The 144,179-nt window shown below is 39.5% G+C and overlaps 1 protein-coding gene across 3 annotated transcripts; it reads right to left on the bottom strand.

The window, feature by feature from the left end:
- Nucleotides 1–48,704: 48,704 nt before the first annotated feature.
- kcnc2 (potassium voltage-gated channel, Shaw-related subfamily, member 2) lies at nt 48,705–134,054 on the bottom strand. Of its 3 annotated transcripts, none has more exons than XM_058624997.1 (4): nt 133,141–134,054; nt 65,248–66,181; nt 62,506–62,676; nt 48,705–53,024 (listed from the first exon to the last, which is right to left on the bottom strand). In XM_058624997.1, exons 1-4 carry the CDS (start codon nt 133,693–133,695, stop codon nt 52,879–52,881), a joined length of 1,806 nt encoding a protein of 601 aa, XP_058480980.1. In that variant the 5' UTR covers nt 133,696–134,054; the 3' UTR covers nt 48,705–52,878. The 3 variants fall into 3 exon arrangements, with proteins under 3 accessions (XP_058480980.1, XP_058480982.1, XP_058480981.1); XM_058624999.1 differs by having other exon boundaries at nt 48,705–48,881; XM_058624998.1 differs by having other exon boundaries at nt 48,705–48,858.
- Nucleotides 134,055–144,179: the final 10,125 nt, after the last annotated feature.

Genomic DNA, 144,179 nt, shown 5'->3' with positions numbered 1-144,179 from the left:
CAAACTCCACACAGTTTGCAGTCTGACCGGGATTCAAACCAGTGACTTTCTCGCTGTGAAGTAACAACGCTAACCACTGCTCAAACACTGTCAAATACAAATAAAATGGCTCCCTTGAAAGTCTACAGTGAACATTTTACCCTCGTATTTAGGCGCATTAACTCGCCTCTGTGTTGTCACTGAATCTAGTTCATCTAACATCAGGTCAGGTATGACAGTTTTTGGCAGGATACAACCGCGAAGACAGATGGCTGAAATAAAGCAGCAGAAAAGGTCAGTGAGCACTTGGAGGCACGGACACACAGATGATTATTTTGGTGCAGAGGGGAGAAAATCACACAGACAACCCTGATGACAGCACCGCTGCTACAAAGGCAGCCATTATCTCCATTAAAATCCTCCCTGTGACCAACTGTGTGTGTGAGCAGGTTACAGCAGAGACACACACACACGGAGCAGAGAAGATAGCGGTGACATCATCAGATCTGCTGACAAATTTACCTTCTGGGAAGCCCATGCTGCTCACCAGATCAATCTGATTGGCCCCTGAAGACACGGCTCATTGGGTGCACGAAGCACCCCACTCACACATTTCTGCCCACACCTGTCATCATTTACATTTTGATGGGTCTCTTTCGGCGATGAATACTGATTCCCATCAAGGTCAAAGCCGCAACACCTGATGGCAGAGGGGAGGAATAGAAAGAATCAGTGCTGATTGTGATGGAGGAGGGTTAGTGGAACGAGGGGGCAGATAGAGACGCAGGCTGAATGACTGAAAAGAGCACAATAAGTCTGACTGGACAAACAGAAATCAAGAATGAGCATGGGGGGTGGTGAAACAAAGGTTCACTGAACAATGGCTCCACGCTGGGTGCAGTTTGACGAGCACTGCACCACATAATGCTGTTTGATTGTGGACGAAATGTGAACTAATTGCTGCGCTTGATGATTCAGGTGATGGAGACATCTGAGGTGTGTGGGTTGTGATCAGGGGATGATGCTTTCCACTCTGATCCAATGAGTCTGAAAAGTTATCCATAACAGAACTGGATAACCCAGAAGCACACAGATTATCCACTTTTATCTACAGTCATTAGATCACATGTTACCTTGAGAGTTTTCAATATATTGAAGGCTGGTGTCAAAAAGTCATTAAAGAAGCTTCTCTGTCATCATCGTATAAAGCCTGCCTCTAGCGCGCCAGGGGTTTGTGATTGTTTCCCTTTTGCAGCAGATTCTGTCGTTGGCCAAAACGGTGTCCTTGCGAGATGTGTCTTGCCGAGGCTAGATCTATCGAATATGATCTGCCACAGGATCATTTTTGTGGAACTCACATCTATCATGTCAGTCATGCATATATGCAGTCATACCTATACATATTTATACTGTAAATATCAAGTCTATACTGTGTATATTCTGCTGTCTATAATGTACATTCTACATTCTATTTTTAACTCATTTTTTATAGTCTAAGTGTTAATATCTTCGTATATTGTAATTTTCTTTTTCGGTAATGCATGTTTATTATTTATTATCTTTATCTTTACTGTCTTGCTGCTGTAACAATGCAAATTTCCCCACTGCCGGACAAATAAAGGACTATCTTATCTTATCTTGTCTTATCTTATCTTATCTTATCTTATCTTATGCAAGTGACGTGATGCTAGGACAAAATTAGGACCCAAATGCAAGATAGCAAAGTAACAAAAAAGAGCCTTTAATAAAACAGAAACACATTTGACATTTTTGCCATATTTGTCCAATCACCATCGAGCTGACCGCAGTGAAAAAAACGCTTAGTATTGGAATGTAAATACAACACAGTACAGTACATATTTGACGACATTTTAAAGGAAGCTGAGCTTCCCTTGTGGTCTTAGAGCAATCACCACTGCTTGAAACACAGGGAACAGGGACCACAAGAAAACTTCATGAACTAAATAGTGACCTTTTGGAAACACAGAGACTAAATACACTAGGGAGGCAAAGATAATCAGACACAGGTGAAACTAATAAGACGCCGGTCAAACACATTAGGCCAGACAATCAAGAGGGACGACTGGACAGGAAGTAAAAGTTAATACATAGAAAGTAAAAGTACATTATTGTCCGTACATCTATTTACCTCTGAGTGTGTGAGTAGAGTAACAGTATATGTAGAACTTAATTAACTATGAAGTTCCATAATACAGGGAAAAGCGAGAGAGAGAGACTTCCATCTGTGTCATTGTCTGACCTTGTTCCTCAGTGAGAGTCCAGGAGGAATTAAGTGTCAGCAGGCGCTGGGCGTTGATAGATGGTTCCATTCCCATTCAGCACATGCAGAGATATAGGCACATACACACACCAGTATAGATCACATATATCTGACATGTGTGCGTTATACTGTGGTGCAGTGTTGCACTTCATCTCCAAGAAACACGCGTGCACACACATACACACACACACTGCTGCTGCGGAGATATCAAGGCGACAATCACAGCCCGTACAATTATTATATATGTTAAATATCCATCAATAACCTTGGCTGCATGTTGCAACTATGGGTTGGACGTTACTAAAAAAACTGTGGCTGAACGTGGAGAGGAAGTGAGCTCATTTTCTCCCAAAATGTTGAGCAAAACAGGGAAATTAAGTCAATATCAACCAACAATGGTAATGGATATTTAACACAATTAATCATTTTAAAGCCCTTTATTGGCTCTTTGTCGTCGGCTTTCATCATGTGATTATTCCCCGCTGCTGTTGTACTTCCACTTTCAATCTCTGGCAGTTGCTGACATGTGATACACCAAGGGGATGAATAAAGTTTATCTAATGTAATTAATTTCAGTCAGCATGTCCATGTGGTCCCCATAAGGTTTATATTTGGGCTGACAATATGGGCTTTCCATGTAGGGGCCATGTTACTGAAATCATATGGGACCTGCATAATTTGCCTACTTTGACCCATATTGTCACCGTGAATATAAACCTTTTAGGGCCCACATGTTTAGATGCCTTGCTCAAGAGGATGGTTTAATTTGACTGTAGCCTCCATTTTAACAGCAATGCTAATGTGGAAAAGTTGCTTGGTGAGATCTGAAATAAAGACTAGAGAGGCACAAAAAGGTGCAACTCCCTGTGTGTGCGTGGGTTTTCTCCGGGTTCTCAAGTTTCTTCCCACAGTCCAAAAACATGCAATATGGGGATTAGGCAAATTGGACACTCGGTGTGAGTGTGAGAGTGGATGGTTGTTTGTCTCTATGTGGCCAAGTGATGGACTGGCGATCTGTCCAGGGTGTACCCGCCCTAAGTCAGCTGAGATTGACAGTGCCCCCCGGCAACCTTAAGTGGAGGATAAAGTGGTAGAAAATGCAACGGTGTCTTTGCATTCTTTGCATCCGTGCCCCACCAGAGGGCGCTGCTGTGCGGGGGAGCGCTATAAGCTTTTATGTTTTCCTGTCTCAAAAATGTCATTGAGCACAAGTTAATAATACATTCAACTTTGTCAACCAATGAAATGTCCACAGTTTTCATTTGATGAACTCAATTTCCTCTGTAGACACATCGTGTAGTTGTATGTGAATAGTTGGTTGTGCCGGATGCTGCGTGTCCTCTGTTTCCGGTGGGTGGGGCCCGGCCGAGATATCCTCCTCATTGGCTGAGTGGAAGCAAGGGCGGCACTGATTTGCAAACATGAAGGACCGCAGAGCGTCATTCCTCTTCAAGAGTGAGCGGTCAGTTTAATTTATTTTTATTCAACTTGGAATTGATAATATAGTTTACATATTGTTTGAATTATAGTGGAATTTCTGTAATACGTAACTGGAGATACGTGTGTGTGGTGGCTTTGCATATGGGGTGTGCGCCGTTCATGCCATGAGTCGTGCACTATTGTTGTCACGTTGTTGTTTCGATCTGGAGTGTTTGATATTGTGAGATTTTGAACCCTGCCATTTGGTGGTGCCATTGTTTGTTGTTCAGCTGCAATTGTGTATCAAAGTTGCTGTGGTCCCCTCTCTCACTTGCTACTGTGTTTTTGTTGTGAGGGTATGAGAGTAATATGTGCTATTTCTGGATTGCATTATAAGATTTTCCTGCATGGCCCCACCAGAATTTCAAGACCAAAATCGACACTGAGAAGACGGATGGATGGACTTTATACCTATTTCGTGGGAACAAATTAGTATTTTGTGCGCACGTTACAACTTTTTTTTCTCCCATGTCATGTCTCGCTTCGTAGAAAAGATATATGATTCACAATAGAAAATAATACATATTTATATATTTATGATGGTATTAGATGGTATGATGGGCTTCTATATTTTGAACTCAAATGGATACAACACGTCTTCACTTTAAAAGGTAATAATTTACATAATGGAAGGAAGACACGGCAGTTCTCTCTTTGTTATTAAAATTCATTGAATTATTTTCCACATTTCTACAATGACAGCCTCATTGCAGCCTCTCGTGAAATAAATAGTGCTGTCAAATGATTCAAATATTTAATCGCGATTAATCGCATAAATGTCATAGTTAACTCGCAATTAATCGCACATTTTTTATCAAGTCTAAATGTCCCTTGATTTCTTTTTGTCCCATTATTTTTTTCATGTTATCAACATAGAAAAGTGGATCTGCTTGCTTTGTGCAAATGTTTTCTTTTATTGAGACAATATCTCTGTCACCCTGCATATTTTGAGTTATTCCTCTTATTGTGAGAGCCGCACAATAATAAGAGAGGCTGTGTATCACCCTGCAGGGCTGTGAATAAAGTCCCGTGGTTTAATGTGTTGTTGCCGTAATGAGCTAATCCGAGCTAGCGGTCATCGGAGGTCTCCGTACTATGGTTCGGGGGTCTGACAGGTTGGTTGGTAACACTGCATACATCAATACTTGGATGTGGGGAGTGTGTCGAAAAATGATCCAGGCTGCGTTGGATACAGAGAGCCTGCTTGGGAGAAGCGCACAGCACTCACCATCCACTCACGTAAGGTTAGCCTACTAGTCTACTAAGAAAACTACTAAGTTTGCTAGGCCAAAACTAACAGCATTAGAAATAAATGAAGATATCTCAAACGCTCAGTGGACCCTGACCATACATACAACCCTGAGAAAAACTGAGAGTTGATTTTGTGATGCAGTCAGAACAATGAGTTCATTAATCACAGTCCAACTGCACATGTGGCCTGAGAAACACAGCAAACGTGCCGAAACGCATTTTACTTTTAGATTAGGGGCGAGCAGAGGTCACACTGCCCTTCCTCCTGCTTCATCTTGCTATTCAACTGGACTCACCTCTTCACTGTCCTCCTATTACATGCATGGTCAACCATGCCTGACTGAGAATACAGACCCTTCACAAATAAACCATTTAGTAAACACTGGAAGATGGAGTTTATACTTGTGACATTGCTCACATGGGACAGTGTATATTCTATACATATTAAACATATATTATCCTCTCTTGGGGTTGCCACAGATCACCACATACTTGAATTTGAATTTAAGTTTGGTCTTTATTATTCCTCATATGAATTTCTCTCTGCATTTTCCCCCTTTATTAGGAACCTTCCTAGAATTAGAAGCAGTGGGCAGCCCGGGGAGCAATGGGTGTTGGTTACCTTGCCCAGGGGTATCCAAGCTAGAATATGTGTTGAAGCTTGTGTGGCAGAACTGTTAGGATTATCATAAATATACATAAATACATACATATATATCTTTATATATACATATATATTATATAGACATGTGTGTATATAAATAATAAATATTAAAATAGTTGTTTTTTGCTTTATGTTAACTTTTCATTCTGTCTCTGTCTCTGTGATAGCTTTGAAATAAAAATTGAGAAATCTTAGAGTAATAAGTAATACTATTGACAAGGATCTGGCACTAGGGATGCTGCCATTTTGAGCCACCACATTTCTACAGCAGCCATGACAGGTGTTTATTTCACACTTTCAAGCAAAGTTGACTATGTAAACAAAGCTGCACCACCCACATAAACTGATGCATCAATCAATGAAAAAGGAAGTGGTAGAGAGAGTGAGAGAGAGAGAGAGAGAGAGAGAGAGAGAGAGAGAGAGAGTTGGGAAAGGGAGGGGTGATTAAAGGAGTCCTCTGTCTGTTGCAGTCTGGAGTCTTACCATTAGATGTCACTATTTCTTAAACGCTGGACTTTTACACTTTGTGCAGTATAATACTTGACACTGTACTGACATCTATCGTTTGTGTTGTCGTGATACAGTCTCCTGAATTTAGCATGCTAACAAGTGAGCCTGTCCTGTAAAACCTCCCTTTTTCTCCTCATAGAGAGGTGATTTGTCACTGGTGAAAATCTGCCCTCAGATGCCTCGTAAGTTTTATCTCTTATTCAAGTAGGTGTCTCTATTTTAGGACTATGAAGGTGTTGTTTTCAGTGCCTGTGTGTGTGTGTGTGTGAGAGAGAGAGAGAGAGAAGAAGAAGAAGAAGAAGACAGTAGAAGAAGTGCAGAGTCTGTTCATAATTGAATGAATGTGTTCTGATATGAAAAATGCATGCTCCAACAATAATATGCAAAGCAAAAAAAAAACACAACTCCCTTCTGGGACCAATAACATTTTCTGAATCTGAAATCAAAACATTTCTAAACAACTACCTGCTGCTGTTCCTGCACCATGCAGCTCCAAGTTTCCTGGATGAAGTCTAGATGAGTAACATTATGTTAAAAGAGCAGAGAGCTGAAGATCTCTCTTCAGCTTCTGAGTGACGGTGGTTAGTGTGTTTTTCAAAACTTTTCTAGGTTTCTTTTTTTGGTTGTTTTGTATGTTTTAGTGTAGTTTGCGAAGTTTGTGTTGGGCGGAATGTGTGTGTGTGGCAGCGGGCATCATGACCGGTGTCAGAGTGGATGAGGAGGAGCTGCAGAAACTGACAAGGCGACATGCGGTCAAACTTTTGCCGTTCAGTTGGGGATGCGGCGTATGCCATCGGAGAGGCTCCTGCAAAGTGTCAGAGTGTCAAAAAGCTGCCTCATGGATGGACAGTGCCATTGTCATCTTCCTGGATGATGTGGCAAAAGCGGAGAAAGTGGTGGAAAGTGATGATACATTCACCCTGGTGTTTCCTCTGGCTAACCCACCGAGGAGGATCATGATTTCAAACACGCCACCTTTCATTAAAAATGAGGATTTGGCCAAAGAACTGTCCCACTACAGACGAGTCATCTCCCCACTACCGGTGGCAGACCTTGATGGTGCTCAAAGACGGAGCTGAAGACCTAAACCTGTCTTTGATTTTGACCTGTTTTATTTGTGGGGCTGAGGGGCACTTGGCTCGAGCATGGGGGGCTACTGGGGGCACTGTGGGTGAAGATTGTTATATGACTCCCTCTCAGGAGGCTCAGACCACCACTTATTCACTAAGAGACACTAAAGGGAAACCAGGAGTGCTGGTGGATAATTTCTTCTCCGACCTGAAGGGCTTCATTGTGTCTGTGAACAACCTTAAAAAGACTCCTTTGAAACAAAGGAAGTCTTCAGACTAAATAAGTTTGTCACAAAAGCCAGGCTGAAGCTCGCTGACCTCAATAATTCTTTTTAAAATGCCTTCTCACATTATTGTGGACATGCTTTTGCTGCTTTTTTTTATATCACTATGACTAACGTAAATATTGGTTCTTTGAATATTAACGGTGCCAGAAGTGATGTGAAGAGAGCCTCATTATAAACTTATTGATTTTCAGAAACTGTATTTGGTGTATTTTTTTCTACTTTTTATCCATGTGGGATTTTAATTTGAGCACTTTAAATCTGAATGGAGCCAGAGCTGATTTTAAAAGAGCTGCTCTTTTTAAACTCATGGAGATCAAGAGAGTTGACATCATGTTTGTACAGGAGACCCACAGCACTGCAGATAATGAATGTGAATGGAGGTTAATGGGGAAGTGATTTCAAGCGATCAGTCCAGCCGTAGTTTTTTTTTTTTTTTTTTTACCCATTTCAAGTTTTTTACCCATTTATTTTGTTTCTGAGGAAATGATTCCAGGTGTGTTAGTAAAAGTTAAAGCAACTTTTGAAAGTAGTCAACTTGTGTTTTTAAATGTAATACCCTAACCAATGCGTTAAAACATTTTAAACGACACTGTTAAAGACGGATTTTACACATCATTTAAATATTTTTAAAAAGGTGTCACATTCAGCCTGTGTGTTTTAGCGACCACTCTTTAGTCTCCTGCTCTGTTTTTATTAAAAACATTAATTTTAAGATTTTAACACCACTCTTTTAATCAACCAGGCATTTAGAACTGCTTTTAAGTATTTCTGGGAGAGCCATAGAGAGAGCAGGCCTGCCTTTCCCAGCACTCAGCAGTGGTGGGATTTTGGTAAAGCTCAGATCCAGCAACTCTGCTAACAGTTCACTCGCAATGTCACGAGAGACTTAACCCAATCTTTATAAACCTGTTGTTTGAGGTGGAAGAACTACAGTCCTTAGCGGAGTGCAGTTCTTCATTTCATTAAGGTCATTTAGACTCACTCAAACACAAAAAGGCAGCCATAGTCAACCTGCTAGGTGTGTCAGCACAAGGGGCTCTGGTCAGGTCCAGGTTTTTGAATGTGGCTCAGATGGATTCCCCATCTCAATTCTTCTTTGGGCTGTAGCAGAAAAATGGACAATAGAAGATCATTTACTGTTTATGTATGGATAGTGGCTCTGTGTTCTGAGAACGCAGCTTCCTTGCAGGTCTCCCTCAGGTAAACTCTAAGGCAAACTCGGAGCTGGGGGCAGAGTTAACGCTGCAGGAGCTGTACAAGGCAATGATGTCCTTGCAGAGTGGCAAAGCACCAGGTAGCATCACCGCCATCATCCTGATAATGCTGTGCACAGATTATAAAATACTTTCCAAAGCTCTGGCCCTCAGATTGAGAGAGGTGATGGTATCCATCATCCACCGTGGCCAGACCTATTGTGTTCCCAGCAGACTCATAAGTAACAATGTCACTTTAATTTGCAATGTTTTGGAAGTTTCCAGTGAATTGGGTTGTGATACTGGTCTGAATTCAATAGACCAGGAAAAAACTCAAAGAGACATGGAGACTTACAGTGGAGGATCCTACACAGGACAGATGTCCATTTTGCACAGAGAGGGAGACGGTGTTTCACCATTTCTCTGCACTGTTTCTGTTCCTGCAGAGTGTTTTTACAGCTTTTACTGAGGTTTTTATATGTGGTTTTAAATACAGACTATAAATACACTAATAGAAAGAGAAGTGCCAGCTCCTGAACTTTGTGTTGGGTCAGGCCAAGATGGCAGTGTATGTGAGCAGAAAGAGGAGGGTGGAAGGGGGGAGACCGTCTCTCCTATTCTAGTATGTGTAGAGCTGATCAGGGCCAAGATCAGGCTGGATTTTTAAATTGTCAGTACCAAAACAGTTGTGATGATTGTTTTGGTAATAATGTTTAGATAAATGCATTACTGTTAATGAAAATGCTTAAGTGGTGCAGTTACTTTATCAAACCCTCCCCCCGTGTTTTAGATAAATGGTTGCGATTGTCTCCACCTGCCTGAAGACAGATGGAGATCTGCCTGAACAGCAGGAGAACCAGAGTCATCTGTGAGAGTGAAAAAAAAAACAAGCTTGTGATTGGTCAGGTTTCCAGGCAATTTAAAACTATTTCCCAGGATATAAAATACAAATTATGTGCAGTGAGTGTGACATGTTTCCTGAGGGCTTCCTTCTGATGCACAACTTACCCATATGTTTGTCTAGGATAATGATTCCCTCCAGGTTAGCAGAGGAGAGAGATATATTGTCGTCATTGATTCGCATCAACCATGACAGATCTGAGAGGCACTGTGAATATGTGGTTTTTGTAATGAAACCGTAGGCAAATTGAACACTCTAAATTGACCGTAGATGTGAGTGTGAGAGTGGAGGATAAAACGGTAGAAGATGGATAGATGGATGTAATGAAACTCACAAATACGCACATGAAAGACATTCCACCTGCTGGTTGAATTGAATTGTAATCAATTAAACTGTCTATTATCTGTGTGATCAGCTCAGGTCAAATGTTTTGACCAGCTAAAAAAAGCTTAAAGATAGGAAGGTGAGTAGCCTGGGTTGAAGAGTAGGTGGCTGGTACCGGTTGGGAGAAAACACTGAAGAATAAACCATGAAACACAGGAGACAATGCCATGGAAATGCAGAGCAAATAGGAACCCAATGGAAAAAAAAAACAAGAGTCTTGGCCATCACAGGTTCACCACTGAGGTGAACTGACAAACTGGTACATTGTGGGTGACAGTGCTGGGTCTTAAACAGTGAGTAACTTGCTTCAGGTGTGGAGCCAGGCAGGAGTTAGAGACCACGCCCAGTCACACATACATACAAGCTGTGTCTCAATCCAGGGTCTGGATCCTCCCAAATGTCAAGGGGGTGGAAGTCATGCACTGTGTGAAATGAGATGATCTATTCTACACAACTCACGGGTTCCCTTTCTTATTCTCCTAATCGAATCAGGCAGGCTGAATCACAATTCTTCTGACTGCTGGTTTTACCTTTAATCAGCTCAAAAATCTGATATATATGTAAACATATCTGATATAAAATAAATATATTACATTTTTCAACATAGTTGTAGAACTATCAGTAGTAATCAGTGATTTTTTAGTTTTGATGGACCCTCCAGTTATTATTATTATTTAAATAATTCATGTAATACTGGAGTAAATAGAGATGCATCAACATAGACGCTGGCATGTGATGCAGACTGAGACAAAGATGGACAGGTACAATCCTTTTCTTTAAATGTTACTAACATGGAATATGATTTACAAATATAACTTATCTCCTCAAAGATTTATGATTTGAACAACAGATTTGTACAAAAATAAAACATACTTTTACAGCAACAGTTTAGCAACAACATCATATTTTATAAGTCAACTATCCAACCAAGGCAGTCAACTCTAAACTTATTATTAATTATTTACTGCAGATCATTTTGGACATGAAGCAGCAGAGCAAACACAGGTTTGACCAGGTCAACTCTTCTCTTTAATCCACAAATGTAAAATCTTAAACTAAACCCTTAAATAACATCAGTAATGAGCTGTAATTACTTAGTAATATGTCTGGACTTGTATCACTTCAATATGTGGTCCATGCATGTAGACACAGTTTATTTACATACAAAGATAGATCATTTATTATCAATACTAATTTTATGTTTGAACCATTCTGATTCTTCTGATATAGTCATGCAACGTGAGTGAAAACAGTTATATCACAACCTGCATCAATGCTTGTTGCCAATACTCGTGCACTGACCATGTCATCACTGACCTGTGCCTGCAATGACGCAGAGTAGTGATAGCATTCAGTGGACGGATATGAAAAGCAGCGATATAATACACATTTCAGGCAATTGAGTTATTCAGTCTCAACCGGAGGGAACCTACTGAACCTCACTCACGTGTGAGTGCACATGCGTGAGGTTTCTGTGAAGAGTTGTGTTCACATTAACATTAGATGCAAAACTCCTATAGTTATGAATGTGAATCTTCAAATCTAATCTGTAATGAATCTCAATTGAACTATGTGGTTTATATGTGGTTTTAAGCCAAATGAGTGAAGTCCATTTGGCTTAAAAATATCCGTATATTTGAGAGTATGTTGTTTGAATGGAAGGAGGACTGGAAACCTCACAATAGATGAGATGAAAGAAAGCATTTTCTATGGATGACGTTCTTCTGAAGGCTCCAAGGACAAACCTTTGTATTTACAGAAAAAACCTTCCAGTAAAGGTTAACAACTCAAATGCAATATGTCACGGTCTCCATGGATGCAAGATAAAGACTAAATAGAGTCATATCTTTTCACTTTGGCAGCTTGTCAGTTCTATCATAAAAGGAATTCAGAACCTTTCGCTTGATGTTTCGTGATGAAACCATTCTGAAACGATTAGTCAACGATTTTGATTGATAATTGATAAGCTAAAACTCCAGAAAAAACATTCTGACAATAATCATTAGTTGCTGTTCAGTTTATAGAGGGAAGGATACAAATGGAGGTGCTATAAATGGCTACAAGGTGGTTCCATTTGGCCCCTGGGCTGTAGATCAGGAGCTCCTCAGACCCCACAAGCTAACAACGCTGATTTTCTCTGGTTAGTGGTAACAATATTTTTAAGATATTGCAAGTGTAGTTTTTTTTTATTGTTTTTTTCTTTCTGGTGAGGTTTTAGTCTAAAGCTTTCTCCACACTAGAGGATAATTGGCCAAATTTCGGTCTCGATCTGTCCCTTCCGATAATCGTGGGTGCCTTTCGATTTTAGTCTGATTTTAACAGATTATCTGGCCAAATGATCATGTAGTGTGAGGGGTTAACAGACATGATTGTAACGCCATTGGATGTGAAATCATGGTATTAAACATGTTTGATATTTACGACTGAACAGCCATTTGGGCGTGAGCAGAACCCAGCAATAACCAATCAGATTCCATCTTCTCAGCCATATCTTCATCCAGCACAAAAACATTGCATACATAACAGCTATTAACAACGCTGACAGTCTGCCGCTATGTCTGTTTATATTCTGAAGTCACATTAAATCATGTAAGAAAAATGTAACCCTAACCCAAACCCAGTTCGATAGTGTACTTACTTTTTAATCCACAAAACCTTTCGACAACTTTCAGACTTTGATGTGTCTAGCTCATTTACACATAGGGTGCAAATCGCCAAAATGGACAGACAAAAAGGCCTACTTCCTGTTGAGTTGAGGCCATGGTTACTGTTAACATTTTTATCTTGTCTTGGTCTACAACATCTTCCCACCAAGTTTTGGGAAATTCGGTGGAACTCAATGCATGCCGAAGTTATAGGCGCTTCCTGTTTTGTGGCGAATGGTTGAAATTCGCCAAAACGCCGTGGCCACACCATTTTGAATCTGCAAAACCTTTCAACAACCATTCACCTTTGATGTGTCTATTAGTAAAAACATTTTTTATGTAACAAACGCGCTCCTTTACGTGACCTGAAAGCCACGGATATAATTATAATCTGAAGGATGACAATAAGTTCCACACACAAATTCTTGCAAGGAGCCATCCTAACAAGCTTATTTCTATATGCAATAGCATGTTGTATGTAATACATTTAATAATGTGATCATTATGACCAAATGTCTTATTATTACTGTTATAAAAACATTACTAGCAAACATATATTATATTATATTATATTATATTATATTATATTATATTATATTATATTATATTATATTATATTATATTATATCACCTCACTGGCAGCTGTGCCTCAGCTACACCCTGTGTTTAAAAGAAGGTGAGGTTGTGGGCAATGTTTTTATTATAACATGATAAATAAGTGGGGGGCCGCATATGGCCCCGCGGGCTACCAGTTTGATACCTGTGGTCTAGGAGTTACAATAATGAGAAGTACATATGCCAAATCCTGTCAGTGATGACAGGTAACAAAAGGATTAAACACAATTTCACAAGCTCTGTTTGTAGTTTAAAAATGTGAGTAAACCGTAAAAAGGTGAGTAATTGTGTCATCAAAAACTTTGGCCTGTTTTTATATTCAGAGGTATCAGTTAGTGTCATAAGAACATGCAGTTCACATCTGAAGTACTCCAGCCAGAATGCTGTTTTCAATGTCAGATTAAAAAAAAGAAAGAAAAAAGAATCGTTAATTCATTTTTCATGTTCTCCCAAAAGCCGGAGTGATCAGTGCAGAGTGTGCGACTTCCTCCGCAGTCAACTGCTCTTGTGTGTGACTGTTTTCTTTTCATTGTCAGAGCTAAAATGCTTCAAAGCAGAGTCATCACTGTGAGCACAAAGGTTGTCTTTTTTTTTCTGATTTTTGAGATGCCACCATTTTAGCACTGAGATTCACCTCTGTGCCTGTTGCCAAGCAACTCCTGACACTTTGGGCATGTGGAGTGAATGTAGGAGCTGCTGTGTGGTTTCCATGTTGTTTTGCACCTGTTCACATGCGTTACCCACACATCTGTGAGTCTTAAAACACAGAGCAGATAAAGGGAGTTAAGCTGGAGCTGCTTCAAAAGAGGAAGTGGAAATGATGCAAAATTAATTTTTATCATTATATGTTCATGTGCCACTCTACTTGGTGTGCAGAATTTTTCTGATTGTGTATTCAGAGTCTTCCATTTAAACCTTATTTTGCACAATCAGATTCATTTAGTTAATTTAAGTTATCATCTTGGTAGTCCTTAGTGTTGTGTAACATGGCAGCCACCTTTTATTTTATTACATGACAAGAAAAAAAAAACCTATATATATCTTGTGTTGTTTTCTTATATGGTGCACATATCCATCCCATCCATCCATTTCCTCCCACTCAGCTGACAAAGGGCGATAGGCGGGGTATACCCTGGACAGATCACCAGTCCATAACATCCACACATAGAGACAACAACCATTCATTCTCACATTCACACCTATGGACAGTGTCCAATTTACTTAATCCCCATATTGCATGTTTTTGGACTGTGGGAAGAAGCCGGAGAACCCGCAGAAAACCCCCCCACAAACGGGGAGAACATGCAAACTCCATGCAGAACCGCCCTTGTTCCAACCTGGGTCTTCTTGCTGCAAAGGCAAGAGTGCTAACCACTACACCAACCGTGTGGCCCTGTGCACATATCACTTAGGACAGTAGATTTCTTGAGGACATATTGAGCATATTTATCAGTGTTTCTTATGTCTGAATGTGATGGGAGAAATGACCTACATTGTAAGAATCATCCAAACAGAAGTTGAACATTTTTTATTTTTTATTTAATTTTTTGTTAGATAACTTAGCAACAAGGCCATGAGTTGCTGCTGCAATCTTTTCACTGGATTCAAAGATTCCATCATACAGAGAAGTGAGACATTTAAGCAGCGTTTTCAGAAAGAGACAAGTAAATGTCAAGGTGACTTCAATGATGGCAGGGGCTTCACTCTCCTCTGTAAGATAATGACAGAAAAACACATTTCTATTTCTACATTTTTTGGCATTCCAAACAAAACTCTTCCTCTACTACTACTGTACATTAAAATTTGGCAACCTTTCATAACTCTTAACAACTTCTAATATTCTGCTCTGATTGCCCTGTGACTAATTCCATTGTGTACCTATTTTTTTTCTTTCCCCTTTCCCTCTGTATTAGTGTTTTTTTTAGAGCCGCTTTGTTGTGCTACCTCTTGCCCAGGTCGTCATTGTAAATGAGAATTGGTTCTCATTGGCCTTACCTAGTTAAATAAAGGTAAAATAAATAAATAAATACAGTGCCTTTTCAGGGTCAAGACTTGGTTTTAGGATTTGGGCTAAAATTAGGTTTAAGTCAAGAGTTAGACACTTGATGTTAAGGTTAGGCTAAGGGCCTATAGGGGATGTCTATGACAAGTTTATGTGTGTGTGTCTGTGTGTTGGGGAAGGATGGTTGTGTATCTTTACACTGTGCAGGGTTTAGTATTATACATGTGTTAGATGTGTTCTACCTCTATGCAGCCATTTCCTGTTACTTTATTGCTCATTTTACTTGCAGTAGTTATTCTTTTAATCTTTAATTGAACTTTTGTTGCAAGCCACAAAACACTAAGCATGTCTTTGCCGTGATAAATTACATGTGTACCCCTATTTGCAATAAATACTTTTTACTACTACTTCTATACTTTATATACTTTCTACTTCTTGTGCGCTATGGGTGGAAATCATTAGGTGGCTTTATTTATTTTTTCCAGTGACAGAGTGACATTTCTCCACCCCGGAGTCACTTGTTGGCCCAGTACAGCTTCACTATGTAAAACAGTGGCTGCCTCTGGATGCACAGCTGCTACTTTCCCTGGCAGCTTGATGGATGCCGTTTTAATTGTTTGGCAAAGTCTGTTTGAGAATTCACCTGGAAAGGATAGTGCCTGAGGGGGAGGGTACAGCAGTGTGTCTGCTGACGCATATTGGCACAGACACACCTTGTCTGTCATTTATCTGTTGGCTTTGTTTAGAAATCACAAAACAGCCCCATGTATGTTTAAGACACATTTCATCAACTTGTTTGGTATAAATCCATATTTATTTCTCTCCCTCTACTCTTATCTCATCCAGAGGGAAAAATGTTAAATGCATTTAAGAGGCTTTGCTGCCATCACTAATCTCCTAGCAACCACATCTGGTGTTAGGGATGTTGAGGAGACAGAAAGAGATATTTTGTGCTACGTTTTGCTTCTCACTTCTGTCTTGTGTATGATTTTGGTTAATTTATTAAATCTTTAAACAATCATCCATCCTTACTATTTTGACACCTAAGACTGCGGAAAACTTCGGACCTCACTTACTCATTGTTGATCACTAAATGATGGCATGATGGTCACACCTATGGTCAATTTAGAGTGTCTAATTAACCACCAACGGCATGCTTTTGGACAATGGGAGGAACCCAAAGAACCTAGTGAGAACCCACACACCCACTGGGAGAACATGCAAACACAGTTTGAGAACCATGGGTGTAGACAGACAGAACAAGGGTTTTGGAGGTGAATGCACAGACAACTATGTCCTCTTGCTGTTTAGGTCAAATGCATACACAATAAAACTGAGACAAATTTTGCATACAAAGACATTACATACAACCGTAAGGAGCAAAATGGGGTTAAGTGTCTTGCCCAAGGACACATCGGTATGTAGTCTAGCAGACCAGGGAATCAAACCCATAACCTTTGAGTTAACGACTTGCTCTACCACTGAGCTACCGTCGCCCAATCACCATTGAGATTCTGAATGTGTGCCCAATGAGTGAGCTGTAGCCGTCAACACCTCACTTCTAGTGAAAGGTGCAGATAGAGTTCACATGATTGATGAAACACTCCAGAGTTCACTTGCAATATAATCTGAGACCACTTCTTTGAAGTGGACCAAAGTTTGGTCCTTATCAAACGTCTCAGATTACGCTCACACCGACTCAAACAAACTGAGAGGGTAAATGCACCAGGGTTTGATTTAAATACACCAAAGGAGGTTGGTGTAAACACACCCTTACACTTTCATTTCTTTCACTTTCTAAATCTTCTTAAATTAACAAGGTACATATTTCACAGTGAGTAAAATGTATAATTTGCAGTAAAAATGTTGATTTAAAATGTTCTACATTGTCAAAAGTTACTGAGAGGTGACGTGCTTCCTGTCCAGAGAGTAGAACTCTTTGGTCATGGACCAAAACTCCCCTCAAGAGATAGGACCTCGCAAACAATGTCAGACGAGAGACTAACAAAAAAGGGAGAGTTAGAACAACCTTGTACAGAGAAAGAAGCTGTGAAGAAGAGAACAAAGTTGTAAAAAGAAAAATCTAGTCTTTAAAAACAACACAGTTTGAAAGGAGAATACTGCAGAAAAAAGCGTTGACCTCACCTGCTGGACATCAAACATCTGCTGATTCTTAAATATGTTTTTTGCTGTTTTCATTGTCAAATCAGTCATTCCAGTGACTGGAATCTATAGATGAGTCACAGGAGATATTTTTGGGTCACCAAGTAGGTTTGCTGATTTTTATTTCAGTTTCCATTTCCATTTATTAAATAAAACATGCTTTAGTCAACATGACTTTGACTTCTTTGTTTCATTCAAAGACCTCTTATGACTTTCAAGCTGTCGGGGGCACTGTTGGTAGTTGGCTGTTGGTTAGCCTCTGCTTAGCTCTAGGGGAGTAGTTGTGGATTATACTTATTTGCAGTACTTCAACATTTAATTACACAGTAGAGTGAAAATAATGTCTGATAGTCGCTGTTTTAGTGGTGTTTAGTTTGAGAGGAAATACATGTAAGAAGTATTGCTCCCACCTGACGTGTGCAGTTGTGTCGAGAAAAAAACATGGACAGGTGATGTATCTGTTGAGTCACATCTGTTCGGCTCCAGTTTGGGCGATTAAAATGGTTTCATTTTAACCCCTTGCTAAGAGGATGACCTCTGCACTCTGGTGACTCTATTTATTTTTTTTTAGATAATTTATTAATCCCCTTAGGGAAATTATTCTCTGCATTTTGACCTATCCTAGAATTAGGAGCAGTGGGCTGCCACACTGAGTAGTGCCCAGGGAGCAATGGGGGTTGGGTACCTTGCTCAGGGGTACCCCAGCCCTTTTGACCCGGTGGGGACTCAAACCGGCAACCTTCCGGTTACAAGCCAAGTTCCCTTTCCACTTGGCCACAGGATACCCTCAACTTCTCTGGATATAATGATAAACACTTACACAGTGGCTGTTTCCCTTTACGCCTTTAAAGCTGCCATGACATTTTGCAGATAAGAGTTTTCCCTCCAACATCAGCAGGATGTGATGTGTGCCCAAGATATTTCTGAGTCATATTCCTACACTATCATCCCACTCACACGCAGACGGATGCTTTCAGTTTATGAGCGTGATGCCAAAGATACTCAACCCTCAGATGCTGGTAATCAAATTATGCTAATGAATCAAAGAGCCCTGCAGTGCCTCTGACCAAGCTAGGTTTAGCAGATAACAACAATATCCATGACATATTGTCTTAAACCAATACACTACTGTGGGAAGCCAATGATGCCATAATCCCACACACCTTTGTGTGGATGGAGACATGTGTCTAAGGTCCTCTGTGTGGAAAACCTTTTAAAAACAAACAAAGGTCTTAGATTACATAGAGGTTTTGCAATGTGGGAAAGGGAATCAGCTCATTCAAGATGGAGCCAACATGCATCTTGGATGGAGACCACATGGCCCTTTGTTCTAAGACCAAGAGGGCCATAAAACACAGTCTCTCAAGAGCTCGTATCTTTCAGACATCAGTGTAAAACCCACATCCCTGGTCAGGTTGCATCATGTGACCCCACATGTCACAATGTGACAATATAAAAGCCAGATTCCCTTCCACCTATCTCTCTTCTCTTTGCTTGTCTTCCCCTCCAATGAGGGGGGAACACTGACTCTCTTCTCTGCCCAGGCGCTCTGGGTGGAGGAAGGACACCAAGGGCCAGACATCAGCTCTCCAATTGAAGGCCCTTCAGTACAGAGCTAAACACGCTCCCAGCAACAAGATAACCCTCTCTTCTGATCTCCAAGCAGGCCTGCTCGAAGCAGCCTGTTATCCAGTGACACCAGAGCCTGCCTAAGGATTAACCAAGGATCCAGAGCCAAGTTAGCTCCAACTAGCTAATTTTGTAAGGAGGAACCTGAGCAACAGACACCAGAAACATGGTTAATTAATTAATTAATTAATTAACTAATTATAGAAGAATGAATTACTTATTAAGAAATTAATTTCTCAAGAAATTGAGTCAAACTCGAATTGGAGCACCACTCCTCTCAATTAGAGAAGAACAATTGGTTCTGAATGAACCATTAATTCATAAATTCCTCCAGAGGGAGTCTCAAACCAATTTGGATTAATTAACTTAATAATTGATAAATCACAATGCCACATCAAATGATTAGAGTTCTACAGGAAAGAGGTTCACGATATTCAAGCAATATTAATCAGACCAGACGTTATATTTTAGAACATTTATTAAAAATACATCCCACTGATGCCTAGTGCTTGCTCCACTGATGCCTAGTGCTTGCTCATTGTGTGAACTGTTGGGGTTCTCTGCTCTCTTTGATGTTGTCTATGTACAGTGCCCTGAGATAATGTATATTATGATTTGGCGCTATACAAATAAAATTGAATTGAATTGAATTGAATCCAAAGTTAAATTAACAATATCTACTGCAGTTATACAGTATAATCAGTAATAATCTCTACAGTTTTCTCACGGTTCGGTATGCATCATGGTTTCTAGGCCACAGTAGCGGTATGGTTTCGATATCTTAATATAAAACTACTCAAGACTTGCAAAGGCAATATTGCACTGTATAAATAATTAAAAGCACACAGCTTGATATAATCAAACCACAAACGTTATTTAAACAACAGTGCACTATCCGATCAATTTAAACGGTAAAACCACACAAATTAAATATAAATATAAAGTTTAGTACTATCCAATAAAAATAAACAAAATTTTAACCCACTCACAGAAACACTACAACTACAAATACAATCAAATGTGAACATGACAAGGTTGTCAGCGTGTGTGTGTGTGTGTTGGAGCATCTGTGTGTAACAGTCAGCACGGAGGCCACACCTCTGGTTTACAAGCAGGTAATCCGTGCGTTTGAGTCCCGCATACAGTCCATCCATTTCTCATTGTAGTCTACACTGAATCCAAAATGATCCCACACAGTGGACTTAAATTAAGGACGGTGCCTCTTCAAACTTTCTTTTTTCGGAGTCTCGTTCACTCGTCATTTCTGCACTGTTCCAGCATTTGCATGCGGAGCACTGATTGGCTCCTGGGAAATTCAGGGACTTTCTGATTGGCTCTGAAGGCGGCATGAGCAGAGCATGACACTGAGCCTGAACAGTGCAGTACTTCTCTCATGTCTTTGTTCCTGAGTGGATCTAATCGCACAGAATACACGGCTGTACAAAGTTTTGGTAAAGTTTTGTGACGGGCCGAAACGTAACGAAATACCACTGTTTGCCGTTGTGTATTGAACCGAACAGGGTGTATTGAACGGTTTGGTAAAAAACCGAATATTGTTGCATCCCGAGCGTATACAGACCAAATGGCCAAGTCAGATAGAGGTAGACTGCAAATCAAGATGGCGGTTGACAACGAAACTAATTTGCCTTTGAGCAAAGGGCCATGTGGTCTCCATCTTGAATAAGCTGATCCCCAACAAAAGGTTTGATGCGCATACACTAATGGCGCATTTCCAACGGCTCTACTCGCCTCGCCTCACCTCGGCACCACACGGCACGATTAGGTTGCATCTCCACTACAAAAGAGTACCTACTTAACGTGGGCGGAGTCATCACTGCACGGCTGAGTGAAACTTCGGTGACTTGTTTTAGGCAGTGACTTTGTTTTATACGCGACACACAACCACCCACCCACCCACACACACGAGTGACTAGTGACTTTACACCACACTTCTGTAGTTGTTGGAGATTAACCCACGTATTTAGGATTGTTAAGTAGTTAATTTATTTACATTGGGCGCTGTTCGGCTTGATGTCTGTCCACACATGGAGTACAGCCTCCTACTCCACAGACTGTGGCTCGCGATCAGCGGCGCTGTCCCTAAATACACCACTCCACCTTAAAAGACTCCTGTTAAATATAGAGGTTTCCCTGGTAGTTGTGAGAGATTAACCCACGTTGTTAGGATTGTTAAGTAGTTTTAAGTGATCTATAGTTTGGCGCTGTTCGGCTTAATTTGTGTGTGGGAGGTCCCTTCCTGTGACGGGAGTCAGCGGCCGGCAGTCTGACCAATCATCGCATAGTACCTGCTTTTAAACACGCTTGGAACCTTGCCTGAGCAGGTACTAAAAATAATACCTGGTACCAGGTACTAAAAATAGTACCTGGTACCAGGTACTAGGCTAGTGGAAACGCTATTTACACCGTGTCGTGGCTAGGCGAGTAGAGCCGGTGGAAATGCGCCATAACACTAGTTTACCAGCTAATTTGTTGTGCTGAAATTCAAACTAAAACAAACCAGCAATGCTGCTTTATTTGGATTTTAAATATCAATACCAGTTGACATGGTTAAGGTAGTGAGTAGTGATGGCTATGCGACACTTACGCTTCGATACATGCTTCAAACCATGAACTAAAATGCCCTAGAACCACTGCTTCAAATCTTACTTTGGTGCGAAAAAAAATCATGTGACATATGACGTCCGCAGCAGCAATTGCCCCCTTGCCTGAATTAATCACCTGACTTGTTTGTGGCCCAATAAGGTGATTTACTGGCACTGCAAACCATTTTCAAAGCAAAGATAATTAAAATAAAAAAAAAAAAAGTGATCAAAGCAAAGAAAACTCAAAGGGTCTTTTCTAGGTAAAGTAGTTTCTACAACACTGCTCATTGAGGTGTGTGTATGTAATTAAAAGCCTCATGTTCAACAACTAGCCTGCCTAATTTGACTGCAGCCTTGCACTTCGCCAGGAGAGGCCACTCTATCTGAAGCTTCGAGTAATTAACCTATTTTTCGAAACAATTGGCCCAGGTGCTACACAAATCACTAGTAATAAGTCCACGTGTAATGTTCCACTGTTTTCAAATTGAAAAAAACAAAACGTGTAACAACAAGAAATAAGAGCTATAGTATCCTTAATGTAAGAAGTAATGGAATATAGATATGGCTATATATGGGAGAAAGGGGCAGAGAAGTAGTAAAGACAACTTAGAGTCTGTGTGCGCACACATGTAGAAATATTATTATTATTGTTAGACATTAATAGACCTTTCTAATATGTTTGGATGATAGAAAAATGTAAATAATACAAACCCATAAAATTGTTATCACTGAAAACTGATCTCAGATGACTAAAATATGACCAAAACTGTATCGCCTTTTAGTCAAAAGACTAAAACTACGTCAAAATTTGCTGTCAAAATGAACACTAGAGTGCATCAATTGAAATCAATCAAAACAACCCAAATCAAATAAAATTTTATTTGAAATTGCATTTATACACTTATGCTAATAGGTAGTTAAGTCAATTTCTACCAATAAATCCTCCTAAATGTTACACACTGCACCTTCAAGACACTCCATTCCCTGCTTTCGCTGGTTCTTTTACTTTATCATAATACTTAACAGGTAAATTATCTAAATCATAAATTCAAGTTAAACTAGATGGAGCGATGAAAAGTTAGAGCACAATCTCATTACACACGCTGCCACTTTGTTGAAAGTGATTAGCAATCAGAAAGGACACATGCTCTGACAGTTGTACTAAGAAGGAGCACAACTGGCAGGAAACACTGCAATTTAGAGTACTGTGTAAAAAACACTGTGTCTATAATGGTCACATTTCTATCAAAATCAAAGATAAATAGTTTAAAAGCAGTCTGACACTGATAATTCTCCACAGGAACCCCTGTGACAAGGAAGAGCTTTGAAGAAGCACCAACAGCAAAAGCGTTTGCCAGATTATCACGGCGGGTGGTAGACCTATCATCGGCTTCAGTCATACGCATGATATCATTCCATGTGTGGCAGCATACAAAGACTGAGGGACTGATGTTGAGTCAGCGGTCCAGTTTCCATTAGAAGCAACACAGTTGTAGACTTTGCTGTAGTTGCGAAGTCTACAGAACCCACAGCATCAGGATTGCGATGCAATACGATAGGTAAGTCACAACGAGGACAACTAGGGGTTGCTGCAGTGGTGGAGTCTTTGGGACCATCAGCATTAGAATTACAAATGAAAAAACTATAAAGAAAAACCCCACTGCACTCTGATATGACTTTACTTAGATTTAGTCACGAGTGAACGGGTGAATGTAGAGCCACAGTCAAAATGGGTTGTTCATTTGTTTTGCACTTTTGTGCCTGCTACCATCTAGCACATTTTGACTGTGCAGGGGTCTTCTTTGTTGGGAAAATGATGCAAAGTGCTTTTAATAAAAAATACATTTATGCTGTGAACAGTATACATCCTAAATAAAAGGTATATTTCAAAAACGCGTACCAAATCCCTATCCCTTCTCAGTGGGATGGGTATTTGTCATGCTTTTTTGAGAACAGGTACTTAAAATTATTATACAGAGGCCAATGTATTATACAAATCGTGATACAGTTATTTTGAATAATGACCATTTACTTACTACAACAGCTGCTTCATTTACTTTTGTCAATTGACCTCTGCTGCCACCCATTGGCTTTATTCCACACTGCACCTTAGATGATGTCCATATCCCAAGAAAATCCTCAAAGCATGTGCCTTTAGCACAGCTATACCAACATGTTTTAGCAGCAATGCCGTTGTACCGGTCATGAGGGTGTAGTGCCGACATTGTCCATGTTAGCCGAAGCCTTTCATCTCTTTGTGGGTTGCCATGGCAGCCATGTAAGGGAATTGCACACGGAGTTGTCTGTTCAATAGTCTGTGTTTTTGGTTAGTAACTTCTCTTGGAAGCCCATTTGATATTGATGAACGAAAATATTAGATTTATCAAAATCAGGATTAACACAGCCACCGCCCAGGGGTCTCCTCAAGTAGCAGGGAAGAGGTAGTGGTCCAGAGGGGACGACCATCAACAGCAGTGTTGGAAGGGGCTGCAGTGGTGGAGTCTATGGGATCCATAGTATCAGCATTATCATCACTAGGAACACTAAGGGTAGCTGCAGTGGCAGAGCATTTGAAACCAGCAGCATCAGGATTACCACCATTAGGAGTGCTAGGGAAAGCTGCAGTGGCATGGAGTCTATGAGATGAGCGTCATGATGATTACCTCCACTAAGAGTGCTAGGGGGAGCTCCAGTTGCAGGATTTATGCGACCAGCAGCATCTGGATTACCACCAGTAGGAGGGCCAGTTTTTTTAAGTTCCTCAAAATTTTCAAAATATTTGACTTTGTCTGCAACACAGCGAGTAGGAGACTTGTTCTTTAAGGTTGATGCAGCTGGATTATGGAAGGGTTTGGAATCTGTGGGATCAGCAACATCAGGATTCCCACCAGCAGGAGCAACACCTTTTTTAAGGTCTTCACAGTTTTCGAAATATTTGACAATTTCTGGAACACATTGAGTTGGGAACGAGTCCTGGATGGTTGACACATAAGTTGTGGGTAAGATATGCACAGGCATATGATATACTGTGTGGGTGGGATCACTGTGGGTCCTTTGGTCATTTGTCTCATTCTTTACACCCTTGGAAATGGTGGCATGCTTGTTGATGGATGTAAATAAAGTATTACATTTATTAGCTTCAGGATTACCAAAGTCACTGACAGAAGCTTTGGTTAAATACTTGGGAGGAGGTAATGGTCCAGAGGGATGTGTGGGGCGTAGGAGAAGTGCGAGGTGGCTTTCACCAGCAGGAGTATGAAGACGAGCTTTAGTGGCCAAGTCTACGAGATCCACAGCATCAGGATTATCACCACTTGGAGTGCAAGAGGATTTTGCCGTGTCTATAGAGTCTTTGGGGCCATCAGCATTAGAATTACCATCACTATGAGCACAAAGGGGAGCTGCAGAAGTGGAGTCTACATTACCAGCAGTGTCAAGATTTCTACAACCACTGCAGAACGGTCCTCTCAAGTACTTGGGAACAGATAGTGGTCCAGTGGGATGTGTGGGAAGTGGGGGACAACTTCCACTGGCAGGAGCACAGAAGGGAGCTGCAGGGGTGGAGTCTGTGGGACCTACAGCATCAAGACTGAAATCAGTGGTGGAGTCAACGGGATCATCAGCATCAGGATTACCATCACCATGAGTACAAAGGGGAGCTGCAGTAGTGGAGTGTACAGGACCAGCAGAATCAGGACTACTATAGCCACTACTGGAGAGTCCCCTTAAATACTTGGGAGGAGGTAGTGGTCCAATGGGACTTGGTGGAAGGGGTGGATGGCTTGCACCAGCAGGAGGACAGGAAGGAGTTGAAGTGGTGGAGTCTATGGGAACTGCCACATCAGGAGTGCTCAGAGGAGCTGCAGTGGTGGAGTCAACGAGACCATCAGCTTCAACATTACCATCACTGAAAGCTCTAGGAGGAGCTTCAGTTGTGTAGTCAACGAGACCATCAGTATCAGAATTACCATCAATGAGTGTGCTAGAGGCAGCTGCAGTGGAGTTAACAGGGCCATCGGCATCAGGATTATAACAGCTATTGCTGGAGGGTCCCCTCAAGTGCTTTGGAGAAGCAATTGGTTCAGTGGTATGTGGGGGAAGTGGTGGATAACTTCCAATAGCAGTGGCGGTAGGAGGTGGTGCGTATCGCTGATCAACAGGTCCAGTGCTCCCTCTTGGTTCTTGACTTTCCACTTCTTCCCTTCTAGCTAAGACAGAGCTAACACAGAGAGTAGGATGTGCTTTCAGGATGGTAGGTGTGGCAGGTTTACAGTAAGGTTTGGGTAATATATGCATAGGCATAGTATGATCAACCCTCTGGGAGACTGTATTTGTCACGTTGCTCATGTTTGTCCTTGAGTTTATCCAGCTATCAGGTCGGTGGCTATTTTTCGTCTTTTACAGCAGTTGGTATCCGTAATGTTACTTACTTTAAAGTGTTTTTGTTGTCTTTGCTTCTCCTTCATTCACTTTTACTGATGGATGGTTCTTCCTCTTCTAACAATTTCTGACAGGTTGTACTGTTGGCAGATGATATCTATAATGTTGCATTACTACTCAAAATAAAAGACATGAAAGTCGCGGCAGAGGAAAGGCATGAAAGTCCCTTTCATGTTGCACGCAAATCTTCTGATGTCATAAATACTTTATAACCTCGGCCACGAATAGGCACACGCACACCACTCCTGTTTCACAGGAATATAAACAGACACATGTATCACTCACCATGATTCAACATTGCATGTGCCATGAAACAATACTTCCTTTTTTCCATTTCAAAGTAAAACCACTGTACTGTTTCAGTTCTCTTAATCCATTTATCTATCAACGTCTGTCTGTTATTCTTATTTGTCTAATAATTTCCGACAGGCTGTACACTGAATGTAATGCTGCCCTCCACAGTTCAAATTTCTTAATTTCCACCACTGTTCTTCTTACATTCTTCAGCACAGAAGTTCAAAGCCTCCCAGTGCAGATCGAAGTCCCAACAGAAATTATTATAAGTAGCTATAGACCAGTTACATGAATAAATGCTTATTTTCAATACTGAAAACGGATCATGAAAGCCCCAGGTCAATCAGTCCAACAAATGACTGTCCTATGAATTTACCACATAAAAATAAAGCATATCACGTCAGCGACAAAGGGGCTTAGAGGGCTATAATGTTTAAAAAATGTTCATCCTATGATGAATTACCCTCTTTGTGAAAATGTGTGTTCCTTGAATCTTACATCTTATCTTGAGAGCAGCATTGTCCAAAGAGGGAAACAAATATTACGCCAGCAACACTTTCTCAGTTTAGTTTTAGTGCAGGACACAAAAAGTGTGTGAAAATGCAGTGAACCTCTGCATTTTCCTTTGTTTAAAACTGCTTTTAAATCATCATACATGAATGTTTGTTCATAAATCATGTAAACAACTTCAAAGTTGCTCAAAACTATTAAACATTCAATCATTTTCAGGTTTTTAACCATATACTAAATAGTAGCAGGAAGGAAGGGGCATTGGTTGATGAGTCTTGGATATGTCACAGATTATTTATTTATAGATACTCAGATACTCCCTCTGGGCACCTTAGTGGCAAAAATGTACACGCTCAAAATCTGCTTTTTTCTTTTCTGGGATCCCTTAATTAACTTCATCCCCGATTAAAATTAATCAAATATTCAATACATTTCAGAATTTTAACCCTTTAAATGCCAGTTTAATTATTGAATTATTATGCAAAAAAATAATTATATATATAGTAATTTTCCATATAATAAATAGTAGGGTGATTGGGCATTGGTTGTGATTTATTTAAACATATATGGGTAAAAGACATTGGAATTCAAAAATGTTACTAAAAAGAAAAGTTCTTGCAAAAATGCATGCCAAAATGATCAACAAATCAAAAAAAAAAGAAAAGTGAAAAATTTACAAAAATGCCAGAGGAGGGCATAAGGGTTAATTAAACCTAAACGTAGGAGACGGTTTGATTAAGTTTGGTTACACAAGAGAGACTTTTCTCTAATTTGAGTGTAATTGAGGGGTGTGAGTGGAGCGACCCTGTCTGACTGTTCTATGACGTAGTAGAATCACGTCCAGTGAATGTCACCAGCTGATAACAGGACACGTGATACTGTATTTGTTAAGCAGCACCCTGGAGGTCCCTGTGCTTAATTACATGTGAACTCATAATCTGATAAACTTAATTAATCTTGACGATCAGAGCAGGAGAAATGGGGCTAATGGAATATAATTACCTTGTCTGAATTGTCCGTTGGAGGACAAACCTCTCCAAATTCAGACAACAAAACAAGGGCTTAAACCCACTATGCGGATTGAACATTTAATGTGTCATTCATAAAACATTATCCTTGTTAAGGATATTAAGTTGCATAGTGTAAAATGCAGTGAATGGACATAAAAGGCATCGACTTTCAGTATAATAAAGGTCATGCTTTTTGCATAGCTGTGCTTCAATGGTGACCTTAGATGTTCCGGTGACTCTAAGCGAAAGGTATAGGTAACTACACTGGTTTGCCAATATGTATTTGACCTGTTTCATTGGTCATTCTAGATCAATATCAAGCCTATATGCTCTGTTTAACTGGCTAGTGTGGTTTATTATACTGTCACTCCATGAATGTGTGCATGTGCAGTCTCCATATCTGAATACATTTACTTTCACAAATCATGTCCTTTGTTGTCCTTCAGTCTAACTTTAATTGAGACACGTGTGTAGCCCAGCTGAGCGCTAACATGAGGACTAAGGGGATTATTATGCTTTTCCCTTTGCTGGTCCACTAATACTTGAAAGATGGCAGTGGTTACAGCTAAACGAGCTGGGAAAGGCATCAAGGACATTGCCTGAGCAGAAATCAGGAGTTTCTGCATTAATGAAAGGTACATTTACAGCAGTGTATCCAGTCACATGCTGCACAGTAACCTGGTAGAGATCATGATTTTTAAATGTTAATAGTAAGAAAGGTAATGTCCTCAGGGCATAGTCACCTCCCACTTTCAAGAGGCATGACCAATGGACGTAGATGAAAAACCAGTCAGACAAATGATCAGTATGACATATGCAGACTGACGGAAAATGAGTCAACAAATGTACTTGTTGTAGTTTTCAAATGAAATTGAGATGCAGTGTGGCATTAACCAGGTTAGCTAGTACATGTTAAACTGCGATCTAACTTGTGAAAATGCTTGATGGAGGTGCATTTAGGTTTACAACGTCTTTTGAATGTGTACAAACACATAATCAAAAGGAGGCATTGTATTAAAATATGACCAATTATATCAAACACAGGTAATAAAATAACTGCCACTACATTCCTACTACAGTCACTGATGAAGGACCTGCTCACAAAATCACCTGCAACAACAGATGACTAAAAGACTGTTAGATTATCCACCAAGTGCTTTGTGGTCCCTTGTCCTGTCTAATGAAAAGGGGGACACAGCTGTGCCTGACAGCTGTGGTCACTCTCGGGCCCTTTTCCTCCATCTCTTTCCTGTTTTCCTGTTTGCTGACAGCTCAGTAAATGCCAGATGGGCTAAATGTTAGAAACACTCTCTTCCTGTCAAATATTCTGTCTCTGTGTGCACACTTCTTCTTCTACAGTCATTCTGTATTCAAGGTTCGAGTGGATTGTGGCTGGAGGATTTACATTTAAGCATTTAGCAGGGGCCTTTATCCAAAGCGACTTACAAAAGAGGAATAAGCTACATAGAAGACGTCTTGGAAAGAAATCCACTAGATAGGAACAGTGGACTGACAGAGGGTGAGAGTGCAGAAGTGGATTCAAGTGCCATTGGCATTGAGCAGAGTTAGCTGGAGACGAGGAGGTTTAGTTACACTTTAAATGTTATTGTTATGTTTAGTCAATTGGGACACATTAATAAACAAATCAGCAGAAAGTGAACTAAATCTGTAGTCCTGAGGCAGGTAACAACAAACAATTACACAGGATATCACATATAAAATAACTAAACAATGCTTTCTTACCTTGTTTGCTAATAGCATCACTTACTAATTACCTAGTCATTTTATGCTAGTCATACTGATTAAAATACAGTGATTACAAGAATGTAATAATTGCATGCGTCCATTCTTCTGCTCCTTCCTCAGGGACGATTGCTCGTCCAACAGTATGAATCCACAAACTTCTTCACTTGTGTTTTCATTTACTGATGGAATTGTGTGAACCTGGGCTTGTCTCTCGTCAATTAGTGCATCCTTTCCTTTTGTTAAAAAAACACAGGTTTGTTGATGTAACTTGCTGAAAGTTAATGTCACTTAACTGTGATGGCTGCATGAGGAAGTCGTGTTTTGCCCTCAAGGGAGCTTTTCCCAAAGGAACATGATGTCACATGAAACCGCAAGAAGAGAACCACAAAGCTGCCTCTGGTAGTAATGCATTTGAATAATAATAACAAAGGACATTGAACTTTTTACAAACTATAGTTTTAAAGGGCCAGTGTGTACATTATTTTAATTTGGCAAAGCTGACTGTGTTGTTATGACCAGGCCTATAGGGGAAGACCTGATCACAACAATAATGAGGAGACTCCCTTTTTTCCAACTTCCAAGAAACCACCAGCAGCATGTTAAACAAACCATTTTAAAGGTTTATTAAAAACAAGTACAACATGTCTGCTGGCAGTCTGGCTGTGAGTGGTTCAAGGAAGTCCACTGCAGCTGGGACGATCCGGCCTCTTGTACTGGAACCTCCTGTGCAGGACCAATCAGCTCCAAGGATCCACCAAGACACACACGTCATTCATGCTCTCCTGCAACCCATTTCACACTCACAAGGAAAATAAACCACAACCCTGTGGTAGCAACACCTCCCCCCTTAAAAAGAGAACATTTCTCCCCTTTTTCTAATGTTCTACCCACAAACAAGCTACAGAATATCTAAGATCTGATTACATTTAGCAGAATCACATTACCTACATGAGTGGATGCCACTCCCACAAGGTAACAAAAAAAAAGTTAAAAAGTCATAAAAGACAAACTCAAGTCTGTACTTCAACACAAAACAGTTCCCTCATTATCCCAGGAAAAGGTCCAGGTCATCAACAGTCTTTCTGCCACTCTCAAGGCGATTAGGTTTCATTACAGGTAATGAGACAATAGGGTTCCCTGGCACCAAAAGATCACCTGCCTTCACTCACTCATTCACTCAGTCACTCAGCTGCTCTATTTCAGCTAGTCTGAGTTATTGCTTCTACGTGTCTGATCAGATTATCAAATTATTGGTAACTTGCGTGGTATTTGTCATCTCCACTCATTTGCATGACTCATGAGCAGATCTCATTAGTGACTCAACTCTGTCTGTTGTTGTGTCATTAGGAGCTGCAGTCATGCATGGGTTTGGTATGTGGATGGAAGCAGGGGACAACAATGACTCAGGGTTGTGTGGTCATCTCATTCTGTTTGTGCTTACTATAGAATGTGAACTGCACCCAATGCTGAAAGAGTGCAGATTGGGATTGCTGCAAACAATCTCATCATAGGTAGATCTGCGGCAGGCATTTCTTCTTCTTACTACAAAAGTAGCCCATTTTAAAGCTGCCATTTTGACTCTATCATCACATAACCTATATCAGTTTCTTCAGCGAAGCCTACGTGACACTCACGGTGAAGACATTGCTGCAATACCGAACCACGGCCTGATTAGGCAAATTGGAGGTGTGAGTGGGAAAATTAGTGGTGGTATGTCTCTATGTGTGGCCCTGTGATGAACAGGGTGTACGCCAACTTTCACCCTATGTCGGCTGGGATTGACACCAGTGCCCCCCGTGACCCTCATGTGGAGGATAAAGCAGTAGAAGATGAGTGAACTACGGCCTGCACTTTACAATTAGGGGTTTGGAAGTTGAATCAGTGCTGCTCTCTGTGTATTTTTAATGGACCTGCTCTGTGTCTCAAGAAGTGCCATTAGTAACTACTAACTGCACAGCTGATTAGACTGCATACAGAACACAGTGTCGTTACAGTATGTATGTATGTGTATGTATATATTTATTTATTGTTTTCACTACTTTTGCTCACCTGGAAATACAGGAACAAAAGTGCATCAGTGCAATGTGACTGCATGTGGCAAACAGTGATTGCCTAATGAAGCAAATGACAAACAATACTGTTGCTCTTTTTTTATAAACATATATATGAACATCTTACCAGTTACCAGTTCAGTTTACAAAATAATAAAATTATATTTATTCAGTGTCCATGAATATGAATCAAAACCTTTGTGGGTCCCTGAGCAGATGGGTTTTGGATCAGCACCATGACACAAAAAGAACTACAACATTTGACTACTTAACAGTTTACGTCACTAGGCTACTGTGCCTGGTCTGAAGACATGGTTGTAAAGACAGAGTTTGCCAGTAAGGTTGACCTGTAAACATATGCACATATTACATATAACGTATTTAGAAGCCTTCAGATGGGCGGATCAACATGATTTTAACCACTTGTGGTGCTATTGGCTGAAGTAAGGTAATGATCAGAGGTCATTTCCTGGTTTAGGCACAGAAGCACCTGGGTAGGGCTAAGGAAAATATCTTGGTTTTCCTCATAGTACTGACACATTCTCTCCATAAGAACACGGGAGAATGTCCACATAACACTATACTTATCCACAACAACATCATTTCAAGATTGAATTTTAAACTGGTCTCAAACTGTCATCCTCCACCATCCTTTCCAGCTCCAGAGAGTGACTGAGACTGAGAACTTCTAGCCACAACTGGGATCCATTTGTCTGTTTTCATTATAATTCAGCTAGAATAGGCAAAAGTCAGTGCAAATAAAAGACTCTCAGCTTTGCTCACAAGATCGACAAGATTTTAACACCATTTTTAAAGAGAAAGCAAAATACGACACAAAAATATTCCATTCCGTTCCGTTGTCTTCTGCTCATCCTGATCGCAGGGGTAGCAGCAGCCCAGACCCTATGGGTCGGCCCTGAGGTCTCCTGCTGGAAGGACATGTCCGAAACACCTGCCCAGGGGAATGAGAGTCCAAGATACTTAAGCTCTTCCACTTGAGGCAGGACCTCTCCCCCGACCCAGAGTGGGCAATCCACCCAGCCCACTGGATGGAGCCAAAAACAGGGCAATCCTTGAAAAAATTTAAAACCTGTTAGAGTCTGAAAGACTTGAGACTGAGGCGGATGATCATTTTCCAGCAGGACAATGATCCTAAACATACAGCCAATACATACACTCAAAACCCAATTAAGAATATGTGGCAAGACTTGAAAACTGCAGTTCACAGAGAGTCTCCATCCAGTCTGACTGAGTTTTGTTTTAGATAAGGCAGGAAAAAAAGAATTGAAAATTAGGCGCAGACTCAAGACCTTTTTAGACCTATTTATTATGGCTTTTAATTGAACTGCTATTTTTTGTTTGATTTTTATTTTGTGTGTTTATGCTTATTTATTTATCTATCGATCTATCTATTTACTTTAGTATTGTAATTGTTTTGTCTAACAAGTTTAAATTTATTGATTTATTTATTTACTTTATCCCATTTTTAGATCCATTACTACATCTTTTCAAATCTGCCTATTATTTCCTGGTGTTTCCTCATCTGCAGACTGCGGAGACAGCGTTTATACCAAGCAAGTTCCTCAGCTTCCTTAGTTGTATTTATCAAGGTGTGTGAATGTATCTGGGTGTGATTGAATGGGGAGTGTAGGGATTTTTTTTTTTTAATGTAAAGCACGTTGTGTTGCATTTTATATGTATAACATTTTTATTTTTACCGGATGAGTAATTTTTGGTTTTGCCCAAAACTAATTTGTCATGCAATTCTGTCACATCAACAAGCTTCCAGTTATTTTATGTCTTTGTCGAGGTCTGAATTATTCACTCTCCCGGGACTGAAGGTGTTGTTGGTGTGTTTTGTAATTAACCCAACGTGAGGCTTCAAGTAAACTACTATCAACTACATTTATCTGTGAGTCGCCCTCTGGCAGTAAGTAATCCACTGGATCATTAAAGTCATTAACAGCAGTGAAATGCATTCTGTGAATTACAGCACATTCACTTCTGTATTAAACAGCCATTAGCCGTTCTCCATGTCTAACGGACGCAGCAGAGCCAAGAGCCTCCAGGCTGTCCTTCAGTCCAAGCTAAGCTTACATTTTAAGTCATGGTTGAAGCAGAAAGTGCAAAAAATGCCATCTGTTGTGTGTACAACAGTCTGCTGAAGGCATGTTTTAAAACTTTAATATGGGTTAAGTGCTCATCATACTGTTTCTGTTTCTGAGTGTCATCCTGAGACATGATTTGCTCATTAAGAAGAAAAGCTACGTCACTGTAGCTGTATGGAAAAAAAAAAAAAAAGGATTTAAACTCTTATTTCAACCTTCAAATAATGTCAAGATTAATTTGATGGTACATCAACTTACAACAGGGTGACAGGCACCCCTGTCAAAGCCTGAGCAGATCCCCATCACCTGCATTGGCACTATGGAACTTCAGGTTTTGGGTCAGCACCAATGGTGCTTTTCCATTATACAGTTACACTACTCAGCTCTACTCGACTCTACTCAGTTTAGTATCAGGTACGTTGTTTTCAATTACTTCATAGTACCTCCTCTACGTGGACGGGCTCGTCACAGCACGGCTGCACGAAACTGCTGTGACATCGTGATTGCCGGCTCTCGGCAGTGCTGTCGATAAATACACCAGACTCCTCTGTTAAATATTGAGTTTTAGAGTTTTAGACATTTCCTTGCTTAATGTTGGAGATTAATAAATTCATTATTGAGTCTTTCTAACTTAGCTACAGTTTGGCATTTGATTCTTGTGTCAGATGTCGCACTCATGATTCTTCCAGTGACGACACTCTCTGCTAATCAGTGGCCGGCAGGCTGTTAACTTGTACAGGGCTACATTTTTTTTCATGACTGACTATGTGTCAGTACACAACTAACCTGAACTATCCCTTTAACACAATTTGAAGCTTGACAATTCATAATAATTCAGAATGTAATACTTTTTAAGACTATGACAGTTAGGGCCACTTTCTATGAATTAGTTGTGTTAATAGAGAGGGAATTAACACTGCTTTGAAAAAGGCCAGTATGTACCGCAGGCTATAATTTTCATCAGTTCGTTTGTTTCCTAATGCACTCTTCTCCATGTCCATGATTTTTATTTTTGATGTATTTATTATTTTTATTTTATTTTTAAACAAACTTGTTTCATGAGTTATGATTACTGTTACAGAGATTTTTGATCATCAGGTGAGATGACCAATGATGGAACCTCTGGAGTCAGTGATGAGTTAAGTTGAAAGATCCGAGGAGAACTGAGACAATGCCTGACATCTGAACAGTAAGGCATCTTGGCAGGTTCTGGTGAGCAGCGTGCCAGGTCTGGTACAGTTAAGGCTTGAGATAGTGTATCCAGTCCAGATGCCTGGCACCTTGGTATCTAGGGAGGGAACCTTGAAAGGTGCCTAGTTTGTGTTTTATTGAACGTCATGGCTGTTAATATTGTACATCAGGTCTGGTTATAAGAATATGTGAGTAATTAGACTTAAAGTTGGCTGAAGATTTGAATTTTTCTCAACAATTCCAAGTGACTTGAACCTTTTTTTTTCATATACTGAACATGTGTATGTATATCATACATAACAACCACACTTCTGAAGTCCTGAACTACCCCTTTAAATCAGAGATCTTAAAGAGATGTACTATGGTTGTTCAGTTCTTGTGGTAGGAAGGAGTTTTGAACCGTTAACCTCTGACTGCCACACACAGGGTTAAATAAAGGACCTTTGGAGTCAGTGATCACAACCCGAGTATTTCAACACATTTCATCACACACTCAACAATTACAGTTGGCAGGTTTTACACCAGCAGGTTAGACTCTATTAGAGGAGTCTGTGTGATGCTTACAGTATAATTGGCTGCTCCTTCATGGACTCCTGCTCCATATCATGAACGACAAGGCTGAAATTGAAAGAAAGTGGTAGGATAATTTCAAAATAATTCAATCCATTCAGTTTTTATGCACTTCAGAAAATTGCCTCCATTCTCTTTATTCTCTTTTTCTCCTTTTTTTAATTTCTACATGGGCAGCCATCTATAGCTGCATGTTTCAGCTGTCCTATGCATACAGATGAAGACTGGAGCATACATGTCATTTGTTTCAAATGTGCCAGAAACTATTCTTGTATAAGGTTATAGTTTCTCCTTAATTTTGTTACATGATTTCTGTTAATTATACGTCAGCTGAGATTCAGCAAAAGCACGGAAACTGAGAAAAGATGCTATCTAACACCTTCAGCGTTCTCATGCTAATTTGGCACGTGAACGTACCACAGCACAAATAAAAAAACAAGACCCCGAGACACTGGAGATTTAATCTAAAAGCGTTAAAAGTGATCTCCTGCTACATTAGGAATTCAAAGTCAAGTCAAGTCAATATTATTTATATAGCCCAACATCACACACACAATTAGGCCCGAAGGCATAATATTAACGTTGGCAGTAATGAGTAGTGATATAATATATAGTAATTGATACAGCTCCAATATTTGAGCTGTAGTGTTGAAGCTCTGGAAACAGGGATACCTGTAAAATAGAGAGAGAGGAAGAGCACAACCGAGGGGGAGGGAGAGAAAACAGAGAAAGAGAGAGACAATAATAAACCAAAGTAACAGAAATTGCAAATTATGCAAACATGGATCAAATGAAGTTGCAATTCATCTTCCAAACATCTCCTGGAAATTATAAGTTTACCAATTCAGAATGATATTAGGTGATATGACAAAGACACCCAGACAGGGGGCATCCCAAGGCATTCCAGGCATTGAGATCTATTTACGGACATACCTTTCAAGGGAAGTTTACAAACTTCACAATCTGAATTTAATTATTTTATTAATATTATTATAATGTCATTAGTATGAGGTGTCTTATTGTTGTTGGATTTTTATTTTTTAAATCTTTTTTTAAATCTAATGTACCTGAGTCAACCACAGATTTGGGGCAAATAGGACATCAGAAGTCCATGGAAGGAGACAGGGGTTAAAATTCAGAGAATTGGGGCTGAGTTTTTGGTTTTCAGATAAAGTAGGAGACAGCTAAAATGCTAGCAGGAAGCTGAAACAGTCTGGCAATGGACTGGTGAAAAAGCCCTCATCACATTTTTGCATTTAGAATTCCACTATCAGGAGTAACATGTGCTGCATGAGTCTGTCAGTGGAATAAGTGGGAGGCATCTTGTAAATCTGAGTCCAGTTGTATTAATCACAGACTTGATTAAACCTGACTTGACCTAAAGGCCTTGGACAGAGTTGCTCTGTCAGAATATGAAGGAAGCTCATGTGCCTTTTGGCTCAGATTTCCTCAGTCAGACCCGAGGCCTTACAGTCCCTCTGATCATTAGTCAAATACCAGACAGTGCAAAGCTTCACAGGTTGACTGGGGCTGATGTACAGAGGCTTAATTATGACATGAGGGGAAATGCTTATCAACCCCAGGTGAGATCAGAAATCCATCGTGCTAAATTTAGTTTGCTTATAGGAGTGATGCTCTTAGAGCCTGATGCAACAGCGTGCTCAGGCTTACCTTAGCTCGGCTGGCTCATTAACGTGCCGCTGGGTGCATGCAGCGTGTGATCTCACTCTGTAATGACACAGAGGCAGCTGAGCTGCATAAGAGGCTGATCAATGGAAACGTCTGGCGTAAAACATTTAATACTCCTCTCTGTCTCAATATCAGAACTTGAGGGCTGAGCAGGTGACGCGTTTCACATCAGGTTAATTGAACATTCTAAATTGACAGTTCAATTCAATTCAATTTTATTTGTATAGCGCAAAATCATAACATACATTATTTTAAGGCACTATACATAGACAACATCATGGAGAGCAGAGAAACGCAATGAGCAGAGTCACATAATGAGCAAGCACTAGGCTTCAGTGGAGAGAAAAAAAAACTCCCTTTAAACAGGAAGAAATCTCTGACAGAACCAGGCTCAGAGATGTGCAGCCATCTGCCTTGAACGCTTGGGGTGAAAGGAAAAAATGGGGGACAGAGGAGAGGTGGGGGACAGAAATGACAAGAGGGAGATGAGGTAGAGACAGAAGAGAGACACCACGAGCAGATATACAACAAATGTATAAAGTTATAAGTTTATACAGGTCAGTGATGACATGTTTATAAGACTATGATGTAATTTATAAAAACAGCAGCAGCAATTGTTGATAAAAAATAATACTGATATCAACTTTTAATTATAGCATAATAATAATGGTGATGATATGTATAATAATAATGGCCTCGAAACTGGATCTGGATCCTGCAACCTGCAAGATGAGGACACAGAGATAGAGAGAGGGGAAAGGAAGGAAAGACACAAACTAGGGAGAGAAAGAACAAGGTTAATGACATATAATAAAGTCATATTCATACCCTGAGTGTGAGAGAGTGAGTGTGCGTGCACCACAGGAAATTCCCCCAGCAGTCTAGGTCTATTGCAGCATAACTAAGAGATGGTCCAGGTTTCCTTGAGCCAGCTCTAACTATAAGCTTTATCAAAAGGAAGGGAGTATCCACCTCCCAAACTGTCATTGGGAGCTGGTTCCACAGGAGAGGAGCCTGGTAACTGAAGGCTCTGCCTCCCATTCTGCTCCTACAGACTCTGGGAACCACAAGTAACCCTGCATTTTGGGACCTAAGTGATAAGACTAGGTCTTTCAGGTATGAAGGGGCCCGATCATTAAGTGCTTTGTATGTGAGGAGGAGGATTTTAAATTAAATTCTAAACTGTACGGGGAGCCAGTGTAGAGAAGCTAACACTGGACTTATGTGGTCTCTCTTTCTAGTTCCTGTCAGAACTCGTGCTGCAGCATTTTGAATTAACTGAAGGGTTCTAACAGACTTGTTGAAACATCCTGATAATAAGGAGTTACAGTAATCTAATCTAGATGTAACAAAAGCATGAACTAGTTTTTCAGCATCCTTTAAGGACAAAATGTTTCTAATTTTTTATAATGTTCTGCAGGTGGAAGAAGGCTGTTCTGGAAATGAGTCTTATGTGTGAATCAAATGACATTTCCTGGTCAAAAATAACTCCAAGTTTCCTCACAGTAGAACTAGAATGGGATGTCATCTAAAGGGACAATGTGGTCAGAAAGTTTTTCTCTGAGGTGTTTAGGGCCGAGTATAATGACCTCAGTTTTTTTCTGAGTTTAAAAGTAGAAAGTTACAGGTCATCCTGGACTTAATGTCTCTGAGACATTCCTGGAGTTGAACAACCTGATTTATTTCATCCGGCCTCATTGATAAATATAGCTGTGTGTCATCTGCATAACAATGAAAGTGTGCACTGTTCCCTAAAGAAAGGATATATAAAGTAAAAAGCATAGGCCCGAGCACTGAGCCTTGTGGAACTCCACACTTTTTGTTTGTAGTGAGGCTTTATCATCAGATAAGTATGAATTAAACCAGCAGAGGGCAGCACCTGTGATCCCAAGAGTCTGCTCCAATCTCTGTAGTAGAATATTATGATCAATGGTGTCAAATGCAGCACGAAGATCTAACAGGACAACTAAAGAAACTAGACCATTATCTGAAGCCAAGAGAAGGTCGTTACTAACTTTAACTAGTGCTTTTTCTGTGCTATGGTGTAATCTTCAAAACGGCCATTAATGTGTAAATATTCACATATATGATTGGCAACTGACTTTTTCTAGGGAAGATTTGATATACAGTTGTGTAAAAAGTGTTTGCCCCTTCCTGATTTCTTATTTTTTAGCATGTTTGTCACACTTAAATGTTTCAGATTATCAAACAAATTTAAGTATTAGGCAAAGACAACCCAAGTTAACACAAAATGCAATTTTTAAGTGATGATTTTATTTATTATGGGGAAAAAACTATCCAAACCTACATGGTTCCATGTGAAAAGTAATTGCACAGTAATTTTTTGGAAATTTTTACTTGCCACACCCAGGCCTGATTACTGCCAGACTGAATCAAGAGACCACTTAAATAGAGCCTGTCAGACAAAGTGAAGTCGGCCAAAAGATCCCAAAAAAGGATGACATCATGCCGCGATATAAAGCAATTCAGGAACAAATGAGAAACAAAGTAATTGGTCTGAAAAAGGTTACAAAGACCTTTCTAAAGCTTTGGGACTCCAGAGAACCACGGTGAGGGCCATTATTAACAAATGGAGAAAACATGGAACATTGGGCATCCTTCCCATGAGTGGCCAGTTGACAAGAATTACCCCAATAGTGAGGCGACGACTCATCTAAGAGGTCACAAAAGAACCCAGAACAACATCTAAAGAACTGCAGGCCTCACTTGCCTCAGTTAAGGTCAGTGTTCATGACTCCACCATATGAAAGAGACTGGGCAAAAATGGCCTGCATGGCAGTTCCAAGACAAAAACCACTGTTGGGCAAAAATAACATTAAGGCTCGTCTCAATTTTGCCCAAAAACATCTTGATGATCCCCAAGACTTTTGGACTGACGAGACAAAAATTGAACTTTTTAGAAGGTGTGTGTCCCATTACATCTGGCGTGAAAGTAACACCACATTTCAGAAAAAGAACATCATACCAACAGTCAAACTTGGTGGTGGTAGTGTGATGGTGTGGGGCTGTTTTGCTATTTAAATTTGTTTGATGATCTGAAACATTTAAGTGTGACAAACATGCTAAAAAATAAGAAATCAGGAAGGGGGCAAACACTTTTGCACACAACTGTAGGTCGGTAATTAGCTAAAACATCTGGGTCAAAGGTCGCTTTTTTGAGGAGGGGTTTAATAACTGCTACTTTAAACGTTTGGGGAACATATCCAGTTAATAAGGATAGATTCATTTGAGTTAATATAGAGCTATTAATTAAAGGAAACACATCTTTAAACAGTTTAGTGGGGATGGGATCTAACATCAGGTTGTGGTTTGGATGATGAAACTAATGATGTTAACTCAGGTCTATAGGGGAGTAAATGGTTGTCCATCTTTGTGTGTTGCCCCTGCAATGGACTGGCGACCTGTTCAAGGTGTGACTGAACTGGGATTGGATCCAGCCCACCTGAAACCCTCATGTGGAGTATAAAGCAGAAGAAAATGGATGGTTGTTTAATGTATGTTAAGAGGACAGTTTTCAGAGCAGTGCAGTTTCCACAGCTAAGTAAAGGATGAAAACTTCACATCACAATCTCAAATACTTACAGCCGTGAAGTGGTGGACATGATGGCAGAAGAAGGGCTTTTTTCCTTTGCGGCTGATGTGTGGACTCATTTCCTGCTGCAGCTGGAGAGTCTTTACAATATGACGCTCATCTCATCCCTGCTAGTTTGTTGATTTTTTTGACAATGATTATTACTATTATTATTAACTCTCTCATGGAGCAGATGCTGGCATCGGCACCTCTTGTGTGTTCCGGCACTTAGTGCACGCTACTACACGCCGCCCTCGAGGTCTTCAATGAGGGGCTTCATGACGGCATGTGAGTGATTTGAAAGCGTTGTCGTGGCTTTTGGAGTGTGTACCTGGAACAAAGCCTGTAAACGGAGCCCCCACTCTACTGCCTGATTCACTGTGACCTCGTCAACGACGCCAGCCTCATTACGTGGCACTCATCAGGATTGAAATGCCACAGCACGGAGTGACTGCTTCAGGGCCTGGAATCTCAGTGTCACTTCCAGTTTGTATTATTATATAAAGACACATGATAACGAGTGTTTTTATTAAAACATCTCTAAAGGGCATCACTGTGTTAGTCAGTGTTTTCACTCTGAACCATAGACCTTGTTGATGGATGTCATTTTCTGGGTTCCTCCTAAGCAAAATAGGAAGTGAAAATATATTGAATAGCCACCAGGGGGGTGACTTTGGAAATCTATAGCGCTGTAGCAGAAGATGTCCCGCAAATACGGCCTTGTTTAGACTGCAGCCCAAATTGAAATTTATAAGCATATCCGATCAAAATGTGTTCTTCCTGACCACATTATATATTGCATGTGATCAGATCCGATCTCCGTTTGTCCATGTTGACATAGCTGTCTCTCAATTGTCAAGGCTGCATCATCCAAGGCTGCGCACTTGAAGTAGATGGTAGTCAGATGCTATGAGAAATGAAACGTTCTAACCCACAAAACTCACAGGTCCCCTTCTTCTTCAGACTGTACAGCGAGGGGTTAAATGTCGCCCTCCACAGTTAAAAGTCCTGAATCTCAGTTATTCGTGCCCCTTGTGAATGAACTGTTGATTTTACCCTTGATCAGCCAAAACATCCTAAATATCAGATATATTTAGATACATCTGATAAAATAAATACATCTAAAATATATTTCCTTTTTCAAAATAGTTGTATAGTAGTATTTTATTAGTTTGTAAATGTGTCTTTTACTAGTTTTGTGATTACTTATTGGTTTTGATGGACCCTCCAGTTATTATTTTAAAAATATTTTATGTAATACTGGAAGAAATAGAGATGCATCAACACAGATGTCAGCTTGGGATGTCAAGAACAATGATTTCCCTGAAATGTTACTAACATGTAATATGATTCACAAATATAACTTATCACCTTTCCAGATTTATGATTTGAACAACAGATATAATTTGTACAAAAATAAAAAACGTATTCTACAACTCTATAATTAATAATTATTCACAGCAGATACTTTAGGACATTAAGAATTAGAACAAACACAGGTTTGACCAGGTCAAATAAACCTGGTTAAGCTTGTTAACAATTCTCTTTAATCCACAAATGTAAATTCTTAAACTAAACCCTGTTAAAATAATAAGAAGAATGAGCTGAAATTACTTTAACATGCCTCAAATGAACTGTCTATTCAGATATATGTCGTTTTCATTTTAGTGGTGCTCCAAGACATTATTTGAGCTACTGAGACATTCAGATTTAAAATGATGTTCAAAAATCCCATCGGTAACACATTCGAAAGCACATCCGTATGCGGTTTTAATCAGCTTTAGAAAAACACAGTTTTCATGTGTTTTTAGCTGTCCAGACTGCCCAAAAAATATATATAAATAAATCTGGACATGCTTAAAATTGCTGTAGTCTAAACAAGGCCTAGGGTAATGCCCTCTGGGAGGAAACATGTCACACAACGTGTCTGTTTGCTGTCTGTTTTCATCATAAAAGTGAATATAAATGGTAGATGCCAAAACAATCAGAGTCAGGCTAAAGGGGATCATTTTACCAGATCTCCACAGATCCAGAGAGACAGCAGAGTTGAATCTGTAAAGGGAGTATATAAAATGGAGGACCCAAATGCAGTTTCAAAAATGAACAAATTAAACTTTAATAAATAACTAAATAAATAGTTTGTTAGTTTTATTAATAAATAAAACCAACAAAAAAGGAAAACCCAAACCAAAATAACAAAATTGAGCAGAAACACGGGGAGCAGACCAGGAATGCAAAAACCAAACCAAATGAACCAAGACAGACACTGAGGAGCACAGAGGGAGGCAGGTGTAACACACAGGTTAAACTAACAAGACTCTAGATTTACCAAGAGTCTAGTCTGCACAGCAACATTAACATAGCAATGATTTACATTGCACTGTCCATTGTTAATACTAGGCTATCACTTACCTGTCCAGTGACAACAACACTGTCTTTAGTCAGTAGACTCCAGAGTTGAATGTTTGTCACAAAGCCAGATTGAGTCCATTTGTTTCCCTCCACTGACTCTCTGGAGTAAGCTGAAGGGAAGCTAATTAGGAAGTTGAAGATGTTTATTATTATTATTATTATTATTATTGATATAGAATATTGCAGGTCTGGAATAATGTCCTCTCCACCAGTTTACAAACCTGTAAAAACATGCTGGGGGCATTATACAGACCCGATAAATTCATTCTGTCAAGGTTTGCGATACATATTGGTCGATCTCTGTGGATTTAAAGTGTGCAGTGAACTCTGAGGGTACGTTTGCGGCACCCTCGACTGCCATTATGGTGCTGTGAGCACACATAGTCATGTGACGTCTGGAGCTATGTGTGAGTTAAGTGGATAAAGGTGGGCAAAATGTCAGCTTTTATTTTCACAAGCAACATATTCTTATTTTCAAATGGACACATGGGAAACCAAATAAAGCAATGATTTACTGAACTGTATGATAAAGTCAGTGGCTCATGCATTTGTGATCTCTGGATATCAATGCACAGGCCATGTGATGGCTGATGATGAAACCTGTACATCTGTTGCAGGTATCTTTAATATTATCTTTATTTTATTATGTGCGGTGTGTATTTTAATTTTCTGCTCACTTATGTATTTCTGGAAAGTTTTTAACGTTTTTGCAAAACAAAAGTACGGTGTCTTATAATCCCATGTGGGAGGGGCCAGCAATGACACAGACATAAAATTTAACAATACACACATATTTTAGTTTTGTCCTACATGGTGGAACACACGTTTCTTTTTGTGTTACTGAGTGAGAACCAAAACAGCATCTGCCGGAACATTCATGTCACAAATTTGCTCTTTTGGTGTTTTCAGCAGCTGGCACCATAAACCCCGCCTTCCTCTTGGGCAGCAAGAAGGGTGAGTGGAGAAAAGCGAGCCCCCCTCCTCCCCTCCGGCTGTTTACATCTCTTTGGCACGTCTGTGACTGTTTCCATGGCGATGGGAGAATTAAGATAGCAGGGATGTCTTCAGAGATACAATGTGCAGCGGGTGGTGATGATTATTGGATGTGAGTTGAAGGATGAACAGGGAGACAAAGGAAGTGGAAACGGATTGATTCCAGGTGTTAAGGTACACCTGTGTTATTGGACTAATTGCAGCTACATACTGTATATCTCTCTCTCTCAATATATATATATATGTATATATATATATATATATATATATATATATATCTCAACAAACCTGATCTTTCAGCATCTGGTATGTGACACCAGCAGTCACAGCTGTTGCAAAGATCCAGCTGTAATTCAAATCAAAACATCTCAGTGGGATTTGTGCGTCTGTGTTTCCCTGCAGGATGAGAAGGTTGAATATTTCAGATTAAAAAAACAGAAGCAGTGACGTAAATCAGAGCAGGAGCAGGACTCCACAGGTCTCAGCGCGCGTTTCATTTCATTTAGTAATGGAGAAAACCAATGATTGAAAATTCTATTTTCCATTAACTTACTAGCGTTGTAAATTTGTTTTTCTTTTCGAAATTTGACTTGAAATTGAGATATCACTTTCACAATGAAAAAAAACATGAAGTGACCTTGACCTTTCCACACCGAAGTTCAGTAAAACTCTCTGCTACATTTGAAATGATTACCTCAAACGTTCTCGATCTATAACTTTCACCTGAAAACATTTAAAGATGATAGTTGAGGTTGTTTGTGTGGTTGCGCGAGGTACTGACATACTACAGTAGCTGTGTCTCAATCCAGGGGCTGGAGATGACAGAGGGGATGACTCCGTCGGCTGTATCTCAGACTGAGAGACAAACATGGAATATGATTAACACATACTAAAAACAAAACAAAAACTTATGTCCACAACAAAATAAACCACTATTTTTACAACAATAGTTTATCAACAATACAATAGATGTAAGTCAACTATAATTAGTAATTATTCACATTTCATCATTTCATCAGATCATTTTGGACATAAAGTAAGTAGAACAAACACAGGTTTGACAATGTTAAATAAGATTAACCTTGCAAAAATATAACCCACAATTGTACAAATAAACCCTGTTTAAATAATATGAAGAATGAGCCGAAATTACTTAGTAAATCCTTATCAATATTAAATGGTAAAAAGCGTCTTTTGTATTGTTTATTTTTTTTGTTCTTTTTTGCATTTGTGTTTGGTTTACAATTATCCAGGCTCCACCAAGCCCATTCTGCATCTTGCCTGTAATAAAGGTTTACAAAAATGAAGAAAAAGTAAAAGAGGACTCAATGGACTGTGTGGAGTTTTAGCCCAGGAGAACAAAGGACGTCAAACATCAAAGTCACAAAATAACACATTTGAACTTACTGGTGGAGGTAACAGTGGATCAACAATTGCTTTGTGCTGTGATGTAAAATCATTGGTTTTAAATGGAAAAATCACACTAGGCGTAGATGTAACTTTAGCTGGGAGCTAGATGTTAGTATGTTGAGTGTCATTCTTTATCTTCCTCTCTCTTCTTCTTCTTCTTCTTCTTCTTCAGTGTAGTGGATTCTTTTTGGGGTCAAAGCTCGGATTAGGGTTAATTGTACATGCAAGACTAATTTAACTCCCACCCACATTAGTCCAACTTTAAGAAATGCAATTTAGTTAGTATGAATTTGTCAAGTCCAGTTTTAGTGAGACCGACACAATAATTTGATAAGTTTATTTAAAAAAAGAAATGTAAATGTTCTGAGTGAGCGTGTCTGTCTTTTGCTGGTTCGAGACACAAGGGGTGCTGTACCTCATACAACCACACTTCCAAAAAAGCGGAACTATCCGTTTAATGTAATGTCAATTTTCAGGCACTTTTCTTGGCTTTGTTACATGTCTTTCTGGGACTGGAGTCACACCGTTGCAGTGACTGATGTCTTACTTTAAGGTTATTTCTCGCAGAGAAGAAGAAAAACCAAGAGACAAGCAATCATTTAAAAGATAAATAGTTTATGTGAATCCCTCACATATCATTTACCTTCACTCTATACACATTGTATTGACTGTAACTTACAGTGTGTCCTTTTTTTCCCCCTTCTTTTGTTTTACAATTGGACACATGTTTTTTTTCCGCATGCACTTTAGAATGCCAACAAAAGGCTCCACGAATACAGACTTCAAACTGGAATTTTTTTTTCCTCACAACAAAAACATACAAAACATGACGTGTGGGATTCAAAAGCCTGACAGTTTGAGGCACGATGGAGAAGCACAGCATCAGACTACCATGACTTTCACAGGTAAGAGCAACAGTAAGACACAAAAATACATCTTCTGGATTTAAAAAAAATAAACACCTTTTTTTTTTCATTTTCCTCCAAGTTACAATGTCATCCTAAAAGTACACAGAGAACGGTAAGTGATCCTTTGTCAGCTCAAAGAGTGAAGCAGCGTGTTTACTATACGAGGAGGATTGTGGGTACAGGGGGACACAGCGAGCACCTGCCAGTTCCTTCTATCAACTGTCACAGCTTCGCTCTCTCTATTTTTTGACAGGCTGCTAAAATCACAGTGTGCATCGGTGCTTCTTATTTTTCAGGTGCTTATTGCAAGAAATCCGATCTGATTGTTTGGCTTCGTGGGATTGCTACGGTGCAGATGTGGCCATTCTAGAAGTTCCGCCTGAAACTCAGGGCAAGTTGTGCTACACTTTTGCTCCAACCCCCACAAACGGAAACGTTTGGACGAATCAAGTCATGCATTGTGTTTGTTTTTTTAGCCACCAGGATATATGAGGAATCATCTGGTATGAAAAATGTTTTTTGTCAAAAAAAAAAACAAACAGATCTGCAGCAAATGAGGGGAGAGACTTCTACAACAGCAAATACATCTTGTGTCTTGATCAGGTTTGTGAGTAACAGCATCAAGTCCGCAGTCTGCAGATCTGAGGCTACGTTCACATTACTCAAATCGGATTTTATTTTTTTATCTCCAGAAATTCAATCATCAATTCCAATTTTCAAATCAGATTTGTGTCACTTCAGTATGTGGTCCCAGCATATTGACCTGCAGTGGCAATAATGACAGTAATATAGAAGAGTGTTGAGCACCCATAAATTCACTGTGATAGCAGCATTCAATTGTTTTTGGTATTGAGTGGTCTTATAAATATGATTTTTGCTGCTTTTGTCAATGACACATGCAAAGGAGTATCACTAGCTACAGTGATACATGGACACAAGTAATCGGAACAAAAGTCATGTAAACACACAATCCCGAAAACTCTGATCCCATACAGCCCATTCGGAAACAAATTAAATTCCGAACGAGAGGGGCTGGTATGTGCCGATCGTCATGACTTCCTGGTTTGGTGCTATCACGTGTCTGATCCACATAAACGGGACGTGTTTCTGTTTTGTTCCTGCTGTATTTTCAAAAAAGAATAATGAACAGGAAAGTCACAGACGAGGAAGAGGAAGAAAATGAGACGGTTTGTGGACAGCGAGGGGACAAACAGTGGAAGTGAAGCTTCTTCTTCTGCTTAGACAACACTGCACATCTCAAATAGTGAACACAATCAGATCATTTCATTTTGCGTCCAATTTTTGCAAATTGTAAATTCTAATCAGACCAAATTTTGTGATGAAGATCCAACCATAGCTAATGTGTGCATATGTCACTCACATTCAAATTAAAGTCAGTAGTTATTTGGGCTGTCATTTTGACCCAAAATGCAGATATATGCTGGAAATTGGTGGCACAATTTCAAACTCAACTCACACCCATTTGAGTTCAAAATAAACAGCCTAAAGTAATTAATAAGTAATAACCGTTGAAAACTTGATTTCTGGAGAGTTCTGAATGTGAACCGCCAAATCTGATCTGTAGTGTATTGGAATAGAATCGGATTAGAAAAATGTAGCTGGTAATCTGAACGTAACCTTACCCTGGAGTTTTAGGACACACACACACAGCAGAGCGGTTATCCTACAGAAAATTACTGAGGGAAACCAAAGCAAAGATGACAATAAATGCCACATTTATTCAACTTAGCACGTTTGTTTGTCTCTCTATACTGTATATACTGTATGTAGAAGTTAAAATATGAATACACCCCATTTTTAGAACACAAAGTGCCTCAACTGATACATCTTAATACACTTATTGCGAGGAGGGATACCACAGCAAGAAAAAGTGATTGACACTGAGTGTCAACTGACCACTGTGTTACCTGACACACCATCAAAAGACACATGTGTATACATGGACCCACATGGCCCAGATGTGCTGTTTTGTTCCTTTTATTTACAGGAGAAATATACAGTACATAGTCTCTTTTATGGACGTGTCCCAGTTTGAATTCCATTTTCTCAGATTGGGAAAACAGCTCGGGAGAACGTAAGTGCTTCACATGGTTCTTTAGCTTTCGTGATCGCGGAGCTGTGAACCAGGCGGCCGTCAGTCAGTGGTTTGTACACGCGCCCTCATCTGTATTGTCCTGGAGCAGTGGCCATGTTGCTCCAAATGTTGCTCCTCCCACCGCAACAGGTCCTCACACTGATGACAGTCTTATCCCACCATCTTTCAAATAGGAAATGAATTGTCTAAATAAAATATAAACACATCTCTAAATATCAGAAATGCATTGTGTGTCTCTGCTGAGCATCCTTGCCATGCACATCATCTCTATATAATGATAAAAACAGTGCTATAAGTGGGGTGATTCAATAATCTGCTCGCCAGACCAAGAGAAATGTCTGCACAAACTGTTCTTTGTTTAATTGTTTTGAGTTTTTGCCCAGCTATGTGTAAGAAGCACCTAGCTGTGAGCCAGTTGCTATGCAACCCTCTTCCTCTGGTATAGACATACTTTAGGGATGGGCGAGGCTCATCACTGCATGGTTATGTCTGCTTCTCTACACCTGCTGCTGCACAGAGGCCAATTTATGCCCGCTATGGAAAATAATCTCATCAATAATAAATGATGCAGCCTTTCAGCAAAACTAAACAAAAAGGCAGCTAATGAGAGGATTACTGACAGTTTTTGTAGAGAATTCAGGTTAGTGAGTTTGGTGTGAGCTAATCGTTCCTTAGAGGAGAAAGTGAAACTGTTTATGTATCTCTGTCATTCAAAAAAATATTTGTAAATTCCCAGCTCAAATTTAATTTGACCCCCGATAACAACTACACACACAGTTTTGGTCATTTGGATGTGAATTTTGACATACCTTCACTTTTCATACTTTTCACATAAAGCAAATAAATCCATGGGAAGAAACAGGTGGATTTAACTGGTGCTCGATCATTGTACTTAAGAAAATAAATAGAAATGAAATACTTGGATTGTTTGGCTCTGATTGAAAATTCAAGTAGCCTCATAATCACGTAGTGGAATTCTAATTAGGGCAGAATGATTTGGGGAAAAGACTTTGATATCAAAATTGCAATATGATTCATGATCATTTTTCCAAAGTAGAGCTTTAGTTCAACAAGCATGTTGTAATAGATTCAAAACATGAACTCCTTTATATTCATTCATTAATTAGGGTTCCCACACCTCGGTTAACATTTCTTTCTTTCGTTAACGGACTTTCCACGACCAATTCCCTGAAATTCAAGGACCAAATGCTGCTGACACAGCTTAAGATGGGAGGGCAACTTGTAAGAACCTCTTTGCCCATGGCACCCACTTTCATTGATTTGCAGATCTGCATCTGGCCAAGAGATTGTCCTTGGGATCTTGGTTGAGCCAGTCTTTGAGATTTTCTACAGTGACGCAGAGGTCTTGGAATTTGCATTTCCCAGGCATCACATAATTTGCTCTCTCTTGCTAAACATTACTTGCTCATTGCTCTGCATGCATTTTCATGTCATCGGCAGAGTTAGACAGTGTACAGTGCCCACAACACTGCTAGTAGTAAACTTTCAAGGATTTCAAGGACCTGTGTGAACAACATAAATGTATGAATTACCATTAATTAAACGGCTAAAACCAAAGTATAAACTATGGGGTCAGAAATGCTACATATCATGTATCGTAAATTGTGGCCTTTACAATTTGCTAATCCCATTATTTCAACTTGAGATTTCGATTGTTTCTTCAGCTACATTGACTGTATAGACAAATGTTATTCATGTGCAAATCCTTAAGTGAAATGGTGTCACCAGGACTGTGAATTTGTAGACATCTCTCACAATTATTAAATAACCCCACTTTTTTGTGCGCGCACACACACACACAAACAAATTATAATACATGGTAAAGAAGGACAAAGGGGTTCTAAACTGAAGTCTGACACCCACACCACCTCAGAAAGTTACCTGTCCACCAGATAAAACACTGCTCTCTGCTTGTGTGAAACCAGTAAAGACAACCTCTGCAGTTATCTGGGAGTAAACAACCAGAGATACAACAACTTTGGTGGCACAGAGAAAAAGAAGACTAAAACTGAAATGAGAGGGGAGCGAGAAGGTTAATGGGAAACATCAGGAGATGAGTGGGAACCCACATGCAGAGAGAAGTGAATGACCTCCTACACTTCTGTGGTTTTCGTCAAGGGGATTATTTGTGAAGCCAACGTCAAAATGAGACACAGTACAAGTTGAGTGTATCCCCAGATCCCAACATAATAATATTAAATTAAAAAAATACTTCTTCAGACACACATTCATTTAAACATCATTTTTGTAAAGTGATAGTTCTACAGTTTATACACTGCCTGAATAAAAAGTCACACACTTGAATGGCAAAGAACTGCAAAGGCCTGATAAGGATCCATTCATTTGAATTAAGTGTGTTGGAACAGAGAAACATCCCAAACATGCAGAGCAGTGTGTCCCCAGGACCAGGATTGAGAGACCATGCCAAAGATTATTAATTTGGTTAAAATCTGAACTCGGTGGTGGCCAATCCATGAGTGACAATGATGACTCATGCTCCTGAATCAATTTCTGCAACATTTGAGCTGGAATATGCCTGAAAAACCTGGTAGTTGAGTATATTTAGATTTAGTCAGCTGGTCTCAGTTTTTGGGCACATGCATGGTTTGAATTACTGGAGAGTATTCAGCTTCCCTGAATAGCACACAAGCTACCTAGAAAGTCTACATTGAGACATTGACGGGGAGCTCTGGAAAATCGTCCATTTTTATGTCACAGGCTACAGATTTTGATTTTTATGTGCTCATTCGCTCATTAAATAGCAATTTCTGAACATTTGTCAATGTCTCCACTATGCTTGCAAAGGGGTTGAAAATGATTGGGAAATTTTTCCAGAAACGTCCCATAGGAACTTCAGTTTGGAAATTTTCTAAATTGGAAAATTCCAAGGGAATTGTGGGAATAAATGGGGATTAACTGGAAATTGTGAATAATTTAAAGAAACTGTGTCACATACAAATGTAAACATTTAGTTTTGTATTTGTATATATAGATATATAACTATCTATATCTAGCTAACTATACATATATAGTATTTGGTTTAGCCTGTAGGATTAGAGTATGTGACTGTTTCTGGTCAGGCAGTGTATACTGTATATATATATATATATATATATGTGTGTATGTATATTGTTTTTTTTTACATAGCTTTAATTTCTCCCTTTGTCCCTCGCAACACTGCTGGCAGACAGATGGTGATGACATGAACATGAGTGGGCCCAGCAGCAGGTGAGGAGTGACAGACTGTACATGTGTGCTTGTGAGAGTCAAAAACAATTCCTGACAGACAAATCATCCATCCTGAAAGCCATCCCCTCTGCTCTCCATCACATTACATAACGTAGCAAAACAAAGTCACAGTTGTAAGAGGTTTAAATTAAGTGACATCTCTCTCTTGACTTTTTTTTTCTTGGAAGCACATCCTTTTTTAATGGTATCTAAATATAGCAACATCTAATATCCCTGATTATTAAATGTTATGGCTGCTACTTCTGAAGCCACCAGTCAAAAGCTCTTTTATTGCAAGTATGAAGTCTCAATATCTAAAAGGGACCTAACTTCAAAAGCCATGTTTCCACTGAGTGGAATGGTTCGATTTGGTACAGTATGGTATGTATTTTTTTGTACAGTCAGGGTTCCACCAGTTTTTCGCCCGCAGTCTATTCTCATACAAAGCTTGATGTCTTGTTGAGACAAACAGCCACAAACTGAGCTGCTGGATGTCCTCTATTATTGTCCTCTATTGTGTCGTGTTCAAAGTCACACTGGTATGACCTCACACTACACGGCCATCGGGCACAGCCCACACCCTGCCTACTGCGTAAAGGCATTGTTCTCAGTGGAAAAGCAAGCCTGACCCTGGGCTTTTCCATTCCAAACCGTACCGTACTGTACCAAACGAAACCTTTCCGTACCATGACGGAAACACAGCATAAGAATGCTAGCTAAGCACATGTACCTTCAAGGACGAGGGGAAGTGAGGAGTTGCTCAGATTGCCCAAGCCACTAACATTAACTGTCTTAGCTACAGGGTGAAGTACTTATCCACTATCCACAATATCTAGAAGAGTTCAGATAGAACAGCAAAGGTGAGGTTGTCGGTTTTGGGGTTGGGACGTAGCGTGGGGTGGTTGAGGCTACAGAGGCTGAAGGCTGGACATCTCACAGGATGGAGGGGATGGGGGAGCGAGAGCGCCGCAGCGGGCAGGGTGATCCGTATGGCGAGGTCACAGGAGACAACCTCAGGGTGTTACCAGCCATGCCAGTCATGCCCGCTATGTTGTTTAAGCTCCGGGATTTCTCATAGCCTTCAGATGAAGGGGGGGGGGGGTGCGACATAGAGGTGGTGGTGGTGGTGGTGGTTGTGCAGGAGCAGGACATGAACACACACAGGCAGGCAGGCAGGCAGGCAGGCAGCAAACGATCCGTGTCCGAGCCGGCCGAGTGAACCAAGACAGGAGACAGTAGTGAGACAGAGCAACAGTAACATTCTGTGTGGTGAATGCATGCAGAGCATGTTTCCTCACAGGCAAATATTGTAAAAGGAGCTGCTGTGGAGCAAGGAAAAAGCTCACTAGCTGAGTGTGGAGCAAGGCTGCACAAGGAATTGTTTTAAAATCTAAATCACAATTTTCAATATATGTATATATATGTACATATACACATTCCATGCTGGCTAGGAGAAGAAAACTTCAAATAAGTCCAATTGACTTTCTGCTCTACTTGCACAATGTTTTTTTTGTGCAAAATAAATCAAATCAAATCAAAATATCTGTGAGAAAAATTGTCTTTAGATATCCTGCAGCCCTTGTGTGGAGTCATACAACCATGGTGTTTTGTTTTTTTTCTTTAACTGCTAACACTCACAATTCAAGTTCATTCAAACACAATTGCTTGACTTTTGAATGATTAGTTTGAGATTAAAATATCTTGTAAGTGAGGAATGTGTAGGTTATGACACATCTGAAACCATGTTATCAAATATACAGTGAACATATGTAAGTTGTATACAATCAGTTATTATCAAATATATATTTTATGGCAACTAAAATATATTGTGTTATAAGTCTTAAGTAAGCCTTATAATGTATTACTTACTTATTATGTATCTTTGAATTATAAAAGGTTTTTCTGAGTAATTTCACATTGGCTGCAGTGAAATAGCTGTAAATTTGGCTCAGCTGGATTTTTTACACTATTCAAAAGGACTCAATAGGTAACGCTGTTAGCTAATATGCTGACATTCCAACATAGCAATGAATTTATAAAAATATATATATATTTTCTAATATGACCAATGTCTATGTTGCAATTAAACGGTGACTTTCCCTTTCAGCTATCAATGTTTTATCTGCCCCTTTAAATAACCAGTCAGCTTTAACCTACACAGCAGCTCCGCCTTAAACTGCAAGTCTGCAGGAGCTAAGTCTGCAAGCTAGTTACTAAATTATTAGTGATGTTATTGTTCAACTAAAAAGGTTGAAAAGAAAAGCGATTAATCTCATGCATCATCATTAGCATTTACTCTCATTAACAACTGTCTAAACTCGACAAATATATCTAATAAATGGCAAAAACGCTTATATAAATTGTGCATACAGATTTAGGCACACAAATATGAGACTTATAGTCATAAGGAGTCAAGTGGACACAAAAAAGTTGCGTTCACTTTGAGCATGATGCAAAATCTTTCAAGCTCGGAAATTACATGCAAAGGCAACACTAAGACACAGATACAAATTTTGCATTGGTGATGCAAATCCATTATCGCAAACCCCTTGAAAACACAAAGTGTTACACCATTAGCTTTATTCAAAATTTGCATGATGTGGTATCATGAAAGTCAATCATCCATTAGAGATTCTTTTAACATTGAATAGGTGTCGAAGGAAGGATGTTGTATGTGTGCACAGGGATCACAGGGAGAAGGACAGGGCAGAACAGAAAGTCAGCAAAGAAGTTGGACAACCTAGTAAATTTTGAAAACAAAAACTCTGGTTACTTTGGTTCCCTCCCACAGTCCAAAAACATGCAGATAAAATGTCTAAGAACCAGTTGTCATTTACAAACATGACCTGGCTTTGACCATAGGTGAATGTGAGAGTGATTGTGCCACTGGTTGTTTGTCTCTGTCTGCCCACCTTTCGCCTTTGTGTCAGCTGGGTTTGAATGAATGAACTTAATTCAACCTGTTGGTCTCACACAGTTGCTTTTGGTTGTTGGCTGATGGTCAGCACTAGCAGTAGATAGCGATGACAGGTGGCCAATTGTTTTTTTATCTCAAATTGCTGGTACAACTTGCACAGGTTGCCAGTCACATGTAACATTATGCAAGAAAATTGCTTTGCATTCAGTGGGGTAGCACCATATGACAGCACATAATGGATCAAGTAAGTGTGCTATATATCCAGGTTTTAGCCTGCAAGTGCTGATAATGATGAATAAAAGTTATTAATATTTTGAAAATCTGGACAGATTCACACATTTCAAGAGCTCAAGCTTCTAAACATGCCGCATGTGAAGATGCTGGCAAATCAAGTGCAAAATAAACAAGCAAGCCAAAGCAGCCAGCTCAGCATGCCAATCAGCTGGTATAAACACTGACGAGGGAAAGCTAATGAGAACGTGACCCTATTACCACACACTTGGTTTTTCACCAGGAGGAAGGATGTAAATTAAAGCAGTGCTTTTTCAGAGGCAGCTGAGCAGGCAGGACAGAGGACAGTGCTGGTTTACAGTACGTCAACAGGTAGCAACAGCTAGAAAAGACCTGATGGTTTATGCATTAGTGTCAGTGTGGCGTCAGCTGTGACTGCTAAGTGAAGCAGCAGAGACGGAGGCACAGCAGTTTTGTTGCAGACATTGAAGAAGCGAGAGTGGTGCAGCACCTGCTGTGAGACAGATCAGGCATAAAATGGGTATACACTGTGGGATTCTAGCCTGTTTTGGACCAGACTTTGATTTTCAGCTTCTTCTGGAATTGTTTGTGGTGCAGTTTGCGGGGGAGAGCGAGGAACGATCCCCTGCTCCTCAACAACCATCAGACGGCTGGGTGACATTCTTACATAACAATGTCGGTAGGCCAAAACTAGCTTCTCATTCATATAAAGCAGTGCTACAAGTTGATTCTCCAAAGTTTCTCATTGCACCTTTGCAAACTGGCAAAAAGAGTGTCAGGAAACCATGAAAACATGATGCTGGGTGAGAAGTCTGGCAACCTGATTCCACTGAGTGATGGTGACAGCATGCAAACCTCACTGACATTTTCCACCATCTCTTGTCATGTGCTAGTTTGTTGTTGCTGCTGATTCATGTGCTTTCTTACAAATATATTGACAATTTTCAGTAGCCGAGACAGTCCGCAAGCCAAGGGGACGATTTTAACATGTACAATGTCTGCACTCACGACTTGAGTGTCATACTATACAGGGTGATTACAGAAAACGGAAACTTTAGCTTCACATCTCAGACCGATCAGTCTTATAGAGCTCCAGACATCACCGTCCCAGTTTTTGAAAAATGAATGGCATCAGTGCCAGTTGAGAGGTTCAAGAGTTCAGGGAGATTGAGTAATATATCACAAAACCTGACAGACTGAATATATCTGACGCTTAAACTACCCCCTGGTGTGTTCCACAGGTGGGGAAACAGCTGGAGCAGACATTATTCCAGACCTGCAGCGTTATGACATCCTCACCTTGCTGATAAACTCTAATGCGGAGTATACGTAATCTAGACTGTCCTCCAATAAAACGTACATATAGGTCGTATGCAGGAATTACGACCTATGTTTACGTTTTCAAAACATGCGCCCCTAGCGGTTGTATACATAACAGCAACCACTTCCGCCTTAGACGCCGTATCTAGTGGCTTCGCCGATGTCAGCACCGGCAGTCGGCTCAGTAGCGAGAGCACTGCGCCAGAGCACGGTCGACAATGGTTCGGTCCCTAACTACACCACCTTTTTAATATTTTTTTTTATTTTTACTACCTAACCCTGTCTTCTTTGCCCTAACCCTACCCTCAGTAACATCTGTGCATATTCGAGTTGGAAAATACTACCTTTACGTCGCATTCAGGGGTTTGAAAAAAACGACCCACAGTCACGTTTTCAGAAAACTACCTATTTGTACGTTTTCAGGGGTTGAAAAAACGACCTATATGTACGTTTCAGTTGGAGGACAGGTTGGGTAATCATCTATCTTACAATAAAGCATGTCAAATACACAAGATATTTAAGTTAATTCACGCTGGAGTTCATAATGAAGCTAAAGTTGGCATTTAAGGAGAAACTTAATGGAAACTTAACTTACAATGATCGTGCCTATAACTTTGTCAAAAATAATATGTTTCTTTAAATTTGTCTCAAATTTGTCTCAAAACACAGCAACACTTTACATTTTAGTCTAATGTGCTGACCGTGATTGGATAGCAATTATATCTTGATGTGGACACCGTACACGCATATTAACACCAGGTGTAAATGCATGTGGTGAAACACTGTCCGATTGCTATCTGATCACAGAAAAAAAAAAAAATTCTAATGGCAGGTGTAAAGGGGGCCTATACGTCTATGAATGTGAACGCCGCTTCCTGCAAAAATCAGCCACCGGAGCTCTACACAGTGTAAAGTATACTGTATACCCAGCTTTAGAGAATGAAGATCAAATATACAGATGCTTATCCTGCGATTTTAATGTAGTCATGTCGTCCTGCATTACATAACAGAATATGAGTAAATCTGAAATGATGCCAGAAATTGTCCTGAAATGAGAGCTGACATTCAAAGGAACACAATCTTCAATTCAACAAAATAGTGAAGAGATTTAACCTGGAGGGGTAGTTATAATCTGATGGAAAGCAATTACCTGAGGCGTAACACTTGAACTTTACAGTGGAGACTAATGCAACAACAATACTTTCAGATGCTTAAGGTAAAATTGAGGACTAACAAACATGCTTCAGCCCTTGTTTTTTGTACACAAAACAAGACTAACTGAAAATGTTTTACAGATATAACAAGTTTACTGCAATGAATATCTATTAGAGGCAGCATTACCTTACCTCTCTGTGTATTTGTTTTAATGTATGAGACAAGGCTGTGTGAAAATGTAGCAGAACTTCATGACGACCTTTAGCTTGGGTCATAGTGTGAGGAAGGTTGAGTCCTTTATCGAGTTTGACCTTTCCAACAGTGCATAGCAACAAGAGTGAAAGCGATATAATGCACATGCACATTGCAATCAAGTGTGTATTCAACACCACTTAAACTATTAATATAGAGACATTATTGTCTATAAAGTTTTTTTTTATTAGTTTTTCGTTTTTTTTAACTTCTGTATATTTTTAAGCACCATATTATAATGTTGATATTTTGCCAAAATCAGTCTCTTCTACTTCCCAGTCAGAATTAAGATTTGAAAGTTGATGTCGACTGCAAATGGCGCTTGCTTAAAGAGATATTTCAGGTTGTCTGAAGTAAACACTATTTATCTCCCACTTTGCTCAGTACATCAACAAGTGCAGGGCCGTCACCAAGAACTAGCCTCGCACATGGACACATGTTATGGTAAAAACTTTTGTCACTTCAGTAAATTTGAGCAAAGGATTTATAACGCTGAAGTCACAATATGACACATTTCAACTTAATAATAGCGACAGCAGTGGATCAGAGCCCCCAGGCCAGCTTGAGTCCAACTCATTTACTACAATTTCAGTCAGACTAACATCTTTACTTCTATTAAAGTTTGAAGTCAGATGAACATAATGTTTTTATTTTCTAATATCATGTAAATGTACTGAGCACACACCTCTGTGTCGTAGTGCCTTCAGCTAGACATAGCTCTAGTAGCTGATGTCACACAATACCATCATACGTTCAACAGTTCAAGTTTTAAAAAACAAACAATGCCATTTTGGCAGGTAGCTGTGCAGTTAAAACCCACAGACATATACCAGGGAATATGTCAGGTCACTCCGACCTATATCCAATCTTCCTTTCATTTCTAAAATCTTAGAAAAGGCCATGGGTAATGATTTATGTGAATATTTGCACATTAATGGCCTGTTTGAAGATTTTCAGTGAGGTTTTAGATTACATCATAGCACAGAAACAGCACTAGTTAAAGTAAGTAACAACCTTCTGGCCTCAGATAATAGTCAAGTCTCTTTACTTGTCCTGTTAGATCTTAGTGCTGCATTTGATCATAATATTCTATTGCAGAGACTGGAGCAGACTCTTGGGATCTGGGAGGTGCTGCCCTCTGCTCGTTTAAATTGTACTTATCTGATAGATTCCAGTGTGTTAATGTTAATGATAAAGCCTCATTACAAACAAAAGTAAATTGTGGAGTTCCACAGGGCCCAGTACTTGGGCCTATACTTTTTAACTTGTGCTTCCTTTAGGGGAACATTATTAGAAAGCACAACATACACGTTTATTGTTATGCAGATGACACACAGCTATATGAGGCCAGATGAAATACATCAGGTTGTTCAACTCCAGGAATGTCTCAGAGACATTAAGTCCTGGATGTCCTGTAACTTTCTACTTTTAAACTCAGAAAAAACTGAGGTCATTACACTCGGCCCTAAACACCTCAGAGAAAAACTTTCTGATCACATTGTCACTTTAGATGACATCACCATGTCTTCTAGTTCCACTGTGAGGAACCTTGGAGTTATTTTTGACCAGGAAATGTCATTTGATTCACACATAGAACTAATTTCCAGAACAGCCTTCTTCCACCTGCAGAACATTATGAAAATTAGAAACATTCTGTCCTTAAAAGGATGCTGAAAAACTAGTTCATGCTTTTGTTACATCTAGATTAGATTACTGTAACTCCTTATTATCAGGATGTTTCAACAAGTCTGTTAAAACCCTTCAGTTAATTCAAAATGCTGCAGCACGAGTTCTGACAGGAACTAGCTTAGGAATTAGCTTCTCTACACTGGCTCCCCGTACAGTTTAGAATTCAATTTAAAATCCTCCTCCTCACGTACAAAGCACTTAATGATCAGGCCCATTCACACATGGAATAATTCATTTTAGCTTATCACCCTAACAGATCACTGTTAGGGTGATAAGTGAGCTCCCAATGACAGTTTGGGAGGTGGACACTCCCTTCCTTTTTTGATAAAGCTTATAGTTAGAGCTGGCTCAGGGAAACCTGGACCATCTCAGATCCAGTTTCAAGGCTACTATTATTATTATCATACATATCATCACCATTATTAATATATAATTGATATTAGAATATTTTTTTTATCAACAATCTCTGCTGCTGCATATATAAATGGCATTAGTAGTTCTATAAACTGTCCTGTATAAACTTATAACGTGATATGACTGTTGTGTATCTACTCTCCCAATTTTCTGTCCCCCATTTTTCCTTTCACCCCAACCGGTCAAGGCAGATGGCTGCACACCTTTGAGTCTGGTTCTGTCAGAGATTTCTCCCTGTTAAAAGGGAGTTTTTTCTCTCCACTGATACCTAATGCTTGCTCATTGTGTGAATTGTTGGGTTTCGCTGCTCTCCATGATGTTGTCTATGTACAGTGTCTTGATGTATGTTATTGATTTGGCGCTATACAAATAAAATTAAATGGAATTGATCTCATCCCTTCACTGGCTGTATTCATAAAAAGTGAAGACATCTGTTGGAATACCAGAACTGCCAGAGACAAGTGGAAGGAAAACATCTTTTATTATGATGTCTAACCATTTTCTGGAGTATAGGATGAGTAAAAATGTATCAGAATGTTGAGGATGTTGGAATGCTGCTGTAATAATTTCACTCTTCCATACTTGTGAGAAGCATCATGAGGGCATCATACGGGTCAGTTAAACTAGTCTGTCAAGTTCTGCGATATATTGCATTTGAACATGCACAGCAAACTCTGACTGCTTTAAATGGACACCAACATGTCAGTGTAAACAAAGGGAGTCACATGATGTCTGAAGCTATAAATGAGTGATGTCATCACCGTGTTCCAATTGAGAAGTCGGCAAACAAAACATGGACGCAAACGTAAACAGCACAGGAACATGTCTGTGGTTAAACTATAACACTACTATGTGTACGACTGATTTTATGTGACAAAAATACGACAGAAGTGCTATTAATGGTAAAGTAGCAGTGTTTGTATGGTGGCAGCAATCTTGGAATCCCATGTCAGAGTTGGTTTAGGTTGCTCAGAGATTCCGATTTGGAAATCCAAGTTCAGGTTGTATAAGGCTCAGAAAGTTCTAACTAGAAATAGAATGCACCAATACACTGGGCAGTTGATTTGGCAGCTGTAAATGAGCAGTGAACCTGGCAATAGCTGGAAAAGTGAGGCACGCCATCACAAATGTATTCAAGAAAACATGAATAAATCATAGGGAAAGCAACAGTTCTGAGTCAGCTGCATGGACACTGTTGTCCCTCAGAACTGCCACACAAGTTGCGCTATGTGCCCCGACAGCAGAGTACATTACCTGATCTGTCTACGCCTGTACATACAGCCTCCCCCCTTCCAGAGATGTGGGTGTCCCAGTCACTAAGGATATGGATCAACTGATGAGGATTTTCACTAATGGCTTTGTACTTAAAGAGACATTCTGGAATTTCTCAACCTGGGCTCTGTGTTTATAAATGTGGGTGTGTTAAATGAATAGTCTTACAAAACCTTTTCCAATTGGTCCTGGTTCTGTGTTGACCAATAAATCAACCAATGACATTACTTTAGCTAAGAATAACATAAGTAACTAATTATTGAAGCACTACTCTCAGCCAGCCCTCGCTATGAGACCTGAGAGTCATTGCAAGAAAACAAATCAGCAAACTTGAGTGAAGAGAAATTGTAGGCAATCATTTATTTACTTTTTTATTATGGCAGAATGTGTGGCTGCTGCTTTATCTCACTGTAGCAAATCTCAAGTATCTGAAAATTCAGAGTGAAACTTTGAGCCATTTTTTTGATATACATCATTTTGATATACATAATATAACATAATGTAGAACACTGGTCAGCAACTGGCAGCCCATGGCCCAATCTGGCCCGCCAGCATTAATCTGTGGCCCGGCCACTTTAAAGAGGCCATGCTTTTTCTAATGACGATGTCATTGTAATGACATTTTGTCTTTGTTTTGCAATGTTTTGCTAATGTTTCTCTACACACAATGTGAACCTCCTGCACACAATAACAAAACAGCTACAAGGTATGTAGTGTGAGGATGTGCCACTACTGGATAGCTATGTACTGAGAGTGAATGTTCGGCTCACAGAAGAAGCAGTCATTTTCAAAAATTAAAATAATGTACATTTTCTATTGAGACTTAGAAACAGCTCTTTTTATTAGAGGCCGAATGTTATTTGTATTAGCCACTGTTGCCTTGTTGTGGCTGCAGGCTGGACTGAGCTACTGCACCAAATGTAAAGGTTTTTGTCAGTACTGTTTAATTACATTGACACCTACATTTTTAACTAGAGCCCTTTTGAAAAATCCTGGAATTCTTTAAGATATTTTATTGAAACACTTTTATGCTTAGATCTGATTTATAACTTTATTCAAAGACTTTTCCACACATGGCAAAAAAAATGTAAGGTCAAGACCTGACGACAGTACTCCATGAAAGCATGAATGAATATCAGAATGAATATCAGAATGAATGTTTAAGACAAGAAAATATAGCATGGCTTATAAAGACACAAAGCATTTATGAAAATGGAAAATTACTTCATCCATGACCTAAAATATGCTCAAAAAGATTAGAAAACGGTTGCATTTTATCAGCCAGTTACCTGTTTTCCGTATCCCTCCGTCTGCAGGGCAAGTGTAGTCACTGGCAGCGAGCAGGAAGCATGTGCCCCTGTTTCGATGGTCCTGTTCCCTGGTGCTGGACCTTTGCATGGGGACCCTCTCCTCTGGAGACATGGTCAGGTCACTGCCACCACTGCAGTCTGCTGACAGAACTGTGGGGAAGGAAACTTCCCTGGTGACACAGTCATAGGCTTTGAATCCTTGACTAAACTGATTTAATCATGTAATACATTTCTCAGCAGAAAAAGGACAAACCATAGTATGGAATGTTCTTACTAGACATGGTATATGAAGCTCTCATGTCACAATTATCAAAAATAATTGTGACTCACAATCAACATTTAATTCTTTCAAATGTCTCTAATAAGCACTAAAATCACTTTACATTACATTTTATGTTAAAATCTATTTTCATAATAAGCACGAGTTATAACAATGTCACCATAAATGTCATGACATGTTTTTTTTGTAGGTTTTTGGAGGACAGTGCAGGTTTACAGCACAGAGAAAAGGTTGTACAGATAACATTATTCTTGTTTTGTCATTGTGCTAATTGATAAAAAAAAGGATGAAGATAAAATACATGTTCTTTTTTTAATTAGTCAGCTGAAGCTGTCAAATTGTCATATTATTGACATATTCAGTGTATGATGTAACAGAAGCTAATTAAACTTACCAACTACGAGCAACTTTTAAACCGAGAGTAGACATCAGCTTGTCATGTAAGTCATTAATCACTGATGATACAAATGACACTGATCTTATTAGTAGCTAGGTGGCTAATGAAGTTACTGTTATATCTCTGTGACTGGCTGACACTTTTAACCCATTTAAATATATATGTAGAAGTCATGTCAATCTAAATAATGTTCTTTCACATATTTCTTTATTTTTAAACCATAAACCATTCCCATGGTTTGTTTACCATATATATATACAGTATATATATGTATATATAGTAAATTGTAAATGTTCAGTATTTATATAGCACTTTTCTGGTCTTGATGACCACTATGGCACTTTTCCATTTTACAGTTCTAGCACTCAACCCATCTGCTAAATGACATGTAATGTAATTAACATGTTTTTGGCCATTTCTGCAGGAAAAATAATTAATTAAAAATTATTAACAAATAATGCCAGGGTAAATCCACAGAAGCTATACTCTGCATTTAGGGAGCATCTCTGTGCACTTGAGTCCAAGACACATTATGCTCTGGGGACAATAGAGTATGATGTTGTATCGACATGTACGCCTGAAATCAGCAGACAGATATGCAACACGGAACATTTCACATAGAAAACATGCAGAATGAGGAAATCTAGGAGACACTGAGTAGGACAATAACCTTGGATACTGTGTATTTTAAATGACCTCTAAGGAAATCACACAGGCATGTAAACCAGAGTGACTCTGTTTGTGCATTTCAGGCATGAATTATTCTGCACTTATTAAATGTAAGTTTCTAAGACCTAATAAACAAGCAGACTGCGAGGAGCCTAGAGCACACGCCTCCCCTCAGGAATGTCTGCACTAGAATTCAAAGGAAGCCAGTATACAGAGGTCGAGACTAATTTCCATCAATATCAGATGTGTCAGTGTAAATTACTGACAGGCCTACAGGGAAAAACAGCCACCTACGGTTGAAGCAACTACACAGCTGCAGGAGGGAAAGGCTTGGACAGAGGAAATGGCAATTCTTATCAGCACAAGCTAGTTTATATAACCCGTCCCTACAGTTGTTTGACTAAAAATGGACTTTTAAAACGTTTTTTTTATATGTTAGCACGACTGAAATTGCACTTAACTGAATTTCACAAAGTCAGTTTACGATTGCATGTACAGTACATTCAACTGGATCCACAGCATTTAAAGAAATAATAGAAGAACCTGGGGCACAGAAGAAGAAGACAACAACAGGGATATGAACATGGAGAAATTCCAGACACATTTTGGACTGATGAGGAGACTGAATTCATGCTCTGTCAGCTTAATAAATTAAAGATTTTTGAAAGATTTGGACTGGAGCTCAGCATGACAACATCTTGGTGCTAGCTGAAGTTGTTTTGGTCTGTGATGTAATAGGTAAATGGGAAAATGGCTTATACCAAAGTCTGGTTTATACTTGCCACAGCTTGTCTGGCACAAGTGGGTGCAAAAAAAGACGTATTTACCGCTGAGTGTGTTCAGCTCCTCCAGTGGACGTGACACCAGCGTCTCAGAGCAGAGAAGGTTGCTGAATTGTACATGATTTGAAACCTATAATTTTTAAACACTTAGCGACTTTGTTGGGTGGTTTGGTAAGGTGGTTAGTAACACATTTTTCTGTGGGGTGGCAGTCAGGAGAGATATTTTTCATCACTTTACAGGGACTTTAACAAGCTGAAAGTGTAGCAAAGTTAGATACTTATAATTCAATAAATGAATCTTGTACTGTTTCTATACCTGGACAATGACAGTAGTGCAATTAAATGTTAACTGTGCACGGAAATGTACTAAATGTGGCATCCAGAGATATAAGGAAAAAGGGCGGTCTTCTGTGAACGCTGTGGTGATTATGTATCTAAAGAAAAGTTTTGTCTCGGGAGAACTCTTATTACCTCAGAGGAGTTCCTTATAGATTCTCTTCTCTATCACTTCATAAATAATGACCTTCTGTGTTACATGAATTTTAATAATGAAGTTGGCTGTATAAGGCCTTGGTCTGAGCATAAGGTCTTACCTGAGCGGTTGCGTTCTAGTACCCTGCTCCCTTTGACGTGGCACAGGTCACCTTGAGTGCTGTTGCAGGTGGTGTGGAGATCAGCTTTACAGTAGGAGGGGGACCCTCCCTGCACAACCTGGGGGATGTGTTTCTTCCTCTTTTTAGGCAGCTTCTGCTTGGCCATGGCCAGGGAGTAGTACATCCCAAAGTTATTGACGATAACCGGCACTGGCATGGCTATCGTCAGTACTCCAGCTAAAGCACATAATGCACCCACCACCATGCCTGACCAGGTCTCTGGATACATGTCACCATATCCCAGTGTCGTCATGGTCACCACAGCCCACCAGAAGCCAATGGGGATGTTCTTGAACTTGGTGTGGAGGGTGGCAGTGGGGTCGTTGGGCTTGGCGCCGATCCTTTCGGCATAGTAAATCATGGTGGCAAAAATTAACACTCCCAATGCCAGGAAGATGATGAGCAGCAAGAATTCATTGGTGCTAGCGCGTAATGTGTGGCCCAACACCCTTAGCCCCACAAAATGGCGGGTTAGCTTGAAGATACGCAGGATACGAACAAAGCGCACCACCCTGAGGAAACCCAGCACATCCTTGGCAGCCTTTGAAGAAAGGCCACTCAGTCCTACCTCCAAGTAGAATGGCAGGATAGCCACGAAGTCAATGATGTTGAGCACACTCTTAAAAAACTCCAGCTTGACCGGGCAAAAGGTCACACGCACCAGGAACTCGATGGTGAACCAGAAGACGCACACACCCTCCACATAGGTGAGAGCAGGGTCAGTTTCAATCTCATACTGGGGACCCGAGTATGCCACGCCGCTTTCCCGCATCAGATCAGTCTTGTTGATGATGGTGTTGAAAGCTTCATGGGTCTCCAGGCAGAAGGTGGTGATGGAGACCAGGATGAAGAACAAAGATGCAAAGGCAATAAACTACAAGAGAAGAAAACAGGGAAAAAAAGAAAAATAGATTTTACTCTCTTACATCCCTGATATTTCAGCCTACTTCAAACTATAATGTTCACATGCACATACAACAACAATTAATTATTTTACTCCTGAGAAAACAGACACATTTAATTAACTCACATTAATTTGAATGAACTCCAGAGAGAGAGAGGAGTAATCTATTAGCAGTAGCAACAAGTAAACACACACTGACCCTGGTGGAAATGTGGCATGGGACTGCAAATGCACTCAGACTTCATTTACTGCTGCTGCTGCTGCTGCTGCTATGTTTGCAGTGAAGCACGTAGGAGGTAGGAGTTAAAAATTAACCAAGTATATGTAAGACTTCAGAACCGCTCTTGAATAAAGAAACTGGTTTATGTCTTTTATCTAAATCTTATTGTGTATGATCATATTAAGTCAGGATATTTGTTTGTAGTTGTTGTGTATAGGGAGAAGACAGTGGTGTGGTCGTGTAGAGAATTAGCAGGACTCGAATACACAAAAGCTTTATCCATCTATTTATTTATTATTTATTCAGTAGCAATGGTTTTATTACACTGCCCACTCTTGGTGTAGTGTGTAGTGTGGTTCCTAGTTTTTATTTATAGTTTTATTTATAGTCTTTAAATCCTGCACATCAGCTGATTTGTAATTACCAAGTACCAAGGGAAGTCTCTGTTGTTAATGTTTAATTGTCTAAGAAAAGAAAAAACAATACTATATTAAAACATAATCTATAATTACAATTATATTGTGAATTGTATTGTCATTGTCATTATTTTGGTCAGGATAATCATGACATGGACTCTTATGTCTAGTGGCAATGTAACATTGATAATGCATTGTTACGTGACAAATGCATAAATATGAAGACTTCTTCAGCATCTGAATCTGTATGCTAACAGAGTTGACGGATGAGTCACACACAGAATTTTTTGGATCTTGTTTAGGTTTGGATTATATTCACAAAGTGTTAATGAAACCACCTGTCAGATGCAGAGCTGACATCCAGCTTCTCAGGCTCAATTTGCAAATACCCGTGGCTTTTTCTCAGAGCAGTAGACGGAGCAGATTTCCACACATGCTCTTCCTCGTAGCTTCCTCCCACAGTGCCTACTGGCTCTGAAGAAGCCGTTTCACACCTTGCCTCGATTTTGTATTGCATGAGTCATACATTCTCAAAATACTGCCACTATTTGGGTCACCCTGCTTCTCTGCTGCATGTGTGCATTCACTCTACTGCTGCTGTAAGCATGCACTCTTTCACATACTTAGATATCATATAGACATCATACTGAAGTTATGTACATAAGGTATAAGGTTTGCACATCATAGGTCCAGGCTTATTCTAATATGACATGTAAGCATTATGCACTTTGGATTCAAGGCTGCTGCAAGTATTTAATCAGTTGTGGTGTATTTTCTCTTTTATAAAGAACAACACTATAAAGTATCTATCACATCTTCTGACAAAAATGGGACAGAAACATGCAAAACTGGACAAGATGATCCCTCAATTCAAACCCATTTTAACAGTCCTGGAGCAATGTACATGTGTTGTTGCTGTTCCCTGTCTTCCTGGAGTTTTGTATTTTGTATCAAGTATATTTTTTTGTGTTTTTAATATATAATGTCTTTTTTTATAAGTAAGTTTGCAGGGAGACCTTAAAAAAGAGAACTTCTCTGTTATATATTATTTTTTAATATAATATGTAACATTTCTGCATTAAGTTATCCAATGTTATATATACTGTATATATATATACATATATATATATATATATATTATAGTCAGTTTACTTACAAGACATTTTCAACACTTGTGAATGAACTTGGTCACCTTGAAATGAAGTCATCCTCTTTAGCATCTCTGCTAGTGTGAAATGACCGTGGAGGTTTTAAAGAGAACTTGGGCTGTTTAAAGAGCTTCAGAACAGGCAACAGCATGTAGTATACAGTCCTACAACTTTACTGTGTGTTACGTAAGAGATTGATTTCCGCCATAAGAATCTAAACTCCCATTTTGAAGCATCCATCCAAGATGAAGACATTTTGGAACCCAAAGTTCAGAGGCATCATCTGTAACCACACTATTGGATGATACCAGCTGTCAGTCACACTAGTGTCCACTCATACTTGCCATACTTTATCATCTATTTTATTAGCGTCCTATAAAATACATAACAGACTGGTAAAATAAAAATCCAATGTTTGTACAACAGAAAGTGAAATACGCTCTCTCTCTCTCTCTCTCTCTACTACTGCTACTACTACCTGAGTTGTTACCTTTGGCTGTTTGTCTGCTGTGCCAACTAATAATGGCTGTAATTTTGTGGTTTTCACGTTTGACGAGTCATGCAATATCTTCCTCCACGTGCACTCCTTTTAACTAACTGCTGACTCATGTCACATTACACCAGCCAGACACCAAACACATGTTCAGTCAAGCTTTGGGCAAAGCAGCCTATCTTCAATGAAGGGCAATTACTTTGTGGCGATGGTTTGAGGAAGACCCCTTTCTTCCAACATGATTGTGCACCAGTGGACAAAACAAGGACTATAAAGACATCATTTGACACGTTTGCTATAGAAGAACTTGACGGGCCCTCACAGAGCCCTGACCTCAACCCCATCGAGCACTTTTGGGATGAACTGGTACAGAGATTGCAAGCCAGGCCTTCTCATCCAACACCAGTGCCTGACCTCATAAATGCTCTCCAGAATGAATGGGCACAAATTCCCACAAAAACAATTCAAAATCTTGAGGAAAGTCTTCCAAGAAGTGTAGAAGCCGTTATAGCTGCGAAAGGGGGACCACCAATAAAATAGAATCAAATAATACCACTTTTAAATGTGGACTATTAAATATAAGATCACTTTCCTCCTCAGTCTCTCCCATCTGTTTTAATAAATGATCTCATTACTGACAATTGTATTGATTTATTCTGTGTAACTGAAACTTGGTTACATGAAGAAGATTATGTTATTATCGACTCCACCCACTCATGCTAACACCCATATTCCCAGAAGTTCAGGCCGAGGAGGAGGTGTAGCAGCCATTTTTAATACTAGATTATTAATCAACCCCAAGACCAAACCAGGATATTCATCTTTTGAAAGCTTATTCTTAATCTATCTCATCCTAGTTGGAAATCACAGAAACCAATTATGATAGTCACAGTTTATCGTCCACCTGCACCTTATTCAGAGTTCCTATCAGAGTTCTCTGATTTCTTATCTGAGTTAGTGCTTAAGACAGATAAAATCATAACTGTAGGGGATTTCAACATCCATGTAGATGTTGACCATGATAGTCTCAGCTGTGCATTTAATTTGCAGTTAGAATCAATTGGTTTTATTCAACACGTTAATAAACCAACTCATTGCCTTAGTCACACCCTCGATCTTGTTTTAAATTATGGTATTGATATTGATAACTTAAACATATTTCCTCAAAACCCTCTCCTTACTGATCATTATTTACTCACATTTAATTGTACAATAATTAATTACAATAACATAAATAAGAAATACAGCTACAGCCGGTGCCTGTCTGATAATAATATTAATACATTTAAAGAGACAGTGCAACCTTTATTTAACTTGAGCCATATGTCAGTACATCTGAAGGTACCTTTTGTGATTTTACTCCCGCCCTCATAGATAAGTAAGTACAGCGGCCTCACTGCGTACTACATTAGATTCCGTTGCCCCTCTGAAAAAGAAAGTGGTGAATCAGATGAGACGAGCACCATGGTTTAACTCCGATACTTCGGAGTTCTTAAACAGGCGTTACGTAGATTAGAAAGAAAATGGCGTTCCAATAACCTAGAGGAATTTCATATAGCCTGGAAAGATGGTTTTGTAAAAAAGCCCTACACAAAGCTAGAGCTGCCTATTATTCTTCTTTAATTGAAGAAAATAAGAATAATCATAGGTTTCTTTTCAGCACTGTAGCCAGGCTGACACAGAGCCACAGCTCCACTTAACCATCTATTCCTTTAACACTGAGCAGTGATGACTTTATGAACTTTTTTGTGAATAAAATAACATCAATTAGAATAAATATTGATCATCTCCTCCCTCATATTGGGACTGACTCATCTTTTAGCACAAGAGCTTTAGAGGCACCAGGTGCACAGTTAGACAGTTTCTCCCCTATAGATCTCCCTAGCTAACTACCGACCTATATCTAATCTTCCCTTTGTTTCTAAAATCTTAGAAAAGGCAGTTGCTAATCAATTATGTAAATATTTGCGCATTAATGGCCGATTTGAAGATTTTCAGTCAGGTTTTAGATTAAACCATAGCACAGAAACAGCACTAGTTAAAGTTAGTAACAATCTTCTCTTGGCTTCAGATAATGGTCTAGTTTCTTTACTTGTCCTGTTAGATCTTAGTGCTGCATTTGACACCATTGATCATAATATTCTACTGCAGAGATTGGACTCTTGGGATCACAGGTGCTGCCCTCTGCTGGTTTAAATCATACTTATCTGATAGATTCCACTTTGATCATGTTAATGATAAAACCTCACTACGAACAACAGTTAATTGTGGAGTTCCACAAGGCTCAGTGCTTGCTTCCTCTAAGGAACATTATTAGAAAGCACAACATACACTTTCATTGTTATGCAGATGACACACAGCTATATTTATCAAGGAGGCTAGATGAAATAAATCAGGTTGTTCAACTCCAGGAATGTCTCAGCAACATTAAATCCTGGATGACCTGTAACTTTCTACTTTCAACTAATTTCCAGAACAGCCTTCTTCCACCTGCGGAACAAAATTAGAAAAATTCTGTCCTTAAAGGACACTGAAAAACTAGTTCATGCTTTTGTTACATCTAGATTAGATTACCATAAGTCCTTATTATCAGGATGTTCCAACAAGTATGTTTGAACCCTTCACTTAATTCAAAATTCTGCAGCTCTGACAGGAACTATAAAATAAAGCTTTTGATTTTTGATAAAGCTTATAGTTAGAGCTGGTCCAGGGAAACCTGGACCACCTCTTAGTTATGCTGCTATAGACCTAGACTGCTGGGGGAATTTCCTGTGGTGCACGCACACTCACTCTCTCACACTCAGGGTATGAATATGACTTTATTATATGTCATTAACCTTGTTCTTTCTCTCCCTACTTTGTGTCTTTCCTTACTTTCCTCTCTCTCTCTTTGTCCTCATCTTTGCAGGTTGTAGGATCCAGATCCAGTTTTGAGGCTATTATTATCATAAATATCATCACCATTATTATTATGCTATAATTAAAAGTTGATATCAGTATAATTTTTATCAACAGTCTCTGCTGCTGCTTATATAAATGACATTGTGCTTCTATAAACATGTCATCACTGACTCACTTTCACTTTCCCCCACCTCTCCTCTGTCCCCCATTTCTCCTTTCACCCCAACCGGTTGAGGCAGATGGCTGCACATCTCTGAGCGTGGTTCTGTCAGAGATTAATTCCTGTTAAAAGGGAGTTTTTTCTCTCCATTGATGCCTAGTGCTGTCTCATTGTGTAAATTGTTGGGTTTCTCTGTTCTCCTTGATGTTGTCCATGTACGGTGCCTTGAGATAATGTATGTTATGATTTGGTACTATACAAATAAAATTGAATTGAACTCGTATTTGAATATGTCACTACAGTCCCTATTGGGACTTCCTAGTACATCCTGCAGTTCCATAAACTTCTCTTTGAAGACAACACAGCAGGGAAGTTGAGCTGCAGACAACACAGATCTTATTTACATGCAGAACAAACTGCTTCGCAGCCATCATTTTCATTAAGTGAGAGACTTATTGGTTCTCATTCATGGGTAATAGCCAAGATGGCTGACCCAGAGGTCAAACCTGTGACCTTGACATCTAACATTAGCATCTAGCATTTCCATCCCAACTTGTGCCATGAAGAGACACGTGTTTGCAGTGATTTCATGGTAAATAGTCATTACAGAAGCTCATTTCACTGATTACCGCAAGCTTACACTAATCAGCCATGGTAAAACCAGTGATTTGTTTTATTGTTGTGGCTCAATTAAGTATAGCCATGGGTTGTTTTGAAAGACTTAAACACTTAAAGCCGCAGTGTGTAACTTTTAAATAATGACTATAACAATGTCTCTTTCATTCAAGTAGGGCTGTCACTTTTTCCAAAAATCAAGCTTGAATAAATATGACAGGTTATTCCTCCAAAGACATTCGGATCACACACACAAACAAACATGACTACATTATCGATTGTTAGGCCCGAACACGAATGTTTGGCATGGTCGGGTGGCAGGTCGGGTTGGTGAAAAATGCAATAGTGGCATAGTGCTCTATAGTGCTCTATAAAATGTAACCATGTTACAAAGTCTCATTTAAACACAAGCAAAATTTTAAAGGAAAAAAAATAGGACCATAGATTACTATCACTCACTAAACACACAGAGGAAGTCGCCAAGAAAGACTCATAAACATGCTGCCTTTTCCACATTATCTTATTTTCCATTATCCAGGAGTATGATATGACAGTGCATGTCATTGATTTTAAAATAGCGTGGAAATGTAAGGCAGATGTATGAAAAAAAGGCACATGATTTAACTGACAGCAAACGTCTTTAAATAAGCTGTGTGTATTTCTTTAGATGCTCTGCACATACAGTGATTTATTGGGACTTAACAGAATCAGTCAGCAGCCCTGTCACCACTACCAACACACACTGATGGGATGTGATCGCTGTCACAATCCAGTATCACTGAGTCCTTCCTCATAATCACATCATCTTCCACTGGACTCTCCCTGGAACTTAACTCTTCCTGTCCACAGCCGAGAGAAGAGACCTGAGGAAAATGCCAGATCAAATGGCTTTGATCACTTGATCCCCTGCTGCCTTACACGTGCCACTTGGCCTGGAAATGCTAACGCTACAGTAGCAGGTCAGATTCACTGAGTATGTAGCCACACCTTGTGGAAAGAGTAACTGATACACGGACCTGCATGTCACATAATAATAATAAAAGATTCTTCACAGACCTGTCAAGAATCAATAACATGTGGCTGACCTGTACTTGGATTCACCTTTAACACCTAAGTGCATTTTCACATTTTCCAGAATAACTTTCAATATCTGGCAGTTATTGTCCAATGTCCAAAAAACAGGCCAAAGAAATTAGTTTTTCCAACTCTCTCCTCTCAAAAAATCCCAAAATGCTCTTGGGTAACATAGAGGACTAATGACACAACAGTTATTTTAGTGATAACATAGTTTTAAAATTGTATTCAATTTCATTTTGATCCAAGGTTCTCAAATTGCGGTATGTTTACCACCAGTGGCTTAGAAGCTCCCTCTGGTGGTACTAGTATATCAGGGTATGTGATCGGAATGGAGAATGGAGAATTTTGACCAGAGTGCTTAGGAAATTAATGGAGGGAACAGTCGTAGAAGAAGGTTGCCATTTCAGATCCCAGTTTGACCAAAGGCCAAAATATTCAATGTGATTTGAATGATTTGAACAGCAGTTGTTTACTACACACAGACACTGATGCACATATTTAAATATACAGTATATTAGACATAACGACTTCACTAAATACAAAACATCATGACCTTGGCTTGAGGAAATTCTCTCTGTTTGGACCTCTTGGGGTTTTAACTGACTACGACTAATGTAGATATAGGCAAGTGGAGTTGCTTGAGTTGTGTCTCACCTCTCATCCAAGTGGCTTTTTCAACAATAATGACTTGGATGACTGAGAACCCTCACAGACAATTGTGCTTACACCAGTTGAAATATTACATTATACTATTTTGGTAATAGATTTATGACAAAATACTATTTTGGTAATAGATTTATGACAATTGTATTGTTATTTTAAAGAGTTGTAGAGAAATTGATACAAGCTACTTCACCAGAAAGCCATTTTGTTGTTTGCCAGAATCACTTTAAAATGTATCCGACACATCCTGTGGTAAATCCCTATAGATCCAGCACCTACTCAGAAAGCTAAAAACAACAAGACCGTCGCAGGTCACACATATTTCTATATGTCCCTTCATCTGTTGGCACAGCAGCATGTCGGATGGGCAAACCTTTGCAATTCTCACTCACACACACACTTCCCTTTATATTTTAGTGAGGACACCTCATAGATATAATGCGTTCCCTAGCCCCTTACCCTAACCATCACAACTAAGTGCCTAACCCTAACCCTTAAACCAGATCTTAACCCCAAGAAGCCCTTTAAAGTTGTGAGAATCAGACACAATGTTCTCACTCCCTATGGTTTTTACATTTCTGGTCCTCACAAAGTTACACACACACACACAGACATCATGTCGGCCTTCAGCTCTGCTCAGGCTCTGTTTCAGCAAACGCCCTGCTGGCTCAACCAATCACAAGACTCGCTGCCCCCACCTCCTTGGGACTGCCACCATCTGTTTGACATGATGAGTGGAAGCTGTGCTCACCGATATGAGACCGCGCCATCTAGCCACATGCTGCCTTGGCCCTCTGTAAGCCGCCATGACATCATCAAAATAAGGGGAACCCGGTGATGCTAACACAGTCCAAGAGGATCTCAAACACAAACACAATCACATCTACACACAAAGGTAATTAAACCTGTGAGGTATTTGGTGGTTTGAGCCACTATCTGTTATTTGCCTCCTGTTTTTAATTGATTTCTTGGTTCAAGCTTCAGTGTGGATTCATGGCTTTTTTCCACTGCGTACACATGCACATGAAGTGTGCAGACGTGTCAGGTTGCACGTCCACATGAAGACAGCCATCACTGTTCAGTATGCAAACACTGCACACATGTTAGACTGTGTGGAGTCAGACTCCAATGATTTTAGGCCAATAGAGATCACATGACACCACCAATAATAACATTGTGTAACTGAACACATTAGTATTAATAAATTATTTCTTTCTGGCACAAACACTGACCTTGTGATGCCCGCTTGGAGACCAAATCCTGGTCCTAATGAGGCAGAACCGGATTTTGTGAGGAACTGGTTAAGTTCAGGGTTAATATTTAAATTGTGGTTAGGTTAAGTTTGGAGTTAGGTATTAATTGGTTAGGGTTAAGGTTAGGGATAACACTTTGTTTAGGCCGTCAATGCAGAGTCCTTAAAAGGATAGCTGCACAAACCTGTGTGTGTGTGTCACAGTCACAGCTCTAGCTGGAAACAGAGACCCCGGGCAGAGAAATCCCTCCGTCTGTCACTGTATGTCTGTCACACAGTAGTGCTGTGTCACTTCAAAGTGACAGAAACAACCACCCCCACCCACCCACTCCCACTACCAACTGATACTCAACACACAAGTGAGTGTCACTGATCACCTGCTTAACGACAAGAGTGAGTCCTTCTCAACAACATATTTACCCGTCCCTCTCTTCATGCTGTCTAGTAACCGGTGAAGCAGGACTTACAGCGACATCGGACACCTCAGCTGTTTATTTAACCAGGGTTGAGGTTTTTACATCTGTATTTTACCAGGACGTAATTGTTTTCAGATTTTCAGATCCACTAAACAAAAGGCTCAACAAATGCAATTCTAAGCTGCTTAAGGCTATGATATAATAAGAATATGTTCTCTGTTTCATCTTATTAGGCAGTATTTTTTAGATGGAAATAAAAATGTGTCACTTCCTGAACCAAAATCCATAGAGAAAATCAGCAATTTTACAGCATGGCACACATGAGTGTGAAAACCTTCATTCAGATTAACCTGGAGGACACAGTTACACAAATTACCGCAGCAATAGACCAGCAGCTCCTGTGTCCCAGTGAGCTAAAGACAGAGATTTTGGTGCAAGAGGTGCAAAAGAGTGAAACTCCAGTTTCTAAATACAAAAGGCTGTTCAACAGTGAGATACAGTGTGTGTGTGTCCTGGCAGCTATATTGTCATTGAGGGTGAACGTTCATGTCACAGGCACAGACAATGTCTCAGTACCTAATGCAACCACAATTCAAAACACCTTAAGTATGACTTTAATGTTTAGCTTTTAGCTGCTGCAGCAGGTCTGTGACACAGCGTCAATGGTGAGATTAATGTGTCAGAGACTCCATTATGAGTCATAAATGAGTCAAATCCAAACACACACTCATGACACATACAGAGTCATTCTATTCCTAGTACAATCGTCATCACCTCACACCTCAGTTGTTTTTAAATTGTGAGGTCTTCAGCGATATTTGTACATACATTCATAAAATATCAAAATATCAAAATAGAACTGCTAATGGTGGGTATTTCCATAAATTCAAACACAGCAACATTGCACTTCTTCTGCACTTACAATTTCATGTGGCCTGTCACTTAAATTTGTTGTTTATATATATATATTTAAAGATTCATTTTGCATTAATAAATATGTTCTTTATTGGCAACTATATATTTTTCCATAGCAAAACAAAAACTTTTACTTTGAAATGAACTTGATTTTGCAACTTGACACATCTGCACATCATTACTATGGAATATTGTGATAGTTTTAAGCTCATATTGACCACCCACAGCCAAAGGCATAGACGGGCTGCTTGGGCCCCTCTGAATAGTGTGTTAAAACAAAATATTTTAACATAAAGAAATCTAGATATTTTTAGCTATATTTACATATTAGTTTTGAAAACCAAAGCCACTAAACTTGTTTACTTGTTTCATTCAAGTTCAGTAAAACCACAGTGATGTTACTGCCCTCGAGGGAAAAACAAACAAACAAGAGTGACACTGGTTCAAGCACAGGCTACTCTAAGCTGGTGGGAGTGGGAAATTCTGCTTAGGGCCCCATAAAGGCTTGGGCCGGCCCTGCATCCAGTTGGTTTTCCCCACACAGTTGGACTTTTTTTTTCACTTGACCGTACTTGAAGCTCATATGGCCCCCAGGTCATTTGAGTTTGAGACCCCTGTTCTGAACCTTTGAACGAGACATGCACGCATTCGTAACCTCACAGGTGACTGAAGTGTCACAGCTGTGCACTTTGTAAATCTATCATCCACCCTGTGTGTTCAAACACTATATATCATTACACATGATCCCCACAGTGATCACACTTCCCTCTGCAAAAAAAAAAATATATATATATAGATATTACAAGTTGCCTTTTTCAGTGCATTTTCAGGCAGGCAATGAAGTGATTGGCACATGGATGAAGTGTGAAAGTAGTCTCCTCGCACTCATTTACACAAAGAAACAGACTGATATCTGTGGTCACATGTGTAACATAGCAGCTCCCTCTGTTTCTCTTCTCCACTTTCATCACTTCTCTGACTGAGAAGTGATAAAAATGACACACACATACACACACTGGCACTCACACATTTTATTTATAGCTTTAAATCCCTGAGGCAAACAGCACATCATACAGTATGTACACACTGTGTTAATGTCGGGGTTTCGATGGCAGTCACTCATTCTCTACGAGCAGTGGCATCAGCATACAGGAGTGTAAAGCAACGACATGTGATAACACTCTGAATCTGACAATCACGAGAGCTAACCTTACTCTGTTGGTCCATTTTTATTTTGAGCTTTTTCACTAATTCAACCCTCTGAAGTGAAAAACTTCTTTGACCTTTTAAGTGTGAATGAAGGAGAAAGAGTGTGACGTGTCTAAATGTTTATTTATGCTGTTGCGCTCATTGGAATTCCGTCTGGATAGGACTGTCTGCTAAATATATACCATGCAAATCAAGTGTGGGCTAAGTGTAGGAGATGAATAAAGAAAATGCTAAAAGCCTGTACAGTATTTTTAGGTCTTCAGATTGTATTTGCGTATCCTCAAGGAAAGGCTTTATTTATATATGTTAATTAATGAACATGGTATGTCATCGGAGATTAAGGATTAAATTGAAATAATTCACAATAAAGAAAAATATTTGTGGACTGCAAATTACATAAATTTTTTTGGTTTGGTGTTTTGCTCTGTTGTTTGACTTATTTGTATGATAACTTCCTGTTAAAATAATGTAGATTGTGTTGTATAAGTTATAAAACAAATTTCTAAAATAAAAGTTTTGTTTTAGCATTTATTATTAAAAAATAAAATACATGTTATTCTTTTCTGGCAAATACTCATTTTTATGTTATATTTCCTTCTTATTACATGGAGGATCTATACATGAACCAGTTACCAGCTGATTGGACTTTTTTAGTCACTCTTACATAGCACCACTTCCTTTCAACCTGGCTTTCAAAATAAGAGCAACTGAGTTCGGCTTGTTCGACTTCATATATTAAAAATTTGCCATAACGCCTTTACAATAAAAATAGCTTACAACCAGTTGTGTAATAAAACAAAACGTTTTTATGATGTCTTTCATTCTGTTAACTGTATGAAATAAAATACATGTTTCCATAGTATCTTTCATTGTATTAGTTAATTCCATAAATTAAAATGCATGTATTTGTGTCATTCCACAACTGTTGTAATGCACTGGCAGTGAGAGGAAGTAATCACACTTTCACCAATTTGGTTTCTGGTACATATCACATTATTTAACACACATTTTATTATATGTTATTTTCCGCCTGTCGTCTCCTCTCACTATGCATTAATTATCTGCAGCTGCAATAAAGCAGACACACTTTCACTTTCAATCCTCACCTATTGCTGAAAACTAACCAAATCAGTTGTGAATTTTGATTGTTAACTCTCTATTAACAATTATTCAGTATCACGTCAACAGATAATCAGTCGACACTTCAACTGATTATTCAAACATACAATTCTTACCCTTTACAAAAATGCATGTTGTATTTTTGGAGTGTTATTAAACTGTTACTTTCTGATTAACAGGATCATGTCAACATATGATCACAGGTATGATCAATTCTTAGTTGATTATCAGTCAACAACATGCTTATTGTCAAGTAAACATCAAATGACGGATTGACTGACCATAAGTTAGTAGGGAAACTACACTTGTATTGGTAAATGTGTGTCAGGAGCATCTAATTAAAGTGAACAGCAGTTGAGAACAGTAGATAGAAAGAAGTGTCTGTTGATATGATACTGAAAACAGTGGACTATCAAAATAAAGTGTTACAGAATGAACTCAATGTAATGCCAGGTATACGTACAGTGCTTTGAAATGGGATTGTAGTAATCATTTTAAATGCTAATGATTGTTGTTGTTGTTGATTTTTTTTATATATATCACCTTTAATGCACACGGCTAGTTTTTCATTAGTCAATAAAAGCAGGCAGATAAATGCAAGTGCATTATTACTTAATCACTAATGTTGGAGCAGGTTCTAGAAACTGGGAAATGAACAAGCAGTGTTCATTTCACAATCAATTACATGCAGTCGCTGCATCAATGAAGAAATGCATCATGGTGCATTTTAGAAAAGGTTATTTTCAACACTCCTAAATATATCATTTCAGACCAGCATGTGTATGACCTGATCTGCTATGATGTATGGCCTGGAGACAGTGGCACTATCTAAAAGGCAGGAGGTGGAGCTGGAGGTGACAGAGCTGTGGATGCTGAGATTTGTTGGATTGACCAGGATGGACAGGATTAGAAATTAGCATATTCAAGTGACAGCTCAGGTCGAACGGTTTGGAGATAAAGTAAGAGAGTCAAGGTTGAGATGGTTTGGTCATGTGCAGAGGACGGATAGTGATTACATTTGACAAAGGATGTTGAACATGGCGCTGCCGGGCAGGAGGAAAGAGGAAGACCACAGAGAAGGTTCAAGGATGTTGTGATTTAGGACAAGAGGACAGTTGGTGTAACAGAAGAGGACAAGATAAAGGAAGAAGAAGAATTTGAAATGAAACAAACCATATTGCCTGTTTTACTGCCCGTGTTCTAGCTGCACTAAGATGAAAGAAATCTTAACTTTTATTGAAAGCAGCAGGTGTTTATATAACATCTCTTGATACTTGAGGCCAAAGCAGTAGGAACAACTCTTAGTCCACTCTGAAATAAGCCTCCATCATCCAGAGAGAGCTCATCTGATTAAGTTGTCTGTTTTGAGCAGCACAGCTGGTGAGACAGCAATGCGGTGATGATAATCCATTGCCTTTGTTTTGCTTTTACTCTTAGCTGAATGTGTTAATGAATTCTATGTAGGATTTTGATCTTCAAACGATGTCAAAACGATCATTTTGATAGTACATCAACTAATAAGAGGGTGAATGGCACGGTTTTGCTTTTGTTTTTTCAGGGTTAGATCTATTTTCTAATATATTGAAAAATAAAACAATACAATCGTATGAGTAAAAAATGCAATAACATAGGCTACTGTACCTGAAGACATGCTTGTTTGTACATTAGACAGGGATCCTATGGGTCTTTGAAATCGTGGAATGTTTGTGAATTTGGACAAAAAAATTAAGGCCCTTGAAAGTTTTTTTAAAAAGGTAATTGGAAAGTGCTTGAATTTTGTGCAGGAAAGAAGTGAAGTTGATATTTAGGGTAAATGTCTCCCTTGTTCGTTACAACACCATCTACTGTTTCACGCCGTGCATTAATTGATGTACGTATACTAGGCCTACGCTGGGCACTGTACACTGTCTCTCTCTCTCTCTCCCTCTCTCTCTCTCTCTCTCTCTCTGCCATTGTCCTGGAAAGTCCTTGAAAACTTCTTGAATTTGATGTCAACCAACGTGTGGGAAACCTGATTAGAAGTCCTGCTTCGTGTTACCGCGACATAAACATATACATAACCTCTGGAAACACGCATTTTAATACGTTAGCAGAACTGGGCATTTCAAGATGCATTCAAGGGACTTCGTAAATAACTAAGTGCCTGCTGCTGTTGCTGCTACTGCTGCTGCTGCTGCTGCCACCACCTTGTGGTATTAGATGCACCACAATTTAGAAGAAATGGAGAAGACATTCTTGATGACCACTCAAAGTTTTGCCATTCACTCATTCACTCGCACATAAACATCCACACGCTGTCGGTACAGCCTTGAGGAGTAACATGGGGTTAGGTGTTTTGCCCAAGGACATTTGAGTTTTTCAGTTGAAAAAGGAGTCTCTCTACAACTTTAGATATTTTATTACAATCAAACAAATAACTGAATATTCACGCTCATCTCATCATGTTGAGTCCAGACCATTAGTTTCATACACACTCAGTATTAGGCATGCCGTGTGATGACTTCCCTGGCCTGTAGGTGGAGATTTGTGCATGTTGGGAGAAAGACATGAAGTCTGCTTTTGCAAGTTCTGTCACATCAAGATCCCCATTCTGAAATTAAACAGTGGTTAAATCAACATTATGCAGTGTAGTTATCTGAATGGCTCATTTAAAGATCATCATAGAGCATACATAATTAAACCAGCGAGTAATTGATTTCCATCGCAGCCTTATTCTATGGAGACGAGACTGCATATTTCTTCTATTAAATAAAGTGGGATAAAAATAAAGCCAGTGCCTGGGAGGACAGTGATGAGTCCCAAGATATATCAGAGACGAGGAATAGAACCTACTAATGAATTGCCCCACATTACAATAAAGTCCCCACAAAGAAGCACTTTTTTTTTGATCAACTGCCGCCTTGGAAACAACACCTTTCCCTCTCTTTGACAGCTCAAGATGGTGAATCACACGTGCGAAGAGAGAAGGACGGAAAGTGATGATGAGGAAGAGGGAGGAGGTGGAGGAGACAGCAGCAGGGGGGAAATGAATGGTGATGTTCCTTGGCAGGGAAAAGGGTTTCCCCTCTGTCTCCCTTCTCCCAGACATGGTTAAGAAACGCTATTGTCAGTTTCTGATGACAAATCTAGAGCAGGATGTGCTGTCAGTCACATAAGTGACAGAATGGGTTTCAATAAATGATTCTTGTCACTTAATTACGATCAAGAAATGACCAAATATGAGTGAAAAGAAGTTCCCTCACTCCTAAACAAAGAAAGAACAAAAACACAAACGTGTTTCCACATGACAGGAGGATCTGCCGTTCCTCTCATTCTGTCCGTCACTGCCTCACCCACTCTCTCTCTCTCTCACACACACACACACACACACCCCTTTATCTACACATCCTCATTATACACAGCTCATTGTGATATGGCAGGCAGCTCACTCGGGGGAACCCTTCTAAATCCATAGCTTCTGGCGCCCAACCAGATGCTGGTGCTAAAAATAGCCCATCAAAATTTCCAGGCTTTCCGATTTGAACGCTCCATTGTCCCTCTGACTCAGTGAAGAAGTCAGTGTTGGAGAGGAGGAGTGGCTACACACAGATGAATTTACACATTTACATACTCTTAGCGGTGAGGAGAAGGGTGGGTTTAATAATCATGTATTACATTATGCACACGGTGATGATACACTGTGGAAAAGGTCATACTTAACAGTGGAATTAGATTTGTGCAATTATTACAAAAGGAAACACTGCTACAATGTAACTCTGAAAAACACTGATGATATTTCAGTAACACCTACTGAGAAAATAATATAAGGGTTGGCAATATGAGCTAAAAATAATGCCACAGTATTCCAGGGAAAGTTGATATTCAAGAGGATATATACAAAAAAAAACAACTAAAGACTGCAGGCAGCTGCCTTAATGCAAAAATGATGTCCTTATTTTTCCAGTGAGCTGTTGACTACCCAATTAGTAGTGCATCTATTACCACAAGGTGGCAGCAGCATCAGCAGCAGACATTTTGGTTGTAGCAGTGTGAGAGTTCCATGGTTCCATGAATGTATCTCATAGCTGTTCTACTTAAAACTGAAACCATAAGTTTTAAATCTATAAAAGTGAATTATCTTTTTATTTTATTTTTTTTAATTAACAAACCAAAGAAGTCAGGGATCAGATTGAAATCAACTTAGGCTAAAATGAGTAAATCAAGTAATCAAAAGTTTCATTGATTAAAGTTTGCTTTTCTATGTTTTGACCTTAGACAAAATGTATGATTTGGCCTCATTATTAAAGTGAAGAAAAGGTTTATTGTATGAAAATATTGATTTTTGAATATATGATTTTGCCAGTAATAAAATCAAGTTAATTTGTAATAATATTTTGTTTTTGCAGAAGAGTAATTAGAAAAGCCAAATAAAACATTTATATACAATAGGGAAAAGCCAGTGTTAATGTGCTGACAAATAAAGTCACAGACATCTTTTCAAAAGGGAGACATGGGGGGGAGATTTAGGGAGAGACTGACAATATGAGCAGTCCGCAGAAAGACTTTGGAAGGATTAACAGTGAAGGATTCTGAAAGTCACTTACTTCACCTTATTAGTAATACATTTGGAGGGTAGGCTCCAGATCTTTGATGAGTCCAGGTTTGATAACAGTGAAGTGTTGGCAATTACTGATTTGTTATATATCTTGAATTAAAGCTGCAGTTGGTAAATTATATCCAAATACAAATTCGAACATAATGGAAGTAAGTTAAGTTTATTTATATAGCACTTTTCACAGATAAAAATCACAAAGTGCTGTACAATCAACCCTAATTAAAAGCCTGTCTAATGTGGAGTGGGGCTTGCAGAGGCTATAACAGAAGCCATTACAAGGAAAATATCTGTGAACATCCCTGGTGTGAGCCATGAATATGGCAGCACAGATGAGCAACACTCCCAAAATAAAATTCCAGAATAAGCTTTTAAGTATCTGTTTCCTGTTTATAGTCCTCTATAATTCAAAACTACCCCTCGGTTGATGTTGACTGCCATGACAGTTGTCCCAGAAAATTAAGCCCAGTAGAAAACAAAGACTGTAAGAGAAAGATTAAAGCGTGTAATAACATCAGTGGAAGTAAAACAAAAGCTGTCTTCAACATCTCCACGTCAGACAAAAATAGTACATTTTGAAGGTCCCACAGAGACTGTAATACTAAATATAACCAACATGCTTGTCCCCTCCTGTCTCTCTGTCATCTATTCAACTACACATCAATACTGCAACGCTTTGTCTTTATCTCAGACGTGCCCTCAACTCGTGAAAGCTGATGTTTATGAGTGAATGTCTGTGGTATAGAAGCCTGAATATTAAGTGCACTGTGATGTGTTTATTGAGGCTCCATTCATAATTACCAGGACTGAGTGGAGAGCTGAGGGGGGCGCTGTGATCAGGGTTTAGTAATCTTACTAATCTCACTTACTAACACACAAACCACATACCCATTTGACCAATAAGCATGAGGACATCTCATAATTTATACATTAAGAACATTTAATTACTATGATTATTGATTAATCTGATGACATTTTGCGCTACTAATCAGTTACTGGTTTGGACCATAATGTATCAGCAAATGGGGGAATATGTCAATCAGTGTTCCCTAAACCAAAATTACAACATCCCACAATATAAAAATATTCAGTTTATTGTAAACTGATGATCTGGTTATCAAAACAACTGGTAATTATTTTGCTAATCATATTTTTCTTCAGCCAAAAACAATAACAGGGAATGGTAAATGGTCTGTATTCATATAGCGCTTTTCTTCACCACTCAAAGCTGCTTAACACTACAGTTTTTGCCACTCATCCATTCACATACTACATTCACTCACTCACATTTCATACCCATTCACACACTCCCAGCACAACCATCGGGAGCAATGTGGGGTTATGTTATTACGGACAAATCTGCACATAGACGAGCGGAGCCGGGAATGAAACCCACAACCATCCAGTTGAAAGGAAATTCGCTCTACCACCGTTTCAAGGAAACAGAAACTGTGTGGCCAAAACAAAGAGTTGTATTAAATCATTAAATGCCTCAAATGTGTAAATTTTTCAAGAAGGACCATTGAACATTTTAAAGGATTCAAAAGCTCAAACTCACTTCAAGAAAACAGGTCAAAGTGTAATAAATACTGGGAAATAATATTTACTTTTGGGTTGTACCAAAATCTGACATCATGCAGGTAGCATTTCTTTTCTTTTTCTAAATTTCACAGAGGGATTGGTATATCTATCCTCTGTCCCCAAACCACCCCAATCCCTAAAGGAAGTAACCACGCCATGCAAATCATCACTAATCTCAGTAAACCCAAATACACCGTAACATAAACCCATTTCCCACTGAAGACACTGGCTGTCCATTTTCTCCGGATATTTTCTTCCTGTTCCCAAATCCTCAGAGACTTAATGTGACATTAATCACATTTCAAGGCTAGGAGACATCTGAGAGTCTTACATGATAATCTGAAACAAAGGAGGATCCGAAAGACAAGGGTCGAATGGAGGATGAGTAGCTTCGTTTGACTCTGTGGAGCAAAGTGCTCAGGGCCCTGCTGTCTTTTCAGACTGCCAGTGATTTGATTTCGCACTGCAGACACCAAGGACACTACTTCAGAATCTTACCACGCAACAATTATTCGATTAACTGATTATTAATGAATTACTAAATTAGCCTTCAACTGTTTCAATAATAAATTAATTAGTTTGAGTGTTCCTTCAATTTCAGAAGTTTCAGAAGTGACGTCTAACAGCTTTTGTATACATCCAACATGGCAGATTTAGCTGTAGCTTCAATTTTAAGCAACTTGCCCCACAAAGCTCCCCGGGCAAAAGTTATTAGACGCAATTACTAGTTAGCCATCGTTCCTAGAAAATGTTTGTTGGTCACGCCATATGAAAGTGGGAGGTGACTACACCTTTTCCTGACACATACTCAATATCTCATTGACATGTAGTCTGGTATTAGCCAAGCTAGTCTCATACTGTGCATTGACAGTATCATTTTTTGAGATGTTATTTAATAGATGTATAAAGTGCACTAAAAGAAACACACACACACACAGATTGAATCCACAAACTAAGATCCTTTCCGTTTGTTTTGCATACATAATGCAGTAGACCAGAGTTTTTCAATTCTGATCCTGAATATTTTAGGTTGTTCCTTGTTCCAAAACACCTGATTCAAAGGAGTGCGTTGTTATCAAGCTTCTGCAGTACTTGAGGATGGGCTGACCATTTGAATCAGCTGTGTTGGTATTGAAAAACCCTGCTAGATGTCACGTCGTATGTATTTTGGAACACAATGCGTGTGTTCAGCTTAGTAAAAAACAGACTTGAGAGCTCCTTCCTTCCTGTCATCCATCTGCAAATAAATACAGAGAAACACATGATTTGTGTGTGTGTGTATTCACTTCAGTGCTGGAGTGTAAAAATTGATGTCAGTATCTGGGCTTTTTTTCTGTCGTGATTAAAAGCCTAGTTGGCAGGCATTTGCTCAGCCCGCCCAAGATTTCCTGAATCCATGAATACATTATTGTCTTTTAAAAGAAACAAACATGCTATTATATGGAGAGCAGGAATAAAAGAGAGACACAAGCCCAGTCTAACAGCTATACATACCCCCCCTTTGTGTGTAATTCAGTCCACACACACACAAACTGGTTTTTATATCTTGGTAAATACACCTCATAGACATAATGCCATCCCTAGTCCCATATTGCAACCTTAAGCATCACAACTAAGTGCCTAACCTTAACATAAAGCCATACCCTTAACCTTGAAAAAGCACTTTAAAGTTGTGGGGCCCAGACAAAATGTCCCCACAAGGTCACAAAAATAGATTTGTATGTTTTTTTTGGACCTCACAAAGATATAAATACAAGTATATATACACACACACACACAATTATGTCCCACTGAGATCTGCAGCGCTTCCCTTCAATCACAACCTGCTGAAAACAACATGCGCCTTCACCTGCTATCTGTCACTGTTATTATTTGAACTTCCTTGCTCCAGATTTCATAGACTTAATTTAGCCAAAAGCTGCAGCAAAGTGGGTCACACACACACAAAAGCTGGGCAGACAGATGGGGGTCTGAAGAAGAGCAAGAAGAGCAAGAAGAGCAAGAAGAGCAAGAAAAGTACTCTCCCTCCACATCGGTACAGGTTATACCAGGCGACTGAAATTCAAAGCCAGTGTTAACAGTGGATATAAATTATCCTTGTTTGTTGCCTACCAAATCAAAAGAGGAGGTATTATTTACCTCCAGGCTCTGATAAATAAAGAATGGGGTGTGATGTCTCACACAGTCATTCAAGGTCAAAGCACATGGTTTTGGAATAGACTTGAGCTAAGTTATACAGACTAGGGCTGGGTGATATGGGGAAAAATCTTATCACAATACTGTATATTACATACATATATATATATATATATGTATATATATATATATATATATAAATATACATATATACGTACATTTATATATATATATATACATATTTATATATATATATATATATATGGATATTTTTAGTCAATATTCTGATATATGAGCTTTATGGGGATATTAAGCGGCACACAGGTTGTTTCTCTGGACTCTCTTTTTTCTTTGATGTCTGTAAATACACAATACACACAAATATCTACTTTGTATTACATGATCTAAAAGCACAGGTAATACCTGCTTTATTTATAATATGAAGGATATTTGTGTGTTGGAAACAATAAAATTGACTATAAATATCAAATTCTTCTATAACACAAATAATTAGGCTTAAAATTAAAGAGCTGTCACTTTTTTTTCTTTTATTTAATTGAATTGATTTGTAATTGTTCAAAGAGAATTAAAAGGCAAGAAAAGACTCATGCCTAGTCAATACACACATAAAAATGATGGTGGTCCACACATTCTTATATATCTGAACCATATCTCTTTACATTTTTAAAAATGTGTTCAAACCTAGGCTGTCAGGTTGCTTTATGTTGCTTATCTACTGTGTATATCTTTATTGATTGCATCCAAAAGTGCAATTGATGACACATACATAGATCTAATCGTGTCACCAATTGCACCACAAAAAGGCTTTAGTCACATGCTTTTGGTGATAAAAAAAAGTGATGAAAATGTATTAATCATGTTTGAATGGTGCATCTTTCACTCTGTGAGACAATTTCATCACGCTGTCTGCTCCTTTCTCTATTTCTCACTGCAGATCAGCATTATTCTCCATCTTCAGGGCCGTGGCTCTCACTGAGAGACAGGGTAGGGAAAGCCACTGTTGCTATGGTGATCAGGAATGTGAAAGTGTTGACTGAGTGAGAAGAGCTGTGACAAAAGACCGATCAGCCTCGAGCAGAATGCTGATGTGTTTTGACAACACGATGGTCGCCAACCAACAACCAAACACAGACTCATACCTGAAACACTTTGCAGTCATTGTGTCTGGCAGAACTCAGTGACTATAATAATAAATAAATAAATAAAGCGAATGTTCAGACACTGAGGTCCAAAGAAAGTGGAGAGAAGAGGAATGAGGGTTAGTAGGAACAAGACAGAATACTTGTGACAATGGTACGGTGAAGATGCAAAGAGAAGAGGTATTTAATGTGTTCGAGTTTAAATGTGCACAAGAGAGGTGAAGAACAGAGTGCAGGCAGGGTGGAGTGGGTGGAGACGAGTGTCAGGACTGTGTGACAGAAGGATAGCACCAAAAGAGCAAGGGAAGGTCTACAAGACGGGAGTAGGACCTGCTGTGATGCATGGCTTGGAGACAGTGGCACTGTCTAGAAGACAGGGACAGTTTAGGACAAGGTGGAGGTAGACAATCCTCTGTGGCGACCCTTAAAGGGAAAACCCCCCCAAAAAAGAAGAAGATTTGAGGAGATAAATGCAAATTCAGATTCAATTGTGATCCATATTGTCTACTCCTCATTATGGCTCCTTTGTTCAACAATAAACAAAAGACTCGTAATAAAAACACATGAAGATGAAGTATGTTCATCACTAAATCTCAGTGTTGGGTTAGGGTTAGGGTTAGGAAACTGAAGTTACTACACTGTTCAGTCTCCCACACCAAATTACATGAAGAAAATCAACACTTTTAGCTTTAGGTAACAAATGAGTTGCTGGTCTATCGCTGCCTGGTTTGGTTAAGTTTGTGTCACTTTGATAAATCTGAATGAATGGTTTCACTCATTAGAACTTACTGATGAAGGCACAATCCCTGTGACCTGGGACTGAAGTGTTTAAATCCCCCAGGCAGACATGTGGACCTATGATGGCTACATTTTCACAAAAAAAATCCATGTAACTACAATCATTTAAATATCACAAATGTCGGTTACATTCAAACCATTGTGCTCTTACGCTGCACACAGGAAGAGGCAGCATTAACCCAGCCACTGTGGGCAGTGGGTAAAAGTTAAGTACACAAACACTTCCATCATGCTAATAAGTCAGTCACTGGAACTGCTATTTTCATTAATTATCTGGCTAAGGCTAAATAATTACACGGACATTTCATATAACATTCACAGAATGGCTTCACATATCGTTGACCTCAGAATCATATATCATACAGCCTTATCTTCTGTGTGTGGCTGCTATGTCACCCCCTCTCCCCCCTCAGGCAACTTGATATCAAGACCCATAGTGCTTACTTATTGCTACTGCTTATCGATACCAACCCTGGTACTGCTTAATGTTACCAATTCATATTGATACCCTTATCTTTAATTTGGTGCTAAGGATGGTTTAATGCAGTAGAAACGTGCCTCTCTCATCTCTGCACCAGAGGGCAGACTTTTAGGTTTAAACCAATGTAGTGAGGGATTGCAAATCATAAACACTCAGTAATATCACCAAGACGATTGAGATGTTATATCCAAATATTGATTTTTCTGCACCGATTTATAATTGTTATGAACACACACACACACACACACACACACACTCTTCGCAGGGACACTTTCAGTTATACACTGACATGAAAGACATTTTTCTCTAAATTGGAGTTTGATATGACTGGCACATGGAGACCTGCACTCATTCTACAAGTCTCACAGGCATCACTGTGACATGAATAAATTCATATCACACGGTCCCCTCTCACCTCTCTACCAGCCTCAAACACACACACACACACACACACACAGAGAGCCAGGCAGGGAAAATGTCAGTGCAGGTGAAGATCACACCAGTGTTATTCATTTATTTTTGCTCTGGCCCTCGTGACTTATGAGAAGCCTCTGGCTAAATGTGAAACACCGTCTTTTCTAACTGACACACCTCATTTCCTGTGCAACAGGGATATATTGACATCACCCATGGGAGCCATGGGCAAAATAATTGGTCACTATAGATGAATCATTTCTCTGTTGTGGTGTCTTACGACCTTGTACTGACACGGTGTATAATTATTATAACACAGTTATGCCATGTGTACTCCACTGGCATTTACCGCTTTACCACCTTGTCAGTTGACACATTTCTATTGTGAAGATGAAAAACAATGAATCCATGTGGTATTAAGACAGCAATGACTTGAATGTATTAGAATCACAGTTCTCAAGCTGTGGTATGTGTACCACCAGTGGTACGTGAGCTTTTACGCAAGCCTATTTACACCACTGTACTTTAACGTTGGTGGTAATGGTGTTACTTTGAGAGATCAATATTTTCTCAGGTGTTATTTAGTACAAAAAGTTTGGGAACTACTCTGAATAATACAATAACAAAATAGTTTCAGTGAATGTCACACATCCTTATTCTGGTGAGGTGACCTGCACTCTGAAACAGCTGTTGGATGTCTGATGCAACAACCTGGAGGTTTTTGCTGCCATTTATTCTGCACAAAAGGATCAAAGTCTCACGTCTGTTGCCACTCTCGCCTTGTGAATTATACATGTCAGATGTATATGCTGGTCTTAACTGATCACTCAGTAAAACACTGTCATGTTGACGCTCTCAGTCAACTGGAGAGGTGCAAAGGTGACTTTCAGCGTTTATTTTTACAATTCTTATGCAATAATCTGTGTTCTGTTAACAAGAAATTAGAAAACAAGAAAACATGACAGCACATTTCTGCCAGGGCTGCACCATTAATCGCAAAACATTTCAAATTGCAATATGATCAACTGCAATGTCTGCAAATGTAATTATTTGATGACAGTGAAACTGACAGTGCCATATAAATTATGAAGGAAAAATTATTAGGGATACAACAATCGATTATTTATGCCATGTGTTCATCATGGCATAATGTAGATGGGTCTACATTTGATAAAACAAAAAAAACCTCCATGGCTATTGTACTTATTTATGCCAAGGTGTGAGAACCAAAAGGCTCTCGGGAATAAAAAATATACCATTAGCACAATCATTACATTTGTGTCAGAATTCTGATGAGATAAAAGCCCACAGGGAGAAAGAGGCTGTGACAAAGAGAAGGAGAGAGAGCAGGGAGGGATAACTAGTGGTGCTAACTGGGAGGCATGAAGAAAAGAACAGAAATTACAAAGGAGAGACAGAGAGAGAGAGAGAGAGAGAGAGAGACGGGGGGTGATGATAATGAATGTGGCCGCTCGCCACGGCTCACATGCTATGATCCTGACCATCCATCCCCTAACCGTTCCTCGTTAAATAATACAGATAAGATGGAAAAGTTCTCATCGTCCACATCCATTTAGCCAAATCGCCCTCTATTGTAGGGGGAAAAAAATGTGCTTAATGATTCATGAAGCCGTTCCCATTACCGTCACACCAACTTACAGAGACTGTGAGCAAAAGACAGGGAGGAGACGAATAAAGCGATGAAGTGCAGCAGTTCTGAATGAGCCGTAAAAAAAACGTACACTTTATTTACTTGTGAGGTCATGGACTTGAGTTTGACCTTTTGTTTGTTTTTCTACCACACTGTATGTCAAAGTGGCATCTATGGCTGTTTTAAAGGTCACCACCAGGTGAGTACTGAGACTTCAAATGTAATGTCGTTCAAATTTGTGGCCAACAAAATGGAGTCTACAAAACTATAATGGCGCAGCACTTAGCGGGAACACATTCCTTCTGATGGCGTGACAGATTTCTCACAACCTCTAATCCCGGGATCTTTCATGATCTTTCATGACTCAGATTATCAATCACAGTGGCTCAGATTCTTTCCGTGTCTGGATTGGGGGAATGGCAACACTACAAGCATGAGCATAGGTCATCAGGAAGGCAGGTTTCCAAAGTGCCTCCACTATTGCTTGCCGAGAAAGTTTGTTGTGGTAGTCCCTTGGAGAGACGTCAAAGAGGCAGGGATACTTTTGCCAAAGCTCAACGTAATGTTCTTCACTATTCCACCTAACAGCAGTAACAACAACCTTCTTCATCTTCACTATGTTTATGTCTGTATGTTACGTTGCATCAGAGCACTCTGTTGGTCAATGTACGTAAGAACATCGTAGGAGATGTCAAAACTCTAACATGCTGGACTTCTCCTCGGGGTGTCCTGTCCCAGATGCCAAATCTCTGTACTTCAATTATGTTCCACTACAGTACATGAACTACATTGTTCATCACATTAATAATAGAATCACTGGAAATGTCTCGCTCACAACCAAATCGCTTGAAGATCGGCCTGAATTTGTGCAGTGATCAGTGAGTTCCTGTTTACATTTTAGTGTTCCAAAACTCTAAACATGCCATTAACCTTCTTCTAGTGTTTTTGTTCTTATCTAAAGACCAATTTTAGAACTTTCTTAGAGAATAAATATTGTTTTTCATCTTGTTGACTCAAGACCCAAATCTTCTACACAAAGCATCTGACCAAATAAGATTGCTGATCACCACTTTCGTGTAAATCCGCAAAGGGCTCCCTGATCCACCTCTTTTGGATTTGTCCAAAATTGTCTGATCTTTGGTGTGACCTATTTAAGTGATGTTCTGACATGGAGAGTTTCGATGCAAAGCACTGTTATGTATAGAATGATGATTGCAAAGAAGGTCATCTTGAGGCTGATAAAATCAGAGACTAGAGTATTAGCATATCATCTCCCTTAGCTGATTTTTCTGCCTGAATTGTATTTCATTTATGCTCAGAGCATGAACACCTATCTTAAGTCTTTCCTTTCACATTTATTAGAAAACATCAAAAAAAAACTACAGTTTGAATGTATTCAGCCCTTTAATTCAGTAGAGTTGAGTATTCTTTTATCTCCACAAGCTCCTGGATTTGAACGGTTTATCTCAGTCAGATCCTCTTGAGCAAATTGAATGAGAAGCTTGTGTGAGGCGTCATCTTCAAGTCTCTCCACAGATGAGCTTGGCTCTTTGTTTAAGTCACTGAAATACTTACTCTCACTCTACTCAGTTTACACACTCACAGTTTTCTTCTACACTCACCTGTGCAGCTGTTTGTTTGTTTTTTTCCTTTTGGCTTTTCCCTCTGTATGGGTCGCCACAGCGGATGATCCGCATATTTGATATGGCAGAGATTGTTTTTTACATCACATGCCCTTCCTGATGCACCCTGCCAAATTTCTGATTAGTCAATTACATAGTGGCAACACATTAAGGCCAAGATGACCTACTGACATTAAAAACATGCAGCAGAAAAGTGGATTTTAGTGGTATTTGGTATGGAGTATTTCAGAGGCTGCTGATGTGCATGGATTTTCACACACAACCATCTCTATGGAAAATATCCAGTGAGCAGCAGGTTAAAACTGTTGATAGTGATGATTCCACAAAAGGTTGACAAATGTAAAAGATAATTTCTCGTTGTAACAGTCAAACGAAAGTTCCAAATTACATGAAGATACCTTGCTTAGTTCATTCATTTTGGTGTTACCATTCATTCATTTTCTACCAATGTATCCTCCACATGTGGGTCACGAGGGGCTGGAGTCAATCCCAGCTGACATAGGGTGAAAGGGAAGGTCACACTGGACAGGTCACCAGTCCGTCGCAGGGTCAACACAAACAAACTATTTTTATTTATCCAGGTTAGTCTCATTGAGATTAAAATCTCTTTTACAAGAGAGACCACTCACACACTCACAACAAAGGTCAATTTAGAGAGTTTAATTAATGTTTCTGGACTGTGGGAGGATCGGTAGAGTAAGTCTTTCAACTGGAAAGTTGTGGGTTAGATTCCCAGCTCCACTCGTCCACATGCCGATGTGTCCTTGGGCAAGACACTTAACCCCCGGCTGCTCCCGACAGCTGTGTGAATGGTTATGAACGATGTGTGATAGTTGTGCTGTATGAATGAGTGAGTGAATGAGTGAATGGCAAAACTGTAGTGTAAAGCAGCTTTGAATGTTCATCAAGACCATTTACCGTTACTCAGTGAGAGCTCAACACAGATATATATGAACTGTATCTCTTCTGCAATTTTAACCACTTTTCCTGCTGTTGAGAAGTGGCTCACAGTCCTTTAGTATGCTATTTGGCAAACTCCAAGGTCCAAACACATTTTTCCACTTTACCATTATGGATTATTCAGTGTAGATGGCAGTTATTTATATTTCATTTTCAGCTATTTATATTTAATCTACAACACAATTAAGTTGGCAGTAGGTGAAAGGGTATAAACATTTTCTGAGAAACACTGTAAAGCAAAGAGGCCTTTTTTTCCATCCTCATACATTGACATTAACCTTTTTGTGCCATTGAGGCAAACGCAGTGATAAATTAACATAATGTCAGTTATTATTTCCAATATTAAACTCCCATAATAAGATGTGGAACTATGATAATCTTGGATAAAGAGCGAGCCAATCTTCATCAGCTTCACTACAGTGTGGTTTCTCATCAAATTAGCGTGTTCGCTCAACCCCAGCATGCTGCCAGGCAACCTGCACGGCACAAACTGACATTTGGGAGCAGCCAGTGTACCATGCAGACAGTCTGGCACGCAACGACACACACACACACACACACACACACACACACACATACATGATATCAGAAACACAGGTAAGATGACACACACTCATCTCAAGGCCATCCCCACTTGCACCCTCACTGCCCAAACACACCCATTCTCTCTCTCTCTCTCTCTTACACTCACACACATGGGCACTGAGCCATTTTTGCTATGATACTGAAGAGCAGCCCCCAGCGGATAGATATCAGCACTAGGCATTAGCATTATGGGTGAGCCTATCTGGCGTTTCAGGCTGAGTTAGAGCCAATTAGCCTGTAGGGAGTGAGAGAAGCCGAGGCATAAGCCACAGCCACAGCACACAGAGGAATGAAGAAGCCCTATAGCAATAATTAGAACCGACGCATGCCCACAAACACAAATCTTTACAACGTTTCAACCAAAAAACACTTAAAAATACACCACACTGCAAATCATCCTGTGAGTAATATCCGTTAATGTCTTCCACTATAGCTATGGACACTGTAGCTATGACAAGGAGATGAGAGCTGCACATGTCTGCCAAACAGTCAAAGCTTTATGTTATGTTTATGTTTACAAAATGTCCTATTTCAACAATGATTGTTGATGTAATGATTGATATCAGTGACTGTTCATCAGTTACCATGACTTGCTATCAGCTGGAAACAAACCTCCCCTTAGTTTCAGTTTCATCTTGTCAGTCACATAATATACTCTAAACCATTGTTGTAACTCATTAGTATTTTCTGAATCTAAGTACATGTGTTAGTCCCACAGAAACATTGAAACAGTGTAGATTAGTGTACCATGCTTTCTGTCAATAATGTATTCTAATAGTTTCTCGTAATGGTTGTAATATAGTTACTTGGAATAGTTACATGCCCAACACTTTTAACCAGTGCAGGATGTAGGGTTCCACACACTCAGTGAGGTGGATTTGATCTCGGTGTTGAGACAGAAGGGACACAAACATCATTTGTTTTCCCTGAAGGTGACTGAGATAAAGCCATGTAGCCTGGATGGATGGATGGATGAATGGATGGATAGAGTGAGAGTGGGCAGCCCTGCCGATGATGCTGTGTTAACATGAAATGAATAGCTAGAGGGAGTGAAACTCTATATTGTTCTGGGATATAAGCAGAGGTGATGTAGTGTGTGTGTCAGCATCTGTATGTGTGTGTGTGTGTGTGTGTGTGTGTGTGAGAGAGTGCTTTAATGGTAGTATCAGGCTGGGTCTCACTTTACATACTTCCATACTATCAATTGCTATTTGACAGTATACTTACAACTAGGGCAACATTATTAGATTAAATTGGATTAGATTGGATTAGATTAGATTAGATTAGACTTTATTGATGCATTTATAATGGTCACATGTTGACCATGGTCACTTCTCTGCTAGCAATGTAGCAAAAATGAAGGTGCCACTAATGTATTTTTGCACTAATAATAATAATAATAATAGTTTATAAAATAAAAATGAGCATAAATGAAATTGTTGCAAAATGAGATAGCAGTGTGTTTTTAAAAGGGGTATAAACTAGTTAAAAGGAATCTGTGGTGCAATCATGTCATATGAAATAATTTTCATGTCACAAAAAATAAGAGGCACAAACACTAAAGTAAAACGTTATTTCTGAAGTACAAGCAGCGAGTAGATATTTTGGCGGGGGACAGAGCAAATGTAATTTTGTTTAAATGCATTACAGCTGGAATTGTGATTACCTCTTCACTCTACACCACTAATTACAGAGGGTACACAGTGACATACATGCTAATGGCATACAAGCTAATGGAATCTGAGACAATGTGTGCATCAGTCAAGAGTAAGAATCTATAAGTGATCACAACTTCAAATATAAAGGCTGCAATTCAGTCATAACATTACTTTTTTAAATAGTTTTTAATTGATATTAGCTGTTATTAATGCAAATTAATACAAAAATCATTCAATCTAGAAGTGGCTGGGTGGTGCATGCACACGTTTAATTTAGTTTAGTTTAGTGCCTTATGATCCCCATTAGCTATTATACTACGTAATTTCTCCTGGAGTCCACATTCATCATAAGTGAAACGGAACAGTGCAGTACAATGAATCCACAAAACCATATGACAATACAATTATGAAGTGAAAAGAAATGACAGACAAGTGACACCCTCTGTCCTTACACCCTCACATTGAGTGAGGAAAGATTCCACAAAAACCCTTATACAAGGGAAAAATGGGAGAACCCCCAGGAAGAGCCACAGAGGAGAGATCCCTCCTCAGGATGGACCAACATGCAGTAGCTGTCACATGTACAGAAAAAGTGGATGTTCTTCCGATGCAGCGACGGAGACGCTAGATGCTATGCGACGGATGCTTGCGTTCCATGCTACAAACGGATCCGGTCCAGCCTACATCCAGGACATGATCAAAACCTACACCCCAGCCCGCCCACTTCGCTCTGCATCGGCAAACCGGCTCGCTGCCCCCTCACTGAGAGGATCGCAGAGGCATTTACAGAACTCGAGACTGTTCACTGTCCTCGCTCCCAAATGGTGGAACGAGCTCCCCATCGACATCCGGACAGCGGAAAGCCTCCACATCTTCCGCCGCCGACTAAAAACACATTTCTTCCGACTCTACCTCGACTAAGACAATAACGACGACGACAAAAAAAATAAATAAATAAATAAATATATATATATACATATCGCACTTATGACTAGCACTTCATAGTTTGATTTACTTGAAGCTCTTACTTACTTCTAGCTCTTATTTGTACCCAAATGTTTAAATGCACTTATTGTAAGTCGCTTTGGATAAAAGCGTCTGCTAAATGACATGTAATGTAATGGTTATGCATGCACTATAATCAGGGGGGGGTTACATTAATCCCGGGGTTCCCAGGTAACCTGCACTCTCCCCTTTTGTGCAAGTAACAAGCTAATCCAATCCTCCCGTTGCCAGACTGGCACGTGTAGGGTGTGCGCCGATAAATTCTGACCAGCCTGCAATTATCGTTAGTAGTTTTGGTTCCATGTTTGTTCAATTGTTATATTGAAACAAGAGTAACCCAAATTTATGACTCAATAAAAGTAACAATCACACTTTTTAAGAGTTTTAAAGGCCAAAAATTCTGATTTTTGTATTTTAGACTTTTTAAGATCCTGTGGATACCCTACAATAAGCCCACCTGAATATTACACACTGGATCTTTAAGAACAGAGGCAAATAGATAAGTACTGTTTTCCTCACAATTGTTGATTTTTCTGCATAATAATCTTAAACCGTTTTGACCCTGCCATTCGTGGCTCGGGCGCTAATTACAATGCAAACATATTTCCCCACCCACAGAAGGGAAAGTTGAGCAAGATTCTCCAATTACACGGCTTCTGTCTGGGTAATAGGGTAGCCTTGTTTTTGCCTTTGACTCTCTCCCTGTAATCTTTCTGTGTGTGTATGTGTGTGTATGTGTGTGTGTGTGTGTGTGTGTGTGTCTGTCTTTCTGTCCTTTCTGTCTCCATCTCCCCCTATAATCTTTCTGTGTGTGTCTGTCTGTCTGTCTGTCTGCCTGCCTGTCTGCCTGTCTGCCTGTCTGTGTCTCCCCCCTGCCATCACTTTCTGAAATGAAAGCACACACTTCCCCCGCTTCCACTCCCCAACTCCTAAATGGGGCCTGGAATCTGGCAAAGAAACCATTGACATCCATCCCTCCCTTGACTCACCAACAGGTTTGTGATTTCCAAATTCTCTGCTCAAGGTCAGTGCTATTCATGACAGAAGTGCGTGTGTGTGTGTGTGTGTGTGTGTGTGTGTGAGAGAGAAGTATGTTATGAGGACCAATTTTCATTCAAACTACATATTTTTCAAGGACATTTTGACCTTGAGAAGACATTGTGCCTGGTCCTCACTGTTTCCTCAACTTTCTGTCTTTTTGAGGGTTACAATTTGGTATTATGGTTAGTCTTACAATTAGAGTTAAGTTCAGGGTTAGACGTTTAGTTGTGATTGTTAAGTTTAGGATAAGGGGTTAGAAAATGCATTATGTCTGTAATGCTGCATTTGTTACATCTGTGGGACCTTTTCTGGCATAAACAATGACCTTGTCAGGACCAGTAGTGGTGCTAATGAAGCAGAACCTCATTTATGAGAAAGTCTAGGACTAAGATTTGAATTGTGGTTCGGTTAAGGATAGGATTAGGTTAGATAATATGGTAATGGTTAAGTTTATTGTTTCTATATGATCGATATTGGCCGATACAAAACACAGTTATTCAATTATTACAATATTTTACAAAATTCAGTATTTGTGTGCCTTATTTCAGTTCCTGAATGTCCATTTCATGCATATCACCTCATTACAGCTTTGTGCCTAATTGTGGCAGCTCTGTGATTGGCTGATATCATACAGGAAGATTCTGTAATAATTGTTTATCTATATTGACTGGGTGGCAGGAAAGGCTCCTCAGTGACACTATAGGAGCCTATTGAAATGTTTAAAAATATACATAAATACCAGGATTTCACTGAGCACACAAGACAAGACTGACAGAAGTGCATCTGGTGTGTAAAGAAAAAATAGGGGGTGTGGTCCAAGATGATGTGCAGTTGGTGAGGAAAGATGCATTTGAGCTGTATTTGTAAAATAAAGTTTTTTTAAAAAATCTGTAAATATCATCTTAAATTGTAAACTTGGGGCATGAGGAATGACTTGATGACTTGGAATAGCAACTTCATGTGGCATTCCAATTGAAGCTTCCTACTTGGGAGTAGGTAATTATGACTTATGTGTACAAATGCAATCCACTCATGGTCCACCATGGAGACATGGAGAACCAGTTTCGGCATGTACGCAGTCGACCCTTCAAATCTGACAGGAAGATCACGCCTGAAACAACAGCTGATAAGGCAGGTCTCACCTAACTTCAGGTGAGAGTTCTGAGGAAGGCCGAAGATACACGCTGAAACTGGTTAACAAGGTAAAGTAAAACTTACTGTTGTCTAAAAAAACAAGTAAAAACTAAAACTAAAACTAATTGAGCCTGGCTGAATAATTTGAGGGAACCTTTTATTCATTCCATAATTTTCTACCACTTTATCCTCCACATGAGGGTCGCAGTGGGACTGGTCACCAATCTATCCCAGGGTAAACACACAAAAACTATTCCCTCCTTCACTCCATTCACAAACATTCACACCTATCCAACACCTGTACAATTAACCTCTGGAAGTCACAGTACCTGTAGAGAACCCATGTGCACACAGGGAGCACATGCAAACTCCACATAGAAACAGTGACCTTCTTCCAGTGCTTGCCACTGCTCCTTCGTGTGGCTACCCAATTCCTTTCCACAATATGACTTTAAAGGTGTCAGTTAAATTGGAAGAAATGTTTGAAGGAAGAAAAACTGAGTTGGTGGAATGCCACAGTCTACCTGCAAACTGTGGGACATAAAGGAGAACATGTTTTGCCTGAGGCTACTAGTACACCATAGGGACTGATGGTACTTTATATACGGTGCAACGCTCACAGGCACTATTAGACAGTTGGGAGAAACATGTTCTTCTGATGGAGGATATTTATGTCTTTGCATTTGGTGGACAATGCCTTAGGGCCATGTCTGACAGCCAATGATGAAGGAGACCCTGGAAGAGATGGAGAGCCTGGCTCCGCAATCTGGCCTGCAAAAATACTGGGCCCCTCTGGTTCCAGCAGATTTCCTTCAGATGATTTGGCACTCCAAACAGAGCTATTTCCGTCTTTCAAGCTCACTTACTTCATCCTGATGACAAATGCCCAGCGTCTGACCTACCGTGGCAGCCATTTTACACCTTAACTCAATTCATTAAAGTTATAAAAAAATACCCACAATAAAACAACAGACCACCTCCAGGGGCGTGAGAGTGTGAAAACAAAAAAGCCACACGGGCACAAGAGCTTTGCTGCTCAACAAACACCTGAAGAAAAGAAAAAAGATACATCCAGAAGTCGTGCTGAGTGGAGCAGCAGAACACAACCAAACAAATGTTCTTACAGGACTCTGGGTGTTTCATGTGTCTGTGTGGCTAGAGAGGAAGGCAGAACCACACTGTCTCATTAAAAAGTGTGGAAATGCTTTTCCTTCAAAGGAGACTAAAGAACATCCTCTGACAGCAGGATCAATGCCAGCCAGACGGAGTGATTTGGCCGCCCATCTTGTCTTACCCTGCTTAGTGAATACATACCATTTCCGTGGGGATTATGTGGAAGATAAAGAACAATCATGAGGAAAGAAAGAATGATAAAGGAGAGAGCACAGAGCACAAATAGCATGAATGTTTATGTTGGCTGAACAAAGAGTTCAGTGGGAGTTCATGGGGTGTGATTTTGAATAATAGGTCACAGTGTAAGCTGACAATGTGCACAAAGACACCAGCAGAAGAAAATGTCAAAACTGCCCTTTAACATTTGAGTGCAGTCAGAGTAAATTACACAGTCACAATCATTTGCAGTAATTTACCGATCAAGTGGAGTCGAGCCTTCCGAAACCACATTGTACACCCTTTCACAATAAAATTAGCAGGCTGACAAAGAATTTTTGAAATCAGGTGAACCCACTAAGACCTCATCTTGTTCTGAATGATGAAATCAATTCGGTATGATTTGCTACAAACAATCATGGCTCAGAACATATTATTCCTCAATTCTTCCACTGGGATTTCTAGTTTCTTCTAGACTGTGATAGACTGTGATAGACTGGTGACCTGTCCAGTGTGTACCCCGCCTTGTGGCAGGTGGGATTGTCTCCAGGCCCCGTGACCATCATGTGGAGGATAATGTGGTAGACAATGAGTGAGAGGCAATGGTAATGTCTATCCCATAAAAGAAGTGATACAAATATTTTTTTTAATTTTAGGCATGCCTTTTTCTTTGTTAGCCTTTTCAATACTTGCTGTTAACAACATGGTACTAGGGATTAAAAATGGGATTAAACACAAAATGACCCTAAATGAAAAAGACAGGCCTGAAGGCCAGAAGAGAACAGATTAGGACAACACAGGCATTGAGGTAAAGAAGTGTTATTTTGAAGTAGCACTTTGTACTTGGCACAAGAACACAGTGGCTCAGATGTGGTTTAGATCCGATCACTATGGCTATCTATTTCCTGCAGTGACAGGAATTTCCCGTACTCTATTGGTTCACAGGTTTCAAATCCAAAGTTATGCTTTTTTCCTTTCTTGAAATAGAAAATCGAAGCAAATTGAACTCTTGAGATACTTCTCAGTCTTTGAAGAGCGGAGATTGGTTTCAACGTAAAATATACCTGAGGAAAGAGCACCATTTCCAAACAAATTTGGCTTTTGCACAGAAATGTAAGTAATCTAATTCCCTCTTGAGAACATTACATGTTGAGAAAATAGATGGTGAAAATCTTCTTAAGTTGCATCCAACTCCTCAAGTTTTGGGAATCTAATGCCAGGTAAGATCACAAGTACAAATGGGTCCAGTAACAAATGCCAAGACTGCTGTCATTTTGGTTTTCAGTACATGAATTCCAGTCAGTGAAAGTTTTTATCTTTAAGCAAACATGTTGTCATATGATGTTAAGATGTTAACTCCAAACTTAGAGGCACATCAGTTCCAGCTCCCAGCATGTCTTATAACTGTTTGCTCATACAATAAATGCATACTTTGTCAAGATTCAAGATTCAAAGTGTTTATTGTCATATGCACAGTAAAGAAACACGTTTCCCTGTACAATGAAATTCTTACTTTGCTGTCCACTCAAAAACACCAGCATAAAGTAGAAAAGAAATGCTTTTGTAAAATAGTATAAATATACATAAGGAAAATATAAATATAAATATTACCAAAAAAAACGAAATATATATATATGCATGAAATAAGTGTAAACGTATGCATATATACAAGAAGAAGAACTGTACATAAAGTGAACACTGGTTGTGCAATTTGATGCTGTGCAAACAGTTAGCCTATACCAGGGGTGGGCAATTATTTTCCCCAAGGGGCCACATGAGAAACAAAAAATATTGTTGAGGGCCAGGCCAAATTTGAATTAATTTTAATTTAAATGTATCTCTTATCTAAAAAAACAGTAAATTGTATTGTTTTGGTGTAAATTGGACAGCATACAAACACACAATTACTAACCAACTCTATTGAAAATATCAAATTACTACACTATATAATGAATACTACTGTGGTGTAGTGCAGTGAATATATTGTCTAACACAACCACAACCCCCCCCCCCCTGCACAGAGCGCACCTGCACGCTTATGCACACACACACACACACACACTAATGCTGCAATCACACCGGATGAGTTTACATACGACTGACGGTGCTTCACTGGTTAGATCATAAGATAATAAACAGGGAGGGAGATAATGATAACTCCTGAACTTAAAGCCTGACAGGGATACCCAAAGGGCCGTATGTGGCCCACGGGCCGTAAAATGCCCAGGTCTGGCCTATACTGTCTTGTAATCCAGTTAAATCCAATGTTTTTCATACAGTCCTCCCTTCATCAAATTTATGAGGTAATATTTATTTTTTTATTGAAATAGTTTAACAAGATGTATAATTAACTGTAATTGTCCATCGGACAATAAAAACAATCCAACAGCATCACAAAATCATCCTCCAAAATGACTGAATCAATGATTTAGTTCAGTATTTTTTGAAGTGTGGTTGTATGAGGTGCTGACACATAGTTGCCGCTGACTTTGCCCCAGGAACCAGCCTGAGACAAGCTCTCACGCTCACTGATAACATGGCTGCCAACGGGGACATAAGCAAAGGATTTTAGGTACATCACAAAACCTCTGCAATTCTATGAATACGTTTACCCAGTTTCCCAGTTTATCCCAGACTGGAAACAGAAGGGGTGGTTCACTGCTAAGAGAAGATATCCAGTGTACGATACTTTACTGTAAGACAGATGTTTCAGTTTGAAACTGAAGTATATAAATCACTAACTCTACTGCATCAAAGTCCATAGAAAAAATCTGCAATTTAAAATCTTGGCACATAGGGGTTGTTGATGCACTGCTGTCTCTATGACTAAGTTCAAATGTGTCGTTTTGGGACTGCATTGTGCATCATTAGTTTGGCTTCCCATAAGTGACACAAACTCAAACGAGGCAGCAGTAGACCAGCCGCTCCCATGAGCTCTAAAAAGATTGGGTTTTCTTTTTAGCCTTTTGTTAAGTGGCTAAAATGTGTTTTTCCTTGTGTCCTCACTAGCAGCCATGTTTTCAGTCCTCCACATCCCCGGCCAATTAGTCAGGGACATGCACTCTGAATTCATCCATCCATCCATCCATTTTCTACCGCTTTATCCTCCACAGGAGGTTCGTGGGTGGTGCTGTGCCAATCTCAGCTGACAAAGGGCGATAGGCGGGGTCACACCCTGGACAGTTTGCCAGTCCATCACATGGCCACATATAGAGACAAACAACCATTCAACCTTTCACGCTCACTCTCACTCTCACACCAAGGTCAATTTAGAGTGTCCACTTCACCATATAGCATGTTTTTGGACTGTGGGAGGAAGCCGGAGAACCCGGAGAAAACTCACGCACACACGGGGAGAACATGCAAACTCCATGCAGAAAGGTTTCTTGCTGCAAAGGCAACCACTACACCAACCATGTGGCCCTCTCTTTGATACTATTACAATAAAATAACTGAACATTAAACCCTTCATGAATGGAGGCCTTGTTGCAGGGCTGCATTAGTTTTATCAGATAAACTAAGTGGGATATTCGGAAGCCTTGACTGTTGCAACAGGAGGAAGCTGTGTGATTATTATTATTATTACGGACGCATCAGGTTGAGGTATTGTTGTAGAACAGTAGGTCAGTGGATTTGCCCCCTCCTCCATAATCAGCTCTATTTGGAGGGGTTAAAGACAGGGCCATAAAATGTGACCTTTACTGGGGCTTTAATCGCTCTACTCTGAGCCAAGAACCTTCCATTCCCAACATGACAGTTTTACAAGTCCCTCCTGACACCATTGTTGTGTTCAGGGACAATAAACACACATAACTACAGTCTAGCAAAGCCAGGGCAAAAAAGGAGGACAGATCAAGGGCATGAGAACGACTTCTCACATGGTCAAAACTACTATCATGGACATTGATGTGCATATCTGTGTTTCAGTAAACTTTGACTCCGATGTTTGACTCAGAAGCTAGTGAGTATTTGTAGAGCACATGTTGAAAGAACAAGCTGCACCTAAAACACAAAAAGTTAACATTGACAGTCACTTATAAATGTTCTCACACTAAGCTCTAGTTTTTGTTTCACTTTGAACCTTTGATCCTATTTGAGCTGTGGATCCAAGGTGTTCTAAGTTTGATTTCAGTTCAGCTTTGCTCAACATGCTGCACATTTCTGCAGATCTGCAATTCTTTGAGAGTAAAAATGCAACTGGAAAATAAGAAAATAAGGTCAATTCAGAAGTAGTGCTGCAAGTAAATTAATCATCAACTATTTGAGTGTTTATTTTAGTAATTAAAATAAGTTCAGCTTCCTAAATGTGAATATTTTCTGGTTTCTTTGGTCCAAAGAACACAAAAATCAATAAAGCTCATCGGCATCACAAGTATCTGTAATTTGGGGGCATACAGTGCTGAAGGTCATCCCCTTAGAAACTTTAAAGAAAGAAGTAGATGCCATTCTGGTGTATTTTAACAGGTTGTTAGACCTTTACCAACAGAGAAGTAGTCGCTTATTCAGATTCAAGATTCAATGAAAATACCTCATTCAACTATAGTCCATATGCATCAGCCTGTTTTTTAAACCCACTGTCATGGCCAAGATCCATCCATCCATCCATTTATCCTCCACAGGATTGCGGGGAGGAACTGTGCCACTTTCAGCTGACATAGGGTGATAGTTCACCAGGGTCATGGCCAAGATAATGAAATAAATGTGACACAATTTTCATCTTTCATGAAGTTTGTACAACTGACTACAACATACTCAAAACAAATGTCTCTAAAAACTCTCTCCGCTGTCCCTACATGTTGACCCTGCCTCTGACTCTCTCTCAGTCTCCTAGTGTATATCAAGAGAGATGGAGATGGGTTGAGCATTGGTGTTATTGATAACTGAAATAAATGATCTTAAAAAAAAATCAAGAAATTAGCATGAAATTACATCAATAAATAACAAATGACATGGTAGGCCTAGTTTCATGAGTGGTTGTGGTCAACTAGCTTGAACCCATCAGCTGAAATTTAGCTGATGCCACTCTTTGCACTATACTAGGCATAGCTAACACTAGTAAAATCCTTTTTCATTGTTTATTTGAATTTAACATTAATCTAACGTGACCTAGGGCTAATATAAAGGCTATATAACAGGAGAATAAGGCTTTAGCATAAACTGAGCATTTTTGAGATGGCACTTACTTTAGCGAATAGCTATAAATTATGCTTGTGTGCTATGAGTTGTTGTAGGTTGGTAACAAGAAAAACCTGAAGTAGATTTTCAGTGGTATTCTCCTTATGATCAATGGAATGAATTTAAGGCAAAGCAACCCTTCCAATATAATGACCTCCATGCCTATGTTAAAATGGAATAATTAGTAAATAATAAGTAATAAAGACATTTGAGAACATCATTTGGAGATTTTCTAAGCAAATGATTGATCAAGAAAAACAACAACAGATTGATCAATAATGAAAATAATTGCTAGTTGCACCCCTACTCAGAAGCATCATTCACATTCTGTGAACATGTTAGTGGACTGTCACGGCAAAATTTTACTTTTGGTAGGAAGAGGTAAGACACAATATGCTAATAATATTTAATCCACCAATAAATCACCACTTTTTTTTCAGAAACTTGATAAATGCTGTGTGCACTAAAACTACATTTTAATCACCGTGGTTAAGTTTTTGGATTACGTGTTTACTATTACAATTTATTCATAAGATCTGTGACCCCAAAATAAATAGCCAGAGGTCTTCAAATGGAAGTGCACTTCCAGAGAAAGTGATGAAGCAAATGTTCCAAAGAAGAAATATTGAGGTTAAAATGTAGAGTATGTAGCCTAAAGTCATTCACTCAGGCCTAACTGGGTCTCTGGGTCCTATTTTCTTATACATTATTACATCAACCCTGAAACTTCCTCCCTGTCCTGTTGCACTACTTTACCATCACAATTTAAATCCACACCCAGACTATATTTACGTACACACAAACACTCTTGTATTTATGTCTTATATTTATATCTTAGTGAGGACACATCATGGATATAACTAAGCCTAGCCCCTTGCCCTAACCTAAGTGCTTAACGCTAACCTAAACCCAATTCTAACCCTAACCCTAAAACCCTTTAAGGTGGTGAGGTCCAGTCAAAATGGCCCCACAAGGTCAAAATATCCTCACAAAGTTAGGTTTATAGGTATTGACCTCACAAATATATAAATACAAGTGCACGTACACACACACGCACATACACACACACACACTGTGCTCAAACACAATTTCATCTGAAGGACATTATGCCCCGAGGAATAAAACGTCCACCTCGCTTTCTGTGACTTACACATACAGCTGCTATGACCTGTCATGCTCCGTGTTAAATTAGAATTGAACACAGAAATACGGCAAAGCCATCAGTCACAATGACAGACAGCTCCTGCGGAAACACGAGAGGTCGGCGTGAGACTAAAAAGCACAATTTCCGGGAGGGAAAAAAATGGTGTAATATCTATGCTAATTCAGTGGCCTTTCAACGATCATGAATGAACACATTAAAATGTAATCAACTCTAGCATCTCACCTAGATCCTGGTGTTAATTCAGCCCAGAGCAAGAATGAAACTTTCATTTTTTTTCTTTTTAAGTATTGTCTTGTTTAATTAAGTGTAGCAGAACTGTAAACTGTTCAGCACAGGATGAAATTAGACTTATTTAATTAATTATATCAATTTGTTGAAGCTTCAAATGAAGTCCCTCCATTATATTAACCATGTATTCTTAAAGAGTCATGGGGGAGCTGGAGACAATCACCCTGGGCAGGTCACCAGTAGGAGGATAAAGAAAATTGGTACTGGTCCTCACTGATCATTAACCAATAGGGCATTCCCTTTTTGTCCATAAATTCAAGTTCAAAATATACAGCCTAGAAATGCATCAAACCATCTGAAGTAAACACTGTGTGCAGTTTGACCTTTTGGCCAATAAGAAAATTGGACAGCGTTGTTACATTGTTTTGCTGTGAAAACACAAGCAGACAAAACCAGACAATCATGACACTGAAAGCAGTGTGTGGAAGTAATTCTGGTTCTATACCATAGAAGGCAAAGTAATGAACACATTTGTGGACTCACCTGTCAGCTTAGCTGTTCATCACAGACGAGCAATGTTCAAACCTGCTTGATTATTATTAAGAGTAATTATAACTTATGTAATCATGTTTGTGTGTGTATGCAGAAAATGTCGTGACATTCATTCAAACTTGATTTTTGGAAATATTGACAGCATTATCGATAAACATCTGGACAATGTGTGCTGCTATCAATATGTATGTTATATTCATTGTACTTCATATTCATATTCATTAGCTTTTACAATTAGCATGTCAAAGCTGCTGGCGTCAGGCGATGACACTTGTATGACGTGGAGCTACGTTTTGTGTCTTCTCCAATCATCATAGCTCCTCACAATCAATCAATGCTAGAAGATTTAAATTTAATTTGAAATGCAGCCACATGTAACAGGTAGTTTGCAGGTAAAGTTAAATGTAGTTAAGGCTGTGGCCACGTTACAGAGCACAACACAAATGTTCAGTTCCTGGCCCACACGGTGGAGCATGTGGCTGGTACTGCTGCTTCACAGCACTAAGGTTGCTGGGGGGGTTTCTCCAGGTTCTCTGGTTTCCGTCAACATAATATCCAAAAACATTCAACTCAATTGGATACTCTAAACAACCAATAGGTGAGTGAATAGTTTGTTTCTATGTGTTGGCCTTGTAGCTATGAACACAAGACACCATTGGAATCACATTCTAAAATGTCTAATTTACTTTCTTAAGAAAAAGTAATAAAATAACTTGCAGTGGCCATTGGTTGGTGCTAGAATGTTATATTGGAGTGTCACAAGTGTAGACTACATCCATCAAAATAAATGTGTCACTTACGACGTACTTGCTTGAAATATTTCAAATACCAAATGTGCAAAATCCCAGTCATGAGTCGACCACGGATTAACAACGATTCGCTCTCACATTCACACCAATGGTCAATTAAGAATTTCCAATAGCCTAAACCCAATCTGCATGTCTTTGAACTGAAGGAAGGCAAATGCCACCAGGATTTAAATTGGGAACAAAATAACAATGCAGTGACATCTGGGTAGTTTCAGATGGAAACGATCCACAGAATGCACACATCTCGAGTCTCCTACCACTTGTTTTGCCCTTCGTTAGTAGAGCCACTGAAGCGGGAATGAGCAGAGAAACTCCTCCAAAATACCAGGGTTTATAGGTTGAAGGAGAAAGATGTTTACATGTGGCAGCCTGCAGTTTGTCACAGTGGGACAGTCATGCATAACAAACTGAGCTGAGGTCAAACAGCAGGATTGGACTCACACTTAAAGTCAGAGCCATGGGGGCAAGAAGCCCATGATTCATGCAAGACCTAAGGGTTCATCTAATATGAGCAAGCCCTTGTACAGTGAGGACAGAGAGCACATTCCTCTCACCTATAACCTTGATTCATGTGTAATGCCACAATGTGTGTCATATACACAACTTGCTGTCAGTGAAAACAGTGGAGAAACAAGAAAAAACTGATTTTAACTACTTAACAAACACCAGTTTAAGTCTATGAAATCTATAATAATCACAACTTTAATTCACCATTACACAGTTTTTTCTGACTGGAAAATTAAGTTTGTTAACTGCTAATTCTCTCACACCAAAGTCCATTTGGAAAATCAATGATTTTTACATCATGGCACACAGAATTGTTTATCCACTGCTGCCTCCAAGTGTTATGCTGTGGCTTTGGTATTTAACATCCTCTTTTTTGAATTTACTTTCAGCAAGTGATACAAACTTAGCAAAAAAAGTAGTCTAGCAGCTCCTGTGTCCCTGTCAGCTATGTATCACATTATCCATCGGACTGACATGTTTACGTGATGTTAAGAAAACCAATTTATTGCCTCAATCCAACTAAAATCTGACTTTTAACATGCATGTAGATGCACTGATTGCTTTTCTCTTTGGACTCTTTGGAGATTGTATGGGATTAAATACAGTGTCATAAAGTAACATCTACTACAACAAAGTTGTTGTAGTAATTTTTGTAGCATGGACACAGACAAAGTATCATCAAAATAATCTTGGAGATTATTTGAAAGTTGAAATCCTACATTGTGTTCATTTAAGAGGTCTTAAGAACCTGATTTCCTTGTCTAAGGATAGATAATATTTATCTTCTCAATGCATGTTTATTCAGCTGTAGCTGGTCCAGAAGAAATTACAATAGCAGATATGTCTATTTGATTTAGCTTTAGTTGAACGGTGTATTAGCATCAACATGTGACATTGTCAGCAAGTCAGCACATTCAAAAACAATGATCTATAACAGTCTAACAATCGTTATTATTGTATTTTGAATGGAGCTGGCAGTGAAGGTTTGTATGTGATCATCTCTGTACTGCAGTCCCCTCACACTCCCTCAATCACATGCCTTCACTTTCTTTATATAATAATTAATTCTGGGCCAGGACAGATAGTTGGCTTGAACAGGCATTGGCCATAAACCTAGTGTATATATACAGTAAATACAGGCGTGTACTGTATATGCATGGCTGTCTATGGTGGTGCGCTGACGTCAGTCTCATCATGTGACAGTGAGCATGGAGGGCCAGAGCTGCACAGATGGTGTCAGTGCAGGGCTCCTCCAGTGTCACAGGCCTCCCATCACCCCGCACTCACTGACACGGAGCAAAAGATCAAAAGCTAAAGTGAGACGCTGCACATGCGAGAGACGGCAACAGTCATGACAGGTTCATCTTAAAGGTCCAGTGCCTAACATTTAACTTCAACCTCTTCAACTTTATAATGATTATCCTGAAGGAGGTGTCAAGACACATTAAAAACATTAAAAGAAAACAATAAGGTAGTTCTACCACACTGAACCAGAAACTGAAAGGCATTAGGACGCAGCATAGTCATATATATATATATATATATATATATATATATATATATATATATATATATGTATATATATATATATATATGTAGCACTTTCCTGGTTAGATAACCATACAAAATATTCCACAGTACAGTTTTGCCACACTCACATTCATACATATACATGCAGCACATATAAGTAGATGTCACGCTGCCTCCAGGAGAAAGAAAGAAAGCAAGAGCCTTGCCCAGGGACACATCAACATGAAGGCTAGAGAAGCCACGGATCGAACTCCCGACCTTTCAGTTGGAGGATACTGCAAAACTAAAAAGTGAAGATGGGTTAAAAAAAAATGAATAAGAGAATCAATAAATAATACATTTGAAATCTTAAATCATAAAGGCAAGTTATCTTTTTATACTTTTACGTAAGTATTCACGGAGCTTACAATGCAATGTATAAAGAACTTATTTTCGTAGAAGTTAGAAAGGGTCCGACCTCCTATTTTTGCACTTCCTGTATTCATTTTGTTCACATAGGTTGAGTTTGCTTTCTCGAAAATGTCATCGAAACACTCAAAAAGGAGGAAAAAGAGGGAAAAGCTCTTATGGTGCTTCACATCCACATTCCTGTCGTATTTTCCCATTCCATTAAAGCCCTTTGCTTAAACCAGAGATGTCAAACTTGCGGCCCGCGGGACACATGTGGTCTCCTGATTTTTTTCCGGTGGCCAACCTATTTCTGTAATTTTTTTCTGTAAAGTAATAAATTAATTTTGCATTATGAATACATTTATATTGTGAATTATATATTCTTTCATGTCAACACAATATTTTGAAATTCTGTGAAATATCTATTGTCACAAATATATCTTTACTGCCCACCCCAACTGAATAATTGCTTTTTTCCAAAAAGGTTTCCTTTTTTTCCACCTGACCGGCCCCCACCTGACCTGACTAGATGCTCTATAACCCTAAGGTCATTTGAGTTTGAGACTCCTGGATTAAACCAACTGTTATAGCAACCACTGACTACGTTACCTGTCCAACTAACCAAACTGGAAGTCTTGCACAAAAAAAATGGCACTTAGACTTTTACTTACTTATTTAAGATGAGAATAAGGTCTATAAATCTCGTGCATAAACAGCAAATAATTGCGGTTCATAACTTTTGGTGATTGTTGTTGTTATTCTTCCTCTGAGGGATCTTTTTGTGAATACAGCAGCAGTGCAGGGGTGGGCGGGGACAAGAGGAATTTATCCCATTAAACTGCCGAACTGGGTATTTTGAGCAGTAGAATTGACTTTTGTGGACGCTTCTTTGTGATTTCTTTTTTGGATTTACAGCAGAAATGAGCTGTGCTCTGCCATTTCCAAACCACTGAAGATAATATTGACCACTGGGTATCTATCCTTTTTATCCACATAGAATAGCTAATTATGACAAAACACCACGCCAGCTCTCATGGTGCATTCCATAATATGTAGTCCAAACTTGGAATTTCCAACTCAGAAACCTCATCAAAGCCAACATGGGACCATACAAACACTGTTACTTTGACCATTAATGGCACTTCTTGTATTTGTTTCACATGTACATCAGTCGTACAAATAGGACTGTTTCATTTTTAACATGCAAACGTTACTACACTGTTTGTGCACACAAAATACCATGAACTGGTATTACTCGACTGGTATTAATAACAGTGACTAGCCCGAGATTGCATTTAAGATGAGACGAGGGGAGATAAGATTGTTAAGATAAGATGAATCCTTAATTAGTCCCATAATGGGGAAATATACTTTTCAACTGGATCCCAGTGAACTCGAGGAAGGCGTCACTCCCAGCTCCAACTTCCGACTCGGAACACAAACGTTTGTCACCCTGAATTGCAATGAGGAAAAGAGGAAATGGAGAACATCTGCTGAAAAACTGGAGCAGGAGCTCAATGATACAAGATATGAAGATGGGGCTCAGATTAAGATTTCTCAGCATTCCAAAAGCCAATTATACACACTACTATGAGTGAGTGTGTAAGAGACCCTCTCCACTGCTCCACTAACCTCCTCCAGTACGCTGCTTAAGTGACTGCTAATGGAAAGGGAGTCATGGTTTGAGGCAGAGCTTGGCAGAGAGTGAATAGCATAATTGCCGTGAGTACTAGGGTGCTACAGACAAGAGAAGGTTATATTTACGTGCTGGGTTGCGCGTGCGAGCAGACACACCACAGCATTTAAATATGCTACTGCAGCCCTGCAGATCTCACACATCACCTAATTATTATTTCTTTTATGCTTCCATAAACACCTGCTACATAAATAGTGGGATAATATTTCACTAAGAGCAACACACTTGGTATGTATAGCTTTATACCTTTAAAATGGTTTGGTATGGGCATGAATATTCGTTTGATTATAAAAAGTTGATGCAACTCTCCATATGCATATATATATATACATATATATACATATATATATATACTGATATATTAATGGATTGCATTGATTTAAAAACACTTACTGAAGTGGTGGCAGCAACAAGCATTTAGTCAGTCGAATGCTGTAAAAAGCTTTCCTGAATCATTCTTGAAGCCACTCCTTTAACGTCAACACTCTGTGGACCCTGCGTTTCTTTCACTTGCTCTCATGCTCTGTAGTTGTTAATTACAAAGTTTTCAAGCACTTAGTATGTCACATTTAAATATCATGTGTGCATGAAGGAGTGATGATCAATATCAATATGTGTATTTGGGGGGGGATGGGTGGATGACTGGGATATTTTAATGTAATTTTGTTTCAGAAACGTGAGCTCACACATATCTGTGGTTTACAGAAATGTACAAGTGGGACATATGATCCTGGAGAGTGGGGTGGAGTGTATTGTCTTTCTGTCACTTTCAGATGAGATCATAGTATCACTACATTTTATTATGAAATAGCTATTTGTGGTACAATGTGAACCCTGCAACCTAGGAGAAGTAGACACATATGCCAATACTTTGAAATCAGGGCAGGTGATGGCCAATATATGATTACTGAACAATTACTCTTTGGTATTTCTTAGCAATCATTATCTAAATGCACATCACATCTAAATGTGACTGAGGTTAGCAACAGTTCTGGCTTTTTGCTACTGTAGCTCTGAATGTAATCTTTCCAAAGTCAATCTGTTTATCTCCAAATCAGACCCAGTTCAGCATCTGGGTGAAAGTGATATCTGAGGTTTTTTGGAAAGAACTCGAGGCACACAGTGACTTTGCTTTTCTCAGCTCCTCTTCCTGCCATCTGCCTGTTCAATCCTTCCTCCTTCTCATCCTTTCTTTTCTCATTTCCAGGCTTCATGAAATGCTTCACAGTGCTCCATTACACATTGACTTTGTGAAATATATTATTTCAAATAAAGGCAGCTTCTGCAGGTGAAAATACCTACATATCATTCAGTGATCAAGGCTCCCTAATTACTCCCTAATTTACCCTGAGACATTTTTGCCCTAAAAAAAGGATTTGTCTTTAGCAGCTCTACAAGACCACAGTATAATCATAATACTCTGCAGTACTGGAGAGGAGTTTTTATGTTATTATTAACAAAGTCACACAGGGAATAACTATGTCAGTTGTATCTGTCAAATGTCTCTTTTACTATACTTTAATGAGATATGTAAAACAAAACTTGAATGAGTAATAAAAGGTTACAAAGGTTTGTGGTTATGGGGCCATTGTCAACATAGTCTCCCATTTGGATGCCCTTGGTATAGAAGCTCTCATCCTGATTGTCCTCAACAGCAGATGTTTCCACTGCATGGACTGTCTCTGGCTCCAAGTGGTGGACCCAAGGAAATGTTCAAGAAAACCAGCTGGATCTGCTGGCTCTGTGCCATGATCTCCTTGCTTCTTAATGCTTGTTGCCACTGAAAAGAAATTGTTGAGCTAATGTAGCTAAACAATGTCCAAGAGACCGAGTACTTAGGCTTTGTTTCCCCCAAAAAACATCTAGTGTCATTGGTATCGGAGTATTTTGGATATACAGAGAATGGTGAGGGACACACACACACACACACAAAAGTTACTATTTAGGGTCCAACCTTAAATACATCGCAACAAAAACTACAGTACAATATTTCATCAGTATCCAGCTAAACATGATCAAGTGAAGTTAATTCACTTACTTAGTGATTCCCAAAGACTGGATGGGTCACGAGAATTTTTTTTGGGTCCCCAATTAAATTTGCAAAATTTTCCCAAGCTTTTAGTTAAGAATTATATATATAGTGTATAATTAAGGAAGATCTAAGAGACACGGATAACACGTTGAATTACATTCTCTGGTAGTTTTGCTTTAAAAGGCTTCCGGATTTTTTTTTTTATTCAAACAGTAAATTTTTGTATCTCACCATTCATTTGATTAATCCCAGCCTATTATTGTGATTGACTTGATTACATTTTAATCGGTTGACAGCGCTGAAACAAAACTGAAAAATATCGTATCATCAAAATGTATCATTGTTGATACATTGCATCCCTACGTTGCTGCAACAATCACTGCTTTTACCATGAGCAGCAGTGTTGAGGCGGCGTGCCAGTCAACCTGCGCTGAAATGAACTGTGGAACTACTGTAGGTGGCAGATTAAACAGCCATTTAGCGGAGACACGTGATGACTTCCAACAGTCTTCTGACAGTAAGCAGCAGGGGTCATTTAAGATACATCACATGCCAGGAGGCATTAGATGCTGGCACACAGTGGTGTGCAGCTGCTCGGATGAAAACACACACACACACACACACATAAGAGTGTGTAGGAGCTGAACAGGAGAGAGACACACACTGTTGTCCTAACAGCAGGCGTAGTACAGAGAGAGAGCAGCACTGAACTCCAGCTTTTAAAATGGCTCCTCAGCCTGAGGAAGCAGATGCTTGTTAGCCTTTACACTGAGTACATCTGATTTCCACTTAATTCATGTTAACTGTCACACAACAGTGTTCAAGGAACAGGTGGCAAAGCTTCACACCCACGAGTGACGAGATATGATCAAATTAGAGCTGGGCAATGCATCAATATTATACCAATAACGTGACATGAGATAAGATACGTCTTACATATGGCATCTGTTTCAAAGGCTGTTGTAGAATGGATATTTAGGCATTTGGTCAAATATTATGACATTAATCAAATATTAATACATTAATAAAAGTTCATAAAACTCTGTGAATTTCTTCGATACAAGTCATGCTATTCTCAGTGTAGTTAAATAAACTTAATTAGCATCTTTCAATGTGAATTTAATGGAATAAATTAAGGTACATATCAGATACCAACAATAAGCCTATACAGGAGAGAAAAAAAACATTGACATGGGGGTATATTGAAGTATATAGAAGTATATTAACTTCTCAAATGTTTTGTTTTGATCACAAACCAAAAATATTCTGTTTAAATTATTTCTTTGTTATATGGAGCAAAGAAACATTTAAGAAGACACTCAAGCGGGTTGTTAGATTATCAAAATAGTTTGACAATTCATTTAGTTATCGATTACTAATCAAGTAATCGAGTAATTGTTTCAGCCCTCCATAGAAACAATGTGAAAACAAAAGATAAAACCAGAATAGAACAAAAACAGAAGTGGAAAAAAAACAAGTTCCATAAAAAATAAATATAGGGCTGTTACAGCAGAATTTCAGTATATAAACAGATGTTTATAGGCAATTTAATTGTTTGTTACTCACACTGTTCTGCGAGAAGCACAAAATGAGTTTTCACACTTTTTTGGAATAAGTCATGAAATAATCCTAATGTGCCTTCAGCAATTAAGGAAATATAAATTTGTTTTGTGAGGCACGATATTGAACTTTTTGCCAATATCTGATATGCCGAAATATCAGGAGTGCTTGGACTGATAACCAATAAGAAAACCACGTTTTTCCCTGCGCCCAGCTGCAACAGTCATCTAGCCTCTTCTGTAGTGAATTTAACATAATATTGTTTATACTCGTGTCACAGCAGATTTAGATTTTCTTTATTAAGCAAAATAAATAAACATAAAAGCAAGAAATCAAGTTGGTAGCAGCCTATTGAGACCACTGTTAGTCAATAGTCATATCAGGGGATCTTGCCGTGTTTGTCGATATCTCATTTTGGTAGCGCTTCAACACACCGGTTGCCAGAAGAGTTAGTCCAACACAGTGAGCTGCAGCAAAGCATGGCAAAAGATACCAAACATTCATATCCATATTCATACCAGTGAAGAAAAACCAGGGTCTGCAAGACAGATGTGCCAGAAACAAAACAGAAAGCTTCAGCCACAGTTAACTAAAGCTCTCTCTTTCCCTCGCCCTCTCTCATACATTGTGGAGGTGACATGTATGTTATTACAGCTCATTATTGTCACCTTGTAATAATTATCCAGTGCTGAGACTGCTGCCGCTTTGTAACAGACACTTTTTGACTTTCAATCTCTGGCTGTTGCTGTGAAAACACGTGTAAAACTACCACATAGGTTTAATTTTATGTTCCAGATAATTTGGGAACCAATGCATTAACAATGTTTGGAATTGGGATTGCAATTAGAGGTCGACTGATTTTTTTTTAGCCCATATATTTAGCTAATTTACTATCCATGAGATAACAAATAATACAAATAAAACCAAAAATAGTTCAACTTCCATAAACAGTCATTGAAGAACACCCTCTCCAATCTACATTTTATGTCTGCACTGCAGTGTAAATATGTACAGTATCGTCAATAAAAATGATGTATAAACTAAATATTTCCTACATCAAACAGGTCGTCAAAATTCAAACTGTGATTAAGGACTCTGAAGCAGCAGTATGCGCCCTGCCATAAATGATTATTAGAAGAAGAAGATTAAAATAAATAAATAATTAAGTGTTCCAACATTTATCAAGTCAATAACAAAAATGTGTAGTTTGTAATAAGTGGATGATTAATAAATATATAATAAATAAATTAAGTAACCCAAATGATTGTCTACCTCTAATTGCGATAAACGTTGTGTTATATTTTACACGAGTTATCACGTTACTCACCTCCATACCTGCAAAATCTACTGTATGTACATAAATCATGCGTTCTAAATGGTGGATGAACATCATGTTCTGCGGAGCCTCACCATCAACTACTTTGGATGAAAATGTCAGGTAAAATGTCTGCCTGCCGGAGGTTGAGTGTTGCAGTGAGGAGAGACAAATCTCCTCAGGCACAGGACTTTTAACCTCTTCCTTCTTTGTACCAGCAAAACCCTTGTGGTTTTTATTGAAGAGTAAACACACTCAGGCGTGAATATACTCTTCCTTCTGCAAACCCAGAGAGGAGGAGGAAGAGGCTGCAGCGCTCCGGTGACTCCCCAGGAGCCTGAATCCAGCAGTGGATTACTAATAAGATTGGTTGTGCCAGGTCAGTTTCAATGAACCACAGAAGAAGACTCAGGCAGACAAAGACTCCTGCACTGCACTGAGCGACAGGGTCAGCTAACTTTCTCTTAAGTCCGCAAAGCTAAATCAACAAATGACATAGATGTTTTTACTTCATTTAAAGTGTGAGTCTAATTTGCTAAAGTGAATTCTGAAATAAACACCTAATAATCCAACAGTTGTGTAATTGTAAGAATCATGTTCATCCTTTTAACTGACCTTCAAGGTAAGTTAAGGAGGTAAGTATGTAAAAAAACGTCAATAAAATGACCAATCCTGCCAAATAATGTTCTTTCTTTGAGGCTTGTGTGGTGCATTTAAATTGAACCCTGGTGCATTTATCCCTTTACTATGGTGTGTTTGGGTCGGTATGTATCGGTAAGACCTCTGAGTATTATCTACCCAAAATGACGCAAAGCTGTCCCAACTTTGCTTCTTGCTCAAAGGCATTAGAAAGAGGATGAGGGCAACACCTGTGCCGAAGGACCTTCCTGCCCGTGGGTGACAAACAGGGACTGGCACAGTGGTTAAGCAGCCACACAACCCAATGCTTGGTGTCTTTGTTAAGTACTTACGTAAGTACTCGTTGACTTTAATGAAACTTACTCTACAAAGGAAAATAAATGTTGTCCAGATCTGCACTTCCTGTCTGACTGTGCACAACTCTTGGTACAGTCAAGAGCTATGATCTCCTGGGAGGATACTGTTACTAAGTCCAGTCGATTTCAGACTGGCAGAGCTTGCATTACCATATGTCGTCATCATCATTATCATCATCATCATCATCATCCAGTGAGACCCATGACAGTTCTGAGAGGGGTTGAATTAACAGTATTTCCACTTCCATAGAAAATAGACGTAGCACTTGGATAAGGTACCTTAGAGAGCACTGAATTTTTGGTTGTTGTTGTTTCTCTCTGAACCACCGCAATTTACAGTAGATCTGAGTGAGAGCAAATAAATACAAAGACGTAACTTATTTCCAAGGGATGGGATCAATAGCGTGTTATTTTATTGTTGGTTGTAAAATGCCAAGCCAAAATGTATTCATCAACAAGTGTTCATACTGCAAGACAAATCAATTGCTATTGTTGATACATTTGAAAAAAAAAAAAAAAAAACCTGCTGCCAACTTATTCCAAATGACAAAGATAGTTACTGGAACAGACCTGTACCATACAGTATTTGTTGCTGCAATGCTACACCAATCCTACCACAAAGCCTAACAAAGGATATGTTTGCAACCAAAAATGTCAATTAATGGCTAAAGGTTAGTTAACAACTAACTTAATTTTAGGATCTGACACAAATTCTGCACCTATTTCCATGCTTAAAGTACTCTTATTTAATATTTAATTACTTTTACTAAATACTTTTTTTTAAATTTTCTTCTTTTATCCCCAGTATTAGTATATTATTATTTTAATCTCCAGTTTATTGAGAGTTCCATGATTCCATGAAGGTCTTTATGCTGAGGTCAGACTACACATCATTAGTACGATTATAGCACAATCCATCAGATGTAGGGACTCATTGGCCCCCCCCCAAAAAAAATTATACCAAGTGTGTCATCGTGAATAATAATCCAGGCCACATTTGGGACACATCACGACCTCCCGACAGATAGTCTGGCCCATTATTTTTCTGCCATATATGATGTGTTTTTGACCAATGTGAGTACAGAGCACTCTGCAAGTGAAAAGTACTGGGCATTTAAAAAACAAATAGTGAAGCTTAACATAAGTGATGAAGTTGGTGTTGACCTTTCTTCATGTAGGCCTGTCTGATAACAACACAGCAAGTACTGAATCAATGATGAAATCAATTGAAATGCCATTGTTTGTTTGCAGTCTTATTTTGAGGTGTCGTCTAGCCCAGCCTCGCTTCCTTCCAAGTAAGAATGGACGATATTGGACATTTTGCCGATTTAGCGTAGGTGCTGGAGCCAATAACTGATACCGATACCAATATCTATGTTTTCGTATTTGCTTTTGTATAGCGAAATTAACTTGATATTTCCATACTCATGTCACAGCAGATTTTCTTTATTGTGCAAAATAAATAAACTCATGTGAGGGTGCCAGCATAGAAGTCAAGGAAGTAGTCTCCGATTCTGCCTATTGCTTTAGTTATTAATTGTTTGTCCATATCCGATAATACAACATCTGATACCGATGTTGTGCCAATAATAGATTACAGGTATCAGGTAACAACTCATAGTCGGTGATATCTGTTGGTCAAGTAACAACGTGACTGTATATCAGTGTACAAGACACAATATCCTAATCTGACACAATTACCATCAAGGATTATGCAAGTGTTTACAGGACATGGCTGTTTGTGTTACTAGAATATTAACAGACTAACAGGTGATTAATCACATCCAAGACTGTCATTTTTAAAAAGCATCTGTTAGCTCACTGCTGGTGAAGAGGTGATTAATATAAGAACGTCAACAAGCAGTAAAAAAAAAAAAAAAAAAAAAAAAATCACTTCCTTCATAATTTTACCTTGGTGTGGATTCTGTGGTTGCCATGGTCACAAGACGAGGCAACGTGACAAACTATAAAAGTTCAGACCGTTGCCAACTCAGGTGGCAGTGGAAAATAACTATGTAAACGGTACCTTAGCAACCATCGTGCTTTGCTTCTCCTGAAAGAAAATGACGTGGCAAGGGGTGAAGGCCTCCTGTCTGAAAGCAGCTTTGTGCACCTGATGTTACCAACGTGAGGAGTGAAATAAAAGAACAGCATTTCTCAACACACGTGCTGCATTGATCTTGTATTAAAAAGACCCATAAGTTTACTCTTGCTTTCAATCTATTTTTTTTTCCCCCAATATGACAAATCAATAAATATCTTCATTTGACTCATACATGCTCACTCTACATACCCAAATATCTAATTCCTTTATTAGGTTATTGAGGACAATGCTTATTGGCAGAGTGGTGCTAAACACACATGTAATGATGAGTCACATCAAATAAAGTGATTCATTACAGATCAGATTTGAGGGTTCATATTCACAAGTGTCTTGCATCTGAACGTGACTGTCCTCTCAAATGACACACAGCACAGAAATAAGTAAGAAAAGATGCGCATTTATTGGTTTTCCAATAGAGCTCTGGTAGCTGATGTCATGCAATCCCATCATCAAATGGAACTAAAAACACACCATTTTGGCAGGAAGCTGCATTATTCAAAGTTATCGCTATTGAAAATAATGTAGGGTTCACAGTGTGTTGAGCTCATGGGAGCAGCTAACGGAATGCATTCAAAGACCCTGACAAATGTCATCACTTCTGCTGAATCAATAGCGTGTTAAGCTTTGACTAGTAGATGCGTTCCAAAAAACTCGTAAATGTCATCACTTCTGCAAACACACATGAGGTCCTCTAACTTCATGCTTGCTTTTTCAAAACAGCAAATATCTAGCGAAAATCTAGCGACTTCTTCCAGTGTTATTGGAGACTTTTGGAGAGTCTGACGTCATTGTTTTACTTCTCAACAAACAGCGGGTGCTGCCGTGGGCCGGTCCCCTGGTCTTCTCCTCGGGCAGTAGTCACTCCCAGCTGTGCGGCGTCAGAGCAGATGTTCACCCCTCTGCGTCCAGAATGCAAATGAAACCACCAATGGCTCATCCGTAAATGTAAAAGAAATGACTGCACTAAAAAACAAAATAACACTAATAATAATAAAAAAATATATATATATATTAATAATAATAGTAAAATAGTAAAAAATAAAAATAAAATATCTCTTTTAGGACAGCCACTTTGTTTACTGAGGAGTTGGCAAGACTGGCTCACATTAGCTGTAAACCCTGCATTAGTTTTACTAGCTTTGTTTTTTCTTCCTTTCAAAAATAAATCCATACAACTGACATGACACTCACATTCTGTTCAAAATACCTCAATGGTGCAGGTATCTATTTAATTTTTGAAATGGCTCCAGAGGTGGGAGCAAAAAAACACAAAAGGGCCAATAATCATTTTTTCCAAAGCTGATTCAAACCACATACTGAGGTGGTTTCGACTGCAATTCTGAGCGATTTTCACGGATTTGTTTCAATCTGAACTTCTCGGTCGCTCAGATAAGATTTCAAAGTGTCTTCCGTCTCCATCTCGGCATCAAAAGCAATATGCTTTCATTTTAGTCGATGTGTTGTGCTGTGACTGCTGTATTTTTGTCGGATGAGGCAACGCAACACTTCAGTTCAGCAGAATTCAGCAAGAGCGGGGCATGAAGTCAAACCCATTAAGTGTTGGCTTCTTTGTTTTGTTTTTTCAGAATAAAACCCCCCGTGTTACTATATCGTATTTGCATGCTTGGATTCGGCATCCCTCATAGCGCGACGTGAATGACAACAACGACAGATCCAGAGAGACGGAAGTTAATTGGAGGCATACTAAACGATAAACAAAGTGGAATAGTTAGTTTAAAAATCTGAAGAAAGTTTGCACCATTCCGCAGAACCTTTTAGGACAGGCACAGATTTCCATGCAGATCGAATCTGATCACTTGCAATATATAGTGTGAACAGTTGGTCAGGAAGATCAGATTCTCAAAGACAAATCTAAACCCTTGGTCTTTTACAGCTGTCCACCTGTGTCCTTATTGTGATTTGGTGTGTCCTATAATTAAGACAGGTTTGCTCAGATGTGGCTGCATTCTTCTTTTAAAGTCTCAGTCTTTGAACCTGGGAGTAAATGATCAGCAGGCAGAAATAAAAAGCCAGAGGTTGACCCGACACAGCAACAAGAACCCAATTAGCATCAGACAAAGACACCATGGAAACGGCGACATCCAGTCCATTACCGCGCCCCGCTGTGTGTGGACAGGGAACGAAAAACACGTTTTACAGCTTCTATTGCAACCAAAGCTGTTACAGAGGGTTAATCCCACAGCTTGTCAGCATGATTACAAGATGACAACTGCATCTGTGCACATCACGCTCCAGTCATCTCTTTGCTGATGTGACATTTTCACTTTGCAGTCTGATCCTCAGCTGTGTCTCGGAGGTGCAGTGTTCCCACTGTGTTTATTTGGGATAAGGTTTTTTAAACTAAAGCTGTGAGGAGAGAGCTGAGCTGCCGGCTGTCACGGAGAGCCGTGCTATAACTGTGACTGTGGCAGATAAACAAGTCTGAGAATGAGCAGCTCTCTGAACATGTGCACTGATCTTTGCCTGTCATGTCTGCAAGGCTCTGCGGTATAGTCCAACTAAACGTGAGCTAATCTGAGCAGTGGGTTAGTGTTTCTTCAAAACTACAAAAGGCTGTGAGGCTTATTAGACTGCAACAGCCTTCAGTTGCTAGGTGACCGTTATCAAACCCTAGACAAAGGAGGAAGACTGAGAGAAATATATATATACTGTGTTTATTTACAAGAGCTTTTTGCCTTTTTATAAAGTAAAACCTTTTATAAAAAGAAATATTAAAGGTGCTATATGTAAGAAATGTATTCTATTCAGTCATCAAATGTCCATGACGTGTCAGCACAGATTAAAGAAACATGTTGAAATGAAATTAGTGATGGCATGATACCATTCGAGTATTTACCGATAATGATATCAGTCTAATACAGTCATTTTAGATCTTTTCAACTGTGAACAACACATTTGTGCCATTTCAAGCTATTTCAAAGACATAATTCTCCAACTGTGTAAACAAACATCCTTCTCCCTTAAAGCAGAAACAAACAGCCCACAACATGACTCAGCTAAAATGTTGTTGCTGATTTTTATTTACATTTTTACATTCTGTGCACAGTGAAACATGCAGCATGGAGGATTTTTGGATTGTATCAGATTTGCATCAGTCCGATATACAATCCACCAATTTTGACTAGTATCAGACCGATACTGAATATGGTATTGGCTCACCCATAATTGAAATACTGGCTTCATTAATATTCTGATATATACACTGATATTCACAAAATAAATGGGTGTTTATGTCTGTAGCACCACCCGCCCATTAACGCAGCTTATGGAACAGCAACACAAGCAATGCCAGCGGAGCCAGGAGAGAGCAGCTAGCTGTTAAGCATCAGAAATACTGAACAATAAAAAGCCTCAGTACTGCTCAAAAATGTATCAAGCAGAGGAAAAACAAGGATCTGCAGTTTTAGATCACTCCTTTAAAGTCACAGATAAAAAGTGTGCCAAAATATAGTAGTACAGTAAAAAAGTGATAAAGCAGTAATAGACAAAATTAGATTCTCACTTTACAGTCGATCGGAGTCATAGCTACTAAAAACCTTCTTCAATTGCACAGTCATTTGACCCAGTAAAGATAGATTTATTTATTTATTTATTTATTTATTTATATACAAAGGAATTGCATTCCAATATTCAATGACATATTCTTTGCATATCTGTGTGTATGTCCTTATATTTTTATACTTTGGTTTGGACAATATAGAGTTTCTGCTCTCAAGATTTTGGAGAACAGTGAAGAAGAACGTGCAGTCTGTGATGAGTTACAGCACATTGAAGGTATTTATTTGAAAATACTTGGCCAAGGAGAACGGAGGCAACATCAATACAGGCATGTACACAGCCTGACACTACCTCCAATTCTGAAGATCACTGCTCAAGATGACACACACAATCATCAGTCTCATAACATATTTTATATAGACTCTGGAAGACTCTCTGAAACTCTCTGGAATAATCTGCTCCCAGCTCCAACATTATCTGAGTTTTGCTTTGCACAAGGCTGTGATTGGCTTTACTCGGTTGCAATGAGCCAACTGGGGCGAAGAGGAAAGACACAAATCAGCATAAAGGTCTGATTTATTAATTACCTTTTAATGCATGGGCCTCAGGGTTGGGCAAATAGAGCCAGAGTGAAGAACTTTCAGTTAATCCATTGTCCTTGGGAAGCGTTCCATCTTTCTTTGAGTGAATGGATAAGCATCAATTATTCAGTATTCTGCTCAAACAGGCAGCGCATCGGTTCCAGCTCACAGAGCTCATGGGCCTCATCGGGGCCCCTCCTGGCAGTTGACAGGAAGTACAGGGAAGATGGGAGGAGCACGGCGTTAGCATGTATGCCATCACATCTATAAATGCATTAAACATAACTGTATATGCACCAGCTAAGTGCACTTCTGACTGTGAAGTGCAAATATGTGCCGTATAATCCAGCATCTTTCAGTGTTCTGAGATGGACATTAAAGGGCTCGTTCAGGTTCTTTGACGATTGGTTGAATGAGGTACTGACACGTTATCAATACCGACTCCACTGTGTTTCTGTGGACCTGCCTGGGAGCTGTACGCTTGCTCTCACTGATAACAGCTTCACAAAAAGCTTCATACTGGACACTTTGTCTTGCCATTAGACAGTCTTTTCTGACTGGAAACTGGAGTTTTTAACTGCTCACTCTCCCACACCAAAGTCCATTGAGAAAAATGCTGATTTACCTCATGGAACACAGGAGCCAATAATCTAATGCTGCTTCCAGTAGTACGTTGAAATATTTGATATTGTGACTTTGAAGTCCTTCACTTGGATTTATCTAAGTGGCAAAAAAGTCATCAAATGAGACAGCAGTAGACAAGCAGCTGCTGTTTCCTGAGAGCTAAAAATGCTGATTTTCCCAATGGAATTTGATACGAGACAATTAGTGGTTTACAATACTATGTCAGAATTATCCCTAATTGAGCAATAAAACCTTGGCAACCATGAAATCATATGTATTTTGTAAATACAACCCACCATGTCTTCCATTTTGCGTGTGCGAGTGTCACACACTTAGACTCTCTTTTTCTCACATTTCCAGTACATACACACGTTTCATCACTTCACACGATGTGATGACTAACCCTTGTGCTGCTTCTTTTTTCAGATGTGCTCCGCTATGCTTGGCCTGGCTGTTGTTGTTGAAAGACAGTGGGTGGGAGTGGGTTAATAATTGTATCCACTCCTGTCAGATATACTCTGTTGTTGAATTAACACCTGTGGAAAGCTAAAAACAAGAGCACCGCCATTGTGGAGAGTTAGACATGCAATTTTAGTTTTTGGGTTGTTTTTTTTTTGTCTCATGCTTCAAAATGCTTCATTCATAAACAATTGCACGTCATGCCAACACGTTGCTGCATTGTTTTTCAAAGAAACTTTCCTAAAATCACAACAACAAGCTCATCTATTGGTCTTGCTTTTCCATCGATCACTGAACTGCGTTAACCCACAATCCATCACTCTTATCTTTATCATTACATCACCCCCCCATGCATCTGGGGGAGAACAAGTGAGACCAACAAAGACAAGACACACAGACAGAGAGCAAGGCCTCATGGGATGCTGTGTATAACAAGCAACTGCAAGGCAAGAAGTCCAATCATGCATACTGAGTGTCCTTCATTAACTATCTGACAGGTCTCTCTCGCTCCTTCCTGTATGCAGACACACACACACACACTTCTTCCTTCAGTTGTGTTGATCCTGAACACTCATGATATTAAGATCTGTGCAGGAACTAATATATTTCACCAAAATTCAGCACAAAGCTGCATTCTTTCGTTTTCTGCATCCTTCTTTCCCATTACAAAAAGGAAAATGAGAAGATAACAAGAGTAGCAACTTCTGCAACAACTGAACAATGCAAACTTAATTGTAACTGGTTAGTGAGTCATTGCTTTAATGAATAGTTCTTCTTTACAACTTGGATCTTTCCTTCACAGTGAACCTGTAGATCTACTGTGATGGATGTAAGCAAGCAACAGTAAATAACTTGTGCTTCTGCTTGGTGAGTGGGGCTTAATACTCCACCTATCGGTGTAGTGGAGTTTGTGCATGCACTGTCCACGTGCACCCAGCTTTGTGCGCGGTTCCACACGTGTGGGATGCACACGCAACCTGCGCGTTGATGTGCACGGTGCGCGTTCTGTACGCCAACATTTTATAGCATCACTTTTCATTAGATACCATCGAAATATGAACTAGTCTGGTTTCATTAACTGTAAAGTTTACAGAGCAATGTCCCACTGTTTTACTGTTCTGATGGGCATTCAAATGTTATCTGAGGATAAGCTGTGCTCAAGGCGCCCAGTGCTGGACCACACAGTCATTTCTTCAAACAGTCTGATATGCTTCTGGGCTGTTTATTTTGAAATCGAGCGAATTTTTAAAGTTCAGGTTGGAACTTTCTCCCTAAAGTTAGAACAAATATCAAAACATTTGCTTCACATCACATCACACATTGGTGAGCAACAAATGTTCAAAGATTACATTATGTTTAACAGTAGTCTCCTAATTACCCTCTACTCTACTCCGAGGTATTATAGTCAAGAAAAGCAGAACAGGATGATGATTGGCAGGTAAGATTAATGTGACTGGCAGTAGCTACAAAAACACGCCCAGCGGCACACCGTCACTGCCCACACTCGGGCAACCATTTACCCTGCTCCTCCACCCAGCATCACGTCTGCTGCTGTTTACACATCAGACTATTTACTCAGCAGGGCTTTGGTGCCTATTTGCAGTTGATCCGCTGCATTTCCTGGCTTTCTCCAACCTCACATTACACAGAGTGATTCAGCGGGGCTTTGTGATGAGCTGGGCCAGGCCCTCATGCACCTGTAGCCCTTATTAAACGAGGAACAGAGAGTGAGAATGCGACATCACGTCTTCCTGTATCACCTCTGACAGCTGAAAGAAAGCAGTTTAAAGAGACATGCACACATGGATTGGTCGTGTTAGTGACACCCCGACACCCTTTTTTTGTTTGCATCAATGGTTCAAGACTAACAAGCTCGCACGCAAGGGTTTACCAAGCAATAGGGGTTCATGGTTGAGCAGGTTTTTGAAATCAATCAGTTTCACAAACCGGACAGATCTCAATGAAAACAGGCCGTGGTGATGAGCAATGATGTTGCTATGACAACAGGCAGGCTGAGCGTGCAGCCTGGCTTTGGTATCTTCAGGCGTGCGGGCAGGCAGCACCCAGACGGTTTGGGTTTTTAACCTCTTAAGTGGCAGAAAGCAAGCTGCAGTCTTAGATGGGCTCATGGGAGGAAGGGGTGGGGGTGCGTGGGTGAGGGTGAGGTGTGATGGGAGGGGAGGGGAGGGGAGGGGGCTTTACACAGTCAGGCATCAGTCAGAACCTCTGCCTCAGAGCACAGGTATGGGAAATGGAGAAAAAAATGGTGGTGGGTGTTATTTCTTTTTCTCTCTTCTGTTTTTTTTTTGTTACCATCCCAATCCAGCAACGGCCAACTACAGAGACATGAGAGGGACAAACAAACAGATTAACACATAGTAAAACACCTACACACACACACACACACACACACACACACACACACACACAAATATAAAGGAAAAACAATTAACGAACAATTCTCCCTCCTATATCTGACTCAGACAAATGAACACACCATCAGCAGCTGTAAAAACACACTGCATGCAGATTAAAGAGGCAGCACTGAGAGTGAGAAGAGAACAGGATGGCTACAACAATAGAAACAGCGTGGGGAGCCCAGAAAAACACGCCCGCTACCACTGACTGCTGGCACATGAACACTCGTGAGGCGGACTTGGTTAAAGGGACAGATCAGAATTTGGGGGCGGGGGGGGGGTTCAGCTTCCTGACAGCCTCAGACAGCTGAGCTTCACATTGTGTTGTGATCTGGTGTCAAGTATTAATCTCTATATGAAGAGTAGTCAAATAATTCAGGTCGCACACTCTAAAATGGCACCGGGTTAAACCCGGAAGTCGGTACACAGAAGAAAAAGTGAACTGCAACAGAAAAATAAATGTAAAATTGTTGGTACATTTCAGACAAGGAGAAAGATTTAATGCTCCGACAGCTTAAATAATTCAATATTTTAAAGTACATAGATGGTAGATAGACCTAAAATGGGGCTCAACATGTTAACAACTAGCCGCCAGGCAAACCTAAAATCACCTACTACAAACAAGCTGAAAGGGGGGCGAGTCGCCACCTAGTGTAGCAGAGTCGGACACAATTCATTCATTGAATGAACAGTCCAATTTAATTATAGCATGTTTCAGCTATAGCGATAGATGTTCATGATTCACTGCTGTCCAATATTTTCTTCTCAGGCCACCTTGACTGATTCGTTGTCTCTTCTGCGAACACAGAGCCGATGAAACTTACCAACAACCTTATTTAATTCATCTATTCAAAGGAAATTTAGCATGTCCTCAAAATGGGTTTTATTCTGTAGGTTTCCCTTTCATATTTTACTACAACGATTTAAAGCCTTTCTCCAAATGGTGATTGGTTGCTTGTCATATGATGGAGGACATACATGATCCATAAAGCCAGTTTATTTACAACTAAAGGTTAAAGTCATTGCAGTTAAAGGGCAATTTATAACTAATCCTGTCCGCCCCATGATGCCAGGGTCAGAGGTGAACTGTGAAAGAGGACACAGATTACTGCTCTGTTACCACCTTTTATTACCATGGAGGATAATTCCGTGTTACTAACGCCTTGTCAGGGGATGGATTAGTGCACCCAAGGGCCTTCTCTTAGATACACACATATAGAGCCTTACTACACACATGTATTACACAGGCCGAGGCCGCACTGGATGACTCAAGAGCAGTGGGTGTTTGTCTTAGAACATCTTTGTTTTTATTTAGGGGGAAAAAAAACAAACATGTTTGATAGATTAGAGCAGCCACACTGCTGAGATGCTGGAAAACAAACAAAATAAACAGCGAAAATCATCTTTGAACAATATTTTAATGTCTATATCTATCAAATAGGGGTGGGAGGAAAAATCAATACAGTGAAATACCATAATATTTTGTGTGGCAATATTTTATTACTTTTATCGTATGTATTTTTCAATTGGTTTAATGTCACAAAAAACAAGAAACTTTTTGTGGATTAGTATTTTTGAAAAACATTGACGTTTCAGTCTACTAGATGGCGCCAAGCGCTCACTCTTACTGGAGCTGTTGTGTAAGTATCGCAATACACGAGTTCCCAAATACTCAGTATATCGCAATACTGTGATAATATGATATTGTGGTGTCTCTGGCGACTCCCACACCTACTGTTATTATGTCACAAACACACTTTTTTTTTAAAAACAAACAATTTGCATTCAATGTGAACGTAATTTGGATGGATGGATGCCTTTTTAGATATTTAGAACCTATTTAAAAATGTGCTGTCCTCCTCATACTCACTGGAGCTTTGCTGAAGGACTATAGAAGGAGGACAAGGTCACTACCAAGACCACACACACACACACACACACACACACACACATCGATGGGAGACAGACTTTATTTGGCTGACAGAGGAAACGATTAAATATCGATTGAGTAAACTGCTTTGACTGATCAATGACGCCAGTCATCAGCTGCAACGAACAAGCAGCACAAACTCTAAGATAATTAGGATTTTGTTTATTGAGTTTTGTATGCATTAGCAGCTTTTCAACTGGAATGGTTGGCAACTTTCGCTGGTTTAAAAAACATAGATTTTACAATTAAAGTCCAGTCCTAGTTATGTGTTATTACTTGAACATATTACCTCAAAACCTGATTGATATTTTAAGTAAATTTTAATTTATTAAATTAAGTGCTATTTTGATGATTTTTTTATTTTTATTTTTCAATTTCAGTTAAATTTCTTTGGTTTTTCCATGACTGTAAAATGAATATCTTTGGTTTTTTAGTTTTTCCATAATTCAAAACAGGTTTATACACCCAAAACAATTAGTTATTGAATTTAATTTTGTCTCAGCTGTGGATCGCAATAGATCCATGAATACAACTTCCTCGCCTGCAAGTCAGCGTAATCGTATTCACACAATCACATGGAGACAATGAAGAGGAAGTGGGGGGGAAGAAAATGAGAGAATCCGTGTTTGGCAATAACTTTGATCCCACATCATCAACTCATTTAGAACTAATGAAGGACAAGTGAAGAGAGTTAAGCTGTCTAATTAGAGCAAGAATCATTTCCACCTTCACCGTCGTGTTTGTGAGCTTAACCGAGCACCAGCATGATTCTCAGGGTATATACACTGTCACTGAGTGGTTGTGTGAACTCACTTAACTCAGTGCGTTGCCAGGTAACACTGCTATGGATTGTAAAAAGATTTTAATCCAGGCCACACTTTTTGCTAATGCCAGCCTGTGTTTGTTTGCTGAAGCCTCGTGTCTAATTATCAGTCTGACCTTCACGCTTGACTGTAATGTATAGTTGTTTGAATGCTTTGTCAGGGCTTTTAAAATACTGTAAACTACTGTAGGTATTTGTTGAATTGGGAATTTAAATTGTTCATTTTGGATGCAATCGAAATGCCTTAGGTGAACTGCTGCATTTTGATTATGAAGCTGCATTTATTCAGTCTACAAATGAGAGGCTCACGTCCCCTCAGATGAAATGTAACATTTTAGCAGCAGCGTTTGTTTTTGAATCAGCAGTTTCAGTGACATGATGGATTCGGTAGCCGTTTCATTCATTCCCATTTGCGTGACATGACATCACCAGCATTCATTCAGTCCTGTAAAACACTGGCGATGAGGGAATGATTTGCCAGTCATTACCCAGAAATAACCAGCAGCCTGAGGCAAGTTGAGCAGAGCACTTGTCCTTCACAGGTAGAGGGGATCTAAATTTAAATGTGATTGGGCTCCAGGCTGTGGCAGACTGCAATTTTAACTCCTCCAAAAAAAACGTCTAATAAAAATAGATTAACAACAAAATAAGGGGAGCTATATCTTAGAAGTGTAAATGAAAACATGAATGACCTTCAAAAACAATGACAGCGGTGTCACATGTTGCTGCAATGCAGATATTGGATATATTCTTTCTATACAATGTTTCTAACAGCAAAAACCTAAAGTCTGGCAAATGTCTTACACACCTACGCTGCAAAGCTGCTATGAATATCCATCCATGACTCTGTATAGCACATTTAAACACAAAAAATTAAAATTAAAAATGGCAAAAGAAAATGTTTACCTTTTATAAGCATTCCAATTTTACCACCTCACTCAAACAGGAAAGCTTTTTATGTGAGATTTCATGACTTTTGGAATTTTCTGTTTTTCCCCATTACCTCTTCTCGTCGCTAACTTTAATAAAAACAAATTTAAAAGCTATAAAAATTAAGATTCTGTAAAATTCTTACCACTGCTGTTAGGCAAAAATATTGGTAATTAGTTCCTCAAGAAAATCAGTAGTTTCCACAAAATAACAAAATGTTACAGTGGTTACTATTCAGATGTATTCTTAAAGGAAATGTACATGTGTCTTTGGTCTTTGACCAACATAAGCAGTAAAGCGTCATGATACAAGACACAAGATACAAGGTAAACAAAGACAATCAGTAGCTGCTGATATATAATATGCTGGTGTTTTGTTTATTTTGCTGTAGTAAATTTTACAACAGTGATGTTTGAGTCAAACGATTTCCTTTATTTGCTGAATCTATTTTCTCCTGCAAGTAAAAACTTTTAAGCGATATTTTAAGAAATGTTTTTGATTTTTGATTATTTGTTTTTTAGGTTGCAAATTGAAAATGGAATCTAGTGTTTGCTTATGACAAGTTGAACATGTGTGCTTATTTTGAAGAGATATATTTGCACCTGAAATCAAAATGTCATTCAAACTAAAGGACATTTTTGAAAAGAAGTTACGTGACACCATTGCGGGACCTAAACTTTTTGAGACCTCATCAACTTATCAGTTGAATTCTTCTGATGGGAGACCTGGGATTAGCTGAGTGTGTTGAGATGGATGTTTTTTGGTGACTGTGCTTGTTTGGTGCGCTCCTGACGCAGCGGTGACAGTGCGCTCTTACCCGCGCCGCCCTGGAGGAGTAAGGATCCTCGAACAGGTTCCAGATCACCGGCTGCCACTTCCTCCACGTGCTGACAGTCCCGTCTGCGGCCACGTCCTCGATCCCAAGTCTCTTCCCAATCTCGTCCTCATCGTCGCCGTTGTCCACGTTGAGCTCGAACACGTCCAGAGCCTCCTCCGCGTCCCGGTGCTGCCGGTACGTCATCCAGCAGCACGGCTCCACGTCCGTCTCATCGATCCCCCAGAAGGAGAGCTCCTCCTCGAAGAGCGGTCCGCACACATCCGCGGGGCAGTGCAGTTTCCCGGTGCGGTAGTAGTTGAGCACGTAGGCAAACACGCCTGGGTGGCGGTCGAAGAAGTACTCGTTGGTGCGCGCGTTGTACTCAATGAAGCCGGGGACTTGTTGCAGCTGATCCAGCACCGAGTCGATGTCCGAGTCGGAGGCGAGCAGCGCCAGTCGCGTCCCCGGCAGAGTCTTCAGCGTGCTCTTGTAGGTTTCGTGCCTGGTTCCCCCGACGTTGAGGATTATCCTCTCGTTGTCGTCAAACTTACCCATCGCTCTGTATCAGACATGACTTTGATGGAAAGCGGGGGGGAGAGGACAGTTGGCGAAGTGCAGTCCGGAGGTGAAGGCGAACCTGAGCCGCGCGCGCACACACCCTCAGTCCGAATGAGAACAGTTCTTGGGTTTGGGGCTCAGTGCGCAGCATCAAAGCTTCCACTCACCCGAAGCTTCCGTCGCTTTTGGGGGGGAAAAACATCTCCATCTTTTGTTTCTGGAGAAATGGAAGTCGTCGATTTGTATCCCAGTGTGTGTTTGTGTGAGAGTGAGAGAGAGAGAGAGTTGAATGATCTCAACCGGTGGCTTCAAATAGACTGATCTGCTGATGCTGATGCTGTTGCGCGCCTCCTGCGTCCCTGCCCTCTCCAAGACGCACAGCCGCTCACAGCGTCAGGAATCTGGAGAGTTCCTCACAATGAATGAATGACGATTCCTTTCTGTTAAATATTGTTGTAAGATGACACTTTGACCTCAGGGCTTTTACTGTGAAACTCACCTGTCGTGATATGTTACTTCCCCCGGAAATGTGTTTCTCTTCCTGTGTTGACGCGATTGCGGGATATGTCAGGTGGATGTTCACTTTGCCTAAATGTTACATTTATCAAGATGAATAAATATGCCAGTTGGCTGAAGATAACCCTTGTCTATTCCTATTACGCAAGATGAAGATTGCGCACCATGCTTAACAGGTTATGGGCCCAGAAGGAGTTGGTCAAGGTAAAAGCTTAACGGCGACCACAGCGTGGAGAAGAGAAGTTTACCGCGAAGTATTACACGGAGCTTCTACAGACGATGTGGGCTTGGAGATAAGTAACATTCATTTTGTGAAAAAGAAACTCGGCGAAGTATTACGCGTGAGTCAGAGGTAAAGGCGAACAGATAAGCGCTAGCTAAAAACAAGCGCCAAAATGCCGAACACAGGAGCGGCTGGAATGATGCCGCCACAACTCTTCTTTGATGGAACCGAAGAGAAGTATGATCTTTGGGAAACAAGATTTCTTGGACACCTGCACATCCAAAAATTAAAAGAGACCATCCTACGTGAACCTGGAGAGGTTAGTGAGGAGCAGCGAGCCGCGGATGCACGGAAAAATGCCGACTGCTATGCCGAGTTAATAAGACTTTTGGATGATAAAAGCCTGTCATTAATAAGGCACGACGCTGCAGATGATGGTAGGAAAGCCCTTAAAATATTGAAAGAGCATTATTCTGGCAAAAGCAAGCCACGAATAATTAACTTGTACACTTCATTTACAAAGTTACGCATGGCTGACAACGAGAGTGTTACTGACTATGTAATAAGAGCAGAGAATCTGATCACAGCTCTAAGAGATGCAGGTGAAACCCTGAGTGATGGACTTATTATAGCCATGATACTTGGCGGACTACCAGACTTTTTCAAGCCATTAGCTGTCCATGTAACACAAAATGAAGATACTGTTATATTCACAGACTTTAAGAGGAGACTGAGAATCTATGAAGAAGCTGAAAAAATGAAAACTGCTGAATCTACGGACAATGTGATGAAAACTAGTGTGAAACAAAGCATCAAGACACACTTTAATAAAAGGAATGAAGTTGTCATCGTCACATGTTACAGATGCGGAACAAAAGGACACAAGGCAAGACAATGTACCCAAAAAGTGTGGTGCAGTCATTGTAAAAGTAATACACACAAAGAATCACTGTGTAGAAAAAAGGGAGAACAAGATGGTGCCAGAAAAGTTGCAGAAGAAGAGCAGAGAAACAACGTCGATCATCTCTTCATGGCGAAGTATATGAGGGGCGAAAGGTCAGCAAACAACGTACAAATGAAAGGCATCATGGTGGATGGAGGAGCAACATCCCACATTTTGAACGACATTGACAAGTTCAACAGCTTCGATGACACATTCCGACCGGAGTCACATTCAGTAGAACTGGCAGACGGAACCAAGTGCAAGGGAATAGCACAACGCAGAGGGACAGCGGTGATTTATCTTCTAGATAACGCTGGACAAGAACACACAGCACAGCTACGTGATGCACTGTACATGCCATCGTACCCACACAACATCTTCTCAGTGGGGAGGGCGGCAAATGGAGGAGCAACAATCACTTTCAAGAAAGAGGACAGTCACATGATCACGAAGGACGGTAGCAGGTTTGACATTTATGAAAGTGGTAATTTGTATTACCTGCCGACTGTTGAGCAAAATGTTGACAAATGCAAAGCATGTCACGACATGCAAACATGGCATGAAATTCTGGGTCACTGCAATTATGAAGATGTACAAAATTTGCAAAATGTTGTAAAAGGGATGGTGATTAAGGGGAGTACAGTCAAACCAGCTCAGATATGTGAAGTGTGTACGCAGGGCAAGTTCACACAGACTAGGAATCGAGAGCCAGACAGAAAAGCTACAAAACCTTTACAGCTGGTTCATACTGATTTGGCAGGCCCCATGAAAACCCCAAGCATTGATGGGCACAAATATGTACAATCTTTTACAGATGACTATTCAGGTACCTCATTTGTGTATTTCCTAAAATATAAAAGTGATGCGATACAAGCCACAGAGAGATTCCTGGCAGATATAGCACCATATGGAGAAGTAAAGTGCATTCGTTCAGACAATGGTACGGAGTTCACAAACAGAGATTTCCAGGAACTGCTAACCAAGAATAGAATTAGACATGAAAAGTCTGCACCCTATTCACCCCACCAAAACGGCACAGCTGAGAGAGGTTGGCGAACCCTCTATGAGATGAGCAGATGTTTACTGTTGGAGAGTAAACTTCCAGATAAACTATGGAACTATGCTGTGCAGACATCAGCCTATGTAAGGAACAGATGCTACAGCAGACGCACTAAGAAAACACCATACGAGTTGTTCACTGGTATGAAACCCGATGTTTCCAAACTGCAGAAATTTGGATCTATGTGTTTTGCCTACAAACAGGAAAAAGGGAAGTTAGATCCCAGGTGTGAGCAAGGTATTTTTATAGGTTATGACAAAAACAGTCCAGCCTATTTGGTGTACTACACAGACACAGACAAAGTCCAAAAACACAGGTTGGTGAAGTTCACAACCAAAACTGCTAAAGAAAAAGAGACACAAACGTGTGAGTCATTCATTGAATATTGTGATAGAGAGGTACATCCCGTGGTTCATGAGAGTGAAGAAAAAGATGTCTCTGAGATTTTGCCAGAACAGCCTGAAGTGACAGAGCGAGAAAAAGATACTGAGTGTGCAATAAGAAAGAACCCACAGAGGGCAAGGAAAAAGCCAACTTACTTACAGGATTTTGAGACTGAGGGAACAGCAGATAAGCTTCAGACATGTATAGATTTCTGTTACAGAGCAGCATGTGACATCCCTCAGACCTACAAGGATGCTATAGCATCAACCAATGCAAGTCAGTGGCTAACTGCAATGAACGAGGAGATGCAATCACTCAAAGAAAATGAAACCTTTAGCCTTACTCGACTGCCACCAGGCAAACAAGCAGTGGGGGGCAGGTGGGTGTATGCCCTCAAGAGTGATATTGATGGATCAGAGAAATATAAAGCAAGATTTGTAGCGAAAGGCTACAGTCAAAAACCAGGATGTGACTATGAAGAGACATTCTCACCCACAGCTGATATGACCAGTGTGAGAGTGATCATACAAAAGGCAGCACAGGAAAACCTGATATTACATCAAATGGACGTTAAAACTGCGTATTTGCATGCACCAATTGACTGTGAACTGTACATTGAACAACCAGAAGGATATGAAATAAGGTCAGAAGCAGATCAAAAGCTTGTGTGTAGATTACATAAGTCACTCTATGGTCTAAAACAATCCGGTAGAAACTGGAATACTATGTTGCACACATATATTAGCAAGAATGGTTTTAAACAGAATCCTGCAGATCACTGTGTGTATACTAGAGAAAAACATGATGAGAAGGTAATCCTTATCATATGGGTTGACGATCTAATCATTGCAGCCAGCAACAAATGTGTACTGAAAAATGTCAAAGCAATGCTAACTGAACAGTTCAAAATGAAAGATTTGGGAAGGTTGAAACATTTTCTGGGCATAGACTTTGAGCAAACAGAAGGTCAAGTTGTAATGTCACAGAAAAGTTATGTGAACAAAATACTAGAAAGATTTGAAATGACAGACTGCAGGTCCAGAGAGACCCCATGTGAAGCAAAACTTGATTACACAGAAAATGCTGAAAAAATGACAAACCCAAGGAAGTACAGGGAAGCAGTGGGAAGTTTGATATATTTGTCCACATGCACCAGACCAGACTTAAGCTTTGTGGTTAGTAAACTATCCCAACACTTTGATGATCCGACTGAAGAACACTGGAACAATGTAAAACATGTTTTCAGATACCTTAAGGGTACAGCTGAACAGGGATTATGCTTCAAGAGAAATGACACAAGTAAACTAGGCCTAAGAGTATACAGTGATGCTGATTGGGCATCAGACAAAGCGGACAGGCGTAGTATTTCAGGTTATTGTGTCAGTCTAAGTGAAGGAAGCTCTTTGATCTCATGGAAGACAAGAAAACAACCAACAGTAGCTCTGTCTACCTGTGAAGCAGAATACATTGCTTTAGCATCAGCAATACAGGAATGTATTTACTTGGAGCAGCTACTCAAAGGGATTGATAACAGTCAATATGCACAAACAAGAGTGTTTGAAGACAATCAAGGTACCATAGCACTTGCCAGAAACCCAGTAAACAGGCAAAGGTGTAAACATATTGACATCAAGTACCATTTCATAAGGGAGACTGTAAACAGTGGTAGAGTATTTCTGGAATACTGTCCCACTGAGCAAATGCTTGCTGATGTGATGACAAAACCAGCAACTAAGCTGAAACTAAAAAGGTTTGCTCAGGATATGTTTGGCACATAAAAGTGCACAATTTTGTGTTTATTGTTTACATTCCTAAGGTACAAGAGGAAAATCTATTTTTGATATGTCTACATGGAACATAATGAGTTAAAAGCGAGTGGGGGTGTTAAATATTGTTGTAAGATGACACTTTGACCTCAGGGCTTTTACTGTGAAACTCACCTGTCGTGATATGTTACTTCCCCCGGAAATGTGTTTCTCTTCCTGTGTTGACGCGATTGCGGGATATGTCAGGTGGATGTTCACTTTGCCTAAATGTTACATTTATCAAGATGAATAAATATGCCAGTTGGCTGAAGATAACCCTTGTCTATTCCTATTACGCAAGATGAAGATTGCGCACCATGCTTAACACTTTCCTTTCACCTCCGTCCTCATCACTAACATGAGAAAAGTTTTTTTAACTGTATAGAGGTAGACCAATATTTTTTTGTTTTTTTTGTTTTTTTTGCAGTACAAAACAATATAAAACACACGAACAATGACAAAGAACAACATGGACACAGAAAGCAAACAAACTTGACCAAAAACAATCCCAATTGCTTGCCCAATGCATAAGTGACCAAAGTGGCTGAGTGTGTGGAGAACATGTATATATATATATATAAAAATAGTAAGTCATTTGGTTTTATTTTGAAGTTAGAAGTTTTATTTTGAAGTTGAAGATTTGCTCATTTAGTACACATTTGCACTGTTCTAGGTTCTAAAAACCAAAATTCATCTGTTTTTGGTTTTCAAATTCAGTATCAGCACACTTGGTGCTTGTTGTGCCAATCTCAGCTACATCGGGCGATAGGCGGGGTACACCCTGGACAGTTCGCCAGTCCATCGCAGGGCCACACACAGATAGAGACAAACAACCATTCACTCTCACACTCACTCCTATGGTCAATTTGGAGTGTCCAATTTACCTATCCCCACATTGCATGTTTTTGGACTGTGGGAGGAAGCCGGAGTACCCGGAGAGAACCCACGCACACACAGGGAGAACATGCAAACTCCATGCAGAAAGGCCCTTGTTCCAACCGGGGCCCCAGTAGTATAGTAGTATTCATTATATAGTGTAGTAATTTGATATTTTTAATAGAGTTGCTTAGTAATTGTGTTTATTGGGTGTCTGTATGCTGCCAAATTTACACCAAAACAATACAATTTACTGCTTTTTTAGAAAAAAGAGATGAAATTAAATTAAAATTAATAAAAATTTGGCCCGGTCCACAACAATATTTTTTATTTCTCTTGTGGCCCCTTGGGGAAAATAATTGCCCACCCCTGCTCTATGGTTACAAAAATAAAACAAATAAATATCAATAAATATATAGTGTTACATTTTTATTAATAATCGTCAAGCACCAGTTACTCTGGGGTGGTGGGAGAGGGGCCCCCAAATCAAACTCTGCTTAGGGCCACATAAAGGCTTGGATTCAACCAAATTTCAACTTTGTAAGAACTGTCAAACTGCATGAAAACTGAATGCAATCCAGAACCGGACCCAGTTTTTATGGGGCCCTAAGCAGAGTGTGATTTGTCACATTAAAACTGTTTTTGTGTAACTTTTAAATACAGACAAACATCTGTTACATTTAAACCACTTTCAAATTAGGTCATGACTCTCTGTGTTTCTCAGTATAGCAGGTTTTTTTGTGTGTGTGTCTTTGGATACATTCCCATGCTGCAGAGACGGTTTCATCATACTGCAGCACTATGGCTGTGGAAAGAAGTTTCAGAAGTGGATTTTATTGCTAAAATAAACCTGGACATACAGTTGGGCTTCATCACATTGCAATACCATGATACTAAAAATGTGTTCTACCTCAACAGCTGCCTGACTATGTGCCTCAGCTCTGCTTCTGTTCTCTTCACCTCGCAGCTCCATAAGTTTCCTGGATGCAGTCAAGATGAGTAACACAGATAACATACCAAACTACCAAAACAGCCATTTCCAAAAGTGTGGGTCACTTCTTCACATCTTCTATCACTTTATCCTCCACATGAGGGTCACGGGGGTGCTGGTGCCAATCCCTGCTGACAAAGGTGGAGTACACCCAGGTCGCCAGTCCATTGCAGGGCCACATAGGGACAAACAACCATTCACTCTCTCACTCACACCTACAGTTAATTTAGACCGTCCAGTTGACCTAATCCCCAAATCTGCTTGTTTTTGGACAGTGGGAGGAACCCAGAGAACCCGGAGAATATTTAAAATACCCATAATATATGTACGATAGATTTTAAGAAATATTTTAAGGAATAAAACAAAGCCATGGCATTTAACTGATGTTATGATATTTTTCTTTTATCTGACGTAATAGGTAATATATATAGTACATATAGCCATATTGTGATATTTTATGTGTAAGCATCCAGTGTCAGCCGGTCAGCATACAGGCGTAACCTTTTTAGAGAAAACACTATTTTGGTAATTATTCAGACATCCACAGGGGGCAGTGAAGGTTTTGCAAAGTAGCTTTAACAAAAAACTTTTTTTATGCAAAAATGTATTTGATAAAGCTTACTTTTTTTAATTACTTAATATATTTAAGCTTATACATTTTATCATTTATTGTGCAGAAACAAAATCCAAATTGGAGTATGGAGCATATGTGTTGATCAACAAATGTTTAGTGAAATCAAGCAATTTTTTTTTTAGTTTTATTGTATTGACATCATCGGCTGCACAGATTTCTAACCCATATCGGCTGAGCTCTACTATCATTACATCATTACAGTAACAGTGTTACTGTGTAATATTTTTGCTTTTTGAATAGTAGAGAAAGAACTCGGAGAGACCTGCACCAATTCTAAAGTGATAGTTATAAACAACACAGTCTTCATCGTGCTGAACAGCAGACTGCACATGTTATAACCCTGTAAGAAGACAAATCCATAACATTTTAACTGTTTGTTTGTTGTTTGAATACTTTCAGTAGTTTACCATGATGTCAGCCCTTTGAAAAGATAAGCCAAACTGTTGATCACAAAACTTCTAGGCTGTTGCATTAAAGTGAAACAGAAAAGGCTTAACTGGCAGTACACTAAATATTATTTTATATTCAAAACCACATACATTCAATGCATACATGGTCGTGTTCTGCCTCTCCCTTGTCCAACAGGCACTGCTGTATGCTCACTACTGTATAAACGTTCTATCACACACCCCTTTTTTTTTGCTGTATTGACAAGATTAATTTCATTTTATTTTATTTTATTTTATTTTAATCCTGCTGATTCTGTTTTTGGCTGCTGAGGAAACTAATGCTCATCTCAAACATAACTGCACTCAACTGTCAAAATGTAAAAGCAAAAATATCAATGTGCTCAGACTGTGATTTAACCATCACACACCTCAAACGTCATGCACTTACACTATCTATCAGTTTTGATTTGCTTTGGTCCTGTAGTTATGACGACGGCCTGGCATTACAGAGTCAATTAAAGGGATCCATTCTTCACGTGTGTTTGTTTAACAGGGGAGGAGTGTGTGTTTATCTCAGTATCACAGAATGAGTATAACAACACTGGCTTTACAATCACACATGAAACACATGATCATTTTACTGACTATCAAATGTGCTGAGCTAATGAGGTACAATTCATCTTTTTGTGCTGAAATGACTGAGGCTACAATGATGAACTAATTATGAACTGATTACAAATGTAATCAACAACTATTCTGATAATCAGTTTGAAGGTTTTTTTATCAACAATTATGTGGTTTTATGGTTTCTTTGCTCCTCTGTATAACACTATGCAAATCCATTTAAGATGTTATTCATTTAAGTGTGCTTGATATCTGATGTAAATACAGTTCAGTAAAAAACTACAGTTGGCATGAAGGCTTCAGCTGATTAACAGTGAGAGGTGGCAGATTACAAACACTGTTCTGCTTGAGCGCTCTGCCTGAACTACTGCAATGCTCCATAAATAGTAACAGCACTACAGGTAATAAGAGTGGAGGCCATAGTAACAGTTAACAAGGAGTAAAGGCAAGTATCAGTCAACAGTAGTGCAGCATGCATTAAGCAGTAAGTGGTGGGAGTATTAATGGAGAAGATATGCAGGGATACAAACCTGCCAATGTGGGCTATGGGCAAAAAAAATGTTAACCTTAATTCCACTCCCTATTTATATACAGTGGACATAATGTATCATCTTGAATTTAGATAATAATAATAATAATAATAATAATAACAATGTTGGTCATTTTATATGAGTTTTGCTTTGTGTCTGCTGTAAATTTATTTTGAGCATTGTCAGCCAGGGTTGCAAATGTTCCCTAAACCTCTGGTTTGAAAATAAAACTGATGGTGCTATGGTGGCCTTCACATACCAAAAAGGATGTAAAACAGCCATTGACAGTCGCTTTGGTGCTTTTCTCACATCACTATTAACATTTGCACAGCAGTTAATGCAAACTGCAAAACCTAGTGGATAACCTGCAAAAGCACGTCACTTGCTCAAAATGGATAGTCCATTCCTCAAAAGCAAGTATTCATGTCAATGAAACTGCCAGTGTCATCAAAATGAGAAGCCTTGACACCATAGTTTTGAACAAGATAGTCAAACGGCTTTGTTAAGTTTTCATTATGACACTTTATTCTCTCGGTGTTTTCCAATGCAAAAAACTCAGTGACACAACCTGAAAATGCTCGAGACAGCACTAAACACTACTTGTACAGCCACTTGAAAACTACAGTAAGGTTACACATTGCTGTAGTTAGGGGAGTAAGTGAGTACAAGACACTGAATACGTAAGTTTCATATTTTTACTGTATATGCTCTTTGCAATTCTCCAGCATTGTGCAAAAGAAAAATACACTACAGTCGCTTATTTAGAACATGAGAAACACTCTTTTGGTAGAGCTGTGCACAAATGCGAGGTTGTTATTCAATCCTATGTGGTGCAGAGTAATGTACAGTAAACATGAGATGTTGGATTACTGTCCAATACTATACATATGTTTGAATGATTGAATTCACAGTGGTTCTTCCAACATTTGGTTGCACCCTCCGACCAGCCTCAGCCATTGTGAGGTCATGATTGACAACATGGTCCACAACTGTAGCCCTTATTTCATTAGGAATCTGCCTATGTATTTGTCCCCTTCCCCTTCCTCCTCGCATCCTCACCCCTCTTCCACGATGCTGACCTTCCATTTCTGTGTAACACACTATGTCCTGCTCGGTTCATATATGCTTGCCAAGTGAGGGTTCATGGGATTCATCCCTGAGTGACTGTGAACCAGTGGCTTGTCATTGGTTACACCTCCTCATGAGTGAAAGCTGAAGTTCACCTGAGAGCAATTGTTCAACTTAGGACACATTTCCAGGAAAAAATTATAAAGAAAGGTATAAAATTTGTTTGACAGAATTTGATAACGAGTTGAACGAAATGAAGACTTTTACTTTTATTGGGAACGACTATTCAGCATCTATCTAAGTGTAGTTCATTTTGACTGACATGACATATGCAAATGATAATGTTAAAAACAGCAGAGAATTGTATGAAAGCCACTGATACATGTTCTGTTCTGAGGAAGGAGAAATTGCTACTATGATGTGCACAAATGACTAAAT

This window comes from Solea solea, chromosome 3 (assembly GCF_958295425.1).
Source record: "Solea solea chromosome 3, fSolSol10.1, whole genome shotgun sequence".
NCBI lineage: Eukaryota > Metazoa > Chordata > Actinopteri > Pleuronectiformes > Soleidae > Solea > Solea solea.
Note: the sequence above shows the minus strand (reverse complement) of the source record. Positions and strands in the feature narration are given on the sequence as shown.

What these genes read in the sequence shown, in the direction of transcription:
- kcnc2 (XM_058624997.1), bottom strand. Translation starts at nt 133,695, where the DNA reads ATGGGTAAGTTTGACGACAACGAGAGGATAATCCTCAACGTCGGGGGA. An exon ending in ACTCCTCCAGGGCGGCGCGG is followed by an intron (nt 66,182 to 133,140) that starts GTAAGAGCGCAC and finishes CTTCTCTTGTAG; the next exon opens with TTTATTGCCTTTGCATCTTT. An exon ending in ACTAGAACGCAACCGCTCAG is followed by an intron (nt 62,677 to 65,247) that starts GTAAGACCTTAT and finishes CCTTCCCCACAG; the next exon opens with TTCTGTCAGCAGACTGCAGT.